We start from the raw sequence: 126,478 nt of genomic DNA on the forward strand, positions 1-126,478 counted from the left end.
ATTTTCTTTTGACCGAAGTCCCCAAAGATACCATTTGCTCAAGAATAACTTCGCCCAGAGAAGTTCTTCTAAAAAAAAATAAGTTGGTATTTTCAGTGAGAAATCAATTCTCTGAAAATAGAAACAGTTCTGTTGGGAAATCCCCCTCCATGGCACAGACAGCCCCGCTCCCAGCTCTCACAGAGGCGATTCCCAGCACGATTGCACATCCCACGACTGACCCTGAAGGTGAGGTGGGTCATTGGCTGCACAGGAATTCTGCCACAGCAGGAGGTGCTATGGGAGATGCAGTCTAACTGTGAAATTGGTCAGGCGCTGCAAAAATTGCACAAGTAACAGTTTCCTTTGGTCCCTATGAAGTGATCACTGCTGGTTTTTGTCTGACAGATGTTTGCCAAGCTCCATGTGATGCAGGGAACACCTGTGAGCCAGGGCTGCCCTCCATGGGCAGGAGGAAATTCCACTTGCTATTCCCCAAAGCCTTAAAGGTGTTTGTACACAAGAGCCACGCCGTGTGCTCTCACCTGAGCTGAGCACTTCAGGCTCTCTCCCTCAGTAAATGCAGTAATGAATTAATTTTGCATGCAGTGCTAACTGCCATAATATTAATGACTAACAATAACAGTAATGGCTTTACTGCTGTAAATCTTTACTTGCAACACTTGAGGACCCCAAACACTCCCAGTCTCCAAGAAAACACACTTTGCTCAAGTCTCCATTGCTGCAGCACACGTTATTTCACTTACTCATCTGCCTGTGTTCTCAGGAATGAACGATGCCTTCGAGACAGCTTTGTGAGGGGAAACTCTGCACAGAAGGCATAGCACAAGCAATGTTCCTGAATACAGGCAGCTGCTGCTTGTTATCATGGAAACCCTATTTGAAGCATGACCCCAAGGCACACTGCAGTGGGCAGCACCAGGGATGCTCGGCAGGATGGATCAGGGAGCAAACCCCACCAAGCACACACAGCACAGCATGAAGAGCCACTTTTAAGGCAGAGGGTCCCAGGTCCTCTGGTATAACAGGCTGACAAAGCATTAGAGCAGCCTTCCTGGAGTGGCTCAGCCCCTCACACGAGCAATTGCTCCCACAGTCTGCACACCCCATCTCAGTTCATACATGTTTTCAGGATGTGGGAGCAGCAAGGGAGGGATTGGCACAGCCTTGTGCTATGTACCAAGGATAGCTGGAACACTCCTGATTCACCCAGTTTGAATAGAAGTGATGGGTGCTGCTCCTCTGTGACAGGAGACAAATGAGACACAGAAGTGGACTTAGGCAAGGTTACGCTCCTGCTGTACTTCAAATTGATTCAGTGCAAGGTCAGCTCTGTTTGGCAGCCCTTGATTCTGCTACAATTCTGATATGACAACAGGTTTGGGATACTGCAACAGGCAGATTCCTGCTCTAGCCATGGCACCCACTGAAAACCAGTGAGCTGTATTCTGCAAAGGTCTCAGTAGAAAAGCAGCCAGCAGATAACACACAATAAGACTAAGTGCTGTCGTTTGCTTTTCTAATAAAAAAGGATTTCAGAAGGTATCAAGAATGGGATATTTCACATACTTTGTTCAGAGGAAGTTCAACAAAAAAAAATCAGAGGGACTGAAAGAACTGATTTTTAAAAAGAGCTGAACAGGACTGAAAAAATAATCCTCTAACTCTGTATCCCCCTTTTTTCTACCTAAGCTCCTTAGAACTTCATCTGAATCCCTAACAAAGATGCATTTCTATCAAAAGCTGTGGGTTCAGAGGGCTGCTTTGTGTTTATGCTTCCCCCCCCTGCAATGATGAAGCTCTGCCAGCTTTGTTTGTACCTCCTTTGCAGTGAGGGAAGAAACACAATTGAAGCCACGGGTATCAAAACAACAGTTAAATGTGTTAAAAGATGTTGTTCTTTGTCTGACCCCCATCAAAACTCAACCACCTTCCCCTTCCTACACCCACTGCTCCCCAGCACCGCACGTGACTGAGATTAAAGCCATTTCCATGGATTAATGTGCTCTACAGAGGACTTACCCAGAGCACCATTAATGCTCCTGGGCATTACCCCACATTCAGGAGTGCTCACAGCAAACCAACTGGGGGCAAGTAGGAGCTAAGAGCACCACTCAGTTCCATCCCTGGTGAGCAGAGGAGCCCCAGCTGGTACGTAGCACACGGGACCCCAACCACTGCTGTTACGTACTGGCAGAAGTGCATCTCTACAGAACTACCTGGGTGTCTGTAAGTTACTCTGGCTGCGGGGGGTGGTGGAGATTCGTTAGGAAAGATCAGGAAGCAAGTGACAGAAATATAAAGGTTTTTGCTTATTGCAGTGATCTCTGAAATATGAGTGGATCAGCCCCATGGAAGCTGCGTGTTTCTGCAGCCAACCTTGACATGCCATCGCCACTCGAGGCAGTTCTGCAGCCCCATCACTCAGCACAAGCCGTGTCGTGCAGCACTGCTGTGATGAATGCTGCTGGGGACAGCAGAGCTCTGCCAGCTCCTCCTAAAGGCATTTCTCACACAGCAACGCTGAGTGTGTTTGGGCTGACAGGAAGCATCCTGCTAAATATTAGCTACAGCACAGCCACTCAGTTACCTTCAGTGATTTAAATGGAAAGGACTAAGGGCTATATTATATAACTTGCTTTCTGTAACCTCCCCTGTAGCACGCTGAGTGTTGGTACAGGAGGGAATGCTTCTCTTGCTGAAGAGAATCAACACATTCCAGCTGTAAGTGGGAGCAAGAAAGATTTGTTGAGGGTAGGATTGCTTTGCCACCCTGGCTCAAGAAGGGTGTTTTCTTCAGACTTTGATCTATCTGGGGTAGCTTAGAGCTTATAAAGCAGTCTGAAGACAGCGGGGAAGATTTAAGGAGGAAGGAAAGGAACAGCAAAGTTGGGAATGTTTCCAAGGTTGCAGCCCAGACTGTGCTGATTGGCTTCCTCTCATCATCTCTGTGATAATTATCTGTTGATTTGTATGTCTGGATTAATCCAAAGATTTCTAGTGAAGGCTGAATCAGGTCTACCAGAATGGTGGTAACATCAGTGACAGCCCCAGCAGGAAAAGCCAGCTAGATCAGAGAACCTCTTCCATTTCTCCCCTTCACACCTTTCTGGGGGTTGTGAGCACCTCTGCCCAAGGCACAGATGTGCAGCTCAGGATGCGCAGGCAGTGGCACAGAGGCATTCTGCTGTTCCAGCACTGACACTCAGAGCTCACACTGCTGCAGAAAAATCCAATGCAACAAATGCCAACAGCAGCTGAAGCCACACATCCCTGCACACAGGGAAATTAAAGGTGAAATACTGCAGAGCTCCTGAGAACAGTGCATCATGCAGCAATGTTTTCTTTCTGCTCAAACTATGCATTAACATTAACACATTAAATGGGTGTCGAGAAAAGCAGACTTGAGGACTGTTTGGAGGGTGAACCCATTCCCTTCCTCAGGTTCTTGCTTAAACTTTAACTTTGTCAGCCACATTCACAACCAATACATTCAGCAGCAAAAGTTCAAAGCAGTGAAAAGCTATGGCACAATGACCTTCATTTCTCCATCCTCTCTTTTATGAGCAGAGGTTTCAGTGTAAGCACAGGCTGTGACACAAAACAACAAATCTGTACTTTAGTTCTGGCTTTCTGAAATGTAATTCGTGCTTATCAATAACATCATCCCTTTTGCTACTGGTTGCTGTATCAAAAGGGGATCCGTGGTCTCTGTATTACTGTATCTAATGGAAAGATTTTAGCTATCAAAAATATTAAGCAGCTTCTGCTTCAGAGTAAATGGAAGAAAGCCTTTGCTAAAGAGCAGCTCACTCCTGCATGGTCAGAGACAAGACATGCATCCACTCAGGAGGAGCAGAGTCTTCCTTTACCAGCAACTAGGAGCCAGCTTTACTACCTGCACAAGCAGAGCATCTACATTTGAAAGGCCGAATTGAAGTAAGGCGAATTTTGCACTGATACATGTCAGCAGATGCAATCTAATCCAGTGGCACAGAATGAAAAGCAATCAGCTGCACAGCCCCCAGCACCTTCTGTTCTGAGATGCATTGCTGAAGTGCCACACATCCCACAGCAAACATCCCAGCCTGTGAATGGCTGAGGATGCTTTGTCCTCTGAGATGCAATAAACTCAATATTCTCTGCGTGAGTCACCAGTGAGGATTATTTTCCCACCATGTTTCTGGGTTGTTTTTAAGCTAGAAATTTTGCCCCCAAGAAATGTGGTTACAGCACACGTTCAGCTACACAAGAAGAATTTTGTTTAATAAAGGCTAAAGAGGCACACAGGGTACGTTCCCAGGGTGGGTCAGCTCCTCTAACACATCTTCTGTTAGAAAGGAAGACATTTCATGCTTGAGGGGTAACCAACTCTAAAGTGGATTATCTCTGAGAACAACCCTAAGTCTGGGATCAAAATCCGCCCATGAACAGAGCAGCCATCTGTAACTCTACAGTGGATGAAGCTCACCCCACCCCTACACCAGTGACTAACTTCAGAACTGGGACATTTCTGCACGTTTGCTGATCCCACTCTGATCACATCTGTGCTATTTCCCCCATCAGTGACTCCTACATCCTGGGTCTCTTGCTAACGTGGGCAGGCAGAAAGGACAAAATTAACAGAGACACAGAGCTGCACTTTCCCTTAAGAACGGATTTCAAAATCCACGCCTTTCCTCTTGGCATTACTTTTGGGATGAGCGAACACCCAACTATATTCCAGCAGCAGCATTACCATCTGTTTCATCCTCTCCTAGAAGTCCTGCTTCTGTGTTTCCAGAGTTCAAAATCCACACCTCAAACCCAACCTATAACCATGAAAAAAGTCACTGCATCCATCTGGCTTCATTAGACATTCTGCACCCTTCTCCCATTTCCTCCTAAATGCACACTCCATCACACCTGATGAACACACAAACTTCTTTAAGCCCAGTTTCATCTTCTAGAAGACAGAAAAACCTCAAAGCTGAGCTGCTCCCTGTTTGTTTTCCCACTGCATGCCCACAGTGATCTTCACTGCTTCTCTATTCCTCTGCTTGTTCCACTGAGTAAGGGATAACATTAAGTTGGCTGATTCTTAACTTCACAAGTTCACTAAGCAAGCTGAAATGATTTTTTTTTTTTTTGCTGGAATGCTCCTTAGGCAAAAAACTGCTCATTTTCTCATATACTTACTGGAAATTTTCTCCAGTAGCGGAGGGAAAATATGCAAATAGTACAACATTTTCCTAAGCAGGAGTCTTGAGACCTTGGCAGTCTTCACTCCTCGCCTGCAGGTACAAACGAGACCCATAATGTTCATTATTTCTCATTCTGCAGAACACCAGCAGCAGAGGCAATGTTCAACTACCTCCGGAAGCGCTTCGCCAGCCACATCACAGAACGAAGCCGGAGAAAAGCAAGGCTTGTTTCCAAAGATGGAAGGTGCAACATAGAGTTTGGTAACGTAGAGCAGTCAAGGTTTGTCTTTTTGATTGATATATGGACGACTATCCTGGATTTGAGATGGAGATACAAAATGACCATCTTCATTTCAGCATTCTTAGGCAGCTGGTTTCTGTTTGGTCTCCTCTGGTACGTTGTGGCCTACATACACAAAGACCTTCCAGAATTCAATCCCTCCATAAATCACACCCCTTGCGTTGAGAATATCAACGGTCTGACTTCAGCTTTCCTGTTTTCCTTGGAGACACAGGTCACTATTGGCTATGGCTTCAGGTGTGTCACAGAACAATGTGTCACTGCCATTTTCCTGCTCATCTTCCAGTCTATCCTGGGGGTAATCATCAATTCTTTCATGTGCGGTGCCATCTTGGCCAAGATTTCAAGGTCCAAAAACAGGGCCAAGACCATCACCTTCAGCAGGAATGCTGTCATCAGCAAACGTGGTGGGAAGCTCTGCCTCCTCATCAGGGTGGCAAACCTCAGGAAGAGTCTTCTCATCGGGAGTCACATCTATGGCAAACTCCTGAAGACCACCATCACCCCAGAAGGAGAGACGATCATTCTGGACCAGGTCAACATAGAGTTTATCGTTGATGCTGGCAACGAAAATCTCTTCTTCATTTCCCCATTGACTATTTACCATATCATAGACAAGAACAGCCCTTTCTTCCACATGGCAGCAGAAACAATTCTGCAGCAAGATTTTGAACTGGTGGTGTTTTTAGATGGCACTGTTGAAGCCACCAGTGCTACCTGCCAAGTGAGGACATCTTACATCCCAGAAGAGGTGCTCTGGGGTTATCGCTTTGCTCCCATTGTGTCCAAGACCAAAGAAGGGAAATACAGAGTAGACTTCCAGAACTTCAGCAAGACAGTGGCAGTGGAGATGCCTCACTGTGCCTTCTGCCTCTACAATGAGAAAGAAGCTAAAGCCAAAGAGAAGAAAGGCTATGACAACCCTGGTTTTGTCTTGGCAGAAGTTAGTGAAGCCAGTGACACAAAAATGTAGCTCCAAACCTTTATCAGACTGCACCTTTCTGCGTAATTAAATCAATCTTGAGAGGATTAACAACTTAGTGAAACCAGTAACAGGTTTGTTTTAACTCTACAGCAGCATCTATCTTCTCAAAAGCCTCAAATCAGAGAGGACCAGCATACCAGTGATCACCAGAACACTATTTAACAATGCTATATATTTCATAGAATTTGTATTTTTATATCTGTGGGACACTTTATGAAGCTGCTAAGTTGGAGCGTCCAACTCACTTAAACTCCCAGAGGCACATCAGCCTTACAAAGCCTGGAAAGAGGAACTTTAAGTCACCCTTAAGGAGCAAAGCTGCGAGAATGAGAGCATGAGAAGGACAGACAGAAGGCCAAAATTCTCCATAAGGACCAAAGGGACTTGAAAGTCAAAACCTCACCAGAAATGCATGTTTCTCATTGCCAAAGCCCTCTGTGGATGCAGACTCTTTGGTTCCAGACCTTTTGAGCACTTTTGAACATTTTGAAACAATTCCTTCTTATTTTGAGCTGACATATTTATAGAAATGGAGCACTAAGGGACGGCACACGTTTAGGAAGGGATTTTGAAGACAGAGCCTATGCCATCCTCCTGCAACTACAATGTCATAAGGAGCTCTCTTCTGGGAAAGCTTTTGATTCCTTGAGAGAAAATACCAAATGGAAATGGAAAGTGAAAACAAGCACAGACACCTGTCATGAGAGATGAGGAACACTGCAGCTTGTTCTTAATCATCTCACCTTCCTGATACCCCTCTGTCCACTTCTGCCAGGAGGCAGCTGCTGTGATACTGAGAAATCTCAGAAAGCAGCAGCCAGTGGAACAGAAGCACAGGGGGGAGGTGAAGAGCACCCAGATTGCAGCACATCTGGTGGGAAAGCAATCCTCTGGGAGAAGAGAGGAACTTCCCAGCACAGGATGCATCTTTGGAACAACCCACAACACCAGCAAGGCCTTTCTTTGAAGCTACAACTAAAGCACAGTGAAATGCTGTATCACAGTAGGTATTGCAGTAATGACAGCATGGTAGCAAAGGCCTGGGCTGCAGCAAGTGAGGATATGCTCAAATGCAACAGCTGTGGGCACAGAAATAAAGGAAAGAAACTGCTCACCCTTGGAAGGCTGCAGGAAGGCAGGGATCTCCAGCAGAATCCCCTCACCTCCACTGCCAGCCCTTAAATGAGGGCTGGGAAGGGGTGGATCCTGGCTGCAGCCCTTCTATCACTCAGTACATTGCATGCACCTGAGCTGCCCTGTGCTGGCCCTGCCTTCCCACCAGCTCACCATCACTGCTTCAGGCTGTGACTCAGCATTGCCGTTTACACAGCAAAGATGCTCAGGAGCCCCCACCAAAAGATCTTCACATCCAGTTTCACATGGTTCACCTCACCAAAACAAAACATGCATTTCTACAGCAGACAGTTCCTGCTGATTGGTAACCAGGAGTACATTTTCCTGCTTTAATTCTTGGCATTTAGGTTTCAAGTGCAGCAAAAACCTTCAATAGCTTTTTGGTGACTTCCATCCATATCCTCACAGACCGATATTTCTGGTCTCTGATGCCCCCAAAAAGTTCTTTTGCTGAGAGTTCAAGTGATAGGACCAGAGCAAGAGCTTTTCTGGGAACTTTTCTCAGTGATGTAATTCAGACCTTCTACTTTAAACACTGGTAAAACAGATGTATCTTTTTAAATGCAGGAGGGGTTGTAAAAAGAAAAGCACAACTAAGTGGTCAAATAACCACAACAGTATTGTGAATGGACTGAGTGTAGCAATAGAGATCTGGGAGCCAAGGGAGCTCAGTCCCAGTGGAGCATCAGCCCCTCTGGTGGTTCAGAACAAATCACTTTGGTACGTATTTCCAACTTGCCATCTGTAAGATGGGATGTGAGGTTCTCACTCTGTACAAAGAACAATGTTAACAACAGTGATGTCACTAAAGCACTTTAAAAGCCACTTCTCAGCTGTCTCAGTCTTTCTTCAGTGCATCATTGTTAAATCCCTCTTCACTTTGGAAGAGCAGCACAGAAAGTTCTGTTCTCCTAACAGAACTACTGCACATGGCTGCATGGCAGGCTGGAACTGCCAGCACAAACCATCAGAGTCAGATATTGCCCAAAGCCTTAAGTGTGGGTTTTGCAGTCCTGCAAACACTGCCAGCAGTAAAAGCATTTTACAGTCAGTCACTGCAGCACCTGTGGCTCTCAAAACAAAGGCAGCTGCTGCCCACTGCCCTGCCTGGCACACAGCAGCGTGCAAGTGAAGCAAGAATGCAGTCTTCACCATACAGAAAAACAAATCCATATGCAAGGTTCAATCTGTCTGCAAGGAGGTGATAGGAAAGAATCCTGTTTTCATTCATGAAAGCTAGCCTGGGATGTAAATGAGAAAGAAAGGAGTCACCAAACGCTCCTCAAGTGTCCACCCAAGAGGCAGCGTGCGTCCTCCACACTGCAAGGGATCTCTGCACGTCCAGGCACTGACTTGGGAAGCCATCTCAAAACCCTGAGCCTCTTCTCAGTTTGCTACCCTGCTACTTCTGTGCTTTTGTTCTCTACCTAAGTTGTTACTCAGTACTGTAACACTGTAATGCACTGGAAAGTGCAACAATGACAATGTAGTAGCAAAGCCTCAGGACACAGCAAGCCAGGACTTGCTTAAATACAATGGCCATAAGCACAAAAATAAAGGAAAGAAGCTGCTTACCTTTGGAAGGCCCCAGGTAGGCAGGGATCCCCAGCAAAACCCTCTCACCTCCACTGCCAACCCTTAAATGAGGGCTGGGAAGGGGTGGATCCTGGCTGCAGCCCTTCCATCACTTACATTGCATGCACCTGAGCTGCCTGTGCTGGCCCTGCCTTCCCACCAGGTGCTCCATCACTGCTTCAGGCTGTGCCTCAGCATTGCCACTACAGATGTCTACAAAGTATTAAGTGCTAGCACAGCTCAAACAGGAGACAGCTGATCTCACTTGAAGGATAATTATCTGTTGTTCATTCTATTCTGACAGTCACACCTTCCTCAGTTGCTAGCCTTGCTGCCTGCACTAACAGAGGGCTGCATTCTTTCATGTTAGCACGACAGGGGGGGAACTGGCCATAGCATGAGCTGGGACAGACCCCAGGCTGGCAGGGCCGTGGCTGAGCCAAGCTCACATGGATAGAAATCGTAGGCAACCAAAATGGGGACCCAGGAAAGGAGCCGTCCTCCCTCTGGCTGCCACCCAAGGGGTGCAGAGCCCAGCAGCAATTGGGGATTTCCTCTTCGTGTCCAGAGAGAGCTGTGTGTCACTTGAGAGATAAAGGTCCAGGGTAGGGGAAAAAAAAGGCTATCAGAGACACTCTGCATGCAGTGCCACTCAGGACAGACTCCATAGGAAATCTATTTTGGAGTCTGTCACCTCTACTTCCATTAAAAGAAAGTTCAGTTAAGAGGATGAAAATAAATTTAATCTTGCTGAGCAGAAGTGGCTCTGGAGGGAACCACTGCCCTGATACTGAAACAAAGGCGGGTTTCTTTGCCTGTGACAACACTTCGTTGTCACATCTCCACCGCACTCTTTTCTAAACCCTCATGGTTCTCTTCTCCCTCCATTTGTCCATCCAGCCTGCAGTCTGCCCATACGGTGGCAGAAACAACTGTGGAATACAATGCAGAGGCCATCAGCCTTGTTGGTACAGAGCAAAGCCATCTCCTTAGGGGAGGAAGTCAGACCATGTACTTACTGCTGAATGAAGGCCAAGAGGGCTTAGCTGTGAAAGCATTAGCCAAGCAACAAAGCTTGGGAATAATGTGTCTGCAGTAAACTTAATTTATCTTCTCATTTCACAAACAACATGTTTCTTCTACTGTATTTATTTTAAACATTCGTTCAAGCTGTGCATAATATTTCAATCATTTTGAAATAGATTCACCCTCCTGCTGGCAAATGAATAAGGCATCCTGCTGGCTGCTGGAGAAAGGGCCATGAATTAAAATAACTGCTTTCAGTAAACATGTGCTATGAGCTGTCTGCACACACCCCTTGGTAGTAATGGGTGAGAAGAAACTCCTAAATAACAACAATAAAACAAACCTTGGCAAACCGTTTGGATACATAGACTGATTTGCACTGTGGTGATGTGGCACAGCACGGCTAACGAACTCACAGCATAACTCCTGTGTGTGTGTGCTGTCTTGTAAACCCAGCTACTCCCCCATAAACAAGTCAGCAGCGTGCGCAGCCCCAGCACAAATCAGAGTGGCTGAGGTGTCGCAGCCTCCTTCCTCTCCCCAGGCAGCAAGTTGATGTGGTTACACACATGTGGATTCTGCTGGGAAGAGCTTTTATTTCCCTCTCTCATCCTTTGTCCCCTTTGATCCAGCAGTGCCTGGAAGCGTCACAGTGCTGGTGCAGTTCTTGCACCCCACACAAACAGAGGGAAACCACAGCCCATGAGCAGCGCCGTCCAGCACAGGGATGGGGGAAACGGGGTGAGTCCCCGACCCTCCAGTGAATCTGTGCCTACAGCTTGATGCTGCGGAGCTGCTGTGACAGCAGTGACACCGACCCTGAATCAAATACAGCCTTGCAACTGCAACTGCAGAGAGGAAGCCGAAAGCGTTGTCTGCACAGCTGTGAGAGCACACAATGCGTTTCCTGAGGCCAAGCTGACATTCCTGCGGTGGAAGCATCTGCCTGGCAAAGCTTACAACTTGCACAAACTGCTCCGCGAGCAAACATAAACCCTCCCTGCTCCAGGGAGTCGGGTGAGCAAGGGGAGGCTGGAAACGGGAAAATCTCATTGCATCTCCACCCGCGGGCTGCTAGAAAGCATTGAATCCCTCGCGCTCTGCGTGACGCACCCCGCGCCAGGCCCGCAGCTCCCAGCGCCGCACAGCTGCGGGACCGCCGCTGCATTCTGCGTCGCGGCCGCTGGGAGGCGCCACTGCTACGCGACGGACGGCGGCCGCAGCGCCGCTCCGCCCCGCGCTGCCGCGACGATCTTAAAAGCGCGAAGCAGGAATTCAATGGAAGCCTTCCTCTGTTTACTGACAGAGCGTAGCGCACGTAGCGACTTCTTTGGGCACGAGCTCTGGGAGCGGCACATATTTAGCCGCTTCGCAGGAGCGTCGGTAGACCTCATTCCCCGCTATGAGCGCAGAGGTGGCACCGAAGGGAGGGGTGGGAGGATCTGGGGGCTGCTCCCCGCTAAGAACAAATAACAGCCGGGCAGCTCAGCTCGGGGCTCGGCTGTGCCTCTCCGCGCACAGGGCGCTCCCGGTTTCAGTGCGGAGCCGCCGCGAGGCGCGGATGATGCGCTGCCGCCGGGCGCTGTGAGCGCCGTGCCGCGTGAGGGCGCACAGGGCAGCGCCGCTCTCGCGTAGTGCGGACACCGCCGAAGCCGCCCGCCCGCCCGCCGCTCCCACGCGCGGAGCTCTCGGCCCGACGTGGCCCCACGGGGCTCAGCCCCAGCTCACCCCACGCGGCAGCTGCGGGACGGGACGGGGCGGGCGCTCACCGGACGGCAGCCGGTTGTGCACGGCCGCTCCCACGGCAGGCGACCGTTAACGGTTCCGCCCCTCGGCGGCGGCCTCGAGCCGCTCCCGCGCGGCCCCTCCGCCTCGTGCTGCGCTGCTGCGCGGTCCGGAGGCGTGAGAGTCCGCAGCTCCGCAGCTCAGCGCCGCGAGCGCCGAAGATGAGCTCCGATTTCCCTGGGAGCGGCGCTTCCTGCCTGGCTCCGGCTTTTGAAGTTCCGTGCAGAGTTTCTGCCGCCCCGGTTGCCTCACGGTCGTGCGACCCCAACCAGCTGTTTTGTGAACTTTCTGATCGAAGCCCGAAATACTTGAATTCCATCGGCCGTGTCCTCACGGGAAAAGCAGAAAGTGGTTTCGGTACCATCGCATCCCTGGTTTATTTTGTCCCTGTTGGCGCTGGGAGGGGAGATTCCCTGCTATCATCCCTCGAGCTTCCAGCACGGCGCTCAGCCCGCTGCCTGGGGATGCTCATGGATCGCTCCGCTCCGTTTCTTATCGTTTGTTCTCCACCTGAGGATTGCAAGCTATTCAGATCTTATGAAAATGCTGACAGGTGCCCGGGAAGAATCCCACCACCGTCAGTATGGCACACTGGTGTGAGATCTTTGTGCTCCAAAATCTCTTTGTAAGATCTCTCTCTCCCTTTTTCTTTTTAAATGAGAATGCAGCCTGCAGTGGGCAGCAAACTCTGCCTAATGCTAAATATGAGCAAATACCAGCAAAGATTGGTATCAGCCACAGGGGATGAAAAGAGACCAAAAGGAGCTGAGCTGTGGGCACCACAGATCGCCTTCCATCTCAAGCTGAGCTGCTTTAAGATGCTGCAAGTTGAGCAGTCAGAAAGATGCTCCAATGGTCGTTTTCAGAAGCCTTTTTCTTTTTTTCTAAGGATGCTGCTGTCAAAGACACTGTTACACTCTGATAGCCTTCAGATTCTGCCTTTAGGCTTTTTTGGTGCAAACTCAGTCTTCAGTTTTCCCATTGCTTTCAGCTGGGCAGGTATGTTGTATTAGAAGACAGCACTTGATATTTCTACTGATGAATGCGGATTGAGCTGAAGTGAAAAACAATAGAGATAAGCAACAAAACATTCACTCTTATGACTCAATTGAGCAAGTATGGCTGAATACACAAAGGAACAGCTCTGTGGCGGCTGAACACACCACTTAACGCGGCTCTTTTTCAGAGCTGCAGCTAATCAAGCTGGTGAAAGCCATTGTAGCAGAAACTTAGCAACAAAAGGCTGTGTGTGGAGGAAGGAAATGGTGTACTTGCGCAGTTATGTATTTCCAAGGGTTTATCAAATCTGCAGAAAGATCAAGCTATCTCTGAGGACCACCGTGTGTCTGAAAAAATACAGGAAGTGCCTTTGCCTGACCTTTAGACACAGTCAGATGATTCCTTGGCAGCGCTTGTTTTTTCAGCCTCCTGCTCCACCTCAGCAATGCTTCGGAGCGTTCGGATTTCCCTGGGCTTGGGGACAGGTGAGAAAACATGAGCAGCCATGCAGGCTGGTAACCCGCACTGCGTTATACGTGCGTTCTGCCATGGCTGGCTGGGCACCCTGAGGAGTAAAGAGCAGGAGATGCTGTTAGCTGCTTCTGGCTGCGTGTCCCAGTGCTCAGCACAGGGCTGTGATGCAGTTGCTGTGGCACTGAGCGTGGATCTGCTCCAGCTCTGCCACTGCCCTCGTACCACACACTGCACCTCGTGCCTCGGCTGTTCTGTCATTTCTCTCTCTCTCCCCCTCTCCACATGGACAAAAGATGGAGCCTATGTTTCTGATTGCTTCAGTATCTAAATTAGATCCAGTTTTCTGGAATAAGAGGTCAATATTATTTTACAGAGACAAGGATGGTGATTGCTGCTACTATGGAGATTTCCTGTTTTTCTTTTAGCTGGATGTAATTTAGATGCAGGTTGATGCTCTGTCAGGAGCTGTGAGAGAGGAGGGAGAGAGTGGGACAAGATGATGCCTTCGAGAAGAAAACCACCATTTATTTTGCCACATTTTTTACATCATCTTCTTCATACAACTATTTCATCGTAACACTTCATACATTTTTTAAAAAACACCAAGATTACTTGCAAAATTATATATATTTTAATATCCAAAAAGTACATTGCATATATATAGTAGCAAAAGCCCCGTTCCCACGGGTAATTTCTTCATCGTTAAAATCTGCGATTATTGCGGTAACGTTGCTTATAAACATCCCAAAAGCACTCAGACCCGAACGGATCAGCTCCACCTTATTTCTCCTTTCTGTTAAATAATGGCATCAGTGCTTCTGGTTAAAGTTATGAGCAGACTATAATGTTCTGGATTCAGGCTCTCATCCTGCAATCGGATGCACATGGACCAAATCTTGCACCCACAGAGTCCCGGAGGTTTTGTCTAGACGAGATATTTCTGATCCTGTTAATTGTTTGCCAATTAATACAAGTTAGCTAACAGGCTGTACATGTAGGTCTGATCCCCCTATAGACATCTGTTCTGAAACAGAACTGTTTGTGGTTTACCCTTCTGTTTATGGCACCAAACCACCATTTGCGGATCATCAAATCAGCACATGCAAAATTAGAGGTGGGAGAAAATCGGCCAGTGTTTGAAATGGAAATGGAACGCCACGCCAAGAGATGTGCTGGGAAGCATTTGATAATTTTCTCTGTGAAGTGGATAAAATGTTTCCAAAGTTCAAGATTTTGGTGAAAAATAATCACAAAAAAACTGAAACAGTCGCTTTAAAATTGCAATGAATGTTTTCAATCAGCTTCAAGAGAAACATGTTAGCTAAATGGAGTTAATTTGCAAACAACTATGACAAGCTAATGAAAGAAAAACATCTACCCTAGACAGACTCAGGAAATCTGGGAGGTTTCTGGCTAGTTTGGGGACCATTATGAATCCCATTGCAGGACCTAGGCTATCTCCAACAGATACATTACTCACGTCTTATTTCTTTATTTTTTTTTAGCGAAAAGTACAAAGCTACAGCCCAAATGTACAGATTGGAAAGATGTACAAATTACATTAAAAAAAAAAAAAACCAAAAAAAACAAAAAACAACCCACAAACAACTGAGCTGACAGTAAAAAAAAAAAAAAAAAAAAAAACAACAAACCTGCATTTGTGACCGAGGTCAACTCGTTTTAGTTCATCTTTCTTTTAAAACTGTGAGATATAGGGAAAAATAACTCTGCATAATTTATACAGTAATTTGCCTTCTGATTTGTTGACCCTTTGGATGGCGGTCTGACAAACGCACAGCGTTCGCGAATCGATAGCGGTTGGAGATCCCAGGCTCTGGCAGAGCTCAAGGACCTGCTGTCATCTATCTTACTTCACTTCTGCTTCAAAGAATGTATGTGCATGACATTAAGTTACTTTTTGTTCTGGTGTTTCTGGAGTTAATACACAGTCTACTGAGGTTGCACAGCCTAGAAATTTCCTTCAATGCCCTTTACTTCTTAAAATATGCATGAACATATATATATATATAGGAATATATATATTTTTTTATTTCCAGTTGGGTGAAAATCCTCATCTGCCTTAAAGCTAAGATTCCAGTTGTAGTCCCCTGCAGCCCAAGGTCCTCCTGACTTTGTAGTCAAATTGCCTACCCTCTCCAAAGCGAGAAAATAATTGTAGTCATGTTTTCCTAAGACCCACAGTTGGATCTATGTCTTGTCAACCGGCTTTGAATTCTTAAAAAAATTCTCTCATCAAAAAGCTAATAGTCATTCCAGGTAATGATGAACAATCTTCATAGTCAATTCCTACAGAGGATTTAAGCATTAAAAACCAAAGAAAAATGCAGAGTACTGGCCCAAAGAAGCATCCATCTCTCAGTTCAGGACACAAGAGGCAAAATTACAAAAGTAGAAGGTTTGATCCAGGAATAGCCAATATCCAGTTTTACTTCTGTCCCAGAAAGGCCACAATTATCCATCAAGGGTCCCCAGAAAAACAAAACAAAACAAAAAAATCCCAGATGTAAAAAAAAAGAAGGTCCAACAAGACTGATTAAGGCCACTTGAAGATAAACGCATCTAGTAATAGCTGCCCAAGTGTGGTGATACATGGGCGTTGGGATGGCGAGGAACGTTGGGGTTTGGATAAATGCTTCCAGCAGGGGAGGTCCAATAAGGTGAGGCTGCTCCAAAGAAACTGGATGATGTAACAGGCATAGAAGAAGGATGTGGGGGTACAAAGTTCACCTTCTGCTGGTGGGCATGGTAAGAAGGCATGTAGGAGAGATCTGATGGATACTTGTACATTGACGATTCAGTGGGATGAGGCTGGAGAGCCTGGGCAATGCCATGAAAGTCAAATTTGTAGGCATACCTTTTGCCATGCACTTTGGTCATAATGTTCTTATCATAGTAGTATCGAAGAGCTCGGCTCAGCTTGTCATAATTCATGTTGGGCTTGCTTTTGCGTTCTCCCCAGCGCCGTGCCACTTCATCTGGGTCTGTCATCTTGAATTCCCCATTGGTCCCTTCCCACGTGATACAGCTGGCGTTGGAACTGTCCGACAGCAACTCGAGGAGGAACTGCCACAGTTGTATCTGCCCACTCCCTGCAAGAAGCAAGCCAAAGAGGAAGGGAAATGACATTGTGCTTCCTGCTTAAAAGCAAAGACAAAGGCAGGAAACAGAAGGACTATCTCGATCTTTACTGGGAACTGCTCCTTCAAGCCTTAGAAAAGTCTTATATAGGAATGGATAAACGATTCCCAGCAAACAAATTAGTCAACCCTTTGTTCTGTTTATGAGTTTGAGGTCAGATTAACTTTCATAATGGTCGCCTTTGGCCTTAAAATCTTTGAGCTATTCATAAACAGGTCTCTTTCCGAGCATACTGTTCTGCTAAACTTTTCACTGAATGGTTGACATAGCGTATTTCACATTTTAATTGCTTGCTCTTTACCATGGGTATTGTTCTGGATACCTACAGTTTTCTGTCCAATTACAGGAAGACTTCTTCAGAGTTATGTAAGAGTATTTCTTTCTCGGAAGAGATGACTCCTAGTTTTACTATGTGTAGTTACACTAAGAGTAAAGGTAAAAAACCTTATAAGGATGTTTCCTTTGCTATTTCCTCCAGACATTCCTACAGTAAACAAACAGTATCAGTCCAAAGTGCTTATAGTTATCACTCCCCACCAATTCAGTCCAACTTCATAAACATCCAGTACTTGTGAGACATCAGCTGCTACGATTATTGGCCCTCATAACCAACTCCAGAAGCTGAAAACACCTACTCATCCACTATACACAGCAGCAGAACATCGCAAGGAAATGACAACAGGGGTGCAGAATTCAAAGAGGAACTCACCAGGATTGGCAAGACGGCTACTGGTGGGTCCCAGGATTTGATAGGGATCTAAAAAAAGCCAACAACAAAAGCTATCTTAATAAAAGTTTCATCTAAAAGAAACAGTAATTCATTGCTTTCCATCCTAGAAACCGGTTCACTTTTTGATTTTCTTCACTTGAGCTGCCTTTTCTCCTAGACTGTGCAACAGACCTGACCTTAATTCTTTTTTAACAGTCAACCATCATTTATTCATAGAATCCAAAATGGCACCTTGGTTCTAACTTGGTTCAGACCTGCCAGCTTTCAAAGTCCATAATCTTTTGGCCATACCCTACACTTAAGTGTCAGCTACAACATTCAGCTGCTTGAGCAATACAAGTGTGGGGGAGTAGAGAAGAAACAGATCAGAAGCAAATAGATTTCTTCTAATAGAAATAACTGGTCAGAAGATAAGATTTTCAAATTCACTTGTTCACAGACTGGCTTGCTTCCCTCTGAGATCAATGAAATGTTCACCCAGCTCTCCCTTATTGAGGCAAATGAGGACGTTAGACAAATGAGAGTAATGGGAGTTTTATCACTGGCTCCAATGAGGCTGAGTGTTTCTTGAAAACTCCACAATGCATTTATTAGGAATGAATTCCTTCCCTTTTTGTGGGGCCTCCTCAGCCCTAATGTCTACACTTCTCCTTTGCTTCTCTCTGGTTTTGGTGATTTCGATCTACAGCATTTGCTCGTGGATTGAACTGATGCCAAAAGAACCAACCCCCTAAAAAAAAAAAAAAAAAAAGGATAGAAAGCAGCTGTGCAAAGCAGAGAAGGTGGTATTTAGCTTTTCAAAGGCCCCCTGGGAAACAAGCAGGAAACACTACTGCTTGCTGTCCAGCAGAGTTTGCTTTTCTTATTTGGTTTCCTTTGACTCTTGGGAAGCCCTGTTGATTCTATTCAGAGATGCTTCCATTGGACATCACTGCAAAAGAGGTGAGGAGGCAGTGAGCAGACACTTCACTGCTGCAGCAGGAACAACTGCATGCTTCTAACTGCACTGCATATCATGTTGCTTCAAAGAAGATGCAATAGCTAGGCACTGCACGTGACTCAGATGAAACAAGGATGTTTCTTTTGAATGGGGAAGGACAACGCAGTAAAACAGAAACAGTTTGGGACGGTTGCTGTCAATGCTGGGTCACAGTTGACTCATTGCTCTGAGACTTCCCTGTAGGGCTTTGCAAGTTTGTCCTGTGTCCATGGTTGTTGCTGCTTGGCACGTTTATTTTCCCAGTCCAGTACAAAATACAGTTTCTTAGCAAATGCAGTGATGGCACAGTCAAAAATTACCTGGCTGGGGCCGTTGCTGTTCCGTTGTCTTGTTCGCATTTTGTGTCCCTGCAACAGGAGGACCTGTAAAACCAGGAAAAGATCTGACGTTAATTACTAGCACAGAGAGGGAAGAATGAAGAGGGAATAAGGCAAGAGCAAGATATAATGGAAATAATAGTGATTGAGATGGGAAACATTTTCTAAGCCTATAAAAAATGTGAGGTTTCACTGGAAATTACAAATATCACTGTAAAATGAAAATATGCAGACAAGGCAAGGAAAATACGATGTAGATACCTCATCCATTTTCTGTCTTTTATTATAACTTCCATTCTCATTCACATGCATGTTTGAAAGAAAAAACTGAATTTTACAAATATATTAATTTTGACTTTTTTATGTGGGAACCTTTTTCAGTAACTTTTGGAAAAGCAATCTCCTTTTTGATTAACTCTTCAAGGCAAAAATTGTTGGTTTTACCAAATCAAATATTTTGTTGAAAATATCACAGCCATTTCTATAAATTGATTTGACGTTATATCTGCTCCTCCTCTTCATATCATTTCTCTTAACAGAAAACTGTAACTCCAAGAGTACTCTTCATTTAGAATGCACACGGTTGACAAAGCTGCAAAGCAAAGAAGTGTGATCTGACAGCTGGGTTCTGCCACTTTGATCTGCACCCCATAGGATCTCACTGTGAGTCAGATGTGTCCATCTTGCACTGCTGCACTGGGATATGCCCCAGCAGTGGGAGCAGGGAAATGTGTGGCTCGACATCATCTGGCTATGCTAGCCTGAATGCAGTCTATAGGAACAGAGAACTGATATTTCCAATGAGTTATCAGCCCATGCCCAGGGAGAATTGTGAACTCAGGAATATACCAAACATAGTAAGAAACAAAAGCAGTTTTTTGAGTTGCAGCTCATGCAGAAGGGGCCCTGGCTGCACGCTTCAGTGCTTTCTGCAAAGTACCAAGAATCTCTGAGATTCAGCCCGTGCTGCCTGTATCAGTCCCTGAAAGAATGACACCAGAATTTTGTCATAACATAATTGTGGCTCTTATCTTACTATTCCCAAGTTCTCCACCGTTCTGATGCTCATAACACAAGCCAACCATGTCCATCTTTCCCACAGTCTCATTTTGATCTTCCACTGCAGAACTTGCGATTCACATTGGGACAACTTACTTTTGGTGAGGCCAGAATTCATATTACTGCCCCATCCTGTTCTCCTGACTGCATCACAGGAGGAGGGATCTAATGACAAAAGACAACAGGCACAGATGGGTTGAAATCAACTCTTCCCAGAAAACTTGCAAGGATCTAGCTTTGTGCCTTGGCCTCAACACTCGGTATTATGCACACACTATTGGCTTTCCTCTCCTGAGCACCTCCTGTGCTCCTGTGGCCTTCACACAAAGACAGCAGGCTGTAAATACAGTATTTGGGACTGGCTGTTTGGGCAGTGCTCGAATGTGACACCTTCTGAACATGAAGTACAGCCACTGCATCCAATGGAGTTTAGAGTGCAACTTATGTCCTCCCAGAGAAGGCCTCCTTTCTTAGGACAGAAACAGGCAGAACAGGAGGATGAGATGAACCACAAAACAGACGGCAGCTTGAAAACCCGGGGAGGCCATGGACTTGACACACACAACAAAGAAGCTATTTTAAGAAGGAAAAAGATAAATGGCACTCTCCGGGTGAAATTCAGAAGGTCCCTCTGAGCTCACAGCTGGCACTGCCCCATGCCCCGCCATGCCACGCTGCACAGCTCCCTGCAGGCACAGCACAGGCACTCACACATTCCTCACGGCGCTGGGAAAGCTGCTGCAGCTTTGAAATTACAGACTTCTAGTTATTGGCATGAAAAGGAAAACAGAGAGGGGACGGGAGAGAGAAGGGGGAGAGAGGGAGAGAAATGGGAGGAGGGAAGAGAGAGAAGTAGGGGGAAGAGAACTCTTTTCATGTGCCTGTTTTTCTTTTCTTTTTTTCTTTTTTTTTTTTTTTTTTATTTGCTTTTTTCCCCCTCTTTTTACTAGAAACCGCAAACCCTACTGCAAATAGATCAGACTGAAAAACAAACTGCTACGGTTTCAGCCTGGTACAAAGAGTGGGACAGGACATCTCTGCAAGAGGAGGCAGCACCCCAGCCTTGTCCCTGCTCCCAGGGCTGGAAGCTGGCACACAGCTGGGCACTGCCAGGGACCTTCATCCCCAGCTCAACCCTCAGCAGCTATCACTGTTGTAAATAAGCTGCTATTGATATGATTTTCCTTGCTGGAAAGTCATGAGTGCACCCAGAGCTCAGGCTGTTGCTCTATTAGTGGCTGAAATCAGGAGAGCAGAGATGAGGTCTGAAGCAACCACTGGCTTTTCCCATGTCCTCTTTGCAGCCAGTCTCTGACTTTCATTTCTCCCCTGGGATGTTTTTCATAAGTATTACAACTAGAGCTATTAGAGAAATGTTTTGGGAAATATTTTGAAAGAAACATAGAGGTTCTGAGTTGAGAGAGAAAGGCAAAACCTCAGAAATTTCCAGATTGAGATGCTGATGTACTTTTTTGTTTGCTCAATCAAAAAGCTTTGCTATTATGTAATTGTAATGGAGACGTCACTTAAATGGTGAGCCTGTTAAAAAGAAAGATAGCAATTTTTCAACAGAAAAATAATTTACAAGTTGGGAAAACTATCCTTTCTGAAAAGTAACAGAACTTGTTTGGAAAATTCCCAATTTTCTCTGATTCTTTTGGGTCAGAAAAGGGGGAAGGGAACTAGGGGCCATGGATGGGTTGGTCGATTCACTTGCATCAGCATGTTTCTAGTAAACAAATAGGCCATCATCTGGATAGATGATCATCCTCCTCCTCCTCCAGATGGAGAAACTCTGTCACTGAGGAGGAGGATGCTTTGCTCAAAGTGTTGTGGAAAGAATGTGGAATGCATCTCCTGAGAATTTGTCAATATTAAGTGACAGTATCACAATCAGACATGCTGACCAGGAGTGTATTGTTATGACTGCTTGTGTTGCAAAGGATCAACGCTTGGTCCTCCAGGTAAGTTTGGCTAAGCCTGTCCAAATTATCACTCAGATCATCCCTGTGAATGGGTTTCCTTGAGTGCATGTTTTAGTCCTTAATTTTGGCTTAGAAGGGCAGCATGGATTTGGCTGAGCCAAGATTTAATCCAGATTTGGTGTCCCTTGGATGAGTCCCTCTGCCTCAGTTTCCCACATACAGGTTGGATCGTGGAGTCATGCGTGGGCAGAGCCACACTGGGATGTTGGGCCAGAACTGAGTTATGACTGTGACTTCCCAAAAGTGAGGAGAGTTAAACGTAACAGCAATTGTAAGGCATTGCTATTGAAACAATGTGTTCACTCAGGTCCTGCAGTTTTCCAACTCCTTCAAAAAAAAAAAAAAAAAAAAAATCCACTCAGCTATTTTTGTTTTGTTTTCACAAAAATCCGTGCAACGTGAAAGAACCACATCAGCCCTCCCTGCTTCCAGGCCCAGACTCTAAAGCTGAACGTGTTTAAAGCAAAATGGAAAAGGCAGAGCCAGGGAACTTATCCAGAGACTCGAGTTTCTGCAAAAACAATCTCGTTCCCAGGACCTGACGCCCAGTGGCTTGAAGAGCTTCTACAGAACTCCAGCCAGACAGTTAGTTACAGGCAGAGCCTTATCTGTCATTAAAATCACTTGGATTTTACAGCAAAACTTGCCGAGCTATGGAAATTCAATTAAAAGATTTGGACTGAGGTTCTTTTCTGGTGTAAATCAGCAAATAGGTACAATGAAGCTGGGGGCAAATTTATCCCAGCAAGGGATCAGGTCCCTCCGTCTGTTTTAGACTCAAATGACCCAGTGGAGTAACAGTCCTATGACAAATGTGTGTTCAATACAAAATGGAATTAAAGAGCACAAAATAAATCATAGATGCTTTCAAGAAATGTCATTCTGCAGCTGTCTGGTTTATGTCCAGAAATTCCCTAGAATGAATGCATACTCTATTATGAGCAAGGTAAAGGATATTAATAATGCTTTGCACTTTCACAGCACCTTTCAACTAAGGATCTCACAGCTTTGCAAACATTCACACTCGCAGTGTGCCTGCGAAGGAGGTTAAATATCATTTTATTTATTTACATGCATTAATGCACTTTCCTTGGCTTCAGCTGCCTGTTACCAGATGAAATTTCTTTCCCAGAAATCACACTGTATGAAACATACCACATAGCATTGGTCCTTTCCTAACTACATCTGTTTACTTCTCACCCCAGATCTCTCCTCACCACCCTCCACGCCATTTGGAAGTTCTCATCCTCATCTATGCAAGCCCCCTTTCAAAGTCTATTGGTTCCACTGGAATTAGATGCCAATGAGAAATGATGCGGTGGTGAAGCAGCCTGCTGGGAAAAGGCTTAGCACATGTCAAAATTAGAGAGGTCAAGCCAGGCCATTAGGCAGGCTGTCCAGCAAAATTCAAGAGATGAGTTAAATTATCCTAATCTCTGCAGCTTCTTCTAGACAGACTATCTGGAGGGACTTGGCCTGGGGAAGAAGATGAGGAGTGCGTCCCAAGCACCCCCTGAGTGAGTCTGAGGGACAGAGAGGAGGAGAGCAGCTGCACATTGTGCAGTGTGGATGTAGGAAGCGTGGCATTGCAGTAGGAAAGATGAGGCAGGCTCCATTGCACCACCAGCCCACCTTCACACACCTCCTGTGTGTAGGCTGTGCTGCTCCTGTTCCCCATACCTCTGGGTGATATTTAGGCTAAATGGCATAATAGGCTCATATATAGCTGTGGGCTAGAAGGGATGGGCAGACACCCACAGGCTCTATTCCTTAGGAAACAAGGCTTAATATCCCCAAGCAAATTTCCACACCATAAGGAAGACCTTCCCAAAGTCTGCACAGACCTTTAAGGTTGAATGCAATCTAGTGAACAAGCCATTAGGGAACCACTGCATAAGATATGATGTATTAAAGGGCAATGTATTTCCAGACAGAGTTTGGCCTTACAAATTTCAGTGAAGTAAACAGAGGAAAGAAGGCTGCAAATCTGAAGTGGGCTATGGGATCCATGGGATTCTCCATACAGAATACATTCTGTTCTCTGCAATGAGTCCTTATGCTTCACTAAGAAGAAAGATCCTGGCTTAGTGGCTGGAATTTAAATTAGCATCTCTAAATGGGGAAAGCAGACCCAGGTGTCCTTGGGGATCCAGACTTGTGATTAATCAAAGTGGCCACTTGGGGTCTGTTTTGTGGCAACTAGTTAATAGAAAGAGAGAAAGGAGGGCATAGGACCGCACTGCTTTTCTTCCGTAGGTGAGGTGGTGGCTGGGACTGGCACTGTTCTGGCATTTCAGAAAGATCCCAACATAGGCACACGGGAACAAACCCACTGCTGCTGCAAACCAAACACGTAAGCAAGTCTTGCCAAGCAGCTGAGCGCCCAGCCCTCACACTCCCATCATTCAACCTCCTGGAGATTGCATTGAAGAGGTGGAGCTGTGTTTAAAGCCAGTTGGAGAGAAGAAACTTAGACTGTGGGTTTCTGGAGGGGCAAAGAAGCCAAAAACACCTCCAGCTCTTCCTAGAAACATTAGATGGACTGTTTTAAATCATGGCAGCAAACATAAAGGTTAGAGAGTCAGCAAGGGTCTTCCCAAGCCCACTCAGGCTCAAAGTGTGAGTGCTAAGGTGGTACAAAACCTTACAGTGTCAGCAGCATGAGATTTTCTTACACAAAGCTTTTCTCAGGGCAAAGGTGTAAGGCTCCATCTGCAGGAGGTTTGGCACTGTGTGGCAAAGATGGTAGAACTGAAGTAGAAAGCAGAGCAGAGTGTGAGGAGTCCTGTGACCTATTCAAACAGTTGGTGCACATCAGTGCTTGCCTTCCTGCAACGTTTAGCCCAATAGCACACACCCAGGCATGAGCTATGAGGGAGAGCTTGGAACCTCACCCACAGTATGAATTGCACTGAATTATTTTCAATTCACTATTTCTGCTAATTAAAATAATTAGTTAGCATGTATGCCATATGTCACACTGTGTCACTAGCAGCCAACATTACTATGACTGTTCTCATGATTATGGAAGACATTCCAGTGCCTCTGAGCACAAAACTCATTTGTTTCTACTTCAAGAGCAGAATACTTTGCTCCTTCTGCTAAAAATTCACCAGCACAGGGATCGTATGTGGAATTAAGTACTTCCAAGTCTCTCCAGTAAGGGGAAGCAACTAGCTGAGTGCAAAAGTATTTCAAAATAACTTCTGTACAGTTCCGTTATCAGACTATTTGATTATTTCACAATTTGAAAACCGAATAAACATTTTTAATTATCAAACAGCTCTACATTGCTATTAACCTGTTGCAAAACAGAGAAACTGACACAGAGAGCAAAGCCAAGACTTGGAACGACATTGCCTTTTTGACAAGAAGTCACCTCAAACCAGGTGAGAAGGGACAAAGGGGACAGCTGGATTTACACAAGAGATCTGCTGCAGAGCATGCATGTGAAGAGCAGGATTCACAAATAGAATCACTGGAAGCAGCTAAAAGCTCTGTTATGCACTGCTATCTTTAGTGAAATACAGATCAGAGAGATCAGCTTTTCCCAGTGAAACTCCCACTCTGGGTTTAGCTTTGGATCTAAGCACCTTGCCCAAAGCTGGCTTCTTCCCAGTATCAGCCAGGAACTGGAGCTTGGCAGAATGCATGAACAAAATGAGGGTTCAGGATTTCCAAAGGGTGACCAAAGGAGCTCCTGCACAGCTCTGGAGCCTGCAGCTCTACTCCCCCACTCTGGAGGGCTCTGACCTCCAAACTTTGGAGTCGTTCCCTGTTTGCTTTGAGTCACAGGCGACAGCCCCCAGTTGTGCGAGCGTGGCTAGAAAAACATCCCTGAGCTGTGCAGCAGTGCAACTTCCTGATTCACGTCTGAGTTACCCGCACAATGCTTACAAAGACAAGTTAGAAAGAAAAGGAGGAAGCAGTGAGAATTTCTGTTGTTGTTGCTTTTTTTTTTTTTAATAACGGCAGCAGAAGTCCCAGTGTGCAGCCCATGATGAAGGCTGCGTCCTAAGAACCCCTCCCTGAGCCAGCACTGAAAAGCAGACACTTTTCAGCCAACACTCAGTCACACACACACACTATGGAACCGTGTGGGGCTGCAGATGAAGAGCCACGTGCAGACAGGCATGCTGCAGAGCAATAATGCAGTCACACTGTTGCATGGTAGTGGATGCCCTTGCACATCTATCTACGTGTTCATCCAAAACACACAGACTAATGTGCATCACTATGCAAACAGCACTGCACAGGCATAGAACTAATCTGATGGGGGGGAAGGGAATGGTTGATGAGTTTGGAGTACATACGTGTTGAAAATCACAAACACAAATGGAGAAGTAAAGAAGAAGAAATGTGCACTCAAAGAGAAAAAAGCTCGACACAGCAGTAAGCACATAGGAGAAAAGGGAAGGGAAGGGAAGGGAAGGGAAGGGAAGGGAAGGGAAGGGAAGGGAAGGGAAGGGAAGGGAAGGGAAGGGAAGGGAAGGGAAGGGAAGGGAAGGGAAGGGAAGGGAAGGGAAGGGAAGGGAAGGGAAGGGAAGGGAAGGGAAGGGAAGGGAAGGGAAGGGAAGGGAAGGGAAGGGAAGGGAAGGGAAGGGAAGGGAAGGGAAGGGAAGGGAAGGGAAGGGAAGGGAAGGGAAGGGAAAAACAGACATGCACAAGCTTTGCAGCAAACATTTCTACAGCAAATGCCCATTTACAGCATTTAACCCAGTACCAGGAAATACATTTACTCTTGTCTTAGGAAACAACCCAAGTGCTTCCAAGAGCTTTTGGTGGGAGGGACTGCAGCCCAGCAAACATGTAACCCCCCACACATGTGCAAAAACAGTGCTTGCAGTGCACCCTAGGCAAAAAAATAATAGCTCTTTTGCTGGGAGAAAAGGAAGGATAATGGTTACTTAGAAAGTGCTCCAGACAAGCTGTCAGGTTGAATTCAGAGAACTGGAGTCTACTCTGGGACAGCGCTGGCTCAGGGTGATCCCTTGTGAGTTGGGTTTCCTGCCTGCTACAGCTTAAAGACAACGATTCTTTGTTTCCAGTTTTTCTGGTGAAAAAACACACGCCTGCCTCTGAAGAGGGTCAGGGAGAAAGCAGACAAAACACTAACTCTGGAATTTCAAAGGAAAACAATTAAAAAAAAAGTAAGAAAAAAGAAAAATCCAAGAGCGCTAGCTACTGTCTCTCCTGAAATCATAAATCCCTGCTTCGGCCACACGGTCACATTAAAAGAAGCACCAAAAAGCCTCCCCTTCTTCTGCCATGAACTAAAAACGGGTGAGGGTTATTTCACCACCAAACACACAGATATCACCAACAAATGCACACACAGGAGCTGAGAAGGCACGGAGCTGCAACTGCCCTCTCTGACATGAATAACTCCAGAGGGTTTGTAACCTTTGCTGTGAGCAGGGGGTCTTGCTGACACACTTGGAGAAGAGTTTACTAAAAGTGGTCAGTATTTTTCACGTGGCAATCTTTTAGACCTGAAAAATGGCCTTCCTGAGAGAAGAATTTCATGCAGGAGTTTCAGGCTGTTTTCCTGTGGGAACTGTGCTTGTGCAAGCAGGCTAATTGTGCTGTTTGCCCCCCTCAATCCTGTCCCAAAAACTGCTGAACCTGTTACCCAAAATTTGGAAGTGGGAGTGGTAAAATTTTAATGTTTCTAGCAATATAAAGGAAACTGCTGGGAAAGAGAGGAGTGGGAAAGAGAAGGCTGCTGTGAAGCTGCAGCTTGGACTTACTTTTGAGGTACTGAGGAATTTGCACAAGAGAGATGTTATAAACGCTCCAAAATCAGGAGACTTTTCCCTAGGAGCTCATAATGAACATGGGTCCAAACTCACACTGTGTTCAGAGCTCACAGGTTTGATTATCTTTTTCAATCTGCCAACAGCTAAACAGAACGTATACGCAAGTACAGCTTATATCCAAACAGAAATATTCAGTGTTCCCACAAGCACTTCCATAACGCAAACATAAGCATGTAACAGCCACAGACTAACTCCTTAACATTTGTCTCTTACATTCATGTATTCATGTGCAAATCTGTCTCTGAAATTCAAAGTAGTGCATCAGCTTTTCCTGTACCCTTCTGCAGAGGCAGACAGACGCCTGAGTAGAGGTTGGATTTAGGAGGCTTTTAGCTCATCCTGATCTGCTGCTATTCCAGCTGACTGCATTGCCATAGGCTGAGCAGGGATGAAGACCTGTGCTGAGCCCAGCCTTCAACGAGACCCTCCCTAACCTGTAAGCTGGAAGCAAACACCCACATGCTCCTATAATTTTTCATGAAAGTAATTTTAACACTGACACATAATGATTCCTCTCTGGAATCTGCCAGCACTGCTGCTAAGAGATTGGCACCTGGTTCAAACCCTCCACAGCACTTTGGCCTGAGTATTAAACATGTCAGTTCTGCAGACCCCAACATGCTTAGAAGTAAGTACAGGCTTTAAAGATGTACTGGCCCGAGGCCAGAACAGTCACAACTATACAAGACACAACTCTTTGGCCTTCTAAATGTGAATACACCTCCCATTTCCCTATGGAAACCTGGTTAAATGACAGCATTCTGAAGGTGAGCAATTTAAAATCTCCACGGACCGAGGCAGATAATGCAGTCTCAGATTCTTCTCCAGTGTCTCCAGTACCTGCAGTAGGTCAGTCATTACCCCAGTCACGGAAAATGAAGCAGACCATCTCTCTAGCAGAGTGCTTGGAGAGGGACACAAATCTTTCCATTCAGCAATGAGAGCAACCTCGTTTCATTTTCCAGAAAATTGTTCTCTCGCCAAAAAATACTGGTGATTTTCATTAGAGCAATTTCTTTCTCAAAGGCAGCTGAAGACAATTTGTACCAATGACGCTAAATACCATACTTTTGAGTGTTTATGAGACTGAGGAGCTCGGGCAACAACAAGACTCCTTTGAACACAACCACGATTCCACCTATGTGATCTGAGAACAAAAGGAACAGCTTTGCACAAAAGCTGTCTAAATTTACAGTGTCCGTTTCTGCCATGAAAGCAGTTTAACCCTTAGAAAGCAGTGCCACAGGTTCTGCTGACGCATATAAAGAACTGGCAATGCAGAAGAGAAGTGGGCAGAAGGCTGAAAGCAAAAAGGGAGCAAAGCCTGCAGCTGCAATGCATCAGAGCAGTGGTGTCTGCAGAGCTGCAGCATGAAACCCAGAGCTGTGAGAGCAGTGCTGCCTCGTGGATCCCAGCTCAAGTGGTGTCCTGTGCTCCTGCATGACACAGGGATGCTCTGCCACGTCCATAGCAAGCTGGGGAAGAGCAGAGCCATACGCAGCTTCCACCCCAGCAGGTGGAACAACTGCACCTGTCTGTGTTTCTTTGCCATGTGGGTCGGTTTTCACATTGTGTGAATGGCACGTGTTGCATAGAGCATAGAGGCAGATGCAAAGAGCATGCAATTCCTCCCTGGAATTTGCACAAGCATGTTACGTGCATTAACTGTGTGCTCCTAGAGAATGTGCAAGAAAAATTACAAGAGGAGTGAAGAAAACAGTATTTTCTTCCTGTCCCTGACATGCATTTTACAATTCCATCACCTCATCCTGCTCTGCATTTGAATCCTCAGCAGAGAGTGGTTAGAAAAATTTGTTTGCCTGTTCAGGTGTAGAGAGAAGAAAAATTCACAGGATTAATAGATTCATTAATGTAAAATTAAAAAAAAAAAACAAAAAACTTTTTGTTATAAGAAAGTAAAGCAAGAGAAAATACTTATGAAAAAAATTGTCATTTTGAACTTGAAGTTCCTTTTCACCACCATCTTGAGCACAGCCCATTAAAAAGCCTTAAAAGGAAGCAAAGAAAATCTTCTTGTCTGATGGACTCAACAGAGGCTGAGGAATTCCATGTCCAGTTTTATGTCCATCACAAGTTTCCTCTGGGATATTGGACAAGACACTTGACTCTGCTCTCCCAGTTCCTTATCTGTCAGCCTGTCATGTTCACATCTCTTATCCTGTCATCTTATCTCACTGATAATATTTGGAGCATGAATCAGTTACACTGAATTGGTTAAACTGAAATTAGTTGGTTTCTCCTACAACAGTATTCAAACATTAAATAAATGTAAAGGAAATGTATGCGCTCTAGGAAGAAATGGAAGTGTAAAAGATGGGATTTCAGCATTTCTATGCTAGTTCCTGATTTTTATTTGAGTATCCCATGGGTGTGTTTAGTCCTTTATTGACATATGATGAAAGTACCATGTAAAGTACAAATGCCTGGCTGACAGAAATCAAATGCAAAGTTCTGTCAGCTGCACTAAAGAAACACACTTGAGGGCAGTAAAAATGGAGGGAGGGAGAGAAATGTTTTTCCCCTTTAATTTCTTTCTGCCCAAGCTACTCTAGACCCTACTTAGAAAGACAAAGGGTACAAAACGTTCTGAGGAGGGTAATTTTACATGGAGCATTGCTCTTTACTAAGAAGAACAGTGCTTTCTTCCCTTTGTGTTTATCAATCACCTGGCCTGAGACAGAAAGAACAGTCTTGGATGTGCATGTATGTTTTATGGGGGAAGCTGTGGGGGAGCACATGCACGTGTGTCTGCTTTATTCAAATAGGAGCTAGCCAAGCTTGTATTATTTTTAAATGGATGACTGTTAGGGTCAGAGCAGTCAATCACAGATGGGCCTGAATGGCTTTACCTTTGTAACGTACCACATTTTATCAACTGATGCCTGTCTCATAAGGAGAGAACAGCATGCCAGGGAACAGAAAGCTCAGTGGATGGTTATGTACTGGACAAAAGAGGCTGCTGCAAAAAGCAGCACTGATATTGTGCTCAGGGTTCAAGACAGATGTTGGAATGGAATGCAGCGTAGTACGAGAGAGAAGTGCTGGCTGTGAGAGCAGTGCTAGCCAGACACACCATGCAGAAGCTTGTTAAAAGTGTGATGTCAGTTTGCTGTAGCCTTGCAGTGAAATGGGGGTTTTGTCTCTCTCTCCAGCTGCTTACATAAAAAGCTTTCTGCCTTTTCCCTCTGCTCTGAAATACAAACTTGTGGTTTGTCAATGAAACCATGTTCTCCTGAAAAGCACAGAAATGTTCATACTCTGGGTGAGGAAACTGTCTCAGAATGAGAGCACACGGCTTCTGGGTGGGTTATCTCATATGGCAGATGTGAAATTTCACACTTTCCACTCAAGTTTTTTCAAATGGAGGCACTGATCACTGTTAAGTGAACAAAGACAATGTTTCTGCACTTAAAGCTAAGTGAAAGAAAGACTTGACTGGAGGCTGGCAGCCCTACACAACCTGTTACTGAGTACAGAACCAGACTTTTGGACTCTGATGCCCTACTTGGCCTTCAGCAAGTCAGCTGTTTGACTGTGACTTCCCATCTTATCTAAGATGAGGTTTGTGTGTCATACTCATCACACCAACTGTCATAATGTCATTGTCCCTGAGAAACCAGGTTTTCATTAAAAGTGAGAAAAAGGATTAGAACTGTGCCTGCAAAAGAAAACCCAGAAAAACTGTCTGAAGGATGTTTAAGTGGCTCAGAAGCTGGACAGGGCAAAAGTATGGCAGTAACTTTTAATCTGTGTGGTTTTCACAAGTGGCTTTGGAGCATCTGAGTTGCCTTTATTCAGTAATGGAATTTATTGTGAGATTTCCCTGCACACAGCAGGGGGTGAAACTAGATGGTCATTAAGGTCCTTTCCAACCCAGGCCATTCTATGATTCTATGATTCTAAGATCTGATGCCTTCATCTACAAACTTACTCAGAGAAATACTGTATTAATCTTAGTTGTGTATCTGAGGTTTAAAACTGTTTCATATAAAGAACAGAAAACACACCATCAGCTCATCAACTCAGCAATACCCAAGTGTGAAAATGACAGATAGGAATTTCATGCCACGTTGTCGGCCAGAGAAGCAGAGATGAGATTTTCAGCATGGGTGGAGCTTCCAAACTGTGAATTATTCCAATTTAAACAGATAGTGTATGCACAGATGACAATGTTTTCATGCCAAGTACATTGTTTAAAAAAAGGCGTACTTTTAATCCAATCAAAATCATTCCATGAGCACAGGAAGCCAGGGTATTTATATGCAAAAGACTGACCTTCTTTGGTGGCAAGACGTGAGGAAGCTTCTGCGTGGGATGGAGTGTTGTAGACCAGCAGTGAGCTACCTATAGTGAAAAGAAAAGGAGTTATTGCAGTTTGAATGTACTCTGCCAGTGGGAAAACCATTCAGGCTGGTAGAAAACACTGCCGCTGGAATTCAAAGGCCAATATTTTCAGGCAATTAGACACAATTTCTGTGAGAGATACAAGGTTATTTCAAAATACGGCTGCTGCATGTCACAAGTGCTACTGTTTCTCCACTCAGGAATCAGGGCAAAGCAGTTTGCCTCCTACACAAAGCACTTCGAGGTTCTCTGCTGAAAACTGATACAACAGGAGGAGGTTGTGCAGTGCATTTACACAGGTGCTGCATGTAGCACAGCAGGGATTCTAGAAACGACTGTGGCACAGCTTATATTATGGGGTAAGGAAGAAGCTTTCCTCTTTCTCTAGCTGTGATAGAGAACATTCCCGTTTGAGGAACATACAGAAGAAGTGAAATGAATTGCACTGTCAGGATCTGAACATTTTTAGAGTGTCACATGCTTGGTTTTGGGCTGACAGCTGCACAATCTGATTGGTATTCCAGCATTTGCCATGATTTCTGGAGGGGAGCTTTCTTGGTTCAAAGACCTTTCTAATCCAAAACAAAAATATCCAAGAGGAGCACAAAGATGAACTCATTTGGAAGGTTTTATGTTTTGCTCTGTCTGTGGTGCAAATATTCCTTTCTAAACATTACATTTTGATTCTCCTGCAATCTCCTCTGGAAGTGGAGGAAGAGGCCCTGTGAGTTCTTGGAAGCCAGCATGTAATGGACATTTCATGGTTGTCTCGTTATATGTGTTTACCCTGCATAATCTTCTAGGCTCACTTTTCCTACAGCTCTTTGAAAATGTTTCCACTGCATCAGGCAGTGACACTCTTAGCAGGAGCCCTGCTTGGTACGGAGCGATGCTGGAGCAGGGCAGCAGTCCTGCAGTGGGTGTGTTAAGGTGAGAAACACTCCTAGAAACGTGTTCTGCTCTTCTCATTTACACAACCTGTGTAAGTCCCAGCTAGGGTTCTACGTGCTCTTGGTCCTAGGCAGTGCATAGCAAACTATAGATTTCTGCATATCATATGCTGCCCCAGATTCTTTTGCAGGACTGAGAATACCTCTTTTGCAGGTACACCAGCGCTGTGTGATTAGGATCTTGTGACTAAGCCATGCAGCCCCCAATTCCTCTAATCCACATGATCCCAAATAACATTGACCTCACTTGCCCCTCAATAGCATTCACAGGGTGTCTTACTTTCCTTGGAGAGAGGGGGATTAGGCAGATCGCTGCCAGAAGTAACAGCCATTGCAGGTGTTGGACCTTATTAGTCCTGTGTTCCTACGGATTCCTTCTCCTGCCCAAAAGCAAAGCCAAAGACATGCACAGGAGAGCAAGTACACAGAAGTAGAAGGCATTGGAAAGCAGGATTGTACTAACTGGGAGAACAAAGCCAACTCATTAAGAGTGGTGGAAGGATGCTACCAAGTGCTTCAAGTCAAAGGATGTTTTGAAAAACCAGGGTGGATAACATGGTAAACCAGGAGGGAAGGTTCAAAAGGATCCCTAGGGTAGCTTGAATGTGAAGGTTACAGATAGCTAAAGTGGTTGGTGTAAATATTCTGGGTTTAACTGCTGTTTGGCTACTGCTGGAGGAATTGCAGCAGCTTTGTCCGCAGCTTTCTCACGTTTTCATCAGATGTTCTTTCTGTGGGGAAGCTCCTGCCCACCACTCTCCCCTTTTTAGGTTATTTGAAAGAGATTTTAAATGCAACACCCAGCCTGGCTTGTCCCAGCCAGACAGGGAAGTGCTGGGGAATTCAGAAACAGCTTTCTATGACTAAATAGGCTGCAAATGCCTGTACTGAGGTGGGGGTGGGGTGATGAATAGCGCTGAACAAGCTTGTAGGACCAACCTACAGCTACTTTATGCTAAAAAATGCAGCCCAGGCCACTGGAAAGGGACGGCACCTCCCCCAGTTTAATTGCTAAAAGTTCTCACCTTTGCCCGACAGTCTGAGGTTTCTGGTGGGAACACCACAGAAAAGGAAATGTGTTTCCTATTAAGGGGTTTCAATGAAGGAGGAAAAGGGAGAAAGCCAGAGACACAGATCAAGGCAGAGAGAAGCAGACAGACAGACAGAGGCCAGGCTGCTCCCTCCCTTACTCATTTTTGGGCAAAACTTTGGCTGAGATGAGTTTTCATTTTGCTATTACTTCCTCTACCCCTCAGTGGGTCAGTGACAGCTTGGATAAAATCTGTCCTTTCTGCAAACACTGCTTTAAGTGCAGTGCTATTCTCTTGTAATTAGTATCAGACATTATCTTGTAGTTATCCTTTCTTTTATTTCTCCTGTATTAATTAAGTAGTAAGAAGGAAAAGGAGTGAGAAGCAGGGAAGCAGCATTCTTTCTCCGTAAAGCCTTTTCAGAAAGCAGCTTGTCTTCCAATATTCAGGAATATCTTGGTTTCACATTCCTGAAATCTGCTTAAATGGGAAGTGTTTTTTTATCCTGACCTTCCGAAGGCCATGTGGGCTTCCCTCCTCATCTCCTGGTAGAATCAGGGGTCTGCTGCATTTAGCTGTATAGTTTTGTTTGGCATTAATACACGAATCAAAACCACAAAGCAGTTTTCTGCTTCTGCTCCTAGCCGCAGTCTCATTCTTTCCCCTTCATGCTCTTTTTGTTTGTACACACCACACAAACTGACCCCCCATAACTAGAGAGGAAAAGGACAGGAGGTGACAGTTCCGGTTTCTTTTGATGTTCATCCCAAGCATAGCATGAAAACATTCTAATCTCCCTTCCCACTGCCCGCTGCATGGCTGGAGAAGCTTCACCAGGCTGACTTTGCTTTAAAATGATACTGACACAGCAGTCAGTCAGTCTGCAGTCTGAAGGTACAGAGAGAAGAGCAAGAAGAAAGGGCCAAGGCATGGCTTCACAACCCCAGAGAGGAAACCTGAAGAAATGCTTAAAGAAATAGGATTGCTCTGGGGGCAAGACCAGTATTTCCTGGAAAAATAGGAAGGGCTGTTTTGAACATGGCGAAGGATAGAGGGTTACAGAACCTGGTTCTGTGGGTCTGAAATTTCTTAAGGGTCAGAAATGTCTGAATTTCTGACTGCTTTAATAGGTTACGGAAACAGGAAACAACCGTAGAGCTCTGGTCCAGACCAAAATTTTGTCTGAAAGCTGAAGGTACTGTGTGATGTGAGTTTAATTCTCATCTATATGAAATAGCTCACCCGAACCTTCTAAGATGAAGCTTTTGTTGAGGTCTTGCAGATGTTACCAGTTAATTTTTTCAATCCAAGATGACTCACTTCATCACGCTTTTACCCTGACCTACGATGTAAAATGCCGACAATGAGGAGGCTCATTTTCAGTGGGTCTCTGACAAGTGAACAGGCTCAGAAAATCCGGATCAGTTTTGGTTTTGGAAAACAAACACCAAAGCTGAGGGTCCTTTAGTCACCACAAATACAGTTTAAGATCCTGACAGGTACAAATGTCTTTCAAAAAGAGACTGTGCAGATGTAGTGTAGCCCATGGACCCCCAATTTCCCAAAGTTCTCCTGCGTTTCATTGCCATCACATCTTCTCCACCCTACAGTTACTTAGCTGGATGTCTCTGGAACAAACAGCCTTACAAGAGGAGAAAATACAAGAAAAAAGCCCATCTCCCTATGGCACTGAGCTCAGAGGCTCGGCACTAAACATCCGCTGGAAATCAGTCTGGAAAAACAATAAGCTCCTTTCGAAGGCGTTACTCCGTGAGGGAGTTAACCAGCAATCCAGAAACCAGACTGTCATTAGGCAGCACTAGCAACAGCTGCATGGAAAGGAATGCTCTTCAGAGACTGCCTGACCTCCACTCAGACAGGAGCTTGCTTTAATAAGGACAGCTTTTGTGTGACGTCTTAGAACAGCCCAAGGGGCTGAACAGCAAGAAATCTATAATCATAAAAGCTAGGGATGGACTGGGATTGAATTCTGCTCTTGTATGCATCCTGGTAAAAATGAAGTAACTAATTTGTCTGAATCCAGCAAAGTTCCTTGGGTTTTACACTAGCTTAATAGCATGGAAATCATTATAGACATTCCCTTAGCAGAACATTATACTTTTATAATTATTATTCAGATGTATTACGGCAGCAGTTGCATGTTCCATGATAGGACTCCATCGTGCTGGGTCTTGAGAAATAAGAGGCACAGACCCCATTCTGCAGATTTGCCATATCAATAGACAGGACATGAAGAAGACTGAGGAGGAAGCTAGCTCTGCTCCAGGAAAAGTAGAATGGAAGTGCAGAGAAACTCAGGCAAAGGTTCAGCTTCAGGCTTTAAATGTGATGTGTGAATTAGGGGTCTGCCAGCCTGGATTTCAGTGTGCACTGCTGGTTTGGAGACCAATGTGACCAGGCTTCTATTTTACTTCAGATACTGCATATATGAAGTACATATTCTAATGTACTTCAGATATCTTAAGTTAGGTTCAATCAGGAATTTACTCTGAAACAGAGGGAAGGCAGCAAATGGTAAAGGCAACAATTCAGTCCAGGTCTTCAGACTTATTGGAGGATGCAATTCCTCCAATACCGATGTCACCAGCAGCCCAGGTGATGGCTATCACTGAAGATGCTCTCAGGAGCTAAAGCAACCAAATAATTCAATTGTTTTGTCAGCCTTTTCAAATTTCACATCTTTCTTTGATTCAAAAACCATACAAATCTTATTTTATCTCTTTCTATGAATCCTCAAATCTTATCAATCAGACAATTCAAAAGTAAGGGTCTCACTTGAGTATTTATCTTGTGGGAATTTGAAAACATTTCAGGTTCCGCAGCGTCTGCTTTGCCCAGCTGAAGTCAGCAGGTTTGCTCAGAGCAACACTGGCTTCACAAAGCAGCCTTAAGATTTCCCTTAATGTGTAATTCTGAATGCAAACCTTATCTAGAAAGCTGTTTGCCTCTGCAGTAATCTTGAAGTGTTCCATGAACTAGAAGCTCTTTGCTGATGAAACTTTGCTGATGAAACGGGATGAAATTTGGATGGGAATTTTTTTTATTGTGAAGTCACAAGGGACAATAACTGCTTAGATCCAACAATTTGCTTATTTGTTGTGAATCATTTTGTTGGCTCAGCTTCTCAAACAAAATAAAGGTGGGGCTTACAGAGGCACCCGTCTGTGATCTGACTCCTGTCCCACTGTAATCTGTAAAACTCCCACTGATTTTAGCAGAGGCAGGGAGAGACCATTGATGAATAGCTTGAAGAAAACACCCTAAATAAATGCTGTCTCGGAGCTTTATTGAAATGGCCAGATGGAGAGAGATTCAGCTGCCTTTACATCACAATTTGATTTCCCAATGGAGAAAACACGATTTTTATTTTCTCTGCCTGCCCTCCCACCATGCTTTATGACACTTTCCTCTGATTTTTTAGTCCTCAAATAACTAAACCCTATGAAAACTGCATGAGCTCCTGTTCTCTGGTCTCATCATAACACAATTATCTTCAGCACACCTTTGTGAAGAAAGGGAATGTTTCCACTCTGTAGATGAAGAGAAGACTTTCAGAAACCATGCAAGTTACAGAACAATTTGCTGGTGACACATCAGCTCATGTTTGGTTTAATTTCTTCAGAAAATGGTTGTGTTTTTATCATATAGCCACAGATGTTTTTGTTATCTGTAAGATTATCTAATCTTAAGAGTTCTGCTCAGTTCTTCACCTCCCTGATATCCTGTAGCTCCACTAACTCCATCTAGGTTATCATTAGCTTTCCAACCCAATTTTTATTCCTCTCTTCCTTGTTTGCTTTTGCTGTTTGGCTTTCTCTATTCTTTTCCCCCTTATCCTATATGCAGGTATTTGTCTGCAAAAGGAGCACTAGAACTTCAATACTCATGTGTAGCTTTATTAGCATGTCACACCAGGGCTAGAATGAGTCAGGGTGGTACTTACTTTCCCTGAGGTAACTGAGGTGAGACAACAGAACTTCTGTGTTGTAGAGGGAGGTGGTTCGGAGGAAGTCATCCTTGTTCATTTTGCAGAGCTCTTTGCCATCCATATTCTGGAAGAAGGTGGTGTCAATCTCCATTAATCCATACTCTTTTATGGCCCATTCCAGCCACTGGCGCACGTGTTCCTGGGTCCATAGAGTGGGATCTGCCAGAAAAGCACAAAGGAGGTTAATATTATATGGGAGCATCAAGCCTCTAGCATTTAGTGTAAGCCGGTCAAAGCATTAACCATTGTTTCCACAGCCAAGTGGATTTAATTTATTGATATCAATGCATTTTGCCAGGATGAGCAAGCATGGTGCTGTAAGACTGCACTGGCTCCATGGCAGGGTAAGCTCACTTGATGGTTTTCCACCTGCCTTAATCTTATACATACTGTTTGGGAACAATCTTAGTGGAGTTCAACTGTGGTCTTTCTCTCTCTGGAAAAAAAAGTTCCAAAGCAAGCTCATCCCTTTGAAAGTGCATGCTTGTCACAGCTTCAGTTCTGCAATACTGTTTAGTTACATCAGTGCCATTTAAGTCACACCATCCTTTGCAAGTGCATTGCAAAGTCTCAACAGATGGCATTTTAAAGTATGAAGATAGTGGTATTTCTGGTCAGCAAAGTGACTCTGAAACAAAAATTATTGCTTAAACAAAACAGCTTTCCATGCATCTCTGAGTCATATTTGTTCACCCTGCTGACAAGAACACAGTTCTCCCTCCGCTAGCTCTGTAAAACCAACACAGCTATTGGATGGCAATGTGGATTTCATACTGCCTCATGCATCATTATCAACTGTCAGCAAAGCTCCAGCTGTGGAATCTTTATTGCTGATGATGACGTAAGAGAGAGATTGAACCCGGCTGGAGTTTCAGACCCCATGGTGATGGTTTGCTGCATCAGTAGTTAAAAAAAGAAATCGTCCTTTGAATTTTGAAAGGAGCAGTAGATCAGAAAGTCCTACCACGAGTTTGTGCCATGATACCATTTTTACAGAGTCACTTTCAGAGCATATCTACAATTTCAGATGTTTCCTGTGCTATTTCTCCCCACGTATGTCATTTGAAAACCGAAGCCACAAATTCATGTTCCATTGCAGCTAGGGAGGGTTGTGAAATCAAGCCCAAATTTTGGAGAAGTTTGATCTGGCTGTCAAAGCTGGTACCTTCCTCTACAGTAAAGCCCAAATGCCTCAGGTCCCAAGGTAGTAGAGAAAAATGGGTCAGAAATATGTAGGTGTCACACAGATGGCAACCTAAGCTTCACAGAGAGGCAAGAAGAGTCTGCCACACTTCAGTGGTAAAATAATGCCTTGGTCCCAGGCTGTGAGCTACATGTGCTTGGGCTGGTGAGGGGTGATGGTCATTATTGTCTTCCAAAGTCTGGTAAATCATTGCTATTTCACACTACCTCAAGATTTTGATTTGTGAATGCTCACATGGGGAAAAAAATCTTTTTACACTTTCCTTCAACAAAGAGATTTTTTCCCCTTCCACCAAGGCCACTAACAGTCATTTCTCACATTTCAACAACCCTGAATGTTGGGTCACATTGGATCTTTTTTTCAATAGGAATGGATAGCATGGTAGAGAGCAGGCTAAATGTTCTATATTGAACAGCTTTATCATCCCTCATAATGCCTTAGATGGTATCAGCTGAAGCCCCTCTGGGCAGTGCTGGTGCTGAAAGCATCTGATCCTGACACCAGTTATGTTAGCAGCCTGCCTAAGCAGATCCTTACCAGGGCTTAAACGGTACTTTGAGACTTGCTGTCAATCTTTTATTGGCTTCCCTTCACTACATTCAGTTCAAGCTTTTTCTTTTCATCCTAAATGGCAAACAAATGCTTGGGAATTGTCATCTGTTCGTGGTGAAGCCACGATCAGAAAACAGAGCTAAATTCCACGAGTACATTTCTTTCTGCCAGCAATTGAACTGCTTGAATCAGACACAATGATTCTGTGATTCTACAACCCTTGACACGCCGTGTGAAAAGCCCGACCCTGCCATGAAATCTGTGGAAGTTTTGGTATGTAAATCAGGCCATGGCTTGACTTATAATATTTCCCTTGCTGTGAAGTTCCCCAGCTAACTTGTTTATACCTATGCTGTTCGTAAACTTCACAGAGGAAGGACTCCCTGTTCTTTCAGGTTCAGACTTCCCAGGTTGTTTGCTTTCATCCTTGACTATCCAAATGCATTTAATGCATGCTGCCAATTTCAGACAGCAGATGTGGATGTCAAATACAAACAGAGCTGGACAGGAATGTTCTCCTGCACTATTTTTTGGAAGGTTAATGTAGTTTCTGAAAATAGTTTTTCTAGTTTTCTACTAACAGCAGAAGAATGAAAACATAATAGCTCATTTTCAATCAACATGACATGACAGTGCATCTGGATCCTGCAGAGCATCACAGGAGTTTTAATTTTGGTGCACTCTGTGCCTATCCTTGCTTGCAAACTGCACTTCTTGATTGCACCATGCATATCCCTTGAAGCACTGCAGGTTCTGCTCAAGCACACTGCAAGAAGTGGATTTGGTTCAATACACCAAAACACTTCATTCCCAGGGGGAAAATAAATAAACAAATAAGTAAACAAATAAATAAAAGGAAAAATTAGCACTAATAACCCACTTCCTATTCTGATTCAAGATAGAATATACACTGGGACACAGGGAATTTTCACTAGCTGTAAACTGATTTTTTTTTCCTTATTTTTCACATAGTTTGAAAGCAAGAGAACTCCTCAAAGAATAGACAAACAAGCTTTATCCATTCAGATCGATATTTAAAACCGTCCAAATATCACCCAAGGAGTTTGATGGTGGTGGTACCTGCTGGGACAATGACTCTCCTCTCATTGGTGGTCATGTTGGGAGGAGGCCCGTTCTTCTCATCCATGTAGGTGCTGTAACTCATGGGGTTGGACTCTGTGCCTGCTCCGACGAGCTTGCTGCATTTGTTCACACTACAGTCTACAGGGGACTCCCTGAAATGTGAAAGGAAACAGATGACTTGTCATTATTATGCACCTTTCATCCCTGCTGTAGCAGAAGGAGATTTGAATGACAGAAATGGCAAGTATTCTGGAAGGGAAAAGTGAGGGACTTTTCTGTAGATGTGGGAGAGGCCATTCCCAGCTGGCCACATAAGTGTCAGAAGGTGCTCTGTAAATCACAAGCCTCACAGAAGGGATCTTTGATAAGGAAATGAATGCAAGAAAGAGTGACTTCCAGACAAAGGCAATGGCAACTGTAAGATCACGTGTGAAATCTCTGAAATACCAAAGTTCATGTATGGGATAAAAATGAGTATGCATAAGTGACAATAGCACAGGTCCTAGTTCCAGCCATTCCTTGCACTCTTCCTGCATCCTTAGCTGCATTTTAGCAGTCCTCCAGCTTTATGCCCCTAGGAGTCCTTGTTGGACTGTTTGCTCCAGGACTGTGTTACAAACAGCTCTGCACACTGTATTTCTGCTAGAGGTGAGCCCATGAAGCAACAGAAAGGCGGCAGTCTTCACCCTGTGACATAAGGCTTTTTTGCAGAGTAAATCCAAAATACAGAAACATGCCCCTCCATTTTGTTAAGAAAGGACACAAAATACCCATCCCAAAATGACAGGGTAGTCACAGGAGAATACTACAATGTGGTATCTAAAGAGACGTGTTTATGTGCAGCTGAATGTAACTGATCTTGTCTGCTCTCAGCACCTGAACAGTCCCAGGCTTGTCTCCTGCTTGGATAGGAAATCTAGAAATCTTAGGTGCCTTAGGCATGAGTCAAGGGCTTCAGACCACAGAAACCGTGTGTGAAAAAGGCTCTGGCCTTGGTTTTACTTCTGAAGTGATGGAGCGTCGAGAAGGGAACATTTAGCAACTCAGGTGGCACTGTACTGAGGCCGGGACTACACACAGACCCTTGGCAAGCACCATGATTTCTCTGTCCTGCTTTGGGAGAATTATGGCCTACAAACCACAGATAGGGAGCACAGACTTTGTTTTTCTCCAGCTGCAGTTGTAACTCATGCTTTTAGCTCTAGAGGTCACTTAAAATACCAGTCTGCAGCCAGCCACATGCACACAGAACATCCCAGCCCTAAAGAATGTACCAGGGAAGGGCAGGACTATTGCCCTCATCTTTACAAGAGTGTCTTAGTGTGCAAGCTCTACCTACACAAAGCAAGCACAGAGCCTGTCTCCAGTGCAGCTCAGCCGGCTGCTTTCATTGCACAGCCGTCCTTCCTCCCCGCCAGGAGGAAAGAGGCTTGGGAGGAAACCATTTGCTGAAGGGTAACAACTATGACAGTGCACCAAATCCCACCCTCTGAGTTCAGTTGGCAAGACTTCCAAGTTTGGACACTAAACAAATTTGTTTCTTAATCTGAATGACGGGGGGCTGGGGGAAGAAATTACTGAAATTCAGTTATCATGGCTGGGAGATAAATGCTCCACCGAGATATTCTAAGGCAGATGGTAATTTTTTCCTCATGTCTTGCTGAGGGAATGTTGCTTCAAAATGGAAATAAGATGTATAACTTACACATGTTCGAATTTAAGGCTTTACTATTTCGCCTACTGTTTTTCCAGGCAGGGAACCAAAATCCGCCTTCGGAGAGGCAAACTGCTGAAGGTTTAATGTCCCCGTGGCAGTCAGAGGAGAGTCTGAGCAACTGCAGGGACACCGGGGTTTTCACAGGGAATGCAATCGTTCCTAACTTTCTGTTGAAATTCCCTGTGTCAGGTGTTAAACGCTGCCTGTACTGGCAGAGAAAAAGCCCTGAAGCAGCACAAAGACTCTTATTCTTTCCTGAGGTACAGGCTGTCCTGAGAAGACTCAGCAAAGCAGCGAGCATCGCTGCCACGTGCTAGCAGTGCTGGCACAGCTCCCTGCTGCCTGCCATCCTTCCAGGGGGCTCATGCTCCCCCCACCCCCTCTAGTTGAATTTCCCCAGAAATAACCCTTTTGGTTTACATATGCAATATTTATGCTAGGATGGTTACGTATATCATATCCATACGAAGCGATAGGATACATGCAGTCTGTCAGATAAGTACATCTTCCAGAAGGCTCATCTGTGTAGGAGTGCACATGTTTTCTGGTGGCACCAAATGACACACATGAACAGACAGCAGGGACCTGGGCTGTCTTCACTCTCTCTGCTGCGTTCTGTGCACATTCAGATGGCCGACAGCAAAGGAGCAAAAATAACCCCAGCACTGTAAGATATCTCCTCAGCAGTTCTGTGATCATTTTTCACTTTGTAGATGCAGCCATCTCTCTTGGCTTGGCAGCTAGAGCCCTGCGGATCCTTTGCTTGCTCTGTATGTCTCAGCAGCCAAAACCAGACAACCAAGTATCCAGGGCAGAGAGCTCAAAAAAAGTTGTAGGGACTAAGGGGTCCTTACCAACAAGTGGCTTACCCCAGCAGCACACTGCAGGAAAAGACCACTCCACTCATCCCGTGAGAAATGTTAAATGCACCCGTGCACTTTCAGGGCTGTGTCCATGTGGATGTACAGATGCCTCCCTTCCTTTAGAACAAGTTTTAAGGATGGCTGATCCACAACTAGCCCCAGTAAGAAGAAAGCAAACTTAACTGGGGATGGCGTTACCAAAACTTTATTATTAGGCAGGAGATCAAACTGCCCTTCTCTTAAGAAAAGCACTGAAATCTTTTACAACAGCAAGCAGGAAGATTCTTATTTTGTGTCCTTTGCAATGCAGCATTTCCTACTAAATCCAAATGAGACCAAATGAACGCTATCTGGCCAGTGCCCACAGCTCCTGGAGGTGCCTCGCTGCACAGCCCAGCCTGCCCTCACAGGAGGCACTCAGCAGCGTCCCAGCAGAGGGTACGTGGAACTGTGGGCAGTACAAAGAAGAATTCAGTATGGGAATAACTACAGTATCAAATGAGAACAGGCAGCCGTGAGCCATGAATGGGGTATTCATTGGAATACACTCCTTTCTTACTTCATGCATTACTCACAAGCAGGCTTAGATTTATAGAAAAATTTCCTCATTATTTGAAATGGTTTGTGAGATTTCAGATGCCTGATTAATCCTTGAGTATTCACAGATTATTCCTGCTCCAGGCTTTCAAGTGGCTACACATGATATAGTTGCTCAGGTTTGGAGCAGAAAATGTTGTAATCTACCAATGTAAAGGGATATAGGCTGTTTTTACAAAATCTCCTAAGTGTATTCACTATGGCAGTGACTGAGTCCAAGGAATATGAAGCAGTGCTCATTCCCACTGTCAGCCCAAAGACTCTTCATTCCAGCAGCTCCAGTAGCAGTCTCTGGGGATGCCAAGAGCTTGGTGTTTTGGGAAAGTGTGTGCTAGACTGGCCAAAACGGACAAGCAGCCAGGCTGGCATTGACTAATAACTGCTCTGTACTGCTTCAGTTTGTGTTCCAGATACTTGGAAATAAAGCAATTACTGTCCCAGGACCTCTGTCTAGGAATCACCTTTGGCTTTCATTTGAAGGAGCAAAATAAGGGGTTTTAATGATTCCTGAAACTGACTCAGCTGTGATCAGTGGGACATTTCCTTCTTCTCTCTATCCTTTTATTCTTATCCTTCCATTCCTTCCCTCTTCATATCTTTTTTTTTTTTTCCCTCTTAATTAAGCATGCCACTTATATGTGTAAGTCCTCATTTGATCATCTCAACTTTAAATGTGGAATTAAATTTTATTTTTGTTCACTAAAGGAAGTAGGAACAAATACATCATGATTCTGCTTCTGATTCTTTTCACAGGCAAGGAACAGAGCTCTCAGAGCAGAAGCAAAGTTCCTCGAACCTCAGCTTTAATACTGCCTCTCATTTACACGCCCAAAGCAAGGAATGCCTGAAGAGGAGGCTCACATTGGAAAGGAGGCTCTAAAAGCCTGCAGAAAGAAGAGATGGCTGTAGAAAGGATGGGAAAAAATGTACGATTTGCAAAACTCAAATTGTGTGGGGAAAACACAGAGGCTCGTGCGGGTCTAACATGTCTGTATTTACAGCTCACAGGTACAACACAAGCAGAAGGTATTTGCACGGTCTGCTGCTCTGGCTGGGGACTGGAACAGCACCATGAATCCCACTAGAGGGCTCACATGCTATTTACAGGGCATTTTTATTCCGAAAGACATCACTGATGGCCTCTTTGTTTTGCTTTGAGAAAATTATAATGGCATAAAAATGTTCTGAGAGCCCTGAACCTTAACATTATTTTAATATTCTGAAGAAAGAGAGCGCTTTCAAAGCGGTTTCAAAGCACTGACTACAGCATTTTAGCTAGGCGAAATTCATAACATCAGTTGGAATTACACAGGGGAGTTCATCTGCATCTACGCAGGCATCCGGAACATGTGAATATTATTTTTTATGGGCAGATCATACAAATTTTGTAACATCAAATGCAGATACGCAGTGGCTGAATTCGTAACATCTGTTGTTTGGTTCACTCTTTGCTTTTGGAATTGCTGTAAACGATATGGAAAAATCTGTTCTTAACATTGACTGTAAATTGGGTTAAACTTTACCCAGCCTTTTCCTTTATTCTTCAGCATTTAAAATGTGAAAGATTCTCATCCTTTTAAAAAATGTATATAAATATGCTTTTATATTAAAAAGGCAACCAAAGGCCCTAACGGCAACCCAGGTGTGGTATATTTGGAGCTGTAAATGCACATCATAGAAGACAGAGCTTTCCTCTGGTGGGCTATAAACTAAAGAAACAGAAGACACAAATCCAGCAGAGAGTAAAGAACACAAGCCACACTTCCAGTCCCTGAAACAATGCAAAGTGGAATGAATGGCTTACACAACACCTTTCTGTAAACTGAAGAAAAACTGGACTTCTATTTCTTCTGTGCAACAGATCAGTGCTAGCAATACATGTTTGGACACTAACCACTGCCAGACACAACCACAGCGCTGGGCTTTGGGCTGAGCAAGGAACCATCCAAGGAGGCAAGGACAGACTGATGGTGTGAGCTGCATCCAGGTCTGCTAATACTCCAAATTCACCATATTTCTACCTATGAATCTTGCAATAATGCAAAAGTCCCATCATCTCATCTAAGGCACAGATTCCTGCAACCACCTGAACATCCCATATACACAATGGGATGCGGCTATCTGGGAAATTCTTTCTACACCTGATGTGGAGTAGAGACCTGGGCAGGGCTGCCATGTTGTTTAGCACTAGAAGGAATGGTTCTGTACAATGGACTGGGAGAGGTTCTTCAAAGAGCCCTTTTCCCACCACACTAGAAACCAAAGCAGCCCATCACATCATATCTCACAGCTATCAGAGCTGTTTCTGGGCACTGAGGTAAAGAAGAAAAGCTGGACACTGACCATTACCATCATCCAGTTCTCTCCACTGTCAGGTTTCCTACAGCTCTCACTCCCGAGAGTACACAAACCATTCTCTCAACAAGGAGAAAATGCTTGTGCTTCAAGTACAGGTGAAACACAATAAAGGCTACTCTCTCTAATGAGGCAGCTGGAACTCGGCAAGAGACTGTATTTGAAAAACAAGGGAGAGAAAGACAGGGAGAGAGAGAGAGGGAGGGAGGGGGAAGAGGCTTTGTTATTCAGTCCACTGTTTGAGTTAATCGGTAGTGAGATCAGTATTTGCTGCTCAGATGGTGTGTCAGTTTTGCCAGGCAGCTGATGGGGCAGAGGAACAAGTGACAGGCGCAGCCTGACCTGAAACAATGAACTGTGATGGACATGAGAGGAAAGGACAAATTTTTAGTCCTGAAAGACAAAAAATGGGAGAGGATGGATACATCAGATGAATGTTCTCATTTCTTGGATTGGTTGGAGCTCCTGTGCTAACAAGTTATCAAAAGGCAAGGATGGAAGTTATTTCAGTGCTGACTTCTGACATGCAGAACAGTCCTTTCTTTTTTTCTAACAGGTTGGGAAATTGTTTCCCCCTTCTTTGAGTGACTGAGGACACTGAGTTTCTGCCTAAAAATCTTGTAGGTTCAAGTAAACCCATAAAATAGGATTTCCTTTTTGCCCAGAATAAACACACTTCTGGAGAGCCTTTCTCTAGGGGTATCAGAGCACTTACAGTTGCTAATGAATCAGTCTGTCAAAGCACTATTATTTCCCTTTTTTTCTGAACAGAAGAGGAAATTACAGCACAAAGACCACTATGGAAGGACAGCCCAATGCATTTGACTGATTCTATGATTCTCTAACTGCTAAGTACATGCAATACACATACAAGGAAAATGTTACATAGACTTCTGGACGTATATAAATACACCAACATGCAAATCTATGCAGAGCAGGCTTTTGCAAGATCTGAAAAGCAGAAATATTCGCTGCCTCCGGTAGCTCAGCAAATTTGACAGGACTTCTTCCTTGTTAGGCCCTTCAAAATCTGTTAGAGAGAGACAGCAGTGGAATAAAGGGAGGAAACCCTCTGTGAGAGCTGGTCTGCTACTGTCGGTGTGAGCAACTGATGCAGTCCTATAAAGAGTTTCCTCACATGATCGTGGGAGTGTGCTGCCTGTGCCATATGTGAGACTGATTCTGCCACCTCTGTTCTCATGACTAATTCAACTCTGCACAGGATGGAGAGGTCAAGATCCATCCCAATTCCTGTGAACTCTAGGGATGGATTTTTTCAGGAAAAAGAAAAAAGAAAAAAAAAAGCCCATTTTCCTATATTTCAGTTTGTAATCTGAGCAAAAATCCCAGTAGTTCTTCCAAGGTCTAGATGTGACACCAAGGTACAACTGGGGCAGGATCAAATTCAATCTACAAATGATCGCCATCAAACACCAACAGACATACAGACCTTTATCTCATAGTAAAATCAGCATCTGTATACTGATGAGGAAAAACAACATACTGCTGTTTGAAGTTTTTAACACCATCATCTCACTATAGAAGTCTGAAACTGTGAGGCTGCTTTCTGTTTCAAGCTATACTTTGCTAGGTTCTCAGAAACCAGGAAAGTAGGCTGCTAGAGAAGAAAAGCCCTCAAATGTTTAACTATATTAACATAATATAAATGTTACAGATCTTTGTGACTTTGCAATTAAAATTTAATAAGAAATGAATGTGCTCTAAAATCTAATTCTAAAAATGAATTAGTTTTAAATTGTATATATTTAAAATTGAAATAACTTAGAATTTTTAGTCTTCATGACTTTCTCCAAGAGGGTGCCATTTTTTTCCTAGTGTTTTTACTTCTATAAATGTTCTTTAAAGAAACAGTCTGAGCTGATAAGAAAATATTTCCTTTGCTGAATGGGGAAATGATCCACCTTCCCCAGCTCTAACTACCAGTGGAATGGGGTAGGCTTCCCATTTCTATGGCTAAATATATATCATAATCCATGTATTACTGATGGTTAACTTCTCTGTTCAAACCTAATCCTAAGCTCTCATTTTCACAAGTGGTCACATATACACATGCAGAAGATATGCACATATGACTTTTGTTTTGTTACGCCTATTAGACTGCCATGAAATACATCAGTCTCATCTTCTTATCTTCATCAAATAGCTTTCCAATTTCCTACTGTTCCCTCTGCCCTAGCAAAGCACAAACGTACTTGCAGATGCAATGAGAATTCCCTCCAACGAAGCTCATGCAGTCCATTAGTGCAGCTTTCACTAGCTTCACTACTAGTATAAACTCTGTCTTTGGAAGCCCATTGAACCATGGCATATTTGTGAGATGCTGAACTAAGTGATGAAATGTGTTAATCAAAACAGTGTTTGTAGGATGAACTCTGTCCCCGCAGTCTCACATCCCAGTCTGTACAACGTTCAGAGAGACTGGTGGAGTTGCGTGCTAAGGGTCTGCAAGCCATGAATGATAAGACACTCTGGTTCCAGGGGTAGTGGTGCACGACTACATGGACATTGAGTTTGTTGAACTGCAGAGCACAAATGGACAACACGTACTTTTATTTAAGATTCAGCAGAGGAGGAAAGGGTCTTTCCTTACCTTGATCCATTCATGTGGTCATATTCTCTTTTAACATTGACCCGGACTGGCTGATTAATCCACTCCTGCTGAGGAGGCAAAGGGTTGATTTTGTGTGGCTGGCCATAGTCAGGGTTCCCTGAGGCTGTCATGTCTGCCTTGGGGAGGTGAGTGGCAGTGCCGTACGTGGAGTCAAAGAGGGACTGGTCGTCGCTCACCACCGACAGGGCCTCCTGAGGAGAGAAAAAACAAGTGCTCAGGGCTGTGACTAAACCAGTAACCCCACTCTCATTCTCTCTTTGAGCTGGTGAGCACCTGTGAGGGCCCCCCAGCTGCCCAGCTCTGTCTGAAATTGCCACCTGTCAGGATTGCAGATTGAATCAGATACTTTGGGGTCCATCAACCCATATGCAAAACCAGTGGGTTCCTTTGCTAGCTGCTGGGTGGGGCAAGAATTAAGGTTATCTGACTTCTGCAAACAGCAAAGGTGGCAGCTGGTTGCTACACCATGCTCAGGGGTCACTGAAAGCAGACTCTGAGAAGCAGCTTCACCTGTGTTTTATGTGGTCACCTGCCCTCCTGTCTGCACTTGAGGTCCAAAACCATAAAAATAGATATGTAGTACATAAAATATCCGGAGCGTCATTTGGAGGTGCATATTATTTCTGAGCATCTTCTTCCAAGGGGTTTTGTGTGGTGTCTATATTTTGAGGCTATCCGTGAAGCAGAAGCAGTCAGTGCAGGTCAGAGTTGTGGGTGCTAGTGGTGGGATAAAAAATGCAATCCTTTACCCTTTTTGTTTATTTTGTGGGAAATGTAGGACTGCTGATTTACCAAATGTGCATTTCTAGAAATGCTTAAAAACAGGAAATTGTTATCCTTTTTTTTTTTTCCTGCTGCAACTCAAAATGTTGACAAAAAGTTTTGACTATCAATTTCCTTGCCTTGATGCGCTTGGGTTTTCTAAATGAAGCACGCCAGGTTCATAAAGGCTTTGGCACAGTTCTTCTTATTCCAAGTGCATCTGACAGGGTCTGCATGTTCTTGAATGGAGCTCAGCTAACCACACAGCGCACAGCTGCCATTATGGCTGGCAAGCCAGAAACTGAAGGAGGAACCTCCCAGACTAAAAGTGCACGTTACTTTAATGTGAGTTAATGGAGCAGACCTCCAAAACAAAGGCAGCAGTAGAGTCGCCTGCTCTGTGGACTGAGCACTGAGAAGACCTGTTACATACATGAAGCAGTGGGTTAATGTGAGCTTGCAGATGCTGCCTTTGCTTTCAAAGCTGATCTGTTGCTAAACCTCTAGTGCTCCAAATTCACAGGACACGATCCAAATTGTGAGCTTTTAAAAATAATAAATTGTTGTTCTCTGCCTTCTTCCCCACAACAGTCATTTCTGAGGTTAGTTTTGCAAACTTTTTCCACAACTGAGGAGGGAAACAGAAATTCTGAAAACTTAGAAACATACAGCTGCTGAAATCCTCCGATCACACAAGAATCAAAGTGAAAATCAGATATTAAGGGGCTTGTGATATCATCACAAAAATGTCAATAGTTGTAGTCAACTGGCTAAATATTAGAATCCCTCTCGGCTTGAAATTAACGCATTTAGAACGAGTCATGTCAGTGCTCTGCATCTACAGATATCAGCACTTTTCTATCACAGACCTCAGCTCGCGTAACAAAACCAAACACTCCTGAGGAGCCTTGAGTTTCAGTGGGCCTGCCTAAGCCTGAATTCAGGACAGCCCTCGTATGTATGTAAGTCCTGTTGAAGTCTCAGTTTTTGCTCCAAGCATTTTGTAAGCAACCTCTCACACTGAGCATCTGCAATGGCAACAGCCCTTAAACGACAATGAGAGCTTTTGCCCCATGCTGCCCAATGCTGCATGTTGCGTGTTCCTGCATGATCACAGCCTTCTGTCCTTAAAGAGATGGAGAATTTCTCCAGGATACAAACTTTGCCTGTGTAGAACGATGTAAGGACACACTGCAGTCTGGTAATAGCTCTTAAATCAGAACAGGCCTTTCCTCCAGAGGTAGGGCTCCAGAAGCTTGCTGCTTCTCTGGTTTACTGTCAAGATATCAGACAACAGTTCCAAGATGACCCATCTTCCATAGCCTCTGCTTAGAAAATGTGGAGCTCCCAGCATTATAAGGGGGTAGGCGGGCATCAGATACGTGGGGTGCTGGACTGACTTCTGCCTTCCTAGTCTGTGCTGTGCATCCTGGGTGAGGGCTGAGCCTTGTAGTGAGAGGCAAGGAAGCCATCTGTACCACTGTGAATTCACAGGGTGCCCTTAAGCTCTTCTCTTTTGGAGATTTCCAGTTTAAAAACACACACAAATCTACCTTTGAGGGAAGCAATATCTGGGAAAATGTTATTTCTACCTAAAGCCATTTTTCTTCTGAAGAGAGATTCTGCTGAAAAAAAAAAAAATCAGAAAAGAAAATATCAAGAAACAAAGAACAGCCCCAGACTAGGATCAGTTATTAAGCCAGTATCTTTACAATACACAGAACTAACAAAAGGCAAGTACACAGTTGTCTGGTATCAGATGGAAAGTCTGCCTCCTCAGATAAGGACCTTCCCTGACAGACAAGTGGCCGGGCCCTGCCTGCACAGCGCCCGGCGTGAGCACAGCAGTGACAGCCAGCAGGCAGGCAGCAGCTGCATGGAGCAGCTCTGCGTTTTGCTGCTTGAGTGTCTGCAGTCTGCAAAATGCACACACTTTAAGACTTCATGGCACAGAGGAAAAGAAATTCAAATGTGATGACTGCCACTGTGGCAGGCGCAAGCAGTTACTGAAAGGGTGATCATTTGAGCTAAAGCCTTGGGTTAGTTACAGCAACAAACACTACAGACTCATGGCTCAGAGGGAACTGATGACACACAGAGCTTCTGCAGATGAGAGATAGTGGCTTGTAACACCTGCTCACAGTCAGGTCGAGCAAGCAAATAGCAAACAAGTATTGCTGATTGCACGCGAGGAAGTCAAGTGGCATGCTGCCAGCCCTGCTGCAAACAGCTTTTCTGTGATCTGGACATTACAACCTGGGAGAAAAGCAAAGGGGTGGTAGGCAGCAGGTAGCCTTTAACTTGTGGGATTAGAGCACAGCGCCACTCAGCTGACATCCTAAAAGGAGGACTAAGTGGGACTCATTTTCCTGGAAGAGGACAAGGCTCAGCTGACCCTGCCAGGATGGGGAAAGCACACAACCTGCCTTGTAGTCACTATCAGAGGCTCTACTTGGCTAGATTCCGTTTTGAAGGACCTAATCTGATCAGGAAGTGTTTGACTTCAGCTCTTGCTGAGGAAGGGATCAAGAGTTAAACTTCATACCAGAGGGCAAATGTCTGTCCCACTGGAATCTAGAGTTACTTAGCGCTTGGTGACGGGCAACTGGGAGAGCAAAGCGAGGTGTGAAAGGTGCTAACATAACCTAACCAGACAGGGCACTGCTCACAGAGCTCCCCCCATGCTGTCGCCTCCTGGGCTGTGTCCTTGAGCTGGCCAGACTGTGTCTGAGACAGGGGTCTTGTGTGTATTACTCTGGCATATACGTTACATTATATTGCCTCTGGGAATAGGCCGGCTTCAGTTTTTCCAGTTTTTAATCACATTCCTGGCATAAATGTGGCAAGCCCCGTCTAGGCTGCTTGCAGCACGGCCATAGGCAAGTTCAGCCCCTGCAGAGCACAGCCTCAGCCTCTGCAAGGCAGCCCACCACGATGGGCTCCCTTTGCTGTGAGCACTGAGACAACTTTGTACAGAGCTAGCACACATTTGTGGATCTCCTAGACATGAAAATGTGAAATGGCTATTAGTAATAACAGCTTATAGTTGTGCAAGGATAAATTTGTAGGTTTTTGTTTTCTTAGGTGAGCCACCTAGAGCCAGGTCCCACATGTAAGTGCCTCAGTACGGTGATTTGTGCTGTGATTTTGTTCCTGTGCTTCAGGAAAGGCAGCCTGCTCTGCTGGTCACACCGACAGCACTGCAGCAGGGCAGAGGCAATGCTTCAAGCAAGTTATCCTGAGGCTTTACTGCCATGTGCAAATGGCATTTGTGTGTTAGCAAAAGGTTTTTCTTGGGTTAATGAGTGGGACTTCTGGGGCATTTATTCTGCATGAAAGGAATGTGTTCTGTATGAACAACCCTCAGGCAAAAATCAGGGGCATGCACACAGTGAGGATGTGCAATGGGAATTGTCACCACTCAACTCCCCGTTCTGCTCACTGTCCCCAACACAGGCTTGATTGAGCTGATGAATGCACTAACAGCAGATCTAGCCCCAGGATGTCCTTACGTTCTCTAACCTCCCAAGGTTTGCCTTGGACAAGGCCCTTAAAAGTTCAGGTTTTTAACCTTATCTAAAGTTTACTGCCAAGGATAGCTCACTAGAGGTTCCTGGTTTCCCTTTCTGTGAGAAAGGTCAGGAAAACAAGAGCTGGTGGGGTGACACTTGTCAGCGTTTTCAGCCCAGATATGATGCAGTGCCTACAGTAACAACTCCTTCCAGGTGCATTCAGTGCATTTACACTGAATGTTGACTTTGAGCTCTTTACATTCACTTTTCTGGCCATAACCACATTTAAAAGGCATCGCTAAAGATCAAAGATTCATCCTCCTCCACAAAGTCTGGCTTAGAAGCAAATGCTGAGTACCTGAACCATCATGCTGTGCATGGAAAGAACTTCTACATCTAGAGGGGTGACTTTGTTACTTCTTTTTTTTCAATAATATAGTTTCGCCACTCTTAGTCCTGTAGGAAAATCACTCCTGAAATATTTTTGTAAAGTGAATGCTACCAACTCAGACCCACCATCTGCCAGAGCCCAGATGTGCAATGCAGAGCACTGCAATATTAGGTACCAACAGCAAAAAGTCTTACATATGGCTTGAGGTTAGCACAGAGGTTCTGCTCCTTGAACAGAAATGACTTTGGCACTGCAGTTTTACAAGTCAGCACTTCTTTTGCCAACATCTCATACAAGCAGAAAGGAGATAACATCGGACTTACAAGAAAATGAGTCAAATATAAAATGTACAGAGGAACAGAGTCTGGGTTGATCTTGGGGCAGCACATTTGAATGGATTGAGCATGGAATTAGGAGACAGGAAGGCAGAGTATTATTCTCATCTCTGCCCATGATCTCAGGCATAAGCTTTAGTGAGGTATTCCCCCATCTGTCCCTTTTTCTCCCTACATTGTCTGCTGCTCCGTTCTACACATGCAGTAAGCCCTGGCGGCTCTGAGCCTCGTCCAGAGCTGTTAGTTTTTGAATTCCACATCTTTCCAGTGTACTTTTTTGAGGTTTGCTCTTGCCATTCCACCTTCTTTGCAGCATATTATGTGACTGGTGCAGGGACTCCTGTAATTCCCCCTGGAAAATTATAAACATAGGCATTTTATTGCTAACAACCACAATCCAATCTTGTGCCCTTCACAATCGATTTAAGGTCTGCCTCTATAGCAGAGGATTTGCAGACTGCAGCTATCACCAGAGACCCAACATAATGCTGTAGTGCAAATAGAAGGCTGAGAGTTACCACTGCCTAACTTCCTTGCTCTAGACTTCTTCTATCTGCTTGCAGAACTGCACAGTGACTGACTGTGCCTATTCTGCTCACAGTATTTTCCAGCTGAGCTGATAGTATTTATGTTGTGGCAACCCAAATGCTGTCACCCATGCCTCAGAGCTGTCCCTGCCCTGAGGAAGGATGGGAGGAGATGCAGTTTTGCTTTCCCCCCTGCAGCTCAGGACTGAGGATTAAGGGGAAGGCAGCATGCCTTTCTGTCTGTGTCAAAGTTTCTGTACATTTGAGGCTTTCTTTGTGTGGAAAAGAGGGCCACAACATTGCATGTTGGCTTTCATTTATTTTGATGATATCTCATACTCCTCTAATTTTGTACTTACTCTGCACTGAAGAATTACTCAGAACTACAAAGCAAGTCAGCTATCCAGACAAATTGTGATGCAAGCTCTCCTTTGCAGCTCTGCCTGCCTTTCTTTCACTTTCCATCAGGAGCACTACAATGGAGCTTAGTTTGGCAGCCTTAGAGAGCAGCAGCATTTCTTCATAATTCAGATAAATTAGGAACCACAGCTTAGTAAATTGTGCTAGGAGGAAACAAAGCAGGAATAAGATAGGCATACAGACTGAAATTAGAGATCACACAAAACCAGCTAAGAATTAGGGCAGGATGATTTTGCAAAACTTCTTATAAGGATGTCTTTTTTTTTTTTTGTCTTAATTTTTACATCCACCATTTCCATGAAATCATACATGAAATGGATAAAATAAGGTTGCTAAAATGAATGTTTTATTATTTTGATCTCAAGATCACCAAAACCTGACTCAAAAAGGAAAAAATAAGCCATGCTCTATACTTTGCTTTTCAGAAGAGCCCTGGAGCACTTGACTTCATGTGCATATTTGTAGGATCTGAACCAAAGGCTTTTTTCTCAGTCAAAGCTTTGCATCAATCAGCTTAGAGCCCATACTGATTTGTTTTCAATAGGCTGAATATCAAGTGGGAATAAGTGGGTCCCAAGCACTCATCCCCAGCAAGTTTCCTGCATTAGGGCTGATGATAGGAAGGCTTAGGAGCAGCCTTAGACATGTGGGCAGTCTCCAGGAGATGGTTCTGTGTGTGTTGAGCACAGGACCAGGAAAGGAAGTGAAAAAAGAACCTGCTCAAATTGCTGCTGTGTCCCCTTGACCTCTATAGAGTAATATGGTGAAATAAGAAGCGAGAAGGCTGGACATGTCTGAGAGATTATCACATCTCCAGCCTACCGTCCTGCGGTGCTTCGCACCCTGCCTATATGATACACACTGGGAGTAGTGCAGGAGTGGATGAGGTGTCTGCCCATTAACAGACAAGGGACAAATCACAGCCTCTGGCTTCTGGTACCAGAAAATTTGGGAGAATTCCTGCTCAGGTCTGCCAACCAAAACACATGAGGTGATTTAGGGTGAGTACTAAACCTTGGGGGTAAAACTTCAAGCCTGTTAAAAGGCTGGAAGCTTTGCCATTGGCATTGGTCAAGACAGGTTTCATTTTTGGCAGTGAATTTTACTACAAAAGGATTTGCCTCCATGAACAAATCAGCATAACTCTGGAGTTAGCACTGTCTGCTGAGGTGGGAGGACTAAATCATCTCTGTGGATCTTTTCCAAGCCACATCATGTTCCCAGAAAACCAATCAGCCTTTCCCATGTATTAGCACTGCCCTTGGCCAGCTTACTATGCTTAGATCACCACAGTTCTCTGCCCACATCTTCTCCACTCCAGAGCTGACCATGCTCACTACGAATGACTCGAATGATTTGACACTGCATGGGTGACAGCTTTCCAGAGCTGAAATCCACCTAGCTGTAGTTCATGTTACTTTTCTCCCTTCCCTTGCAAAATAATTGACTAGCTCTGAGCAGATGTGTTTGTAAACAGAGACACATGGATATAACTGTGAACATACACACTTCAGTAAATATTATTGTAGCATTTTTATGGTCCTTTCTGCTGAAGACACATGGAGGGAAAATTGCAAGATGGTTTCAGAATCTGGCTTCCTGACAAGCCAAAACTGTATCTGGAAGAATTAAAGCAGTCCTCTGCTATGCAGAATTCTGTGCTGACCTCAGCTTTGTCCCAGAGCACCCACTGCCCTGCTGCTCTCCTTGATGCTGTGCCAGAGAATGGCTTTTAGTGGCCATTCTGTGATCAGGTCTGCCACCAATACCATCAGTGGTACTTTTATCCCTACCAGAAACTGAGGCAATATAACAACTTTGGTTTTTTTGTTTTCCACTTGGAAAGTCTTATTGATATAAAGAAATCATCATAGAAAGGGAAACAGCAAAGCGCAAAACCCGTAAATACAAGGGGGACTTTGTCATGAGTGAGGGTCACATCTAAGTGTCTCCCCTTTAACAGCCTTGGAAAAGGACATCTGGTGGACTCTAAAACATGAAGGAATAGGTGCAGACTGCACCACCTTAACATTTCAGGGTGGTTCCTACTGCTAAGGCACTGGAAACTGTAAGAAGGCTGTTCTCCCAGGAATGCAAGATCTGGGAGGTGGCAGCTTAGAGAGGCACAAGTATTTTGGGTTCCTCTGAGCGCTGACTCACTGCTGCACCAAGGTCCATTCATTATTTTTTATTTCACTTTGATACCATTGTCCTGGCTACATTCACAAACACCGCAACCGTATCCTGTTTTGTTCTCTGACACCATTCCCTTCACAATCGCAGGAAGCCCATCAGGAAACATTCATCGGGTGCTGTTATGTTTCCATCCACAGAGAACAAAACATGCACTTTCAGCCCGAGATGACTTTATTCCAGACTAAGGAAAAACAACAGCATGAAAGAATCACAGTAGAGTCTCCAGAAGAGAACGCAGTATGTGCTTCTCCCCTGAAATAGAGGTAGGGATCTTGAGCAAAGCTGAATGCCTTTTACCCAGGAAATGGTTGGTGATGGAAAGGTTCAGCCAAAAGGAAATAAAAAGCATAATCCATCACTGACATCTATAGTGCATATTGCAATGTCTGGACACTGTATCAGAGAAGCAAATGTAAGTACAACACAGTCCTGAAGTCCTGAATCCTAAACCAGATGTAACTTGACATTACAAGCATAATGCTTGAGCCTATTGCATTCCAGGTCTGAGCTATGTTTGGATTAAATCTGTGTTCAGGATCTCAGTGCTCATGATACTCAGAGTGTAAGTACAGTGTTTCAGCCCGGAGCTGGTTACTTAGGTTTGCTGTCAAGTGTGCATCACATGAAGTATGGAGAGAAGAGCAAATGGCCACTCAGGACTCACAGGAGCTGATTTATTCCCCACGTCCAACCCACACCCTGCACAGCTCCTTGCAAATGTCACACAAAACTCAGCATATGCATACACTTGATAGAGTGTTGTGAAGCTGTTTGTTGCCTCTTTCTCTCCAGAATGGCATTTACTGGGATGAACAAGCACCAAGGTTGAGATTTTCAAAAGAGCTGTACAAATTACACTCATATTTGAGAGGAGTTGGGAGCTGCAGACTCTCAAAACTCTCTAGAACATTAGGCTTAAATGTCACAGGACAAAACAACCAAAGGAGAAGCAGTTAGCAACAATACTGGATTTTCCATTTCTTTTGCCCATTGCCCCTGGCTGCAAACACAGGTACCACCACTGCCCTGCCATATGCTTAATAAAGCTGTGCATTGATGCCTTGTGCAAAATACCCAGCCTCTGCTGGCTTCTCATCCAGTCCCCAACTGGTCTCCTCCACTTGGCTGTGGAACTGAAGGCTGCCACCCTGCTGGGATGGCATGGATCTCTGTTTTTCTTGTGCACTGAGCCCAGCCCCTGTGGCTCCAGTGACGAGATTGTTTCTGCATACGCCTATAGGAAAAGCAGAGATTTTGTGAACAAGCCTACTTGTGGCATTCCAAGGAAAACAGCTCAGCAGGATTACACTGAGATATTTTCTTTGTCAATCTCAATCAAGATATTTGAACAGGAAAACTCAGTTTACTCCACTGGAAGTTCCCAGGGGCTTTTCATTTATTTACAAAGAAACATTGAAGTTCTAATCTTGGTGCAGAAGAAAGGTCCTGGAAGGACTCACTCACAGCTGGCACTCTCACCTCTTGGACAACAATTCCATCCTAGCACCTGGGTCGAAACACAAAGCTAACATTACAATACAAAAAGGAATTGACAAGGTGATATTGTTGCTAGCGATACCAGCAGTCACTGAGAACAGGCTATTCTACCAGCACTCATGTTCCAAACAACTGCAATAGTAAAACAGCTTCTGATGCCTAACATGACAGTAAGATTACTGCTAAGGACAAACAAACTATTTTAGGAATGCGTGGATTAAATATATCCATCAAACCCCATCTCTGGTGTCCACCTACAAGAATCAGCTGGCAAATGCTGCCTCTTTCCTAAATAAACAGCAGAAGATGTGAGAGTAAAAATAAAAAAGGGCTTTGTTTACAACTGTACTGATGTCCACATGTCTCAGTTTCTGTATCTGTACAATGCACAACCATATAAATTCTCAGATTCTGTGGAGTGTCACAGTGTCAAGGGAAGAAACAGGTCAGAGAAGTGACAAGTGTTATCCTAAGGCTAGAACTGCTAGACAAAAGCAAAATCTATCCTCCTAGGAGGGCGAGCAGAGAAGTTACAAAAATCTCTTACCAGTAACCATTAACAGAAAGTCTGTTGATTTTATCAGCATGGTACTGAGAAGGGCTCTGAGCCTCACTTAGATAAATGAGGTCGTTTTCTCCTGCCACCTCCAGAAGTCTGCCCTCATGGCTAGTTTTCCACCCCTGTGAGAACAGATGGCTGCTTCTTCCCAGCTGTCCTCGGCCCCAGCAAAGCAGGCCAGGGAGGCAGAGGCCACAAATGAGTTCATGGAAGGGAGTTTCAAATGTTTTGCTGCAGTGAAAGCAGGCAAGAAGTGGAATCCAGGCTCACAGTATGTTGGGGAGGGAAGGGGCTGGCAGCCAAGGCTGGCAGCAGTCAAATCTCAGCTCTGAGACCAGTTCAGTCTCCAGCTTTAGGTAGGGTCACTTGGCATCTCAGTGTTCTCCTCTGAAGGAGGTGCTGCTTGAAACAAGTAAGGTATATACACAAGAGCAGCTATGGGGTTGGTTTTGATCAGGTTTCTGTCATCTCTAGGACCATCATGCAGATTTCCATGTGGTCAGCCCTGCTTTCCTGCAACTCATCTGCAAAACTCCACTTGTAACAATTAATTTCATGTTTGGTTGCCTGGTTTGGTTTCTAATGACAGTCATTAGCTCTGGCTTGATAACTCTGCTGTACCGAGTAACCTCCAGACAAAGGCAGCATCTCAGTGGTACCATGCAACAGACTTGATGTTACTTCAAGTTCATTGCATAAAGCAACCAAATACTCCACTCAAAGTCATTTGATGGAGTGTAACTGAACTAAGAACAAAACCCAGGCCATCAAAACAAAATCTAGCCTTCATATAGAGGAGAGGGTGGCCTTTATATGCAACCCTGCAATGTTTTCTGAGATGACTGCAGTTTGTTGTCCTCTTGCTGAAGTGTTTCTTACACTCTTACATGCTAACACAAATAAGAAGCAGGCCTCTCGGCACATCTCCATGTTCTTAGCAGAGCTGATATGGCTCGTCTTATCTCTACCAGGGCAAGTCCCCTGAGCTGCGTTGAAAAGCCTTTTATCAGATGCAATTTAAAGCAAGCTTTTTCTGAGATGTAGCTCTGCAGCTCTGGCAGGAAAGTGGGGCTTCTGACTAAATCTCCTCTGGTTTTGTTTAGCACTGGGGTGAGGGAGTAGGACAAGGTCCTATTTGTGGGGCCGGCAAGACAGGGCTGCTCCTTGCACCTTCCCTGAAACAACGCTCTGCTCCCTCCATAAGAGGAAAACCCTGTCAAAATTGGCTTAACGATCTTCTAATATTTCCATGCAATTAAAGGCCACATCTGTCTCACAGACCCCGTCCTCCTTTGCTAATGTACAGACATGAACTAAACAGTCTGTCTTGTCGATTCGCAGGGTAACAAAGGGGCCTATTCATAACACAGGCACTTTGGCTATTTTGTGTGTGTGAAATGAAATAGAGTTTGCATTTGGAGAATAACCTGTGCTGGAGCTAGCAAGAGATTTCTGCTCTAATAAATCAATCAGCTTTACCGGCTAATAAAATAACCCCCCTCCTAATTCTGACTGTGCTAACCAGACAGCCACCCTACAGAGAGGCAACTTGGGTTTCTGTGCATTTGTGAAAGTGAGAAGCTGTGCTCGCTTGCTATTCAAACTCCTACAAGGATAGAAAAAAAGAAGGTATCCAGTGGGCTGGAATGCTTAAAGCAGCTGAAAAGAGCAGTTATCCTTGGCCCAAGAAATGTGGGTGCCCTCTCTGCGGGCTCAGCTACGTCAGGCTGTGGGTGCTCATTTCCCTGCTGTCGTTTGCTGGCTCAGGGCCAGGCATGGTCCTGCTCTGGTATTTGTTCAGTTTTTTTTTCCCTCAGAAGTAAATGGAAGCATTGCAGAAAAAAAGAAAGAAAGGAAAAAAAAAAACAAAAAAAACCCTTCAAAGACTCGTTTCTGATTTGTTACTGAAATTGAGAGTTTAAAAAAGAAAACAAACCGAGGCACTCACTGGCATAGTCCCAAATCAATATCAACATTTTGTTTTGCCCTAAGAGTTTCAGGCAATACCTGCATGTGTATCCAGATGTAGAAGGGCAGTGCAAGGAATATTGCTGCTAGATTGGTGCTTTGACTGTAAATGCACTGGGGGAATGAGAGCACATTGGCACACTAGTCCATATTTGGTAAAGCTTTGCATCTCTGTTGTCTTGGAGCATTCACAATACCAACAAGTATGCTAACTGTTCACACCTCAGCATACCTTCTTTCCTCAGCTCTCAACTGAGCAGGAAGTGTACACGAAGCACAAAAAAAGATGTTCTTGTGGTTTCAATACTAGAGCGATGCTTGGGAGATGTGGGCTCATCTATTCTTTAGGTAGCATACAGTCCTGTTTGGTCTGAGGCTTTCTGGATCTTTGGTGCTAACCTGTAACACAGTGATCGTATTTTGGTATCTCACCAGGATTTTGGGAAGGTAAGCATGGAAAGCTCTATTCTCTTAGATGTGAAAATAAGAATAGAGAGAAGGATATGTTCAGTGTTCAGACTGCAAGCAGTTTCACAACCAGAAAAAGGCTGCCCTTACTCTTTTTCCATAATAAAGCCTCACGAAGCTCTCTGATGCTATGGGCAGCAGCAAGTTCTCAGTGTCTCTGAACAAATCAGACCTAAGTTCCTTATCTGACAAAAATAAAATCAAGAAATAAAAAGCAAATTCCAAACAAATGCATGCAAATACACTAATGCACTAATACACTGTGCAGTCAGTGCACAGATACACCCTAAGGCTGCACCTCTCTGATAAACCATTTGGGCAATTTATTTATTCAACTCAAGTGAAAGTTCTCTGTGCAAAATGAGGACAAAAAGCGGCTGTTAAGGCCACAGGGTGAGAGGGAGGCAAACCTAGGATGTGGTAAAGGACTGTTTCATATCCTGAGAACCTCATCAAGGTTTTGAGAAATTTTCCAACTGATTATGGACGAAAAGTTAAAATGATTATCCAGAGAATTCCATCTTGGCTTAGCTGAAATATTTGATTTCAGATATTCTGACTGTCTCATTGCAGTTTGAGCCTATTCAGTTTTCTTAAAATATTGCGGTTGGCGTACATTTCTAAATGAAGAGTTGTTTCAAAACAAAGCCTGGAAAAATTGAGAAAGCATGAAGGACTTCTAGCAGCTTAAATCTTTTCTTTTTTCAAAATGAGGAAACTGCCAAAAAGCAGCCTTTCCAGTGAATAGGTAGGGCTTCAATAAATTTGCATTTTTCTGATGAAAAGACATTAGCTGAAAAAGATCAGAGCATATCTAGCATGATCCTTCCTCTATACTTCCCTGATGAAAACACAGAGGTTTCCTATTACAGTTTTTGGAGACAAAGACAGATTAAGCCTTCCTAGGCTTGATATCGTGCTAGCAAAGCCAAGAGACGGGTCTTAGGGCTGATGTATGTTTGAATCTTCCATGTAGGTGTTTTCATATTTGTTCACTTAAACATGAATGCATGAATGACTCCCACACAAATGCACGAAGTAGGTATTATCTTTCCTGGCAAAATGTCAGTATCTAAGATATGATAACCTGTAGACTTGGTGAGTTTTCTAAGATGTTAGACAGACACATAAAGAAGCAATTAGATGCTTAGAAGTATTTTAAGACCATCCACATATGTCTGAACTCTAGCTGGTCTTGTTTGCTTGTGTGGGTACGTCAGTAGTATTAAGATTTGGCATTTTGATATCGTGACACCTAAAACAATTCCAAATTCCTGCCCTAGAGGGAAGTGGGGTGTCCAAGAGACACATATAAGCACAAACAAAAAGCTGCAGCCCGTTTTTGGGATGCCTGCCACAGACCAGGCTGCCTCCTCCAGGGGTCCTCTCCTCCCATTCCTTAGCTTTACGCAATGATGCTCCTCTATAAAGGACAGGTTTTACTTATTTGCAAGGCACCACATCCAGGGGAAGAAGCATGTCTTCACGGCAAATCTAACAGTCCCTTTCCTCACCAGCATCCTCCTTAAGGCAAGATTTTTGGTGGTCAATAAGCAGAAATTCCACAGTGCTGCTTTGTCAGCGGTTTTGTTGGTTTCTGAGGATGGTGAAGCCAATTTCTCTCAGTGGGGACAAGCAAGAGATTCAAAACATTGTTTTAGTTAATGCTGATAGGATGAACAACAGGAAAGAAAAACAGCTCTGTACGCACCAAACAACATGCAGTCACCAGCAAGTAAAAAACTGTCACTGTTATTATTGAGACATTGTTATTATTGATCCATACCTGGGCTGCACCAAGAGACAAAACATTGCACCTTACAGAGCTGCTACAACGTAGGGGAAATAGTGAAAGTGAGCCTTTGGGTGAAGCACTTAATTAATTAGTGGATGCACAGTTCTGAATGAGAGTTAGGTGTGAACAGTACAGAGAACACAGGAAGAAAGGGCCACACACTCATGCAGTGACTGCAGTTCTCAGAAGAAATCTATAAAGTGGAGATGGGATTGCAGTAACACTTGAAGTGATTCTGAGAGATATTAGGGCTTCACTTATGCCTTGGAGCTGTACACATCCAATTCATCCCCCAGCTCACTCCATTTGGTTGGGAATAAGCAGGTAGCAGAGACAGAAAACATGGAGGCTGGCTTGCAGCACTCACTGCAGCTGAAGCCATGGGCACCCACTGCTTGGCTTTGCTGACAGAAAAGGATTTGCTTCTCAGATACCTCTTAATCCATGGAAGACAGCCCAATGGGAAGCCTGGCAATCGCCTATCGATGCAGCTTATGAGAGATGAAAATAAGTATAAATGTTGCCTGACCCTTACTGGCGGGTGTGAGAATAGATTGGCCTACCTGGAAACATCAGTCATCTCCCAACAACAACTAGAATGGCAAAAGCTTGTATGTGATAACGTGGGAAGCAGAGGTGGTGGAACACCCTCTGTTCTGCTTTCACAGAAAAGCTGGGTAGTAGTAGTTAGCTTCTGAGGGCTGCAGATCAGGTGAGGCCACGTCTGAATTTAGGAAAATAATGAACAGCAGGGGAAGCAGCCAAAGAACATCATATGCAGGTGGTTTTGTCTCCTTCATTAACTGCCCTATCCCTAGCACGTGGTGCATGCCCAAATGGTCTGTTGCACTTCCTACAAGACTGGAGCAAGCCCCATAGATGCCATGTACTTACTAGCTGAGTGGTTTGTTAGCATGGCAAACCAGATATGCAAGTTTAGTAAGCCTGGCTAACAGCAGTCTGGGCTTTAGTTCACCTCAGGAGGAACACGTTCAAGGCTTCAGCAGTGCAGTGTCTCCTTCGGAGGTGCTCCAGTCAGTTTTTGTATGCAAGTTTTTTGGCTTAATTTAGATGGAAAATCTAAGCTATTCAGCAAGTATTCACAACCCCAGCTTTTAGTTTGTGCTGTGTTGTAAAAAGCACACTGCCAACACTATTTAAAAAAACACCAGTTTAAATGAAATCTCTCAGTTGAAAATGATTTAGTTACAGGAACTTTCAGTCTGGTCCTCTAAAGACTTAATTCATACTCTACACTTCTGAGCCCTCCCTCCTTCCTTTACTCCTCCCTCCTTCACTTTCTTCTCATTGTACTCATACAATTGACGAGCAGATGCAAATGTAAATTTTACTTCTGTTTTTAGTAAAATAACCAATCAACTTGAACAAAATATAAAATCCTGTAAATATCAAGCATAAAACATTCAGGAAACAGTTTGCATTTCTGATCATCTCAATTCACATTTTAATGTGTGTTTAATCTCCTTGAAGTATGACGGTCAAAATTAAGAGTATGGATGAACTGAAATAACTTAGGGTGAGAAACATGCTCAACTCTTCTCCTCTAGTGCAAGAGTTTATCATTTTGCTGCCCTCAATTCTCTATGTAAAGAAAAGACTGCTGCTCCTTAGTGATGAATGCTATTCTCAGTGGGACAAACTGCAGGTTAACTGACAAATAATGCATTTGCTTAGAAAGAAACGCACATTTTTATTCAAGCCCATGAGACAATCGATGGCAGAAGCTGAGAAGAAGGTTAATGTATGTGTTACTATGTGGATTATAGGCACACCCTCACCCAGACGCAAAGCCTGTGCAAGCTGCAGTAAGAACAACAGGAAATGGCCGGGGGTATTTATAGCATTATTATGTTTATCCTGAAGTGATGTTCTGCACAGATTATTATGAAGTTTTTTATGGGAGAAGATACAGCTTGTGTCAGCTGGAGATTTGCATGCACTTCGCCCAGTATGCTCTGTGCTAAACTTGCACTGTCCCCACCACCTTTCTCTGTAGAGGTTTGCTGTATATGAGGGCTTCTCTGCAGCTGACTCAACGAGGCCCCCCCGCAGTGCAAACAGGAACCCTGGTAACCAGCACATTTGGTCTAAACCTCTGTGCTTCACCAGATTTACAAATCCACAATGAGATGTCATGAAAACAACAACTCACATGTCAGTGGTATTGAATTTCTGAAAAATGCAGTCCATGCTACACCCAGTCTGTGCGGTTGGGGATCTGTTAACAAAGAAACTGATGACACGGAAACCCTTAAATCAGAACCCAGAGCTCTTTCCTTGGGACAGATCAGTCCTGAGCATTGTAAAGAGATTTTTTTGTTCTAATTCATTCTTATCTTCTAAATTTGAAGTTCAGTAGAAACAAATAAACAAACGTGAGATGAAATAGGCAACATAACAGACATAACAGTAAAAAGACTCCCATCTACTCACAAACCTATGCAAACATACTGTCATCTATGAAGACCATTATCTCAGTGAGAGATACAGAATAAGAGAAATATCCATCAAATGACATTTAGCCCATTTACAGCCAGTGACAGTTATTAGCAAATGCTAACCTATCTTTTGAGAAAACTGAAGGAAATTCTGCTTTAATTTAAGCTTTCAACCATCATCACGTCTCTATCTCTGGACTACATCAGAACTTCTTCATGATCCATTGTTTGCAAATATAATAAGTCCTGGCACGGTCTGTTTGAAAAACAAGCAGCAACAGAAAAGCATCAGGAAGTCCCTGTGAATGGGAGCAATGCTGCATTTCTGTATGTACTGTATTAATTAATGCAATTGAGACAATATCCGAGCAAAGCTTGTTCCTATGAATACTATTCAAATCATTATCAGTTCTATTAGTGCTTCATTATGGTTGTGCTGATGAAGACTAGATTTGCTGGGCTAATTTGCATCATATTCTGACAGGTGCTGGTCCAGGTGTCCTATTGTCATTCTGAAGCATGAATTAATAAACAAAACTCAGCCCCCACCTCCTTTTCTCATTTGTGTGATAGAAGGAATAATAGAAATGAAATGCGGCTGAGGGGCACACCAACTTATCTGACTTCATCTCCCAGTAAGGCCTTTCCTAAAACTGGATCCCTGACACCAAGGCACACTACATTTCTTTTTCTCTTTTAGAGATGACAATCATTAGGAGCCTGTATACAGCAAGCAGTGATGAGCTTTGGTTTGCAGCCACATTATCCACAGTCATGCCATCCCAACTTACCAGCTTCAGCCTGCAAGCAGCACAGTCCCTGTTTTGCAGTTATCCTGCTTCTGAACAGCCCTAGCACCAGTGTCTCTGCATCATGTTTCATGTTTTTCTGGATCAGAACCAGCTTGGAGTGCCCATGCAGTATGCACCAAGGGTCTTTCAGCTGAACGCAATCTTCATCAGAAGCCTGATCATATTTATAACTCGGTCTTTAATCTTTGCAGGACTTAATTTCTAGTTCTTTCTCTCAGTCTTAAGAAATTCACTTCTAATAAACAAATGCAGAAATTCTAATAGAATTAGAATGCAATTTGGGCTTTCCAAATGAAAACCAAATACCACAAGAGCTGGCAATAGCATGGCCATGTCATCTAGCACTTCTTTCAGTCCTCCTACAGAAGTCAGTTTGCCCCACGCTGCCCTGCTTCCCGCTTCTCTTGTGTGCTATTATTTCTCAAAGCTCCTCTGGCCATGTGGTATCCAGAACTGAATGTCTTCTGAGTCGTGCACTTGTATCACACAGGGCGTTTATTAGGAGCCCAGCTTGGTGACATGAGGAATGAACGCGGAGGCGGCTCACAGCTGCGCCGTCCTTTTGTGCTGTTCTCACCTGCCCGACCTCAGCCGAATTGCACCTCACATTGCTCAGGTCTTTTTTGACAAAGAGGAAACACATTTAAGCATAATACCAGCGCTGACCTTTTAGCCATTTCGTGAGCACTAAAGCTTCCCCCTCTCACTTTCTGCAGGGATATCTCACTTGTTTCTCTGTGTTACTCAAGGCACATAACTCTACCCCTGCATTTAGTTTACCTGGAAGCTCTGCTCTCTGTTGCTTAACTTATCTGCATGTAACGTGTCTATCGAGAAGCACTAGGCAAAAAGCTGGCTTTCTTCATTTCCTTCAGTAAGATGCATTTAAAACACCTGAAGATCCAGCTGCTTATATTCAGAAATATATCTGAATTTCTCACATGTTCAACCACATTTGTGAGTTCCATGAAATGAGAGTAGGCTGCTCAAAAGACAAAACTCATTTTAACTGCATGTTTTCTCCTCTTTGTTGTTTAAGAATCAGCTTGCAACAAATGGCACTTGCTAAATGACTGTCTAACAAGACAAAATGGTGCAAAGCTCCCGCTTTCCCCCTGCCAACTGGAAAGCACTTGTCCTTAGCAGCCCAGGCGCTGCGCCTCGCACACAGGCACGGTCAGGTGCACATAGAAGAGGCTCCCAGTTCTATAGAGCATTGAGAGACAAGAGCTATTTCTTGTCGCAGCCTCTAATGAAAATTTGCCTGCCACGTATCCAAGTGTGATCTGGAAGCAGATTTGCACCTGTCTCAGCAGGCCAAAATGAAACAATAACAGCACTGAGAGCTGCTGGTTAGCGAGCAGCACGGGCTGGGCGTGCGGCTGAGCCCCCCTCAGTGCACTGCTGTGCTGCTCATCAGCTTCTTTTCATCAGGTCATCAGAGCAAGGATCTTCTGTGCTTGATGGGCACACACCATATACCTTCCTGCTCAAGAAAAGCAACCCGCACTCAGTGTGAGCTTTTCACCCTTGATTATCAGGGCCAGAATGAAAAAAGTATCCCTGAGAGCGTGCAGTACTGAACACGATGGCTGCTGCTCTCCCATGGGCCTTCAGGAACGCAGGGCTGGGTGCAGCCACCACCCCTGGTGCTGAGGGCGTGCAGCCATACCGGCTCCCAGCTCACTGCAGCACGTGCTGCACAGGATTTCTGCTAGTGCTGCTCTAAGATGAGACTGTTTCTGTGTTTCATAAGCAACTAGAACTTTTTAGGTCCTATAAATAGTGTCTTTCCTTTCCTAGCTGCAAGCAAGCTATCTCGTACACCCAGACACTTTGAGCTTTATTTCAGAGTGGTTTTTCTGTTGACATGCTGGGCAGCTTTAGCATTCTTTATCCTGGGCTTACAAAGCTCTTTGTGGTGATTTGTCAGTTTTCTTCTCTCTGAAGAGCATAAGCTATTATTATTTTACAGTTAGGAAAATTAAGGAACAGAAAGCTCTGACAATTTGCTCAGGGTTAAGAAAGAGGAATAAATCCCAGGAAACTCCACTTGCAGGCTTCTCTAATTACTGAACAGCATTCTTTGTAAAGTCTATCTTTTTGGAAAGAAGGGGCATGTGAGTTCTTATCTGCTGAGCAGAGTAGATACCCAAAGAGAGATCAATCTTCTTTATCTTTTTACTAAATAATAGATTACTGATAAACATCTGAGATGCTAAGAAAGTTTGGTTAAAAATAATTTCAGGTTTCTGAACATGTTTCTCTTTAGAAGTATTCCTACTCACATAACCCATTAAGTTGGTCATAGCAAAGAGCAAATAACCAAATGCACAGCTTGGACACAATTCCTGGTGAAATATCCCACTGCCTGACTCAGAATGAGTAAACCTCAAGCTGCCACTGTGAAGCACTGGGCAAACACACGCCAGAGGGTGGCTCGTGCTCCAGAGAGTGTAGGCCTGGCTGGCAGGAGAGTGACAAGGAATGATGAGCCCTGCCTGACAGCTCAGTGCCTTGCTGTGCTTGTACAGAAAAAGCCTGGCAGAGTCAGCAATTTAAGTGTCCTTAAGAAGAATCTCATGTAGTAAGCACACGGAGCTTTTTTCTAACACAGTTGTTAGTCTTACAGCAAAACCATCCTTCAGAGCTCCTCTGTAGGATTCCCCCAGGGTGTGGGAGCTGGCTGTCCTGCCTCTTTCGATGCTTTACCAGCTCCAGACAGAGGAACCTGTACATAAGCAGGTAGATAGCTGCATGAATCCATACTATAATACTGGGTTTAGAGGGATTCAGATGAAAGATTAGAATCAAGGACTTCTGCAAAATGACTTTCAAAGCATTTCATCTGGGCAGTGCTACGGAAATCAACAGTGATAGTCATCTAGACCTGCTTGTCCCACTGACCCTAGTTTGAATCTGGGTCAGTTTTGATGGGTCAATGGAATAGCAAGGTTTAAAGATATATATATATACATTACATACATATAAATTTAATGTTGTTTAATCCATCTTTCAGCTGTTTGCTCTACCAGTTTAACCTGCAACTTAATTGGAGAAAGAGAAGAACTATAATCCTTTTATGCTCTGCAGCTGATAATACCCAAAAGAAAGTTGTTTACTTTATATATTATACATTCACCGAGCTTTGTATCAATAAGCACTATAATAAAGCCCTGGGTAAACAAAAACGTGGGCAGCATTAGAGATAGTAAGTCAGAAGTCAGAGGGATTCCTTTTTGCAGCCTGGTCCTCGCTGCACAGACCTCAGCCATGCACATCTCATGGCTCTGCTGGTACACAAAGCTGCCACGTTACCCATTTCCAAACATGTTTGTATGGCATGTCAGCTACCTCCTGCCCCTCCTCGTTTTTCAGGTTGGCACAGAACAGTGTTTGGTGAGAAAAGTGCCGCTTGCAAAATAAGGTTTCTGTGGTTTAGGGCTATTTTGATTAATTAATTTTTTTTTTCTTTTTTCTTTTCTTTTTTTCTTTTTTTTCTTTTTTTTTTTTTTATGTCTGCAGCTGCTAGTTTTGAAACAACCAATCCTAAAGCTGCCGAAGTATGAAAGAGAGGGTAAGAAATCAATGGAAGAAATAGACAATTAGAGCAGGGTCCTGACCATGGAGTGGCTGCTGTATTTTGAAAGCCATAAAAGTTTGGCTTATGCAAGAAACCATCTGGTATTTAGGCCTAGTTGAAATTTTGGCTGTGTGTGCACTTTGTGTGAGTACCAGTGGAGCAGCTTCACAGCTGTGTGCACGTACTCTGCTGGACTCCTTCACCAGGCAGGGCAGGGCACTTGCTGAAAAAAACTCTGGAAAACCTATTGGGCTTCACACCCTTCTTACTCCTGGACAGCTCGTGATGGTCTTTGATCTAAGGGAAAATATGCCTGCTTGCCACTGCTGTAATGCTACAGACCTTCATTACAAATCGGTGCATGACCCAAAAAATAGTTAGCGATGCACATCTCAGGAACACTGCAAGAACCATGTGGTTTCTTTTTGTTCATTACAATGCTGCACGTGAATAGAAGTGAAGTCAGTCCCACCTTCTATGATCATCTACCCCAAATCAACCAGGCAAGGTAGAGAGGGAAGGAAGCATTCGCTTACTTCTGCAGATGAAAAACTGAGGTACAGGAGATGAAGTGAAAGCTTCAACTCGTACAGGAAACCTGTGGCAGAGCAACTAACTGAAGCAGGTTGGGCGCTGCTGAGGACAAAGACTGGAGTGAATTAACAGCTCACAGACTTTTCTGACTCACCAGGAGGAAAAAAAATAAAAGTATTACAAAAAGCCAGTATTGCATCAGGGAGGGTTCCTCCAGAGTGTGCTAATGCCAGGCACAAGGAACAGTGTGTGCTGCTCCTGTGAGTAATGCTGAAAAAAAAAGACAAATTCAAATGGGAACAGGTGCAGCTGAGGGCACCACCAACCAGGACAAAGGGGGGTGATGAAAAAGATTAGAAGATTTTTTGTTTATCCCAAGAGAGCTGTGTGAGTGAGCTATAATCACACCGAGGCCAGAATATCAGCAAAGGGAGCATGCTGGTTAAGCTAGCAGGCAGTGTTGCCTTAGGAGAAAGCAGGTACAAGTCAGTCATGAGCAAATATCAGTTCAAAATCAGAAGTTTTTAAGCATCAGAATGTGGAAGGTAAAGCAGTCCTTTCCTGTTGGGGACTGGTGGCAATGGAAAGAATGTATACCCAGAATCCTGGAGGAGCTTGTGAGAGGAACTGCAGAGCACTGGCAGAGTGGACTCAGCTCAAGAATTGCTTCCACTACGGAGTTCAAACTAAGTGCCTCAATTTTCCTTCACTTCTAAGGAATTTAGAAGAATAATCTCTTGTTACATACAGTGCTTAGCACAGCTCTGGCTTCCAGGCCCTATGGTAGTGCAAATAATTCATAACGCTAATGATCAACCATAATTACATCCTTCCTGAAGCAGAGATGACACATGAGAACACCAGAAATGAAAAGCAGAGAACTAGCTGCAAGCTTATTTCAACCACTCATGATCTCCCCATATTCTGTGAGAATGAGAAAATGTCTCCTCTCAGATACTGCAGTGTAAATCCAGAGGAATTCAAAACACATCATTGCTAGCAAGCTTGAACTTCAGTGGCATGCTTTCTTTTTCTAAAGGGGATGAACTCAATCCATTTGTTAAAAACTTTGGCCATAACTCTGGAAGTGCTGTAAAGGCAAAGGATTCTCATAACACAAATCTGGGTTTGGGAAGCCCTGCAAAAGCCAACAAAATGGGCAGACACCAATATCATCTTCAACAGCAACATGCAGTAATCACGTGTCCTGGGCAGGAATTCATTGGCGCTCAGAGTGAAAGTGGACGTAACCTTTTCCCATTAAAATGTGTCACGTTGTGATGCATCTTGGATACATTTTTACACAGCCTTCCTTCCAGCAGTACTCAAAATCCAGAGGGCCTGATATCACAGCCCAGAGCAGGATAGGAGCATAGAGTTCTTTTTGGAAGAGCAAGACTGGAAGGGAGCCTGGCAGAACCCTGCTCCATACCTTCCTATGTGAAAATTCTGCGTAGGTAAAATGTAACACTTTTTATTTTGGATCTGGCTGTGCTCCTTCTTCCATTTCATGCAATGCAGAGGGAAGTTTGCAGCAGAGAAAAAGCACACTGTGAGATTCTGCACGGACTCTCTGAGTGCAGCAGGACTGCGAGGAGCTGCAGTTTGGGCTGCGTGCCATTGGAGTGGTAGCAGTTTCCCTTCAGCTTACTAGAGACATCTCAGATTTCAAGTACAATCTTAGTGCCACCAGGGGATTCACCATCACTCAGATAAAATGTAGCACACAAAATCTGCATGCATACTTGTCTGGAAGATTCTGAAGAAATAGGGTCAATTAAAACCACTCAGATCCTGAGAAACACACTGTTGGTTTTTTTTTCTTTGTTTCTGTTGCACACTTAATGTAAGATTATTCTTTCTCTTGTTGGAGGGGAGTCTTTGCAGACAGCATTGGTAGTATTTGCAGTATGGTGCTGAGAATTCCTGCCTTCAGCTAGCAAATCTCTTCAGCAAGTGTTTACTTTAAAGCCTAGTTAGTTCTAATGAAGTCAAGTTTACGCCTTTCAGAAATATCACTTAAATATTATATTTATGCTGTTGGAGGATAGATAGTGTCTACAGATCTAATGAACGACATTGCCATACATGTCAGAGAAATTTTACCAGCAATTTCATATTGAGAGGGTCATGATTAGCAAAATCCACCCTTGCTGCATCACACCATCTCTGAAGGACCAGGAGTCACACAGCCTGTAGTCCACGTTCTCAGTATGCCTCAAAAACACCCACAGCAACTATAGAAGCTACTTGAAGTAACTTTTGCTGTTTTGGGATCAGTTGATAAGCAGTGATCTGTCTGGCTTTTGAGCCTGTGCTGTATCAGTAAGCTCTGGCTCTAGCAGTTTTTCTGGGTATCAGTGGTAAGACTGACTGCTCTTTCAAAGCTTGTGTGAGAACATTCAAGATCCACTCTCTTCTACAAATCACGCAGCAATTCTAAAGCCTGGGATGTGAATGGCATCCCTGATGCTGACTTACTGAGTGACCAGTTTTTTTCCTCCATTTAATCTTCTAGGTATTTTTTTTTTCTTTGCCTGTTTAGGTTATGGGCTCTTATTCCATCTATGTGCCGTGCTTCATCTTGGAGGGATCCTCTGGGGACAGCTTCCATAATACCAGGAATTAATCATACGAGTCATGACTTCTGGTTCTAATCAGGAGTCTGTCCTAGAGGCTGATCTGCAACACGACACTCATGGACAAATCCTCAGAATTTAATAGGGATTAAATCAGTGGAGTTTTTATAGAAATCGAATTAGACTGTATAGAAACTGTTCCATAAACAGAATACAGCAGAAGAGGCTAAACTTCCTTGATTTTCCTCTGCATTTTACAGAAGGGATGTAATGTTCAGTTACCTTTCCCTATATGTATTCCAAAACTGTTTGATGTAAAATGACATTTTGCAACGTAAACGTGTAGGATTTTGTTATCACATAAGAAAACCTCAAGTCTATACTCTGAAAGCTGCAGAAAGGCAATTCTGTAGGAAGGCAATGATGTTTATTCTTTTCCTTGCTTAAAGAAATGCAGGCCCCTCTCCTCTGTTCAGCTCGGGCATTCAGGACTCCCTGACAGCTCTGCCTTCTTAGCTGAAGAGCTGCTGGAATTCTCTGCTGTATTGAACACTGCTTCTCTCCGACCATGCTTTTGAGTATATACACCTTATACATAGAGACATACAATACATATAACATACAAATAACAGGCCAGGCTCAGCATTTTTATCTTGCTGCATATCCTGCTGTTCCTGAATTTTGATGATTTGGATAAATGAACCCTGAGTCTATGAACCTTGGATATAAGCCCCTATTCTGCAGGGGCTGAATTTGCAAATTCACTTTGCCTCACATGCAGATGGGCAATGAGCAGTGCAGCTTGCAATTTTCCACCCTCTCTTTAAGCCCACTGAACTCTGGTGACTTAGATAAATGGATAAATTGTGACATGAACTAATTGCACTGATTTCAGGGGGAATTTGAAGATATCCCTTTTATATTTCTCAGAATCGGGCCAATATCTGTACTTAGCTCTGTGCTAATGTATAACTCCCTACTTTTCTAGCTGCACTTAGTTGCATTAGAAAGCTTTTTTATAGGCATCTGCTCAGCCCTGATCTGAGATAACATTACTCTTGAACAAGACAAGTTACTGTACAAAGGCACGAGATTGGGTGTCTCTACTAACGCCTAAGATTTCAATCACCATGAACTTGTGATTCTTATAACAAATGAGCATCAGCTCTGACACAAGAAGATTATGAAGGCACAGTGCATCTCAGCAGAGCAGCACACTTGTCATCTGGGTGGGGTGCAGGAGTGGAAAAGTAGTGCTTTCCCATGGCACAGACACTTTATTGCATGAAATAATTTGGATTTTGCACTGAATCCTTCATATCAATAGAATATTCCTAAGATCATTAGCAGGACTGAAAGATAAACACGGCCCTGTAACAGTGAAGGGGAGAAGTATTGTGCAGAGAGAGTAACTATTTACTACTTTAGTTGTTTGAAATAATAATTCCTGTTAAAATACGTAAGGTTGCCTGTTCCAGTATGTACCAGGAAAATACTATCTGTACTGTACATGTGTATCCCTTTTGGGAAGCATTTTTTGCCAGTGATTTATGTACTTCAGGACACAAAATTCCAATCCCAAATTCAAATACCAAATACATTCACACATACAAGCCTGTGTAGCTCAGTGAGATCTCAACACCTGATTATTCGCTGTATAAGAACATTATAAATCCTGTATGTCTGCTACAATGCAAGATTTTTGGCCAAGCTTTTCCTTCCTTTTGTTTTTGTTAGACTGGGGCATGGCTGCTGCCCACTGCTCTGGATGTGGTTTAATTTTGGCAACAATACAGCTCTTGCCCCTCTGCATTTGGCAATGCAAAACTGAGTTAGATATGAAGAGGGCACTATCACTCTAGGCAGCCTGACTCAGAGACTGGGTAGAAAAAAGAACAGACAAATGTTTGGTACTAACACTATATGAGGTCCCAAGGAGATTTGGAACAGGAGCAGTGGAGGAGTTAGTTTCCTTTGTTCTGTTAAAAGGAAAAAGGAAACACATCAGGAAACCAGACTGTGGAGCACAGGAAGTCTCACTTTGGCTGATAAAAAGGAACTGATGTGAGGTTGTTCAGATGCAGTTATAAGTCAATCAAGCTTGGAACAACAAGAAGAGCTATTCAGAAGAAACCAGAGAGCCAAACTCCACATTTAGCTGTAGAAACGGTGTTTTAACCTCTTCTAATCTCTTCCTTATCTTCTTTTTAAAAAGAGAGCTGCTATAAAAATGTTGAAATAAGAATTTTCTCATCATACAGAACTCGGTTTCCTGAACTCACCACACCCTTCAGTGACCCCAGCATACCTTACACCAGTTTCTTTTTTTCACTCATCGACCAACTAAAAAACTGTATTCTTGCTGATTTATCTCCTTCGCTCAGATCTAAACCAGTATTATTTAAGAAGGGCAGGTTTTTTGCTGAGTGAGAAATCAGCAAATGACTAATTAAATGCTTTCCTTCTTGTTATTTTCAGCCCCTCTGCAAGATTGACAAGCACTAGCCAAGATGCTAATGTTCAGTTCCTGGATGTGCAGCTTTGTCAGCTTGAAGAGGGAGGTGTTATCTTCTTTTCTTCTAATTGTCTCTTGCTCCTTTGCAGCACTACTGTTAATCCAGGTTACTCTGAGTTAATCTATGCTTGAAGAACACGTGAATACATTAGTAAACTTTTCTATATCCATGGCATTCACTACAGGAGCCTCTACTGAGCTACAAAAGATGATCCAAGATCATTTTTTTACAGAATCTTACCAACACTGAGAAGCAAAGGCAAGATGCTTGTGGGATTTAGCCTTAGTTCTCCCATCTATTTCCAGTGAGAGTTGTGTGTTCAATGCTCCTTATCCAGTTCTGTGAATTTTAATCAACAACATGTTTACATGTGGAATCAAAATACTTCATTAACCACCAAGGAAGCAGCATGGTTTTCAGGTGAACAGTTGCCTTCAGAAGCTAATGATAATTGCAGACTGTCAATACACTTACAAAACAAACTAGGTTTTTCTGGTATCACATGCTGATGGTCACTTTCACGTCATTATTTTCCAGCTTTACCTCTGGCACTGTCATCCCTCGATAAAAAGAAAGTTTATTGGGACATACATAAATGTCTTCAGCAGTAGCATACAGTAACGTAGATCCTTTTGTTTAGGTCTTACAGCTAAAGGAAAATCTTTTGGTAGCGGAGGTGGGGGAGGAGGGAGGTAACGTTTGCGGCTTTACTACAAGAGACGGGTTTCTAGATCAATATTACTAGCTGTGTAGATATGCATCAGTAATAATATGGCCTGGGTAATGAGAGAAAGAGAGGAAATAAGCAGTAGATACATTCACAGTTTGTAGACTTTGATATTTGGAACTCAGTAGAATAGATTGTCCTGTATCATACATTGCTGTTTCTACCGGCACAATTTAGGTTGGTGCTGTTACCCAATCTACAGCCTGGTGTCTGTGATGGTGCAGCATGCAGGTTAGCAATGATGGGTCCACCATCAAGCAAATTATTTCCAAAAAGAGGCTGAAAAGCCCATTTGTATGAGGATGCTTTGGCTCTTATTTTCATAAACAGCTATAAATATGCACTTACAGTCTTTAAAAAAAAAATAAAATTGTTCATTCAGGAGTTGTTCTTAAGCACCACTCCTAGAACTGATAGGACTCTATAAGCCATGAAGTGCATCCAGCCCTGTTTACACACTGGTGCACACACCGATGTTCTCATGTTCACACATGCCTGAAAGCAGGAGAGGCATAGACACTGGAAAGAGACCCCATTCAGAACAAAAGGTCTGAAAGAGAATTTTACCTTTGAGATAAAAGCTGGTTTCAAACTAAGCTGTAGAGCTAAGCTTAAGATGTTAGACCCATCTCATCTAGGCAAGCCGTGCACACATTCATGCTTGCTCAAGTACTAAAACCGTGCTACTGTGACTGGAGGTGCCAGCAAACCCACAAATGTCTGCAAATCTGAAGTCAATGCTCCCTTGGCTCCTTTTATTTTCCTGCTGATGCATGTTTGCACTGAGATGAAATACAGGTTCTTTCAATAAGCTGTTGATAAACTCAAGCAGAACGAGAAGCTTGCATTTTTCATAGGCAAAAGATGGGGTGCTGTGGAAGAATTTCATGTACTGATGTTTTATGGTGAGAAAAAGTATGGAAGATGCTCCATGTCATGAGGTTGTATGTTTACCATAAATTCTAGGCCTGATCTTTATGAGATGTGAACTGAAATTAAGGAAAAAAACATTCTGGAAAGGCAGAAGAGACCCAAAGAGAACAGTTTCTGCAAGAACTGCTATAAATGTCCTTCCCCCAGTGTGCCTCACTTTATCAGCATGTCATCTCAGGTCTTACTTTAGTGAGGTGTGAAGTGTGACCTTAGTCATTGCTCCTTTTAATTTCTGTCCTTCTCGCATAGCATTCTAATGAAGACTTCCACTCTTACACACTGACTCCAGCAAAATTCTGCCCAGAAGAATGCTGCAAGGAGTCATAAAAGCTGGGCCTCCCGCCATCTTACAGCAAGATTGTCATAAAATTAAAATAAATAACTAAAATAAAAGCATGAAATCCTCAAGACATGCATGCTACTACTCAAAGTGGCCACATCCTGTTAGGGTAAAATCCACAGTGGTGCAGAGAAACTATACAATGCTCTCAGCACCTCTTTAAAGCCTCAGAGCGAAACCCCAAGTGCCTAAAATCTAAGCAGTTGTGCTGTTTTGGTGTGTATTAGGTTTGTTTTGGACTAATTTCCTTCCCAAAGCAGGAACAGTTCTAATACATCTGAACTGCTCCATTTACAGAGTCTGGAAAGGCATCCCCCGTGTTTTACTTGTGTAGTGAAGAAGAGGTAGCACGGATCACCTCGTGCTGACAGCACCTGTGCTGAGCCATGATGGTAAGTGCATGGAGAGGCTGAAGGTGTGCACCAACACACAGGTCAGTCGGTGAGAGAAAGTGAAGCACCAACAATAAGTAACATTATGAAAATGTGGCAATGGCAAAACATTTCTAACAGGTTTTTGCTGATGTATATTAGTCATTCTGCAATATATGCCATCCAAACAGCTACCGGGGTGTCAGCGAACAAAGAATGTAAGCCTTGGAAATTTCAGAGGGTTTTGTTCAAAACTGCTTTTGTGGGGCAGCAACGTGAAAATGTGAGCAAACATCTGCATGGGGTGTTTTCATACTGGAGAGTAAGATTCTTGTCCTACGAATCAATGCCTTCTTGCCAGGAAAGGCCATCTCTAAAAGGCCAAAGCAAGGGCAATTTAAAAATGGCAAAACAGACATTTAAACTGGCTCAAAAAGGAAACGTTCTTAGTTTGAGATCTTGATGGCCAAGTTTCAGGATGAGAGCGAATGAGCGAACGCCTACAGTTCACGAATGACAAGAAACAGTGATTGCAATAAGAAATCCTACCCCGCCCTTTGCTATAGCAACACCAGCATACAAGTTGTCTTCTCGTGGAAAGAAAAAGAGACAAGTATGGTTGTCATCTACTTGGTAATGCAATGTTTTCATTGAATGTCCCTCACATGGTCTCTCTCTTATGTCCAGAGCGTGAGCATGAAGATATTTTCACAGAATGAAAGCAGCAGTTACATAAACTGTGCTTTTTTTGATTAACAGTCAGGCCTTGGCAAGTGTAGTTACTTTAATTAATTATAGCCCGCATGTAAATTGGAACTGAAATGATTAAACCAGTTTGAAACCACACTATTTGTTATTGTGAGGAAGTCCACCCATGGGCATCTTGTTGACATTAGATGTATCATTTTGGATTTAATTTGAGGCAATAAAAGCCAAAATTCCCAAAACACAATGTACATTAAGCCAAAGCAAGACGTTAACCCGAAGAAGATGTGGATTTTAATATCTGGAGGCATTCAATAGAAATATTATAGATTATTTAAAATTAATCCAAACATAGACTGTCATCGGTTTCTTTGGCTCCTAATCATCTTCTGCAAGTGTTGTTCACAGAACAGGGAGCAATGTCATTTTGAAGATGCATTAATCATGATTAAGATTTGCTGTACTTCTTTCTGCATAGAAGGCCTCAAAGCATCACTGCAGAGGTCACTTCTCAAACCAGCCACTCCAACTCACATGTCAGATATTGAACAGATTACTCAAAGAATGCAGAAAAAAATTGCCCCTCACCACCAAGGCACGTGATCCATAATTCCCCTCTCAATAAATCGTTATTCTTGAAGAAAGAAAGGTGCACTCTACACCTGGTGCAGATATCAGCGCTATCACATCTGACAACTGACAGTGCGTGATAAGGAAAGATGACCTACAGTCCTGAGCTCATCCCAAATGTCTCTGTGTTTGTATGGCATTCCCTAAGCTTTGGGTTAAAGAACACAACAGCTTCAATTCACACCTCCACACGTGTCCACAGAGGATATAAATATAGACCAGGATGGTCCAGACCACGTTTACTCTTTGACTTGCTGTTTCCCCAAGAGCATGCAGTTCTGAACATGCAAGACAACGCTATAGCAGAGCTATCAGTGTATTACAAAGTTAGCCTGCAGCTGGGTAGATTTATGGTTAAATTATTCTGTGTATGAAGAACCAGCTACCAGTCTGTTGTCAAAGCTTTTCCTAAATGGCGTGAAAAGATTAAGAGCAAAGCACAGGCCCAGCACTGGGGTTGCAGGGTGAAGGGGAAGGTTTTATAGTATTAGGCTCAGACTCCTACACTGATCAACCATGCAGTTAAAAATCTTTAACTCGATTAAAGCAATTAGTCCGTGCAATAGTTTGACTTGATGCTGAAAAAGGCTTGTCACTTGTCTTGTTTATAGTGCTCAAGAATACACCTGGAACGTGCATCCCTCTAACATTTCTAATCTGAGCTGCATAGCACTGCCTGCTACACAGTCAGGTATCATTCAGTGTTTACGGAGCAAAGTGCTTCTTAACCACTCTTCTTAACCACGCATTTCATCTAGTCCCTCACTGTGCTCTAAATAATGAAAAAACTTTTTCTCCCCAGTCATCTACCTGCTTCTATTCTGACATATTATTTTCCAACCCAAATGCATGGATTTGGGAGAAAGCAATGCATGCATCCTTCAGAACAGCAAACCTAAGGGTCTGATTGCTTTTAACGTGCCTTCTCCTGGACACAGCACAGGTTTGCTTTACTATGTCCTAGAATGTAGAAGATCTACCCTGAAGCACAGGTTATATATAGAGCTCAGCATATCAAAAACATTTAAGCATCTCAAGCCACATCCTCTCTCATTGCCCTTCACCTGAGACAAGTCATGCAGGGTGGCCTAACCCCTTCCTTTCAGTGGTAAACTGCAGCAAATCTGCCAGTGCATGGCTCCAATGCTCCTTGGGAACCCACTCAATTCTCTACAGCAAGCAAATTTGCAAGAAATCTCCTATAGCCCTGAGGACGCTACAGGAGCTTTCAATCACTTGTGTAAGTGCCTGATACAAAGAAGGGGTCGGTTATAGGAGGAGGTCAGCAGGAGACACAGATCTGCAGCAAGTTTCTGATGATCTTAGAATTGTTCAGTAAGAGGACCCCAGCTGAGATTCTGATGTACCTGTGTCCCGTGCCTCTCAGCTCATCCAAATTCTTTCTGGACTACAAGTGAAGCAGGAAAATATAACACAAGGCTGCAAAGCAGATCCTGGGGCAGTGACCCAGGACGTGGCTGAGTTCCTCCTTTTGCCACAGCCTCCCCAGCGTGACCGCGGGCCAAGCTGCTAAGAGTCACAGTTCCTCATCCCCAAAGCTGGGACAAGGGGTGACAGCAACAAGATTGCAGCATAGGGGGACTGAGGAAAAGAGGAGATCCTAGGAGGCACCGTGGGCTGTGTGGGACAGGGGAATACTTCAGCACCTTTCAGAGAATGGTGCTGAGGGTCATGGACTGTGAAGAAAAACAAGTCCATGTGTGCACTGCAGCAAAGGTACAGATGGGGAATTTCTGCACTTTCGCTGTACAATATTTAGGGCTCCACAAATCAAAGAAGGTTGTGGTGCACTAAATGTATCCTGAATGAGGCCCAGGTTACTTTTGCTACAGACCTGAAGAGGTGGTATGGGAGATGTGTCTTATTCCTGCCATAACTCCCAAATTTTGTGCTTTCAACACTCCTGCTTTCTCTCTTCCTTTCTGACATCTCCCCTTTTGTTCCCTCTGTCTTTCCTCTTTCCATTTTCCCTTCCTGTCCATCTCCTTCCCTCCTCACTTCTCTTGAGACCTTTCCAAACAGTGCACTTGTCACAAGCTGCAGTGTGAGGGAGAAAGTTTCAGTTCCTGCCAGTATGCAGCTTCTTTCTCCCCAGGTCAGCAGAAAAAAAAAAAAAAAAAAAAAAAGAGAGAGAGAGAGAGAAAAAAAAAAAGAAAAAAAAAGGGCTTTTAAGAAGAGATCAACACCCCACCCAGGCGATAGGCATCTTTCGAAATCCTCCAACTCAAACACACCCACAGCGTCTCTCGCTTCAAGGTTGCTGTTTGAGCTACTTCTGTGCTGTAGTGCTCCCTCAAGAAGAGCCCGTAAGCACTGCACAAAGGTCCCCCAAAGCATGAAAGCAAACCTGCTGCTGCCTGGCCCTGGAGAAATAGCATAAGATATTTCAAGGGACTCGGAGAAGGCTTGGTTTATCTTTGCAGAACCTGAAGTTTTGATGAGGGTGAAAGGAGGGGAACCATTCTCTAAGCCCCAGCAGCGTCCTCGCTTGCTCAAGGCCACCAGAGGTTGGCTATGTTCGTGGTTTTTTTGCCACACTCTTTGCTTCCCCTTCCCCTTGCCTCGCCCCAAGCTAGGGTGATGTTTCTCCTCCAAACCACCCAGTTCCTTGGTCCCTCCAGAATTACTAGAGGAAACGCCCGGACAACCAGCAGAACCAGCAATGCATTTCAGACAGGACCAGGCGAGGAAATCAGAGCCGGCTGACACCTAGACGCCAGCGGCACACATCTGGGGCCAGCCCGGAGCCCCGCTGTCCCCAACCATCCCCCTTCCCGGCGGCCCCGAGCAGTGCGGAGCGACGGGCCGGGAGCTGTCACTGCCTTTCCGCCGCGGCCCCGAGCCGGGCACGTCCCCGGGGCTCACCTCGGCCCCCTCCGCCCCGCCGCGGGGGCAGGAAGGCGGCCGGCCCCGCACCGCCCCTGCCTGCGGAGCCCCGAGTCCAGGGAGGCGGCGGGAGAAGCGGGGCAGCCCGGCCACGGAGCCCTCCGTGCCGCGCCGCTCTGCCGGGGGTCCCCGTCCCCTCCCGCCCCTTACCTTAATAGTGCCGTCCATCTAGAATAACTTCCAGCCGGTACCAGCAATATTCCACACATTGACCCGGTTTAGCCTGCAGCTGAAGCCTCCCGAAGTTTTTATCCGTCTCTCTTTCACTTTTCTTTCTGTCTTTCCAGGGATTTTGCTTTCCTCCACTTATCCCCTCGCCTTCTCTCTCCCTCTCCCTCCCTCGCTCTCTCTGCCGCTCTTTTTTTAACTTTGGTTGTTGCAGCAGAGCGAAAAAGAGACAGTTAACCGGATGAAACGTTTTTTTCTGCTAATTTTGGGAAGTGAAGTCACTCTTTCGTCTCTCCACTGGTCCTGCCTTCTTGATCAAAATATATATTTTTTACATACAGGATATTTGCTCCATTTAGATAAGAAGGGGCAGAACAATAGCTACCTCTGTCAGCTCTTGTTTGTCGTAGTGCAGCCAGTCCAACGAAGACCTTGCCTTGCACCCCAGACGTATTAGCGAGCACTGTGTGTCATCCCACAGTTTAGTTTAACATGTTTTTTGCCTTTTTTTTTTTTTTCTTTTGGCTGGAGCAGCTTCTGCCTGACTCACTGAATTTCCGTCTCTTCCCACAGATTTTTTTATTAATGCGTTTTCCAGTCATAGGCAAAAAAAGTAAGGGGAGAAAACCGTAAATACAACGCAGTTGGAGCACGGAGGGAGAGAGAGAGAGGAAAAAAAAAAAAAGCAAGAAGGAAAGAGGGAAAGGGAGAAAGGGAGAAAAAAGAGAAAGAGAGAGAGAGAGGAAAGAAAGAAAGAAAGAAAGAAAGAAAGAAAGAAAGAAAGAAAGAAAGAAAGAAAGAAAGAAAGAAAGAAAAGAAAGAAAGAAAGAAAAGAAAAGAAAAAGAAGGAGGGAGGGAGGGAAGGACGGAAGGAAGGAAAGAGGGAAGAAAGGAGGGAGGGAAGGAAGGAGGGAGGGAAGGAGGGAAGGAGGGAAGGAGGGAAGGAAGGAGGGAAGGAAGGAGGGAAGGAAGGAGGGAAGGAAGGAGGGAAGGAAGGAGGGAAGGAAGGAAGGAAGGAAGGAAGGAAGGAAGGAAGGAAGGAAGGAAGGAAGGAAGGAAGGAAGGAAGGAAGGAAGGAAGGAAGAAAAAGTAAATCCTGATGATCAAAATGTATTTAAAATGTGCTGTGGCCCCACTTCGTGCCTATCCCAGGCAGGGCTGCCAGCAAGGAGTGTGAGATGGGGTCCAGTCCTTGCCAGAAGGGAGCACTGAGTGAAATAATGCAGGGCAGACAAACGGCTCCAGTAATTAAACGCTCTGGAAATAGGGCTGCGGGAAAGTGGAAGCTCTTTTTCCACTTTCACCCCTATCTCCTTCACTCCCAGTCGTCTCAAGGGCTGAGACACTGGGCTCCCAAGTAAAGGTCCTAATATCAATGGCAACCCACCCATTACACTCCGGGGGCTGGGAGCACCTTTCCCAGCCTCCTTTCCCGGCGCAACCTTCTTGCTAAGCTGTTAAAATCCCACTCAGATGGAAAAAAATATACATACAAACTTAAAAAAAACAAAAAACAGGAAAAAAAAAGACAAAAATTTACAGTAATTGACAGGTCAACTGAAGCTTCGTGTCAGTACAAGCATTGCAGTAAAACCAAATCAGAACACCAGCCTTTAAATCCCACTTTCGACTGGTGAGCTCCTGACATGCAGCTCTGCCTTTCATTCAAACGGGAGTGATGGCTCCAAAAGAAACGCGCTTTCCTTTTTCCGGGCAAGGCTGAAAGCCTCCGAAGGAGCCGAGGAAAGGAGACAATAAGCGCCTGTCCAGCTCCACTTCCCACCCCTCCCCTTGCAGAAATAACAGGCAGCCACCAGCGGAACACATCATGCAACGCTTTGGGCGTCCTGTGGTCCCCACTTCTGCAAACTGCTGCAGCCCGAGAAGAGACAAGAAAGAAAGTGACAAGGCAGGAGGACGCTCCTGAACGTCAGATCTCTAGGTGGAGGACATTACCTTGTCCAGTGCCAGCTGTGTCCAGTCTTTTTGTTTCCCCTGTCCTTAGTCCAACCACGGGGAGTAGGGGGGATCAAAATATATCCAAAGTTATTCTGCACCCGCCCTTTCCAAAAGAGAAATGCGATAATGCCACTACTGTTTCTACTCGGCTGCTGCAGAGATGCCTTATTAATACTTTATTTCTCCGAGCCCGAAGCTGGCAGGAGTGAGCTGTAGATTCCTCTTGCCCCTCCCTCCCCTCCCTCCCCCCTCCTCTGAAATTAGTCTCATCAATTCAGCTACAATTTGGGAGTTCAGATGCAGACACGGGACTGAACGTGACCAGACCTGAAGCTTTGCCTTGCCGCTTGCCGGCGACTGAGGCCGCCTGCAAGCAGGAGGTGAAGGCGGAGGGGCAGAGGGGACAGACCGGCCGCCCCCCACCCCCGTCCTCCCCTGTCTGCTTTACAATCCAGGGGGCTGCGCTGGGGTCCCCGGAGAGCAGCACATCTGGATGCTGCTAGCGGGGTCAGGTCCCCCCTTGCCTAGGGCCACAAGAACTGGAGTTCAATTAAAAGAAATCGCTGTTAACCCTTTGCTTGCCTCATTACTCTTTTTGTCTTTCCCTCCCTCCCTTCCACCCCTCCAGCTACACTCTTCTCCACTCCCCCTTTAGCCTTACCGCATGGCTGCTGCAACCAGAAAAGCCAGAGGTTAAAGGGAAGAGTGAAACGCATCCTTTCAAAATCCAAATGGTTTCCTCTCTAGACAACACTCTCCACCAGCCCCGAAAAACGGCAGAAATGGGGAGTGCGGGAGGGATCTTGACCTCGAAAGGAAGGGGGAAAATACCGTGGAAAGAGCCTCTTTCATCCACGGACCTCACGGAGCTCAAGGATTCACCGAGAAATCACCTGAAAATGTGGTCAGTGTTGGAGAGGAGTCCTACACGTCCACAACGCCAGGCTGCTGAGGTAAACCTGCCCAGCCCTCGCAGTAGCTCCCCAGTGCTCCCAAAGACAGGCAGATGTCAAACATCCCCGGCAATAGGAGCACGACTCTGCATTTTATTGCCAGAAGGGCACCGTGACACTCAGGGCTTATTTTGCATGTCTGAGGGCGACTCAAAATGCAGCACGTTCGGGTCACCCAGGTTGGACACATCAGATAAGATAACGAGCGAAGTTGCTAACCATTATAACGGACAAGCTGAACAATCTACTCCTTTCCTCCCAAACAACATAACAATTTGCTTCATCTCCCACTCCCCTGGGAAAAAAAAAAATAAGTAAGAATCCCTTGGAGTTAGCTCAGACATTAGGAACAGGCTGGAATGTCCACCGGCTCCGTGCGCCAGGCTTTGCATCGCGCGAGGTGAGCGGTGCGCTGGGTGTGCCGCTCCGCTCTCGGATATACGAACGTATATCCAGTAAAGGAATGATGATCCGTTTAATGTGGTTACCAGCAGACATCTGGAAAATCATTTGATCTTGGCAACCGCGGAAGATTTCAAATGCTCGCACTGGGACAGACTGGTAGAAATCAGTTGCTCCTCGATTATTATTTTTTTAACTGCGCTTATGAATAAAACGAAACTCTCGTCCGATGGTTTTAATTGTTTCAATATTGATCTCAAGTGCTTGGCGTGTCCCCACCTCCTCTGTTCGTCCTTACAATTGAGCTACAGGCTGAAGCCACACACGGAGGTAAAAATGCCGGTTTGTGTATGAGGACACATTGGGGGCAGTCAGAGATTATCTCACATCCAGTATGAAAGGAGTAACCCTCACGTGTAGTCCAATGCCAGTTCTTCTCGGGAGAACATAGCCTAAGATACGGCTCCCTAATTCGCGCGAGATTAGCGGTCATCATTTAATAATTAAAACCACCTAGTTATTCCACAGGAGGAATAAGCATAAAGAAAATCTTCTCGGGCCTCGAGTTGGAAACACTCTTTTCGGATGACGAAAGGGGGTCGGTTCCTTTCACCCTCTCGTGTCCCAGCAGCATCAGCTGAGCAGTGCCCATCCCGCAGCCCGGGGCTGTGACCAGGCGCGGGGACACGGCCGGGGAGCGGCTGCCGTTCGGATCCCGTCACGCAAAGTGACCGTGACCACCTCAAGTTCTTAACTAACTTTCTGTGTACACGTGTCTGCGTCCCCTGAGCTGGATATATTGAATACATATTAAACTTTCTAAATATACCGTCCTCTAGAAAAGCATTTACGATGTTTACCATCCTCCTTTGCCTGGGGCTATGTTCGCAGAAGGCCAGCGCCTGTTCTGCCGCAGTCCTTGCCGGAGGGAAAGGCTCCACCAACTTCGGCCAATGTTTGAAATTTCCTGCTCTCAGCTCCCTCTGGCTTCATCGCAGAATGAAAAACGCAACGTGTTTTGTTTGTTTTCTAAACCCAATTCTTACAAGAAAAAGCCCCAACTACAGCCCTGGGATTTGATCCCCAGAAACGAATCCCACTTTAAACTAATTGGGCAAACCTCTGCTTTTCAGCAAAAGCAATAAAGAGGGTGCAGTAGAGTTTTCTAGCCCTACAGCACAACGATCGGGTCCCTCCCGGTCCATAGGAACAGCCCATGGGATTTGGGAACTTGAACCCAGAAAGTTACTCACTGCTAATCAGCGCTATGTAAAACATGTCTTAAAAGCAGCGTGGAGAAGATGCAGTAGCTTTGAAGCTGCGTTGCAATTACGTGGAGAGTGGGCAAGCAGCGTCCTGGCTGGTTTTATTTGAGCTCCATGTCCCAATAAAACAGCCCCCGCCCTCCCTTCCTCCCCCATCCCGCAATTATTGAAAAGCTGAGCACAAAAAACAAAAATACCGAAGGCCAAAAAAACAGACGGCAGCGCACCAGCTCCAAAGGTCTGGCCCCTCGCTTGAGGCCATAATTAATTTGAGATTTATTTTTATTGGAGAACCCAGTCTCGTCTGACCTTAGCCAAACAAGACTCCAGCTAGACCCTTGATGCGCTTGAATGGAACAGAATATTTCTCTCTAACTTCTCTTCAGGCATCTGTGCCTGCTTTGAATTTGTTCCTCAGACTTCATATATTTGGAGATTTGCAGGAAAGATTTTAAGCATTTTTCCCCTTCAGCATTCACTTTTTCTTCCCGTTTTGCTCCCCTTTCTCGCCACATAGGGCTGGAAACGCATATGGAAGGCTGGAATACAAAATCCATCAGTTCCAACATAGTGGTGGGGGTCGTTTTTCTGTAAATCGTGAAAAAAAACGGAGCCATTAGAAGGTCGCAGAGCTGAGGAGGGATTCGGCTGCTTAAATGCTGGTATTCGGAGGGACGGAGTCACCGAGTGTAAAATCTTGTCCCCTGTGCCCGAGTGTGGTTCATTTTAGAAAGTCTCAGCGTGACACATTTCCAGGAGAAACGACGTTTCTCCTACAATTTCTACTGAAATCCAAATAGTATCTTCAAAGTAAAGAAGGAGAGAAGCAATGCCAGCCTTTACCCACGCAGCGATTGCCTTCAGCACGGGTAAAAAACAGGCAGGATTTGTTGGGCACCAGGAAATGGAAGGGGATTTTGTCTCTTTAAAACAGAGAAGCGGCTGCAAAAAAGAGCTAAATCCTTCAGCGGCAAGTTGTCGGGATGCACTGCTGAAGTCTAAAAAGGCGTTACTGCCTCAAAATGAGAACGGTGCATACACACATCAACCATCACTCCGTGTGAGAATGACGTAGGAACTGATGGAAGCCCATACCCGCAAATGCCCACCCTGCCCTGTCGGCAAAGCTGCTGCAAGCCCACGTTCTCTGGTGTCCTGATGGAGTCCTCCCACCAGATGCGAGGACCAGAAATTCTGCAGGACGCCGTGAATTGCAGAGGAAAAAAAATAAAAAGAAAGAAGAAAGGCAGAACTAGGTGAAGATAGCCTCGGTAGGAACAACACTGCTTGAACTACGAGAAAAAAAGTTCATGAAGTCTGATTTTCCCCTTGTCTGCGGGGCACAGCTTCTCTAGCTGTCCTTAAGTGCGTGCTGCAGGTTTCTGCCCGCTCTCCACAGCCGCGTTTCCAGCATCCGTGTGTCCCTGAGCGCCTGTGGGATGCAGCCAGGCTAACAATCCCTCGGTTGATTCCTTAGCTATCCTCTCTGCCGCAAGATATCTGTTGAAAAAATAATAATCATAATAATAAATACTAAGATATTCTTTCCACACAACCTGTGCCCGGAGCAGCCTCTGGCTGCTGTTGTTTCTGTAGGAGAAAGAGAGTCCGTGCCAGGTTTGTCAGTAGCCTTCGCATTGCCTTCTCCAAAGAAAATCCCACTGTTTTGTCCTTCAAGAGAAAAAAAAAAAAAAAAAAAGAAGAAGAAGAAGAAGAAAAAAAATCTCTTCAGGGCTTCTGTAAACTTTCCAGGCAGAGGGAAAGCAAGAACAAACCAAATATTGTTTCCAGCCACCCAGACTATTTTGCCTCCATGAATATGCTTCTTTGTACGGTACCACAAACATTATGGCTGCATGAAATCCATTTCTAAAGCGAGAGGTCCTGCGCTTGCACGATGGGTGCTTCTTCCCATCTCAGGGAACTGAGCTGGTCTGGAGACCCGCACAAGTCAGCCCAGGGGAATCCTGTGTCTTAAGGTTGGGCACCCCAGGGAAAATCATCCGCAGCGAGGTTCTCCTTGGAAGGGGAAGGCAGGAAGTCCTCAGCGCGGCTGGAAAGCAGAACACGAGCCGGCAATACGGTGGTGGTGTGGCTCTCTAGACGAAGGGGTCTTCCCAGGCAAAAAGGGCGAGAAGTGCGATCTCCCCACTGCAGCAACACTTCACAGATACTTAAGATTGGAAGAGGCCATTAACGCTCCCTTTTTGCGCTTCGTTTTCAAACTCTCGCCTCCACTGCTGGTACCCGAAGTGGCCTAAGGAGAGCAACTCGGCTGGATGTTGCCGGAGGGCTGAAGAAAAGCGCTGGGGAAAAGAACCACGGAATAGTAGGGGTTGAAAGGGACCTTTGGAGACCTAGTTCAAACCTCCGCTAAAGCAGCCTGCTACAGTAGATTGCAGCATCGCGATATTACTCCTGTGTTGCCTTTACACGCTTATCCGAGCACAGACTGGAGATACAGAATAGGAGTTAGGATAGCTTTGGCCCATAGCAGTTTGTGGCAGTGGTAATAATTAGAAATTCAGCATGCAAAGGTCATGTTGCTCTGCTTATAGTCCTAATGCTTTCCATATCCTCGCAGTCCGGGTTCCAATGCTGTCTTTTAACATTTAATTTCCCAATTATACTACACGTTTCGTTCTCAAAGTCAAATACTCATGTTTAGATGAGATTAGCACCCTCTGATACACAGTAAATTGTTAACTACTATTAACTCCTTGCAGATCAGTAAGTATCATGATGGTATGCAGGATAGAAAAAATTTATCAAGAACACAGAAGAAACGAGTAAGGATCATAAATATTTTGTAATACTTAGGAATTTCTACTCCTCTGTTGCATTAAGGCTCAGACAACAAGGATGCACAAGAGAGAATGTGAGCTGTCATGAAGTTAAATAGGATCTTATAACTGTGCTTTGTGTGCAGATCCATATGTTGTATGATGTAAATCAAGGTTACAACACTGGCAAGTAAGTGTGGCTCAACATAAACCACCTCTGTTAAAACAAACCATTTTAAAATTGAAAACCTCTACTTCCTCCCTCTCCAGTGTTCTACCCCACGCTTTTGCATTTAGGAAGCTGTGTGGCCTGAGGGTGATCACAGGTTGTTTTGTACCTCAGGGGTATGGCACCAAACTTGTTTCTCCTAAACCTCCCTGCTTGTAAATCCCTCTCATTTACAACTAATAGAGATGAGCTGCTCTTCTGAACAAGGCAAAGGATAAACGCAGTACTTATGTATACCATGCATTTGCTGAAGAGAACTTTTTGAACTTTGACATTGATCCCAATCTTGCTTTTCTTCTGTGTGATGGAGGCACTGTGCCAGTCATCAGATGGAATTCCATGGAGGCCATAAAAAAATAGAGTTCATCTTTCCCATAATTCAAACATATGAAACTTCTAAAGAAGGAATGACATGAAGGGAAAAAAAGAAAAAAGGAAAAAGAGATGTGGGTAGAGGGAAAGAATTGGAATTTAACTTCTTGTTTTCTAAATGTCTCACCACAACTTGTTAAGTCCTCAAAGATGAGTGTAGAGAAGCAGGAATGAAAAGCGAATGTTATCTAAAGCTGGACAGTGCTTCCTTCTTACACAGCACTTTCATCCATGCTTTAAAGATGGAGAAATTGCAACAGAGAGTTGAAGTGCCTTGCTCAGGAAAACCAAGGTCAGAAGAGACAGGGTCAGTGTGCAGGTTTCCTGACTATCTGCCTGGATCGTGAGTCAGTGCCATTCCTACAAATAAGCCAGACTCAGTCAGCATTGCTATGTGGGCCCTGAGTGCACTGAAGTCAGTGGAAACTGTCATCAAATTCAGAGGGGCCGGAGAGTGACATAACCTGTGTTCAAGGCTCAGATTCTTCAGCATTTAAGCATAATCTTACTTCTAAGAGCAACTTTGTTGAACTCAAGGAGCTATGCAGGTACCTTTTTGCATCACTGGTACTGAATTGCTCAACTGAAAACTTAACAGTTCCATAAGAGATATTTCCTTTGCCTTCAAAAGGATTTCAGATCAGTCCTAAGAGCTTTCTTTCAAAACTCTGCTGAGTTCTTAAGCACAGGAACAAATTATTTCCCCAGTGACATTGGTGTGAATGAAGCTTTACAGACAAAATACCAAAGACAAGGCCCCTGCCCAGAATGATGGCAGTTAATGATGAAGGGCTGTAAGAAGAGGCAGAGTTCAGCATCACACAGCCCACTCATCCCACCACTGCTGAGACACTGAGTGAATGTCCAGCTGTAGGAGCTCTTCCTGGTGGATAAAACACATACTTGTCTGAAGAGAGCTTTGTCCAAGCACGTTGCCTGCAGGATTATATATAATGAGAGGGCTATGCTGACACAGTTATGGATTGACTCACTCAATCTTGTTGGAATATTAAGTTAGTTAGTCCTGGATCTTGGTTCCACTTAATTCAAAAGGAATCTTGCTACTAATTGCAGCGGCAGCTGGATCTTGCCTCACAGTAAAAGGCAATGATACCATAATATAGGATGTCAAAGGGCCTTCATCTCTTCATTGTAAACAGAACACATCTAAGATCATTTCCCATACATAAGAACACCAAAGAGAAGTCAGTCCTAAAGCTGGGCACAGACTGCATCATTTATTTATTTACTTGAACGTTTACTGAATCCGCTTTCTTGAGACTTTAATTTTATTTGTTATGCATGGAGTTCATGTTCTTCCAGAATCTGGTCCAAAGTTATGTGAATCTAATAAGCAAAATTAAATCATCAGCCTTCCCTGAAACACTGAGTTATGAGTGTGGTCCTAGGGAGATATTCACCCAATCTGGAATCTTGACCATTCCTGGTACAATTCCCTCTAGAAACCTTATCCAGAAAGATGCACAAGTTCATCCAACCAGGGAATGCAAGTAATTCTATGTGAGCTGGGATCCTTCCCACCAAGCTGGCATTTCCAATACTAATACGTCTAAAAAAACTGCTGGCAAAATGATCTGTGGCCTTGGGATTCTACACAGAAATCATTCAGTGAATCACTTCCAATAAAGTATATGCACATGAAAATCACAATTGACACATGGATCACTGACTAAGGGAAAAAAAGAGACAGAGAAAATTCCTGTAATAAATTATTCATTACAAATTATCCACCCAGCTCTTATTAACACCCTTCTGTAGTTCTTCAGCCTGGGAGAGAAGACATTTGTGTTTTAGATTTTCCCTAAGTGCTGTTGCATGCAGGGTTTGCCTTAAACGTGTAGCCCAGATGTCCCAGGCTCGGTTTATTTACATTCTTGGGAACTGTTGTGGTAAAAAAACTATATGATGTCAAATATAATATAGTGCTCAATTGAGTTATAAAGGGACAAGACTGTGCCAGCTCTTCTTTGGAATTTGTTTTAATCTTATGAAAGAGCCAGAAGTGGCACATTGAAATACATTCTCAGATTCACATTTTAATTAAAAAAAAAAAAAAAGCATACATTATCAACGATTAGAATGCAAGTTCTAGCAGTCTGTGGCAAGATCCATTACCAGTAATACCAATTGAAGTCAATTTTCCTACAGAATTGATTGAGGAAAACTGTAAGAGATGTTGTGAAAGAAATGCCAGTTTTACACGTTGCCTGGTGTGACAATCCATTTCTTTAGTAACTGAAAGAGATGTTTTGCTTTAACTCATTCAATTCTTTTTCCCTTGCAAATCTGTTTAGAAACATACCATTCAAAAACAGAACTTTTCATATCATCTTCATATTGAGTTCAGTGGCTGACGTGGTGAGAAGTAGAGTTACACTAAATGAAGCTTAGCTTTAGTTCAATATTAAATGGTACCTAGGAAATCAGTAAATTGGAAGCCAATTGAAGAAACTGCTATGATATGATATCAGTAACACACCAGCTCTATCATCCCCATTCCAGAGGAACAAGACACTACCATCATGTGATTAAGGACACCCTCACAATAATAGTGGTTATAGCATCATCCATTGTACAGGACAAGAACACTTCAACATCTTGCTCCATCTCTTATGATTCAGCTTTGGACTCAGCATTGCCTATTCCCAGAACCATAACTGCAATACTAACCCCTTTTTTCTTCCCAACTAAGTTCAGTGCGAATGGGAAAGAGACTTTCAATCAATACAAACAATTGCAAATTTTTGAAGGATTGTAATTTTGGACATTACCTGTTTAAAGATGCTGTCATGTCTTACCTTGACGTAAGACGAAGTGTCTGGTACGGTCTGAAACATCCTTATGTGTTTAACAGATATTTTTAAAGGTCCTAAAATTGATCTGAAATTAAAATAGAAAATAAAGTCTTATTTATCTGTATAGCAAAGTAAAGAAACAAAGCATTGTTTACAAAGTAAGGCTAATACTACTACTTAAAGAGAAGTCAGCAAGCATTTAAAGTGCACTCTTGAAAGAAAGGACACAGATGAACGTCCACCGCAGTAACTAAATGTCAACTATTAGGCTTCAGAACTTCACAAAGCAGGGCTTTGTTTCCATGTTCAACAACAGTTTGTTTGTTTTTGCATTTGGATTTTTCGCCCCCTCAGGAAAAGTGCCTTCTTCACTTCTGGCGAGAGCAGAGGGAAACGTCTGACATTTGATTAACTGAATTTCTTAGCCAACAATTAAAAGCCATCTGAAATACTTATGTTTTCATGTCGAGACTAGTTAACCCTATTGACTTGTATCCGAGGGTTTCACTTGGCTGAACGAAGGGCAGTTGCCTTTCGTGGCTCATTGAAACCATGCCGAGCCATTAGCCTGCCGGCCTCTATTGATTTAAAGAACCTTTCTCACCAACAATAATTAAACAATAAATTTTAAATATAGCGAACGGAAATATCATTCCGCATAGCACTAAAAACCCAGAGATGTCATTCCCAATCCTTCCATTTCGGAGAGTGCCGTTTCTCAAACACAGCGCTGCTTTATCTCAGCCTTACATCAGTGCAGTGCATCTGTATGATGTATATCTCTATACGCTGTATTTCTAAGACTTGATGATCTCCCGACGAACAGGTTTTTGCCTCTCCCCCTCACCCCCCTAGTCATCATTGCAGAGATTAACTACAACCGTGAAAAACGAAAAGCTATGAGGGAAAATGAATCTGTAGTCACTGCAAGGTCTGACAACTTTTTCTACCCGTTTCACTCAGGGTCTGCAGTTCCCTTTGAACGCGCCAGAGAACGATTAGCTTGCAGTAATTAGTGCGTCGTTAAAAGCACGGACCCCCCCCCCCCCCCCTCCTAGCGTGCAGCTCTCAGTGCTGCCGTCCTGCCGCTATTTTCAATGGGGTCGGTCGGTGCTCCCAGGATTTACCGCGGAAAAACTACAGGTTGAGAAATAGGCGCAGAGCGCTGCGGATGGACGCGCAGTGCGGTGCGCCCTTCCCGGTGCCGGCGCTCCCTGCGGAGCGGCTGCTGCTTTAGGGAGAAGCAGAGAAAGGCGGAAAAAGGCAAAGAGCCCAACAGCTCTGGAAAATAACAGCTCTCTATCTGCACGCCGCCCCCCTTTTATTGATTTTTTAAAGCATTTATTACGCGGCCAGCTGGCACAGAAGGGCAACTGATTATAAAATCGGCAATGTGTTTCTGATAAGTACAATTCTTTTTTTTCCTGTCGTCCTCCCTCCTAACACATTCCAGTTTCTTTTGCTTCTGAACTTGCACGGGGGGTGGGGGTAGGCAGAGTCGCGGGACAAGGCAATTTTCCTTAGCCAGTAAATTTTCTAGGGTCAAGGATTCCCGTCTCAGTTTCCCCTGCTCCCCTCTTTACCCCTCATCAGCTCTCCCCCCACCCCCGCTCACCTCCCTCGTACAATTACGCGTGTTCGTATAAATAAATACATCTGCATATTTGGAACCAGCCTTAAGAAGTCTGCTGTGGATTATTTATCAATCGCGTTACCCTGCCAGCATCGGTAGAAACATAAAAGGGCCTCTTAAACTACTTTTAGATTCACCTCTTGCTTAGTCTTATTACTATTATTTAAATGACTCACCTTTGATACCCTTTCCCCTCAACCAGTGGCAGACCAGTTTGTAAAGATCCAGGTTGAGACCAAAACCAAAACTCCCCACCAGCTGTGGGTTACTACCCTGCCGCTGCAGTTTTGCAAAGGAGAGATTAAACTTGTTAGATCCAAAGCAGCGCTGGAGTTAGAATTCCCAGCCCATCCAGACAGGCTGCATCAACCAGGCATTTCCTCAGGGGGCTTCTGCAGCGCTCGCAGCTCCAGTACGTGCTTCCCTTTCCCTCTCTTCTGTGCCCTCTACTTTTCATTTGATTTCCGTTTTCCCCCTTATCAATATTTCAGCTGCTCCCCCAGATTAATCACGGCTATGTGACATCTTCGCCCACTGAGCCTGTCTGGCGCTACTTGCGACTATAAAGAAGAAGGAAAAAAAAAAAAAAAGAAAAAAAGAAAAAAAAATCACAACTTTCTTAAAAAAATATTGCTGAGGAGTCAAGCCGAAAAGAGACGCTGAGTGGAGCTCAAGTGCTACTTTAAATCCCCCTTTTAAATAAGGAAGTTTCAAATATCCGTTTTAAAATCATCGTTCCTTACTTTGCGCTTTTTCCCCTGACTCTTACCTTGAGAACAGTTAACCCGTTTCCCTCTGAAGCAAAACTGCCAATAGCACGGGCTGCATTCAGTGGGCTGTGCAGCCCCACACGGCTGGAGAAGCGAGAAGGAACCATCTCCAGCCTATTCTGCGCCAGATCAATACTTTCTCTCTGCAAGCCAAAACCTCCAGACCCTCTGAGCTACTTAATAATCCCCTTCAAACAGAAACAATTTCAGGGAGAAGAAGAAAGAACGTCTTCAAGTCAGGGATGTGTTTTCCCAGCGGTGAAAACGCTCCTGGTCCATATTGCCATTTCGGAATGGCTGGTGTGCAATATTTTGCACTAACCTGGGGGAGAAACTTCCCAGGATTTTTGTACGGCATCGATGTTCAATGTAACCCCAGAAGGGTTACCAAAACTATTTGGAAAATGTCCTTCCACTCTCTATTCTCTTTCTCTCCTTCCCTTGTTTGCCCCAAATTCCAACATATTGAAACATTTTTCTCCTTAATAAGAGGAACATATAAAGTGAAGGGGTGAAAGGGCAACTTGGGAGCCGTGCCTAGAGCCCCGCACACAATTTACTCTCTGCTAGACGAGCCGTTTAGCATTCCTCCCAATTTCCAAGGAAAACAGACTCAGACCCGTACCTAGTGGCCAGGGACCTCGCCAGAGCCATTTTTTAATATCGAAATTCTTCGGATTCTTTGTTATTATTGTTGTTGTTGTTTTTGTTACGCGAGAGAGTTTCCTAGGCACGGTAAGGTAAGCACCTGGGATTTTAGGAGGAAGATCTCGGGAAGAAAACATCCGAGGGAAGGGAAAATCAGCGCGGCGGGGGGAGCGGCGAGGTGTGCGGGAGGGGGACGTGGGGGGAGCAGCTCCTGCGGGCATCCACACAACATCGGCGTTGTCTTTTTTTTTTTTTTTTTTTTTCGTGGCTTTAAAGAAATCACACGCATCGGGTTAAAAACGAGCCTTAATCTCATTATTCGGCGGGGACGCGAACACCTCTTTGTGCACCCTCACAGGCGAGCCAGCTAGCGACCGAATCAGATCACATTTCAAAGTCATTTTTCAGTCTTTTCTCACGTTTCCGCGTGTGAATTACAAAAACCACGTCGCTGAAGAGGAACCCCGAGGGCGTAGTGCTGTGCTAACAAACCCCTCTTCCCAGTGCTTTTATCGAGGGGCAGCAAAGGGGCGCCCGTATCTCTCCCCGTGCTCTTTTCCCACCGATTTCCCTTATTTTTAAGCAAACGCGCTCAAAATCGCGGTCTACTTCCAATAGAGAGATGTACACCGGACCACTGGGTGCAGCACCTATTAAACTGCAGTGAAATAAACTTTAAAGGCCGGTGTTAACAAAAAGTTGGAATGTAAAGAGCCTAAAAGTTGAGGGGAAATGCTTCCCCTGAACCCCGAGCTGTTTTTTGCCACTCCTTGTAATCAAACCCCGCAGCCCAGCCGAGAAACCCGTGTGCCCAGTTGTAGTCATCTTGGGAGCTTTACTAGCCCAGAAGAAAATTGCTGGCAAATTGGAAACAGCTGCAGCATGGGACAGCAATCCCCCCCAACCCCCGAGCAGAGAAAGTTACAGCAGTTTTGTTTACTCAAATAGCTTCAGTGCAGACATGACATCTCAAGTTTTCATCAACAAACCCTAGGTGACTTGTATTTAAGCAACATTTCAACATCCATCACCGGCAGTGATTTTTAAAGACGCCTATGAAATCTCTCCCTCTCGCACATCCGCGCTTCCACCTCACTTCTGTGGCAGCTGCTCCTGCCTGTGCGATGCCCCTTTAACGGGGTGCTAGCAACACAAACAGTGACTTGAAACCCACAAAGAATTCTATCCAAGGGGGGGAAAGCTGACAAGTGCTCGATTCTCATAAGCCTGTTGGACAATTGCTAGAACAAATGAAACGGTGGAAAAGCTCAGAGCCCTGCAAAATGTGCTCTTTTCATGTTTTCTATTTATTAGATATGTTAAGAGAAAACAGACTCATATGAGTCCCAAATGTAGGCAGAGTATTAAAAGAGGCATGTGTATGCTCCAGCAATTACAGCTGAATTTGATTAAAAACGTCATGAGGACTGCAAAAGCAGGAGTTACCTGATACACTAACCCTGAGGTTGCTTTAGGATGAATTATAACACAATTCATTTTATTTTAATAGGTCACTATAAGATTAACTGTTTAAGGATGGAGCTGTGCTATAAATGTTTACATCAAACCAGAAATAAGCAAGCTTTACTTTCTGGCTGTTTGGAAATAATGTTTATTACATTTTAAAATTCCTCAACATGTTAATTAGAAATAAGGGGAAAGTATGTGAAGTCAAAAGGAGTTCCAGTGCTTGACATATAACCGCACACACACTTCAGTGCTTCAGTTTCTCTTTCCTGAGAGGAAAATGTGGTGATTTTTAACTGGCCGTCATCATTTCCACATGCTATGAGTAAATAATGGCAACAACTTTTTTCCCCCTTATTCTTCTCATGGTCTTGCTCCAAAATCTGAAGGCCATTAGCATCATGGGCCCAAGGTATGCAGATGAACCAAAGCCTGCTATGGTTCTCTCCTAATAGTCCAGTGAAATCAGCCACCAGAAAAGTCTGTGTGTTTGGGTGGAAGAGACCTTAAAGATCCGCCCGAGCCCAAGAGGCAAAATTACACACATACGACAAACTTCAACACATCTTCCCACTTTCTATTCCCATATCAGTGAGTGTTTCTCTGAACTTGCTTTTACTGCTACAAAGACATCTCACAGATAGGTCCAAGAGACAAAACCAAGATAGCCTCATAAATTTCCTCTTCAGGAAAGAAAGACTGAAACAGAGAACTGCCTTGGAGAGATGTTCATCTGATTTTTCATCTGGTGTACTGCTGGAAAGTATTTGGATGAGATGAGAACCCCTCTATGTCTGCAAATGTGCGTGTGTGTGTTTGCTATCTTTAAGCAACATATGACAAAATAGGTACTTGTGCATGGCTGGAACTCTGAGGAGCAGTCATAATCAGCAGTCATTTTAAGACCATTGCTGAAATCAAAATATTAATTCTACAGGCAATTCCTATCTGCTAGTATTTATTTTCATCTACAATCAACAAGATGGTCAACTCCAGAAATTTAGTGTGAGAAAAAACTTCTGTGAGATTTAAGAGAAAGGAAGCAATCACCTCAGAACAGTTTCAGAGAAATCAGCAAGACCCATTTCAGTGAAGACAGACTCTTTCATTTGAAGTAGCCAATGCAACTAAAAGCACTTGGATAAATTCCACTGGAAATCATCGCAATTGCTATAAATATTTGGGGGAAAACATTTCAGCTTTGCTAAATCATATTCCAGCAGGAAAAACACATTAAAAAAAAAACATGTTTCACTCAGGTCTTGTATTAACGATGATCATTAGTACATCAAAGTAAATAATCATAACTGATAAAATCATTATCATAGCAACAAACAAGTTCTAGTTACAGAGTTAGAATGAGGGGATAGGAAAGAAGGAATTGGCATAATTGTTAGATTACGTATTTTTCTTGAAAAAGGAATGTTGGGTGAAAGTTCACGTGTCTCTCAGGAGTTAAACATTCTGCTCAGTGGGAACAAGAGCCTCTCACTTGCTGAGCTGTCTTGGTTTGAGCGGTGTTACTCATTGGGCTGTGTGACTGATGTTCGTTAGGAAGCTAGAAGAAAGAGTGGTCTTGCTTTTTGGTTTCAAAAGCACAGTCATTTATAAAACCATTTGGATTTTCACCCATCATTTGTAAATATTTTGGAGAAATTGTCTACAGTCTGTTGGATGTGAGGTAACTTTCCTGTTAACCACGCTCAGTTTGTGAATGGACTTGTATGTTCCTCAGTTAAAGTGTGGTTTTATTTTGATTCTCTTGCTAGACCTTAGAGCTACTTTCCTGCAGGTAGGTTAAGGGGTATATAAATGTTATAACAAAAGACATTTCCTGACCCCACTACAGTTTAATAGACAAAAGGACAGGAAGGAAGGTTTAAGAACAAGATGGTATGACCTGAAGACACAGGAAAGCATCTTGGTGTCAGAAAGTGGGACAGAGACCTTTGCAAACCTGTTATGCCATGCAGACTGATCCTCCTGGCTGGTCTCCAGCAGCCCTTGTGTGGATCCTCGGCTCTGCTGAGACTTCGTAACTGCAGCTGTGAGCCCTGTGATGTTTTTATTGCTGGAATTTTTGTGTTCGGGTCCATCTGGGTTCATGAAGTGACCAAACACCAGCTGGCCAAAGCTGTCTCTGCAGACCTGAGCAAAACCTGTGAGGGGCTGCCATCTATCCTACACCTAACACAAGGTCCACAAATACAGACTGGTCATAGAGAGGTTGCTTTTGAGGCAGGAACTCCTCAGGTGTATGCTGCAGGTATATCTGAAGTAAAAGCCTCAGCGTCGGGTGGTGCCTGGAGCCTCTTTTTTTCACACGGCTGGAATGTCTTCAAGCTTGCTAAGGGACAAGCAGACCTGCTGGAGGGAGCTGTGGCCCTTGAAAGGAGAGAGCTCTGTGCTGTGAGGTCCCTGTGACCCCTGGGGGGTGAGGGGAGAGTGAGCGGGACCATGACAGGAGGCCCTGCAGCCATTAGTGCACCACACAAAATGGCGGCAGAGAGGCGGGAAGCCTTCCCGCCCTGGGCGGTGGCGCATATGATTGGCTGTTCTCTGCCAGAGGGCGGGCCCAGGCCACGAGCAGCCAATAGGAAGTGCAAGGCTCCTCGTGCCTCTCAGACATGGCTGCCATGCAACCATGGAAGTGCTGTGCTGCATTTCCGTAACTTCCCACTTTCCACCCCAACCCCTCTGCTCCCATCTTGTCTGTTTCACACTTCCATCTTGCTCCCTATCAAGCTCTTAAAGCTCGCACAGGCTTAGTGGGATTCTGCAGCTCCCTGAGAACCTCCCCAGTTAATTTTGGCCACAGCTCCTGGAGTAGCTGCTGCACAGGAGGGACCAGGCAGCTGTGAGGACACATGTGGAGCTCTAAAGAGCCTCCGTCTGCTCCGGTGTCTGCAGAAAAACAAACAAACATACAGATGTGTCAGTTCTTTCTTTTTTGAGCTTGATTGCTTAAAACATCTCACTTTGTACTTGGGCCAATGGGGATGATAAAAGAGGGGAGCAGGAGGGAAGAAAGCAAGGAGCAGTCAGCTCCACCAAAAAGCAATGTAAACAGCTGAATGCATGAAAAAAAAGGGAAAAAAATGGAATTAAAGAAAAATAAATGGCTAAAACAGGAGCTTGACTTGGTTCCAAATGTTTTTACATGGAGGCATGTTTCCCATTCCACTTCTCTACAGAGAAGGTTTCTCTTCGAATTAGATGAACCATAAAATAAAAAGGAAATTTAGAACAACACAGTAAAATGGTGTTTTACAGCCCTTTCCACAAAAGGCTTTCCCTTGAAGAGTTCTTATACCTTGGGCCTTGTCTACGCACTATCATCAGACAGCTTGAAGTACAGCAGTCAAATTAAAGCATTTCAGTGCCCGCTCCTCCCGAGCATGGCTGCAGCTCTTTCGGTATAAAGGTGCTTGATGTGAAAATAACTATTCCCATATGGAAAGGAGTGATGATTTGGGAAATCTCTGTTTAATATTATGAAGTGCTTGCTGTGAGCATTTGCTGTGTCGTGAAATGGCTCAATGTCAGTGCATATCCCCTGTTGCTGGGGAGGCTCCAGGACATCTCTACCAGAACAAAGACAATGGAAAGTGTTGAGCTCAACAGGCTTTGGTTTGATCCGAGGTTTCTGGGACAGAGATTGTCTAAGACAAGAAGAAAGTAATGTTCTTCCCTGTTCAAGAAAAGGAGATGGAAGGAAAGCAAATTTGCCCCAGATTACAATAGTGTGGAAGGGATGCAACAGGGATTTGAAGGAGATTCACAGGGAAGGTGTGCAGGTGAAAAAGGAATCAGGTTTTTCTGTACCTGGTGACTGTCAGAAATCCGTGTCACTGTGGTTTCCAAAAGTCAAAGGAAATGAATTCTTGCAAAAGAACTTGCAGCTCTTATATAGGTGAGATTAGTCTCAGCTATAGTCTTTTGAATCCAAAGCCAGTTCATTGGAATTACTTTGGATGTACACTGGTGTCCCTGAAATCAGAATCAGGCACATTTTGGAGGAAATGCAGAATAAATAATTACAAAAATGGCCTTCTGTACTACTCTGACAAGGTTTTTCTTTGTGCCACATCCTGTCCTGGTGCCCTGGCACCAAATTCTTGTTTATGCAGCTTATCAAAGAGAAGAAGCCGTGACACTCAGACCTGGCCTGACCATTTTGGTGGGCAGCAATGGTTAGATTTGTTTCCTTTGCTGGGCAGTTGGTGTGAGTTACTTAGATGTGCATTGTGACAACAGAGAGAAACATTTCCTGAGTGTTTTCTTCTTTTTATAGGAACATCAGCTTGTGTTTCCCATTCAGTAGCTAAGACATGAAAAGTATGTAATAAATTACAGATTTTAAAGTAAAAAAAAGCTATCTCTCCTGAAGGACATGGTTTGCAATATTTTTCCAGCTTAGAAATAACTTTCAGATCATGGAGACATCTTCTAGTCAGGCTTTGAGGGGAAGAGTATATAACTTCATGTTTTTCTTTTTTTCTTTTCTTAACAGCCATACTTAGAAACAGTTTTTTGAGCTGTCTAGAACAATGTGAATTACTATTCTCTGATAAAACTAACCCAGATATTTTTGTTTTTGAAATACACTGCAGATGAAGCCTACACACTTTTCCAGTTACTGTCACAAACCTTGTCCACATGGGGATAAAAGGTGATTATAAAAATATCCTATCGACCATGTGAACAGCTACTACCTCGTCCTGTTGGTATCAGGCCACATTGCTCTAGGTGGCATTATGAACAAAGACCAGATGATGCTCCGGGCCTAGAGAGCTTTAGATTTACCCAACACATTATAAAACCTTGCAGTGTGATAGAGTGACCCATGAGCTGTTGTTGAAACCAGCATGTGCTCCTCAATCCACGAAAATCAAACGGTTATATTAGGAGACAAGCTATGGATCAAGGAGCATAAATTTGGGCTCCCAGTTGGAAAATATTCTGAGTCTATAAAGAGATCAAGTTGTTTCCCTTCTCCACCCCAGGCATGAACCTCCTGAACAATTACAAATGAATCCCCTTTAAGCGCTCCTGTTTGCTGCGGGAACTGAAATCGTGACACTGAGTCACGCATCCTTAGGTCTTTAGAGGTGTCCGGTTGCTCACTCAACTTGTTGATTCTGCTCCAGTCACCAGCACTATTTCCTGGACTTATCTCATCGACCAGATTTCCCTCCTCTCTCTCCCTCCTGTGGCTCATAAACACTTGAAATCTACTGTAAACCCAATCTAGACTCACAGCTTGTTGTGAGTACAAGCAGCAGCAGATAGCAGGAGATAAGGAGTGAGGCCACATTGTCTTTTTCCAGCCTGCACTGAGAATTCACTTTTAAATCTGAAAATTGTTTGCTTAAGGAAAAGGAAATGTGCATGTGTGTGCTGGGGGGCAGTGAGAGAGGGGAGGGAAAAAGAGGAAGGGAGCTGTTTTGGAGACCAAATTGGGATGTATGAGAGGGAGGATTGATGGAGATTGATGAAGAAAGTTCAGTGGAGGTCCCAGTGCAACAGGCACTTGTAAACCATGTGCTCCTGTTATCCTGCCTGTTCCTAAACATTGGACCATTCCCAAAGGGAAGGTGGTGTTTCCACAGCAGAGTTCTTGGATGACCATCTCCTTCCAGCACTCTGAGGCCAAGCTTTTCTGGAGTGATACCCAGAGGAAAGTTGCTGAAGCCATGGGGAAGGTTTCCAGGTTTTGTCCACATGAGAGAAGCTCTGCTGAGCTAACCTGATACTGGCGTGACTTGTTCACCAAACTGATAACAATCCCACTCATACTCAGTGCTCAAAATGGAACAGCAAAATGGTAGGAAAACTTTATTTTCCCTCACCTGCATGCATGAAAAGCGTCACATATATCCCAGCAGCACCAGATGACATACTGTCGCTTGTCCATAGGAGCCATTGCTCACATCAGCATATCTAACCCATTTCACTTCCCAGATCAAGAGGAGGCAAGATCTAACGGCAGATGTTGCTAAGCACAGTGCTGCTGATACCTGTGAAGCAGTGTGAATTCTGCCCAGCAGAGCTCAGCTGACAGAATAACACTGCTGTGATGATTATTGGGAAAAAATGTACAATTACAGGTGCAGCTGACTTTGCTCATGCTGTGCTTGTATTGCACAGCTACGCTGCATAGCGGGAGCAGCTCTGTGCTGGGGGTGCTGTGGGTTAGCTGAATATACACCTGTGCTGGTAAAATGCTTGGGGTGAAGGAAAACTCTGGAGTGATGTGGCTATAAACACTTTTATACAACTGTTTCTGTAGGAGGCAGGGATGGTCCCTTTGGCTGGATCGCTGCGGTTAATGCGCAATGCTTTCTTGCATGGGTTTTGGTCCTGGTGACAAAGCTTCCATTGGCTCCTACAGGAAGAGAAATCTGCTCACAGTAAGCACATCCAGCAGCCCCAGAATGCTTCTCTCTGAACCGTGCAAAATTTCCTTTTGATCTTCAAGGTACCAAAGATATCCCGACTTCCATGGATCAGATAATGACTGCGGGTCCGTGGCAGCCAGGGCCTGAAGGGAATGATAAAGAGTTGTGATCCCTGCATGGAAAGCACTATGTAAATTTATGATGGTGCTGAAGTCAATAAAACTTGCTGCTGACTCCGCTGGGTGCAAGATTCAGAGCCTTTTTTTGTGATAAAGTCAGAGTTTTTGGCACACATTCCTCAAGAAGCTGGGGTGCTGCAGGGGTACAACCAATGCAGGGAAATGTGAGGGGCTGATCCTGCACCCTGCACGCAGCTGGAAGGTGCATGTGCAGGAAACACCCACATTTTTACAGCATCTTGCAGACCAGTCACCTCTGCAGAAGTCGTATTTGGGAACAACCAGAAGCAGAGAGAAATTGCCAGGCATATGAAGAAAGAAGTTGAGCTGCCATTGATGCCTTCTTTATCAGTGGCCCAGGCATGCCTCAGTTGGAAAACTCAACTCATTTCCTGTGATCAGAGAGTCTCTAATGAAGCATTAGTATCCAAGGGAGGAGGATGAGCTGCTGATTCCTCTGGTGACCAGTTGTTCCATGAAGGCAGCTGCTTGACTTGCAACAAATCAAATGTAAAACAGTGTCTGTACCTTTTGAGGTCCTAGAAGGGCTTACAAAACTCTCTGACCTGAGGAAAGGCACTGGAATTAAGTACAAATGTGCTTTGTCATAAGCAGTTTAAGAATCCATGTACTTTGCAGTCCTGTCCTTCATTTTTGCTGTGTTTTGGTTACCCATCTGCAAAATAGAGATAATAGCAGTGCTCCATTACATAGAGTCATTGTGGAGATAAGTATGCTCAGATGCTATGGCAACAAGGGCTGTGTAATATTGAAGATAGAGAAGGATGTGAAGGCAGAGAGCTGGCTTGTGTCAAGCCTGGCCTTCTGCTGGAAAAGGCTGAAGCAAGCCAGCAGAGCCAAACTCCACTGGTCCTTTCCCACAGAAACCACGCTCAGGTCTGACATGCAGGGGTTGGCTGAAGGATCACATGAGTTTATTTTAGGGGGAAGAAAGTGGAAGTTTTTCTCCTATTTGTTGAGCAAACTCGCGCAGAGTCTTCATTCTATCACACCCTCTCAACTCCACACGATTCTGTCTTTGACCTCAGTCAAAATCCTTAATCTCCTTTAATGTTTATATGCTGCCAAAAAAGTTGCAATGAAAGCAGATGGCAGCTGCAAACGCCTAGCATTTATGGTTAATCTCTCAAAAAACAGAAAATACGTGGCAAAAATCTTAAATCTTGGGAAGCTGCCAAAACACCACCCATGTCCCTGGCTGAAGGCAGGGAAGACCTTTCAGGGCTCTACCTTGCCTACACCCTTCGTGGTAGAGTGGTTTCAGCTCCTGTTCTCCATCCTGGCCTATTTCCTGGCTCCTGCTGCGACACTTTGATTCATAAGGCCCAACCACCCGTAACCAGTCAGGGAAATGGAAGCTAAGCCAGGCAGCCACGCTCATTCATTTTCCCCTCAGGGAGAGGAAGAGAGGCCAAAGATAAGATCGCTTCATTTAAGCCAGAATCCATTTTTCACTGGCCAATTCTCGCAAGTGTGGTCCTACCAGGATGGATGGCACAGCAACCACTGTCTTCAATAGAATTGAGACCCAGATTTCAGGACAAAAACATCTGAAAGACTTTCTTCAATCCTCTTTCTTTGACTGGTTCCCCCCTACACTATGCAGATGTTTCCTGGCAGTCAGGACATCTATCTCTGCCAGAAGGTACACCAAAAGACATTGTGCCTCAGTTTCCCCATCCTCACTCATCATGAAGTTTGAATTGCAAAACCTTTGGACATTTCCATGTGTCTGAAAAGCCCTGATAACAGCTCCTTAGAGGACACAGGGACTCAGACACATTTCTCTCTCCCCTTTTCCATCTCATTACTGCTCCTCATCCCACTCTCACTGCAACATTGCTGTTGACATTCAGAGGACAAAGACACAGCCGTCAAGGAGAGATGCAATAGGAAACTTGGTCTATTTTTACATCTGGAAGCTAGAAAGTGCTACTGTATATAAACAGTTTGTCAAATGCACGTTTGTTGCTAATGCATCTTCAGTATCACTCTGCAAGCACTGGGATGAGGGATGAGGTTGAGATGCACAGGCTGTGCCTGGGCATTGAGTGGAGTGGAGCATGTATGTTTCCTGCCCAGATGCCTGGGAATTATAGTGACAGCTGTGATGTCAGCCAGGGTGGAGGTTTACATTCACCAGCATGAAATTCTGCATGAGCAGGCTGCAAAGCAACGTGGCGGTCGTCCCTCTCCAGCACACGTGCAGATTAATGGGTCTGTGAAGGAAACCATCGCCCTCCTGCCTTCCGCCCTGCACCTCTCCGGCAAGTGGAAAGCTGCTGTTTCTCCTCAGGAAAAGGTGACACTGTGAAATGCCGTGGTTTTGCCTCTGAGGGGGAGAATTCTTTCCATACCTCTCCAAAGCCATGCCCCAGATTTTGTCCTGGAAGAAGATCAAATCCTCTGAGGATTTACTGTGGTGCTTATTAAAGTTTCCAGTGCTCTCTGTGTGTCTCCTAAACACCTGAGAAAGACAAGCCTTGCCCTAGAAAGCTCGCCATCCAAAACACCTCTTCATCCAGCAGGAACGTTGTCTCTGGGCAGGCGGCCACGTCACAAGCTGAGTAGCTGGAGGAGGGCAAATTATTCCTATTACTCAATATACTGCTAAAGTAACAGCCAGAACACTGGTGCTGGGGCTCTTCGGAGAGCCTGGGTGCAAGTGGAGCCATGAGTTGTGTTGACTGCCACAAGTTGACTGTGTGCTGTGAGTGGTGTTGTGCCCAAGGAGCAGATCCTGGCTCAACACATTCCCATGTGCTGGGTGTTGTGATTGCTGGCTGATTTGGAAAGTGATAACTGCAGCCATCCCATGAGCCTGGATGTCCTCTTTCCTTTTCTGCATCAGAAGAACGGTCATAGCTTCCAGCTGAGCTGGTGTGAATGATTGCAACCTTTGAAACAGCAGAATTTAGGGCAAAAAGCGTCCCCCTGCTCCCAATCTGGGGCTGCCTGAAATACTTTAAATCCCAGATTTTCCCAAGATTACACCATTTTCATTTTTAAATTTTCCTACACCATTCATGTACTTTTTCTCTGCTACATTCACCTGCTGAGGTAAAACATTTGGGCTCCCGTCCGTGCACCAGTTCTTCTGCAATTGCATTTCTCTTTGTGTTGAAGAAAATACAAAGTCACCCAGAAAGAGCTGTTTTACTCAGTGGCTAGTGGAGAGACAAGCAGATAGTTTGATCAAGGCAAGACCTTGCTGTTCAAGGCTTTGGTCAGAATCATCCTTTCATTCACAGTGGTATCACAAGACACAGAAAGATTTTCACTTTAGGTTATGCACTGCCCTGATGCATCTCAAAACTGCCAAGGAAAGATGTACATCACGGTATTTTCCACTGAGCAACATGAGATGGACCAGTTGGAGGCAAGCAATCTTGGCAGAAAGGAGAAAGATGCTGAAGTTTCCCGTGCTGACCAGAGGCAGGACAGCACCACCCAGAGAAAGAGGTGTTGTTCATGGATGGAAAACAGGTTTTGCACTCTGAGCTTTAAAGCTCTCACTTTCTTCATGCATTTTGCTCAACCCTTTGCTCCAGGGCAATGATGCGACACAAAGGCTAGAGCTCAAACCTGGGTTGATTTTGAGTAAATCAGTTTTGCTGCTGTACAGACTTTTTTAAACGGCTGCGGAGAAATGAGCGTAAGCAGAGGGTGTTTGAAGGCAGAGTGGAATCTCTGTCTTTATTTAGCTTGGAAGCCACACTGCTTTGCCTTTCTATTGCCTACTGAGGTCGGCACTCAGCCTGTGGCTCCATCCATCCACCAGCCAGCCACCGCCAGCACTGTTTGCCTTTGCACTGCCAGTTCCTGGTCTCACCAGGAGAGCTGCTCACAAGTCAGCGCCTGTCACCAACGCAGAACTCCACCTCTGCCAAATGATTCATTCTTCCTGGCTTCAGACGTTATATATATATATACACATACATGTACATATTTATATATGTGCAACCTACCGCAGCGTGTCCGGGAGGAGGAGGTGCCCTCTGGTGGCATGATGTCCCCTGCTCACAGGGATCCCTGTCCCCTACTGGGACTGAGACAAACATCACACACTCAGTGGGACAGAGCAAGGACAGATGACCTGAGAAGGATTATCAGGTGAGAACCAAAGCTCCCACCAATGCAGACATACTACCGCAGCATCACAGCTCTATGTGCAGATGAGATCTGGAAGCTCAACCAAGGTACAAATGTCACACAAAGCAATCCAGACCCAGTCACCACCTTCAGGCTGTGATTACTGGACTTTATTCAAGCACCTGTGTCCATTGGCACAAAAAGTGTGTGCAGTGTTGGGCCCTGTGGGCAGCCAGGGCTGCAGTGAGCACCTGTGCACCAGTCAGGTTGGGCTCTGGTGTCCTTGCATCAACTTGCAAAGTCAAGCTGGGGAAAAGTTGGAGGTTTTTGTATGGTTTAAAGCTCAGAGGAACTGATGTTTGAGTTTAAACAGTGATGTGGCAGCAGTGCTGCTGGTGGACAGGGGCACTGGCTGTAAGCTCTGCTTCACGGTCAACAGGAGCAGCAAGCAAACAGCTCTGAGCTGAGGGCAGGATGTCCCCGTGCAGGATTGCACCAGCCCAGGGCCCTGCTGTAACCCAACACACTTCTGCTTCTTCTGCTGGCACTTCTCTAATTGCACCTCCATGGATCCTGACCACAGCTCGCCGCGGTGCTTGTTTGCACTTCGGGATGAGTATGCAGAACGGGGATGAGAACACTTCCTTACCACCCAGGGATGCTATAAATACAATACAGATTATGTCATGTGCAGATGAAACAGGCCATAAATGTCCATCTGAGACACCCAGACAGCAGGAGGGCTTCAGATCTGCATGGGGCTGCCCTTGGGAGGTGGGGATCCAAATCCCACAGGCTTGGTGAGCAGGGATGTGAGTGCTCTCCTTGGGGATGCTGCTCACATCACACTAAGTTCCACCTTGTCATATCAAAAAGAAAGTTGCAAACTTCCGGCTCTGTGAAGAGCCTTTTTTTTTTTTTTCTTTTTCTTTTTTTCTTTTTTTAAAATTTTTTCTTTCTTTCTTTCTTTTTTTTTCTTTTTTTTTTTTTTTAATTTTCCACAGTTATTTTTTGTTGTTATTTTTGCTTTATTGGTCTGACCAGATGTTCTGAACATCTGGTGGCAGCATGTTTCTTTTTTGGCCCTTCTGCAACATGTTAGTGACAAAACAGCAGCAAAGGGAGCAGGGATGTCTCTGTCACATCTTTTTGCTGCACAGCTCAGATGTTTCAGCATCTTTGCTGCTGGTCCCAGTGTCATCCCCTGGCTCTCCTCCTGTGGCCCCAGCTAAAATGGGCAACCTCCAGCATTTCCCAGTGCCAGGAAACCCAATGTCAAGGTGTGCTCCAGGAGATGAACAACCTGCAGGGCTGGGTCTGAGGTTTGGCTTTGCTTTGTGACCTGGGGAAAGTGCCTCTCTAACATGCTTCAAATGCCAGATTACACGTCGCGGGGAAGTTCTGGCTGCAAGTTTTCCCTGAGGAAAGTTAATGATAAAGCACTGTTTTATCATCTATGTGAAAAGTCTGAGGACTGTAGAACAGAAATATTAGTACGAAAATCAATATTTTAGGTCATTTCAAGAAAAGAGCTTTTTTTCCAAAGAAAAAATAATATTGAAGTCCTAAGATGAAACATTTGTTTTTCCACTTTTTTTAACAGAGAAGTTCATTTGATATGTGTGTGGGGGGAGAAAAGCCGTGCACGCGTTCTGGACAAGCTGCATTTATGAGCATCCCCCGTCTGTCAGCTCTCCAGCTGTGGTTTTGAACTGCCGGCCTGCGGTGAGCAGGAAAGTAATTACTCTATAGCATCGTTTTCACAGCTCTCTTTTTATGGAGACAGCATTGTCTGGGAGCGGGGTCTGTCTCGAGGAGCATTCGCTGATAAAACTGTGGCTCGTTGCTCTACAAGTGAGACAGGAAATTTGTCCAACACCTCCGTGGAGCCGCAGAGAGCAGCGCGCTGGGAGACCTGAGAGTGTAAAACATTATTTCAAGGTACAGAAGTCGTTGGCCTGGGCTTTGGTTTGTGAAAATTGAGGTTGCTCTGCTGACATCAATACAGATTTGCAGCAGTGAGGTGAGAGGAATTTTGTGACTGCAGAGGCAAATTCTCAATTAAAGTGTCCTCGTGTGCTGTGGTCTTAATGATAAAGCCCCAAAGCAGCTGGCTGCCCTGTCCTACCTGGCTCCAAAAGGTGTTCTGTGTTTTTGCCTTATTACCCATCAAGATAAATTATCTTTACCTCTCAGCATAAGAAAGAAGGTCCACAAAAGGAGCCAAGAAGGAATTATAATAAAAACAAATGTGATGATTCTCCCATCTCTCCATCTCCAGAGGTGTGGCTAGAGAAAGAGGGCTGAGGTCCAGGACTGACAGCTCTTATTTTAGACATTTCTAGGCTGAAGCTGAGAGGATGCCCTGCATCACTGGCTGCCCTGTCCCATGTCCTGGGAGTGCCAGCCCTGCCGTGCAGATGGATGGGCGATGTTAGTGCCTACCTGGGGGTCAGGATATATTGGAGATTAGAGGAATTACCAACAGCTTGCTGGCAAGCTAGCAAGGGGTCAGAAGGTTATCAGCATGATGGAGAAGCTGTATTTCTTGTCTGTCTTTTCAGGAGAGGGGAAAACACAGCTGAGTTGGAGAAGCCCCAAGAGGTGCTCCTTCTCTGTGGTACAGTCATCTGCCCTGCATGGTCCACGTGGGTCTGGGCCCCAACAGTCTTTTTCCTGGTGCTGGGATGAAGACAGTGGTCAGATGGGCACCAACAGAACCGAAAGAACTATGAGCTCCCCAGGGCTGGCTGGGGAACGTCCCCTGGTAACTGATACAGAAAATGGAGAAGTGTCTCGTCTTTCTTTCTGCCATTTTGGAGAAGTGAGAAGGAAATCTCCTCCTGCAAAGCGCTGCAGATGCTGATGAAGAGCTCCAGCAGCAGCGTTTGCATGGCCCTGGAGAAGAATCATGTTTCCTTTAAGGGCAAAACTGGGCACTGTCAGCCCAGCTGGAGCTGCTGGAGGGAGCAGGTGCCCTTCCTGCACCGGTGCACAGGGTAGCAGCAGACTCATCACTGAAAGCTGCCCCAAAGCCGGTGGAGAAACCGCAGGAAGAAGCAACGATCTCCCCCTCCCCACGAATTTGCTTTCTTCCTCCCTCCCCGTCCTCTCCCTCCATCACACAGACTCTTTGTTGGGCACGCAGCCCTTGCCGAGCCTGCACCGCGCGGCTGTAACGCTCTGAGCTGCTGGCACCTGCTGGCTGCCTGGGAAATAGCACGGCTGCCGGGGCCGGGGCTGCTCTGTGCCATCAATTCCCTGCTCCTCCGGGTCCGGAGGTTGGAAAGGAAATTCTGATAAGCAGAGGAAGAAATTGGGCACATTTTCGACGTGAAAGCCCTGCTCTCCCCAACCTGCAGCAGCTCTGGAGTGAGTCTCCTTAGGATGTGGCCTCTCAAACTCCCCAGATGCGTTTTGATCCTAACTTTCCCTCCATGCCATACTTTGCCCTTCCTGCAGTATCTGGGCTGGCAGTCTGTGTCAATCATTGAGACCACATGAGGTGTTTCTCCTCATCCCAGGGATCTCTCTCATGTGACTTTGGAAGACTGAAGACTGGGATTTGATGGCAGCTCTGTCCCCACTGGCCAGCGCGTATAGCACAGATATATTGTGGAGTAAAAATATCTGTGGGTTTGATTCAGGTCTGCTTGAACTCTTTTTTTTTTTTTTTTTTTTTGGCAGATGGAGTATCAGCTGAGCTCAACTGCAACACTGGGAAACCTAATCTGGCAAAGGAAGGGTTATTGCAGCCATATGAACAAGCGAGTTCCCACTGGGGCAGTTTAAGATTGATTCACACAGGTGCTCAGCGGGTGCCAAATCTCTTCACTAAGCAGCTTCACAGCCCTCCTATAGAAGCACAAGGTTTTATCTCAGTGCATTAAATTGTCAAGAGCTGCAGAGCAGTTCCCTCCCTCCCTCCTGCTCCTCCGCTGCTCTCCCAGCACCACTTTTCCCAGTGCTGCGATGCTGCCTGAGATGCTCCACATAACTCAGTAAAAGGGTTTACAAAGACATCTGGTTTTGCACACTCCTGCACAGTCTGATGGCACCAGGGGAGAAATGGAGAGACAGAAAATGGTTTGTCCATGGGAAGCAGCTTTTGGGCGTCAGCAGAATCTACCCAAGAATGAATCCAAGAGCATCTCCATCCAGCTGTGATGGGTGTCCAGCAGTGAGGGTAAGCCAGGAGCATAAGTGGACACCTTCTGCCTCCAAGGCAGTCACATATGTCATGTCACAGGGACACGTGTCCCTAGAGCTGTCCCAATAACCTGGCCGTGTGTGAGCAGCCATCTCCTTCCTGCTCCTGTGGCTTTGTGCCTTAGGGACAGGAGGACAGGAAGGTACCCCAAAGCACAGAGAAGTTTTCAGCATAACATCACCTCGTGTCACAGCTGGTGGTGGCTGAACACTCCCAGGGTTGTGAAATGCGTGCATTTGCAAAACACTCTGGGTTGCTTCTGAGAAAGATAACCAACTTACAATGAAGGGGCAGGTTTGCTGAAGCAAAACTCTCACAGCCGTGATGGCCCACGGAAGATGACGCTTGTAGAGGAAAGATCAACAGAAGATAGGCCAACTACAATGGGAGGAAAGAGCAGAGGCACTTTTGGGGCAAGATGCATCTGTTTTGTGCTTTTATTTAACCAGGAGACAGCTGCTGAGCACTTCTTTACCCAGAGAGGTTTCTGAGATGTAAGCCCAGCTCTACATATTTCCCTCCTTTATTAGAAATAACCATTGGCACAAGCTGCCACGGGAAGTGATGGATTCTCCATCTCTTGAAGTCTTTAAATCAAGACCGGATGCCTTTTTGGAAGAGATGTATAGCCAAAGAGAAATTATTGGGCTCACCGTAAGAATAAGGGGATGGACTCATATGGCCTGTGTTAGACAGGAAGTCAGCCTGGATAATCTATGGTCCTTTCTGGCTTTAAGATCTATGAAAGTTCAGATCTGCAGCCAAAGTGTGGAACTCTTCACGTGCCTTTCAAACAAAAGCACTCCAGGGTATAGGAAAGCCTCTGAACTGCTTGGAAGGCTCCCAGTACCCACAGTTTCACTTCCATTGGTACCTGAAGTTGTGCCATTTCCCAGTGCATTCTCTTGTCTCCAGGCTTAAGGTGGGAGAAGAGCCTGGGGGCAGATGGGAGGGCACTGCAGGGTCTGGGCTCTGTGAGGTGCAGCTCTGCTCAGGGAGGTGCTGCTGTCAGAGGGACCATCCCCACTCACCACACAGAGATGCCATGTGCAGAACTGCTCTGGCACAGTCTGTGCAGGCTGCAGAAGTTGGGCACCCAGCTCTGCTGCTGAGGGATCACCACATGGGGATGTTGGGCATCCCCCCCAGCACTGCTGTGTCTGGCTCAGCTCCTTGGCTTGCCGCAGTCTGCTGCAGTAGAACTATAAGGAAACTGAGGCTTCACCAGTCAGAACAGGGAGGACAGGCAGGCAGGGTCAGGTTCAGGAATGACTCAGGGTGAGCTGGGTGCAGCCAGCGGTGTCACAGTGTGGGGAGGTTTGTCTCAGCCCCAGCCCCGCCGTGGTCACCTCATATCTGCCTCAACCCAGGTGCTGGGGCACTGCTGAGCTCCTTTCACGCTCTGCATCAAAACACCTCTGGCCCTTTGAGCCGAGCAGCCCAAAGCAGTGGGGCTCAGAGGTTTTGGCCCCATCTCTTCTTAGTGTTCAGGAGATGAATGGGGCAGACAGGCAGCAAAGTCAGAGCTGGATGAACGCACTGGGTGCGAAATTAAGATGAAAAACATAATCTAGATCTGCTAACAGTGACGTTGTGCTTCAGACCTTGCAAAGGTGAACTGAAAAGAATGAACACCAAAGGAGAGTTTATGAGCTTGCAACACTTGTGCAAGTTTTCTAGCTGATTTAATAGGAAAAAGGAGCTCTGCCCCGTGACTTTTGCCTCTCTGAAGAAGAGGAGGGCTGCTTCTCCAGCCTGTCTGCACCTGCTGGGTTTCGTGATCTCGTGGTCTTGTGATGCAGAGCACGGCGGCTTTGAATCAGTCGCCCTTCGCTGGGGCTCAGCGACCCGAGCGCACGGCGCGGTGCTGCCTGCAGTGCCGAGCAGAGGCAGCAGGCGGCTCCCAGCGATGCCTCAGCTCGGGGCTGTCCGGCAGCTCCAGGCGATCAGGGGTCAGAGCAAAATAGAAAGGATAGACAGCAAAAAAAATAAAGGAAAAAGAAAAAAAAAAAAAAAAAAGAAGAAGAAGAAATGCTGCAAAGTGCCTGGAAACGTGCGCAAGGCTCTGGCGGTGAGCTGCACTGCAGTTTGCTTGCTGCACTCAGCTGCTGGTTCAGGTAATGCTGCGTTTCAAGGGAAGGCTCCAGATGACAGTTTAGAAGCAGCCTCCAAGCACTCAGACATACAAACAAGCTTCTCCCTTAGCGAGTAAATGCCCCTACATCTCATCCTATTTTCCATTTAAATGGTAGCCTCATAAAGCTGCCACCCGGCGCTGCAGCCATGTGCCAATAGATGAGAACTTAACATTGGCATTGAAATGGTGAAAATGTTTTGTTTCATTGCCCAAACAGAAAGAAAGAAAGAGAAAAGGAAGGGAGAGAGAGAAGAATGCGTGATGACTGCATTATGGACACACTGGGGCACATGTTCGTGATGCCCTGATATGGCTTGAGGTGCCCAGCACGGACCTGGCCAAGGCAATGTGTGTTTTGGCAGGGTCCCCCCACACACCCAGTGCTCACGTTGGCACTGCTGATTTTGGAGAGGCCATCTGACCTCCTGCTACAGCTCAGCTCCCGGTCGTCTGGAAAGTCAATTCCCTCCTTCCCTGCCCTACAGATGTGCAACGAAGATAAAACAGCCTGTGGGCTGTGAGCTTCTCCAGATGCTGCAGTGGGGGCGAGTGGAGGCAGAGATAATGCAGAGGAGTGGGACCCACCCCACCTGAGCATCCAGATTGCCCCAAACCTCTTTTTTTCTTTAGTGCAGCACCATGATTTTTTACCAAAGCAAGGATTTGCTTGTGTACAATGACCCTCCTTTGGCAGAGGACCCTGAGCTGTTGCTTTGCCCCTTGGGAGGCAAAGGGGGCTGCCTTCAGGAGGCCTGTTTGTGCTTCCTGCTGCACACAGAGGGAGTGTCACGAAAAATGTCTCAAAAACAGCACCTTCAGTGCAGGAGATGTTGTGAATTAAAAGAAAAACAGTGAACTACGAAGATTTGCAGTTGAAAACAATCAAACAAAAAATAAATGACTTCTGGGATGCTGGGATGGGAGCACACTGTGGGCTTCAGCATGGCATGTCACTGTATTGGGGAAGAGCAGAGCTCTCTGCTCAGTGTTTGTGAGATGCTGCAAAGCCCCAACATGGGGGAAGTGTCCAAAAGGGTGTCCAAAAAGGTGTCCAAAAGGGGTGCCATTCCCACACCTGCAGAGATGGGAACTGAGAGCTCCTGAGCACAGCCAGATGCAAATAAAGGTCCTCTGGAGAAAGGCTCAGCCCCCACCCCCTATTGCTGCCCCTTGTTTTCCCCATCTCTGCAGCTCCGTGATGTCCCATGGCCATGGAACGGCCATGGAGAGGCTCAAATGGAGCTGGGGGATCCTGGTGTTTCTGCTGCAGCTCCTCTATATGAAACCCATGATATAGGAGTAAAAGCAGAGCCTCCGTGTTCAGCTCCTTGTTATTCAATTGCTTGTAATTCTAGGCAATGTCCCAAGGCTTGTCGAAAGGGCTGTATTCATCATCCAACAAAATAATAGCCATCAGCATGAATAAACTCTAATGGGAAAACACAGAAGCCAGAGCCCAGGTAAGTGACAGGGGCAGAGCATCCTTTTAATGACTGCAGGACCAATCCTGATTGCTCCCTCAGACATCGTGCAGACAAAAGCAGTGTGAGCATTTTGATACCATTTACACATTCCTTGCTTAGAACTATTCCATTTCCTTTTGAGAATTCTTTGTCATTTTCAAATAATATGGGGGCTGAAATGTCCGGAGCTGCTTAAAATAAACCCAGTCTGCACAGGACCTCATTGCAGTCGGGATGGATAAGGCATCTCCTGAGAGAGCTCAGCAAAACTCCTCTGAACAACAATTAACGGCAGCTAATTACTCTTCTCTTTGTGTTATATTTAGCAGTGGGACTCAGCCCAGGAAGTCCTGCCTTCCACTGTTGGAATTGTCTGGCTCTGGGACTGCAGACAACCTCGTTTTGTGCACACGCAGCACCATGGGGCTCCTGCTGCCCCGTGTCTGAAGGTGAACCCTGTGGGTGCAGTGCTCCCTCTGTCAGCATCCGTGTCCCTGCTTAGAACTGCACAATTACAGAACCTTTTGCATTGGAAGGGACCTTAGAGGCCACCTGGTCCCAGTCTCTGCAATGAACAGGGACAGCCCAGCTCCATTGGGTGTTCAGAGCTGGGTTCCCTGACCCCAGGTGTCTACAGGGATGGGCACTGCCACCTCCTTTGGTGCCCTGAAGTGGTTGAGATGAGAAGGAAAACATTTCCCTGCTTCCCTTCCTGCATCCTTTCCTGCCCAGTGTCCCCTCCAAGACTGAGTCCAGAAAGCCATCAGCTCAGGGCAGTGCAGTGAAGCCGTTGTGAGGAGCCAAACCAGTGGCTCTGCTGGCTCGCAATGGGAGCCAGAAGGGAAGCACAAGAAAAAGGCCTGGTCCCTCCCTGCTGTCCTTACTGATAACCACAGTGCTGGGATTTCCTGAGCCCAAAGTGGTTTGTTTAGTGGCCCTCAATGGATTTGTCTTCCTTGAATTTTTTAGCTGCTTCTTGGCCCTGGTTCTGCCTTTCATCTCTCCCCATCCCTGTGCTGGGCAGAGGGACCCAATCCTGCAGAGCATCCCTGCATCTGCACAGGGTGCAGTAATGTGACAGTGTCCTGGGGCTGCAGGGACAGCAGACAGCAAACACCAGCTCCAATTCCCCCACTTCTGATATTGTGCACAGATGCTGGCAGTTGGAAATCCACGATGTTTAAGGTCCCTTCCAACTCAGCCATTGTACGATTTGGGGAGGGTGGATGTACAGCAGGGACTGAGATCCAGCATTTGGAAAATGGGGCAAAACTGTGCTCAGGAGCTGGGCAGGGGGGCACAGAACCATTTCAAGTCGGTCAGAGCTGCTGCAGATGGGGCACGGGAGGAGACGGGCAGGGCGCACCCCACGTGCAGGCAGGAAGAGGCAGCTAAAATAAGCAGGAGGGTGGAAAAGGGAGGAGAGAGTATTAAGGAGATAACAGAAAGGTTAGAGGGGAAAGTCAGAGGAAGTGAGCCGAAAACAGCTGAATGTCACGGAGAGGTGAAGCTGAGCCTCACGAGCAGCGCAGAGCATCGTGATGAGGAGACTGACACAAAGTGATGTGCAGATACAGCAGTGATGTGCACAAACACTGCCATCATCCCTGTCCAGCCCCCCCGCTCACTCAGGAGCAGCGTATGGGGTTGGCTGTGCACAGGTCCTCGTGCTGGTGCACAACCCTGGGCTGTGTGCAGGCACAGCGCCCGCGTGGGGTGACATTTTATTCATTTTATTCAAAACATCATTGGTATTTGGGAACAAAGCACACGCAAACGATTGGCTGCGGTCATTCCTCGTGTGGGCTGGATTTTGTCTCAGTGCCTCATCCACGTGTGGGAACAGAGCCTCTGTAATTCTGCACTGCTGCAGCAACAAAAGCTGGACGTTCCTGTGAGCCAAATGCTCCGGGGCTCTGCGATTTCCACATCCAGAGTGAGCTTAGGGCTGAGCCCCAGGTGCCATTACCTCATGTTTGTTCGCTCGAGCTGGGAATAACACCCACAGCCCTCCGTGTCAGAGCTGCCAGACACCTTTTTGCTGGCTGTAATTCTCGCAGCAGCCACCCGAGCCCTGAGGATGCTCTTTGGCCCTTCATGGTTTACTCCCATTTCCTGGCTGCCAATCTTCATTTAACTCGTGGAGCTCTGCATCACGATGAGGCTGAGGGCTGAGCCCTGCTCGTGGCCCCGCAGAGCGTCTGGGGCTCTATCAGTGCTGCCAAAGGAGAGCAGAGGAGGGGGAGAGCAGCCCCAGCCCCGCAGGGCTGTGCTGCAGCTGATAAGAGCCCTGACGGGCTGTAATGGGAGCCCTGGCCGCCTGTTTCCTCACAAAGTCATGACTCAGGGATAATGTTCACATCCTCTGAATGGCGAGGGAGCTAAAAATACAGCCAGGAAAACGCGAATGAGCGAGCGAGCATGAATGAGAGCGTGAGTGAGAAATGCACAGGGGAAAAGAGAGAGGAAGCATGAATGAAAGAGCCTGGGAGAGAGGGAGTGCAAACAGACGGTCCTTCCAAGTTTCCAAGCTGCGAAGCCTGCAATCAGTGCACTGTGCAGCCGCCGTGCTGGGGCTGTGCCTCTTAGTGCGGGGGAGATGGGCAGCCCTGGTGCTCCCCAGACCCCATTCCTCCAGCACTTTCCAGTGCTTTATGGGGCTGAACGTATTGCTGCCAACTCCTGCTGCCCCTCTCCTGTGCACACAGGAGCTCATTTTCCCCCAAAGACAAAGGATCTCACTGACTGCACTGTCCCTCGTGTCCCTTTGGAGCTGCATTTTGCACATTCACCCCTTGTGAGCCCTGTGACATCAGGTATGAGCAGAGGGAAGGATAATCGCTGGCCCTGAGCTCTGCAGTCCCCTCTGTGACAATAGAGGGGCCTTGAGGCATGGTGCTAGGATTAAGGCACACTTCTTGCCCAGAAGGTGTAGTTGAGATATATATGAGAAGTGGCTCTGGGTGCACCGTAATCCCATACAGTATCATTTTGTTTCTATGCAAAGTTTGGGGGCAAAATCCTCCAGAATGCAAAGCCTCTTCCATGCAGACTCCAGGAGCTCTATAACAGAGAATTTTTGTACCCAAATACCATTTTCTGGTGCCCCCTCCCTCGCAGGGCCGCCATGAGCACATCCCCAGCACCTCCCGTCCCCATCACGAACTGGAGCCTTGTTTCAATTATTTCCTCCTGGGGATCCGGCTGCTGTGCCACAGCCCCTCGCCCGCCACTTCCCCACTCCTGGTTTTTGTTTGGAGCTTTTTTTTGTCCCGGATTTTCTCCATGGGGTTGGGTGGGGAGCATACAGCATCCTCACAATTGGGACCGAATGCTGCTGAGCAGCCCCGACCCATGCAGCACTGCATGCCCACACTTCTGCTGACTGCAGAACATCAAAGAGTTGTGTCACATTGCTGCAGTGATACAGTGGGGCAGGGGGGGATCTCTACCACTGGTAACAGGGATAAAAAAGAGTCAGTCTTGTCCAACATGCGCCATAGAGGAATTCTTGCACTCCCTTTCATCAGAGCTGCCCAGGAATGGGTTCACCCAATGCTTTTGCCTTCCCAACTTAATTTCAGGGGGAAATGAATAAAAAGGAGACTCCTGAGTCACACAGATCACACAGCATCACCAGCAGTGGGAAGTGACTCCCGGCGGCTCTGTCTGGAGCGGGTCACGGCGGGACGAGCAGGGCTCAGTGCAACCCGCACTGCAGATGGGAAGCGAGATTAAACCCTTCGTCACAACGCTGCACCCGCTGCCCTGACAAAGGCCGGGGTGAGCCTGGTGCTAATCCAAGGAGCCAATTTTAGAGCACTCGCAGACAATCTCTGATTGTTTGGGGCCAGTTTGAAGTTTTCCCAGCCGCGCCGTCATCGCATCCTGCGGCGGGGCAGGAAGGGCTCCGTGCAGGCACTGCTGTGCCCGGTGGTCCCTGAGGTGTGACAGCACAGCTCCCATCCCCAGCACCCCATAAGGGATGGGCATGGTGAGCTCGTGGAGCAGGCAGGGACTGGCCATGCCAGTGGGAAGCAATGTGGATGTGGCAGCTCCCATTCCTCTGCCCCTATCTCCCTTCCCCCAGCATGGAGCTCCGTTTGCCTTTCAGCTCTCAGCAGCTCTGCCTCAAGATGGGAAACCAGGCAGAGGTACCTGGGTCTGCCCCCCACCCACTTCTCGTCTGTGCTCAAGATGTTTCAGAGCTCCCCCCTTTCTATTTCCATCCTCATTGTCATCCTGCTTTGAGAGGAAGATCTATTCTTCCCCAGCTCCTTTTCTCCCTACCAAAATGGGACATTGTTTCTTCTTTCTTTGATTTAAAAGCCAAAAACAGTTATAGGAAACTGTTCAGCAGATGTTTTACAGCATGAACCTAGAGAAAAATAAATAAATAAATAGCAGCCCTCTGATTTTGCTGGAGGATCTATATTTAGCCTGACGCTTCCTCCGATTCAGGGTTTGTGTTGGCATAAGCGAGGCATAGGTTTAAACACTTTGATTGTGGCATTTATTTTATTCCTCCCATTTGCTGCATCCATGAAAATCTGGAGCTGGCTGAGGGAGTGAATGCAGCACATTTGGGGAGAGGTGGATTCAGATTGCTCTGTGTTTCCCCACAGTCCCTACAGCCCACAGATGCTCAGAGTGGAACTGGAAAAGAGAATTTCCCATCTTATCTCATTAGGGTGAGAGAAGCTGTGCCCGCATCCCTGCAGTGAGTGGCATTCACACTTGGGGTGGTGGCATGGAAGGGCAACGTGGAAAAAATAATAATTTAAAAAATGGGGTCCTCATCTATGCAAGCAGGAACAAGCAGTGCCTTCAGGGTGCAGTTTTCCCAATTTTATTCTGAAAACCCACAGATTCACAGATTATGAACAGAAGGACTTCAGAGCTGGGTCTCCTAGGGGTGATATGCAGAGACCCTACAGATTGCAGAAGCTGCAGAATCATCATTAGAAGAAACCAGGTGTTGAGAGCATGTAAGATGTGTATTGATACAGTTTGTTTTCTGTGACTTAGCCTGGAGGTCACCTCCTTCACCCAGTGCAGAGCCAAGCCTGGGACCCAAAGCAACCCCCTCACTTTTTTTGCCATTGGAAGCTTTGAATCAGAATAGTTCCTATTCCCAGGGCTGTAATGTTATCTCCTGGGCTGCAAACCTAGAGGAGATGGGAGATGCACCCGGGTGGGAGAGCAGGGAGGGATTATTTGGTGCTGGGATGTGGGCTGGCCCCAAGCACGACATCAGCACCACCACAGTGATCCGTGCTGTGGTCTGCAGTTTGAAATCAAAGCAATGTTTCCAGACATTAATGGCTTGTTTGTTGTCTCAGATGGTGGAAAACCAGATAGAAGTTGTAGCCCGAATGACATGTTTGATTTCCAACGGGGCACTGCTGGTGCCATTTCTAAATAGCCTGCATTAGAAAGACAGAGCAATTAAAAAGGCAAACTCACCCAAATTCATGGGCTGCACTGTGGGATGGGGGAAGGATAAAGGTCTGATTCATAGGAACATCTTTGGCTCCTTTATTTAGCATCCTCTACATTACATATGCAGACAATCAGGAATGTCAGTTTCTCCAGACTGCTTTTTGCATAAAATAGGATGGTTTGCTGCTCAGTGCTAACCCTGCTGTGACCCCTCCCCATCAGCCCCTTGCTCTGCTCAAAGCCAGCGGGATCCTGCCTGCTTCCATGGAGCTCTGTATGTTTTGGGGCAGCCTCTGGAGGAGACTTTTTGGATCTGCTAACTTGGGGGAAGCTGATGCACTATTGCTTCCCAGCAGGACAGGTGCTCATGCCGCTGGGGTCATGGGATTCTGCAGGTGATGATGGAGCAATGTGAGCGTGGTCTGACTGCTGATGCTCTGCCTGCATCCAAATTGCACAGGGATGCTTCTCATTGCACTACAGTGCAATAGGATCCTGCATCTAGCTCTAGGCTCTGGAGCCCAGATGAGCTCCAGCAGCAGCTGGAGAAACGCCCCAGGAGATGCGGAGCCCGTGTCTGGGTGGAAACCTGCTCAGCCCCGCTGATAAATGAGACGCTGCTGCTTCCCCTCCCACCCACACACTTCCACTTTCACTTCACATGTGGGACCCAGCACTGCAATCCAGAGAGGGGCCGTAAATAACCCCTCCATTACCAGCCTGCACGGTGACTGTGCATTACAGCTGCCTGCATGGGCTGGGCAGTCCTCCTGCCATAGCATGGGGTGCCCTCCCAGCAGAGACCCCCAGCAGTGCCACCCGTGTCCCTAGTAGGGATGGAGGACAAAGCAGGAGCCCAATGGTGAGGCTCAGGAATTACATCTGAGAGGTGCAGCTGTGCTCAGCCCATCTCTTCCCAACGTCACAGCCAAACTTTCCTTGACCTGGAACCAGATGGGAAACAAACAGAGAGGTAAAGGATACGTTAATAACTCATTTCCATGAAACCAAGCCTCACATTTCTGCTACCGTTTGGTCCCTCTTCCTTCTGTAGCAACAAGTATTGGTGAGATGTACGTCCTTCTGTGTTGGCTCCATTGCTGCATGCACAGCACTGCTGCTTATGGTTGCCACACCTGGTAAGGATGCCAGCATCTTTACTGATGGTTTGAGTGTTGGTGCAGCGCTATGTAGGGAAGATTTTATTGGATAAAAGAAAAGAAAAACCTCAGTCTTTGCCCCATGCTAACAGTCAGTTGAGTAATAAGGACCAACTAATCAACTGGCTGCTGAATCCATCTGGAGATGTGCCCAGATTTCAAGCAGGGATTGTTGGCTGATGGCATTTTGTAAATCTTTATTGACACACCTGCCTGGGAGAAGAGCAGCCCTACGTGAAATGATTTGGGGTGAGGATTTTCATTCACAGATTTGAAGAGGGGCACTCGTAACACAACCCGATCTGTTTTTCTCCAGGTATATCAGATGGTTTAATAAAAGATTCCCCTCCCAATCAACAGCCCTAATTCTTGACATGAGAACTGGCAAATGACAGCTGATTTTCCAGATACATTTCCATAACTGATAATGGATGTATCTTTGTGCTGTGGTGTTTGGGGACTCCTGAGCACCTACCTGCTGTGTCACCTAACGGTGGGAGAGGGGCAGGCACTTGCACAGTGATAACATTTATGTCAGCTCTTAGAGAAGCCTTTATTCTTTGTGCTTACAAGGCAAAAAATGCTCCTTTGCATACGAAGGGCGCAGACTGGCAGTGTTATGGCTACAACTTCCCTAGAGATGTTGCTTCACATCACACTTAGAGCTGAGTGGAGATTTCTCACTTCCTCTTCCGGAATGAAAAGATGGATGGACAGGGTGTTATTTTTGGTTTTATCGTATATAGATACATACCTGTATTTATAGTCATATGTAGAGAGGGAGATAGTGCTAAAAATGAAAACTCAAAGCGGAATGAAGGAATTTTTGTAAGGCATGGTGTCCCACCCAAGCCATACATCCTGTATCCATCTCCTTGTATCCAAGACGACAGACCTGAGCTCCTGCTTGACCCAAGGATAGGCAAGCTTTGCTCTCTGGCTTGTAGGGCCAAGTATTTTCCCCAGTCTGGGGCAGGACACACAGCATCTGTGATCCACACCCATGGAGCAGTGAGTGGGATCCTCACCCCAGTGCGGCAGGGCCAGAAGCAATGAGCTCTGGCTGTGCCTCTGCTTCGTGTTTGAGGGCAGCCAGCAACGGAAAGCCTCAGCACCTGGCAGCCAGATGTGCACAGCTCCTAAGGGACCATTGCTGGGCCATCTGTGGCACAGCTACGTGTCTTCATCTGGAGTTCCAGGAGGGTCAGGAGGGAATGCTGTAGCCTGGGCAAACCCACCGGAACATTTATAAGCACAGGCAGAACCCTGGTATGGCCACATCACTTTGTCCCAGCACAAAGTCACCCCCCAGGCCACAGCTCCCCACCATTGCTCCCTTCTGCTGGGTCACCATGTGATGCCAGCTGAGAGCAGAGCACCCCACTCAGGGTTGTTTTATCAGGTCCTGCTCTGTTTTCCTGCTGTACAGAAGTGGTGATGCTTTCAGACCCAACAAGTGACATGGAAGTTCATTGCATGCAGCCCCCCTTGGCTTATGATTCTCAGGAGGACCTCAGGTCCAAAGGATCTGTCAAGAAACCCAGGGCTGTGGGGGTGAATCATGGATGATGACATTCAATGCAATCAGGGCACTCCAGCTGGGATGGATTTTTCTAGGTGAGCAGAGCTCATTCTCCAGCTCCAGGGCTCGAGCCATGACCCTCCCTGCTCACAGCCATCTTTGAAGTCATGCTAACCCCATTTTCCATCCATTCCTCTAACTGCAAAACAGAGATAAGCATTTCTCAGCACACTGGGAGAGGGGCTGTGTGCTGACACGTACATCCAGCGCCTCCCAGGAGCACAGAGGTCATTTGTGTGCCCTAAATTCAACCTGTGCACAGCCTTTGAACCATCCACGGGACATTTCAGATTTGGTAAAAGCAGTAATAACTGCTTTAATTAGACACTAATGAATCTTTTTTTTTTTTTTTTTTTTTTTTTTTTTATGAGTACATAGAAAATTCAAACCATCTGGAATGGAAACTACTTCTTCATGCACTATGGCTTTATAAGCTGAATGAACTGCCCTAAATTTAACCCAACTTCTTGCTGCTGGCTGCAGCAATGGATCCAGGTGGCTGAAGCAGCAGTAACCCCAAAATTAGGCTACCATGTGCAAGCAGCACCTCCACCAAGCAAGCTGACCTGCACACAGCAGGCACTGTGCTGCCTTGTAGGAGCTCAAACCAGAAGCCTCACTATTTTGCAGACACAGAGTCGATTGGACAGCCATAATGCAGAAGCAATTAATACATAGATTATTGTATTGGAAAGGCTCCCTGCCACAGAGCACAGCATCCAGCCTAGGGAAAGAAAGACATCTTGCTCACAGATGCCCGTGGGGTTATCATGCAGCCTTGGGAAGAGTTGCCCAGATAAAAATTGATTGCTGGATGCATTCCACTCCTTTGGCGCTCAGACGTGACCGAGCCTTTGTACCAAAGCCCAGCAGGCTGGAAACCTTCCTGAGAAGATGGAGCCCTGTAAATAATTTCCTGAGTTAAAATAGCTACACAAGAGATCCGTGCCTTACGGCTGCGAGTTCAACAGGTAACGTGTACTCACACCACCTGCAGCTGTGTGCTTCTGAGCGAAGGCAGGACGACACAGAGCTTCATTCTTCTCTTAAGAGCTAGTGAAAATCCTCGAAGGACTTGTTAATACCTTTTATGTGCATAAATATTGGTGTTTTGGGGGGGAGTTTTTGTGGCTATTTGTCACTATGTGCGTTTGAGCAACCAGGTTCTGCTGGGCTGGGAGGTGAGGGGCAGGAGGGTCCTTCATGCACTGCAGCTTTGCACATTTGATTTCTCTGCAGGGCATTTGGCAGCAGTAGATGCCACAGACGTCGGTGCAGGCAGAAATTATGGGTCTGATATAATATAGTTTCAGTCTATGCTTTTTAAATAGTCAGTCAGCTGAGAGTAGCCAAAAAGCCAGGTTATAAACTGGGAGAGTTCATTCTTTCCCTGGGATGACCAATGCTTTACTCTGCCCTTCCAGCCGTAGCTTTTAGATGCACACACTGCATTTTTGTTTCATTGTGGAGATGCTGCAAACTTTCCTGCAGGCTGACAGCTCCTGCGTGGCAGGGACGTGTGCTGGAGTGCAGCACATTTCCAGCCTGGAGCCCTCTCCTGGAGGAAAAGGCAGCTTTGCAAGATGGGCACATCCTCCTGCATCCAGGGCTGCGTAGTGCTGGGCTGTGTGCTTCTGTTTGGACAGAATGAGGAACTTAATTCCACATTTTAGGACTGAGCATGCTGCAGCCTTTGTTTCTGTTCCCATCTCTTTCCATGCTCAGGAAGAGCGTTTCCCTGCTATTCTAGCAGCCTTGCACACTGCAGCCCTGCACACTGCAGCCACCACACACCCCTGCCCTCTGGGCCAAAGCAGCCCATGGTGCTGCAGTGGGGCCTCCAGCAGAAGGGCTGAGCCAGTGCTGCCCGAGTGCTCTCCCCACGATGGTACCCTATAGAAAGGGAGACTA

The 126,478-nt window shown here is 45.3% G+C and overlaps 2 protein-coding genes across 5 annotated transcripts; one reads left to right on the forward strand and one right to left on the reverse strand.

The window, feature by feature from the left end:
• The first annotated feature begins 5,336 nt into the window (after positions 1–5,336).
• Positions 5,337–7,274, forward strand: KCNJ1 (potassium inwardly rectifying channel subfamily J member 1). The gene has a single exon (XM_090123413.1). It carries the CDS (start codon positions 5,342–5,344, stop codon positions 6,455–6,457), a length of 1,116 nt encoding a protein of 371 aa, XP_089979539.1. The 5' UTR covers positions 5,337–5,341; the 3' UTR covers positions 6,458–7,274.
• An 8,766-nt stretch (positions 7,275–16,040) lies between these two features.
• On the reverse strand, positions 16,041–95,536 carry FLI1 (Fli-1 proto-oncogene, ETS transcription factor). 4 transcript variants are annotated; one of them, XM_090123409.1, is made up of 9 exons: positions 95,172–95,536; positions 93,339–93,447; positions 48,869–49,080; positions 40,723–40,877; positions 37,842–38,045; positions 31,828–31,896; positions 18,651–18,713; positions 17,331–17,378; positions 16,041–16,572 (listed from the first exon to the last, which is right to left on the reverse strand). In XM_090123409.1, exons 2-9 carry the CDS (start codon positions 93,402–93,404, stop codon positions 16,043–16,045), a joined length of 1,347 nt encoding a protein of 448 aa, XP_089979535.1. In that variant the 5' UTR covers positions 93,405–93,447; positions 95,172–95,536; the 3' UTR covers positions 16,041–16,042. The 4 variants fall into 4 exon arrangements, with proteins under 4 accessions (XP_089979535.1, XP_089979536.1, XP_089979537.1 ...); XM_090123410.1 differs by having other exon boundaries at positions 93,366–93,447; positions 95,172–95,535; XM_090123411.1 differs by lacking the exons at positions 93,339–93,447; positions 95,172–95,536 and adding an exon at positions 82,969–83,134.
• Between the last annotated feature and the right edge of the window lie 30,942 nt (positions 95,537–126,478).

The sequence above is a fragment of the Phasianus colchicus genome, chromosome 23 (assembly GCF_987193195.1).
Source record: "Phasianus colchicus chromosome 23, bPhaCol1.hap1.1, whole genome shotgun sequence".
Classification (NCBI taxonomy): Eukaryota; Metazoa; Chordata; class Aves; order Galliformes; family Phasianidae; genus Phasianus; species Phasianus colchicus.

Excerpts from the sequence above, each read along its gene's own strand:
- FLI1 (XM_090123409.1), bottom strand. The coding sequence starts at position 93,404 with ATGTTTCAGACCGTACCAGACACTTCGTCTTACGTCAAGGTAAGACAT. Across the intron at positions 38,046-40,722 it reads GAGAGTCATTGTCCCAGCAG|ATCCCACTCTATGGACCCAG; the intron begins GTACCACCACCA and ends CTTTTCTGGCAG. Across the intron at positions 17,379-18,650 it reads ACAGCAACGGCCCCAGCCAG|ATCCCTATCAAATCCTGGGA; the intron begins GTAATTTTTGAC and ends GGCTTTTTTTAG.
- KCNJ1 (XM_090123413.1), top strand. The coding sequence starts at position 5,342 with ATGTTCAACTACCTCCGGAAGCGCTTCGCCAGCCACATCACAGAACGA.